Source organism: Diadema setosum, chromosome 5 (genome assembly GCF_964275005.1).
Source record: "Diadema setosum chromosome 5, eeDiaSeto1, whole genome shotgun sequence".
Taxonomy (NCBI): Eukaryota; Metazoa; Echinodermata; class Echinoidea; order Diadematoida; family Diadematidae; genus Diadema; species Diadema setosum.
Window position 1 is genome coordinate 10,991,277 of NC_092689.1, and position 143,102 is coordinate 11,134,378.

General features: G+C 38.0%; 4 protein-coding genes across 4 annotated transcripts in view; 3 read left to right on the forward strand and 1 right to left on the reverse strand.

Annotated features, from left to right (window-relative positions):
- The first annotated feature begins 46,098 nt into the window (after window positions 1-46,098).
- On the forward strand, window positions 46,099-62,229 carry LOC140229081 (ADP-ribosylation factor GTPase-activating protein 2-like). The gene is made up of 13 exons (XM_072309343.1): window positions 46,099-46,233; window positions 50,101-50,219; window positions 50,715-50,787; window positions 52,029-52,160; window positions 52,936-53,095; window positions 54,644-54,768; window positions 55,312-55,472; window positions 56,007-56,135; window positions 57,002-57,142; window positions 57,513-57,650; window positions 59,174-59,300; window positions 60,003-60,203; window positions 61,587-62,229. The coding sequence occupies exons 1-13, from the start codon at window positions 46,162-46,164 to the stop codon at window positions 61,602-61,604; spliced, it is 1,596 nt and encodes a 531-aa protein (XP_072165444.1). The 5' UTR covers window positions 46,099-46,161; the 3' UTR covers window positions 61,605-62,229.
- Window positions 62,230-69,806: 7,577 nt separating this feature from the next.
- Window positions 69,807-93,324, forward strand: LOC140228501 (glutamine-dependent NAD(+) synthetase-like). Its single transcript, XM_072308732.1, has 19 exons — window positions 69,807-69,963; window positions 74,857-74,917; window positions 75,307-75,423; window positions 78,349-78,402; window positions 79,436-79,577; window positions 81,284-81,372; window positions 82,069-82,186; window positions 83,230-83,361; window positions 83,983-84,057; window positions 84,834-85,007; window positions 85,590-85,692; window positions 86,553-86,721; window positions 88,071-88,206; window positions 88,645-88,751; window positions 89,511-89,642; window positions 90,946-91,015; window positions 91,733-91,861; window positions 92,523-92,699; window positions 92,881-93,324. Exons 1-19 carry the CDS (start codon window positions 69,879-69,881, stop codon window positions 93,322-93,324), a joined length of 2,514 nt encoding a protein of 837 aa, XP_072164833.1. The 5' UTR covers window positions 69,807-69,878.
- A 6,569-nt stretch (window positions 93,325-99,893) lies between these two features.
- Window positions 99,894-109,729, reverse strand: LOC140229082 (periodic tryptophan protein 1 homolog). Its single transcript, XM_072309344.1, has 13 exons — window positions 109,659-109,729; window positions 108,232-108,336; window positions 106,999-107,266; window positions 106,381-106,469; window positions 105,758-105,857; window positions 104,948-105,055; window positions 104,321-104,439; window positions 103,700-103,861; window positions 103,225-103,286; window positions 102,676-102,784; window positions 101,711-101,881; window positions 100,896-101,043; window positions 99,894-100,338 (listed from the first exon to the last, which is right to left on the reverse strand). Exons 2-13 carry the CDS (start codon window positions 108,298-108,300, stop codon window positions 100,094-100,096), a joined length of 1,650 nt encoding a protein of 549 aa, XP_072165445.1. The 5' UTR covers window positions 108,301-108,336; window positions 109,659-109,729; the 3' UTR covers window positions 99,894-100,093.
- A 22,655-nt stretch (window positions 109,730-132,384) lies between these two features.
- Window positions 132,385-143,102, forward strand: part of LOC140228502 (uncharacterized) — a 16,375-nt gene continuing 5,657 nt past the window's right edge. Inside the window, exons 1-3 of the mRNA XM_072308733.1 lie at window positions 132,385-132,635; window positions 138,187-138,598; window positions 139,213-140,680. Coding sequence (XP_072164834.1) covers window positions 132,385-132,635; window positions 138,187-138,598; window positions 139,213-140,680 — 2,131 coding nt within the window. The remainder of the gene's footprint in view (window positions 132,636-138,186; window positions 138,599-139,212; window positions 140,681-143,102) is intronic.

Below are 143,102 nucleotides of genomic sequence, written 5' to 3' on the forward strand. Positions count from 1 at the left end.
AAAAAAAACGGATCACCTAATTTGTCAGTCTTGACAAATTCCGGGTCTAGTTAGGTGATCCGAGTATCCTCTCGGATCACCTTCTGTATCTGTACTGATTCTTTATTCTTCTTTCTTTGTTTCTTTCTTTATTTCTCCTCAAAAGTTGTGCAGAGGTTAGCTCAGAAAGTGCATTGCCTCTCAATGTCAAACTTATACCATATATGTGTCATGTCGCAAAGACGACAGCGCAAGTAAAATCATAGTGATCAGTCCACCGTGACGTCACTATGACGTCATTATATGAAAACACATTTTCATGCATATCTCATCAATGGAATGGAATATTTCAATGAAATTTACGTCACATATATTTCAAGTCAAGCGGATTCTACTCATATTCTCAAAATTCATTTTTATTTCAAAACGCGCGCGTACGCGCGCGTTGAAAAATTTGTTTGCTCAAATCGAGCTCAAATTTTTTTTGCACACGTTTCAGACCATTTGGAGCATTTTTTGAAAAATTGAAAAAATCGGACGGACGCGTACGCGCGCGCATATATTCGCACGCACAGCTAATATGAAATAGAAATTGTCCATTTTTTCACACGGATCGGATGTCCGAAATGCCAAGGATTATTTCTACCAAGTTTCAAGTCGATCCGAATCAATATGACGTCATGCGGGCCAGTCAAATTCAAAATTCCGCGCGTGCGTCAATGGCGATACACAGTGCAACTATGCCAAAAAAACCGCCAATTTTAAATCCGATTTTACTTGTCAGGATGGACGGTGACCCCCCATTTTCTTGACACATTCTGAAAGATGATGAGTTGTACATGTCATTTCATGGGTTGGCTATGCTGACAAAATGATTAAAAGATATCAAATTTCTTAATAAAGTAAAAAAAAGTAAATTTTCAAAATTACGTCATCAAATTTCAAGTGCACTCGAGCGTATCTCACTTATCCTTTGACAATTTTCACCCAAATTTCAATATGTTGTAGCTTATGAAATGCTCTTTCATAAATATAATTACACAATTTTGATTACATGACGACATCACCTCGAAAAAATGGATTGAAGGTTACCTTGTCAAATTTGACCAGTTTACGTGTAATCTCTATGGGAGTGCAATTTTTATGTAAATGAAAATTGACATGACTTTCTTTATCGAGCACTAGCTCTCTTATGCTTCGGTGAATTTCTCTAAGATTTTAATATGTTGTAGCTGAGACGTAGGGTTATCGTGAATGTGCCCTTCGTTTTTTCATACGGAGTCGGCATCACGTCCAAAAACTTGGTTGAAATTAAAGCTTATCTGCGATGTATTGAAATATTTCTTTCTTTCTGCTACTTTCTTTGCAATAACTCAAGAAAAACATACCCTATCGCTACCATATTTTGCACATGTTTAGTTCATGTCACGTACATTATTTCATAAAATAACAACTACTTGATCAGACGCCATCTTGGGTATGTAAATTAGGGTCAAAGGTCATAGATGTTTCATCCTGTATCTTGGTGAATACATATCCTGTCTTCCCCATATTTTGCACACGTAAAGACCATGTTACAGGGATCATTTCATAAAATAACCACTTTTTGCTCAGATGCCATCTTGTCTGTGCAAAGTGGGGTCAAAGGTCATATGTACTTCTTTTTCTGTCTTCGCTATGACGTATTATCTCTATGGGAGGGAATTTTTTAGATGTGAAAATTGACATGACTCTCTTTATCGAGCACTATCTTACTTATGCTTCGGTGAATTTCTCTCAGATTTTAATATGTTGTAGCTGAGACTTTGCACTATCAGGAGTCGAATCATTGATTAAAAAAAATCGGATCACCTTAATTTGTCAGTGATGACAAATTACAATCTCTAGTTAGGTGATCCGAGTATCCTCTCGGATCACCTTCTGTATCTGTACGGATTCTTTGTTTTTCTTCTTCTTCTTTATTTCTCCTCAAAAGTTGTGCAGGGGTTAGCTCAGAAAGTGCAATGCCTATCAATGTCATACTTATATCATATATGTGTTGTGTCCCAAAGACGACAAATTTAGTAAAATCATTGTGATCAGTTGACCGTGACGTCACTATGACGTCATTATATGAAAACACATTCGCAATCATATCTCATTAATTAAATGGAATTTTTCAATGAAATTTACGTCACATATATTTCAAGTTATGCGAATGCTACTCACATTCTTAAAGTTCATAGTTACTCTTAAAACGTGCGCGTACGCGCGCGTTGAAATATTTGTATGCTCCAATCGAGCTGAAATTTTTTTTGCACACGTTTCAGACCATTTGGAGCATTTTTTGAAAAATTGAAAAAATCGGACGGACGCGTACGCGCGCGCGCATATACGCACGCACAACTCATATGCAATAGAAATTTTCAGATTTTTCACACGGATCGGATGTCCAAAATGTCAAGGAATATTTGTACCAAGTTTCAAGTCGATCCGACTCAATATGACGTCATACGGGCCCGTCAAAATCAAAATTCCGCGCGTGCGTCAATGGGGATACACAGTGCAACTATGCCAAAAAAAACGCCAATTTTAAATCGGATTTTACTCGTCAGGATGGACGGTGACCCCCCATTTTCTTGAAATATTCTGAAAGCTAATGAGTTGTACATGTCATTTCATGGGTTGGCTGTGCTGAAAAAATGATTAAAAGATATCAAATTTCTTAATAAAGTAAAAAAAGTAAATTTTCAAAATGACGTCATCAAATTTCAAGTTTACTCGAGCGTATCTCACTTATTCTTTGCCAATTTTCACCCAAATTTCAATATGTTGTAGCTTATTAAATGATCTTTCATTAATATAAAACCAACATTTTAATTGGATAACGTCATCACCTCATAATCGGACGGACGCGTACGCGCGCGCACATATACGCACGCACAGCTAATATGAAATAGAAATTTTCAATTTTTTCACACGGATCGGATGTCCGAAATGTCAAGGAATATTTCTACCAAGTTTCAAGTCGATCCGACTCAATATGACGTCATACGGGCCCGTCAAATTCAAAATTCCGCGCGTGCGTCAATGGGGATACACAGTGCAACTATGCCAAAAAACCGCCAATTTTAAATCGGATTTTACTCGTCAGGATGGACGGTAACCCCCCATTTTCTTTACATATTCTGAAAGGTGATGAGTTGTACATGTCATTTCATGGACTGGCTATGCTGATAAAATGAGTAAAAGATAACAAATTTCTTAATAAAGTAAAAAAAGTAAATTTTCAAAATGACGTCATCAAATTTCAAGTTTACTCGAGCGTATCTCACTAATCCTTTGCCAATTTTCACCCAAATTTCAATATGTTGTAGCTTATTTAATGTTCTTTCATAAATGTATTTAAACAATTTTGATTTGATGACGACATTACCTCGAAAAAATGGATTGAAGGTAACCTTGTCAAATTTGACCAGTTTACGTGTAATCTCTATGGGAGTGCAATTTTTATGGAAATGAAAATTGACATGACTATCTTTATCGAGCACTAGCTCACTTATGCTTCGGTGAATTTCTCTAAGATTTTATCATGGTGTAGCTGAGATGTAGGGCTATCGTAAGTGTGCCCTTTGTTTTTTCATACGTTGTCGGGATCACGTGAAAAAACTTGGTTGAAATTGAAGTTTATCTTCGATGTATTGCAATATTTCTTTCTTTTTGCATTTTTTTTGCAATAACTCAAGAAAAACAGCCCCTATCACCTTCATATTTTGCACATGTTTAGTTCATGTCACGAAAATTATTTCATAAAATTACAACTACTTGATCAGACGCCATCTTGGGTATGTAAATTAGGGTCAAAGGTCATAAATGTTTCATCCTGTATCTTGGTGAATACATGTCCTATCTTTCCCATATTTTGCACACGTAAAGACTATGCTACAGGAATCATTTCATAAAATAACCACTTTTTGCTCAGATGCCATCTTGTCTGTGCAAAGTGGGGTCAAAGGTCATATGTACTTCTTTTTCTATCTTTGCTATGACGTGTTATCTCTATGGGAGCGAATTTTTTAGATGTGAAAATTGACATGACTCTCTTTATCGAGCACTATCTTACTTATGCTTCGGTGAATTTCTCTCAGATTTTAATATGTTGTAGCTGAGACTTTGCAGTCTCAGGACTCGAATCATTGATTAAAAAAAAGATCGGATCACCTTAATTTGTCAGTGATGACAAATTACAATCTCTAGTTCTTCTTCTTTTTCTTATTTCTCCCCAAAAGTTGTGCATCGATTAGCTCAGAAAGTCCTTTTCCTATCAATATCAAAATTATACCATGTATGTATCATGTCCTAAAGACGACAGCGCAAGTAAAATCATAGTGATCAGTCGACCGTGACGTCACTATGACGTCATTATATGAAAACACATTTTCATTCATATCTCATTAATGGAATGGAATTTTGCAATGAAATTTACGTCACATATAATTCAAGTTATGCGCATTCTACTCATGTTCTCAAAATTCATATTTTCTCTTAAAACGTGCGCGTACGCGCGCGTTGAAATATTTGTATGCTCAAATCGAGCTCAATTTTTTTTTGCACACGTTTCAGACCATTTGGAGCATTTTTTGAAAAATTGAAAAAATTGGACGGACGCGTACGCGCGCGCACATATTCGCACACACAGCTCATATGCAATGGAAATTTCCCGTTTTTTTACATTTATCGGATGCCTGAATTGTCAAGAAATATTTCTACCAAGTTTCAAGTCAATCTGACTCAATATGACGTCATACGGGCCCGTCAAAGTTGAAATTCCGCGCGCGCGTCAATGGCGATATACAGTGCAACGATGCCAAAAAAACGCCAATTTTAAATCCGATTTTACTCGTCAGGATGGACGGTGACCCCCCATTTTCTTTACATATTCTGAAAGCTGATGAGTTGTACATGTCATTTCATGGGCTGGCTATGCTGGAAAAATGACTAAAAGATATCAAATATCTTAATAAAGTAAAAAAAGTAAATTTTCAAAATGACGTCATCAAATTTCAAGTTCAATCAAGCGTATCTCACTTATCCTTTGCCAATTTACACCCAGATTTCAGTATGTTGTAGCTTATTATATGATCTTTCATTAATATAATTACAACATTTTGATTGGATGACGGCATCACCTCGTAAAAATGGATTGAAAGTAATATTGTCAAATTTGACCAGTTTACGTGTTATCTCTATGGGAGAGCAGTTTTTCTGGCAGTGAAAATTGACATGACTCTCTTTTTCGAGCACTAGCTCACTTATGCTTCGGTGAATTTCTCCCAGACTTTAGTATGTTGTAGCTGAGACTTTGGGCTATCGTAATTGTGCCCTCCATTTTTTCATACGATGTCGGCATCACGTCGAAAAACTTGGTTGAAAATGGCACGAGGCTTCGATGCAGCGTCATTTTGCTTAATACACAGGGCCTATGGAGAATGAAATAGGTCATTGCGTAGCGCATCCGACTCGTAATCCTAAGGTCCCTGGTTCGAGGCTCACCCCTGCCAATATTTTTTTAAATTTTTTTAAACACTTTTTTCTTCTTTTTCTTTAGTTAATCTTAATCTCCCTTCCCTTACTTTATCTTTTTCTGATTTTTTTATGCTTCTCCTTCAAATTTCTATAAAATAACAATTTTTCTTTATTTTTCTTTCTTTCTACTTTCTGTGCAATAGATGAACAACAACAATGGCTATCAATCCCATATTTTGCACATGTTTAATACATGTCACGTACATTATTTCATAAAATAACAACTACTTGATCGGACACCATCTTGGGTATGTAAATTAGGGTCAAAGGTCATAAATGTTTCATCCAGTATCTTGGTGAATACATGTCCTATCTTTCCCATATTTTGCACACGCAAAGACCATGTTACAAGAATCATTTCAAAAAATAATCACTTTTTGCTTAGACGCCATTTTGGGTGTGCAAAGTGAGGTCAAAGGTCAAATATACTTCATTCTGTATTTCCGTTAGTGTATACGGAATTCGGTACCAAAGATGGCAGGTCTCACTCCCTTTTCTAAATGAGAATCCAAATATCACACGGCCAATGTCTCTAAACAAGGATGAAACCTTATGGTCATGCCTATTGTGATCAGGACTCGAATCATTGATTAAAAAAAAAATCGGATCACCTAATTTGTCAGTCTTGACAAATTCCGGGTCTAGTTAGGTGATCCGAGTATCCTCTCGGATCACCTTCTGTTTCTGTACGGATTCTTTCTTCTTCTTCTTCTTCTTTTTCTTATTTCTCCCCAAAAGTTGTGCATCGATTAGCTCAGAAAGTCCTTTTCCTATCAATATCAAAATTATACCATGTATGTATCATGTCCTAAAGACGACAGCGCAAGTAAAATCATAGTGATCAGTCGACCGTGACGTCACTATGACGTCATTATATGAAAACACATTTTCATTCATATCTCATTAATGGAATGGAATTTTGCAATGAAATTTACGTCACATATAATTCAAGTTATGCGCATTCTACTCATGTTCTCAAAATTCATATTTTCTCTTAAAACGTGCGCGTACGCGCGCGTTGAAATATTTGTATGCTCAAATCGAGCTCAAATTTTTTTTGCACACGTTTCAGACCATTTGGAGCATTTTTTGAAAAATTGAAAAAATTGGACGGACGCGTACGCGCGCGCACATATTCGCACACACAGCTCATATGCAATGGAAATTTCCCGTTTTTTTACATTTATCGGATGCCTGAATTGTCAAGAAATATTTCTACCAAGTTTCAAGTCAATCTGACTCAATATGACGTCATACGGGCACGTCAAAGTTGAAATTCCGCGCGCGCGTCAATGGCGATATACAGTGCAACGATGCCAAAAAAACGCCAATTTTAAATCCGATTTTACTCGTCAGGATGGACGGTGACCCCCCATTTTCTTTACATATTCTGAAAGCTGATGAGTTGTACATGTCATTTCATGGGCTGGCTATGCTGGAAAAATGACTAAAAGATATCAAATATCTTAATAAAGTAAAAAAAGTAAATTTTCAAAATGACGTCATCAAATTTCAAGTTCAATCAAGCGTATCTCACTTATCCTTTGCCAATTTACACCCAGATTTCAGTATGTTGTAGCTTATTATATGATCTTTCATTAATATATTTACAACATTTTGATTGGATGACGGCATCACCTCGTAAAAATGGATTGAAAGTAATGTTGTCAAATTTGACCAGTTTACGTGTTATCTCTATGGGAGAGCAGTTTTTCTGGCAGTGAAAATTGACATGACTCTCTTTTTCGAGCACTAGCTCACTTATGCTTCGGTGAATTTCTCCCAGATTTTAGTATGTTGTAGCTGAGACTTTGGGCTATCGTAAGTGTGCCCTCCATTTTTTCATACGATGTCGGCATCACGTCGAAAAACTTGGTTGAAAATGGCACGAGGCTTCGATGCAGCGTCATTTTGCTTAATACACAGGGCCTATGGAGAATGAAATAGGTCATTGCGTAGCGCATCCGACTCGTAATCCTAAGGTCCCTGGTTCGAGGCTCACCCCTGCCAATATTTTTTTTTAATTTTTTTAAACACTTTTTTCTTCTTTTTCTTTAGTTAATCTTAATCTCCCTTCCCTTACTTTATCTTTTTCTGATTTTTTTATGCTTCTCCTTCAAATTTCTATAAAATAACAATTTTTCTTTATTTTTCTTTCTTTCTACTTTCTGTGCAATAGATGAACAACAACAATGGCTATCAATCCCATATTTTGCACATGTTTAATACATGTCACGTACATTATTTCATAAAATAACAACTACTTGATCGGACACCATCTTGGGTATGTAAATTAGGGTCAAAGGTCATAAATGTTTCATCCAGTATCTTGGTGAATACATGTCCTATCTTTCCCATATTTTGCACACGCAAAGACCATGTTACAAGAATCATTTCAAAAAATAATCACTTTTTGCTTAGACGCCATTTTGGGTGTGCAAAGTGAGGTCAAAGGTCAAATATACTTCATTCTGTATTTCCGTTAGTGTATACGGAATTCGGTACCAAAGATGGCAGGTCTCACTCCCTTTTCTAAATGAGAATCCAAATATCACACGGCCAATGTCTCTAAACAAGGATGAAACCTTATGGTCATGCCTATTGTGATCAGGACTCGAATCATTGATTAAAAAAAAAATCGGATCACCTAATTTGTCAGTCTTGACAAATTCCGGGTCTAGTTAGGTGATCCGAGTATCCTCTCGGATCACCTTCTGTTTTTGTACGGATTCTTTCTTCTTCTTTAGGTGATCCGAGTATCCTTCGGATCACCTTCTGTATCTGTACTGATTCTTTATTTCTGGACAAAAGTTGTGCAGAGATTAACTCAGAAAGTCCTCTGCCTATCAATTTCAAAATTATACCATATATGTATCATGTCACAAAGACGACAGATTTTGTGAAATCATTGTGATCAATGGACCTTGACGTCACTATGACGTCATTATATGAAAGCACATTTTCATTAATATCTCATTAATGGAATGGAATTTTTCTATGAAATTTACGTCACACATAGTTCAAATCAAGCGCACTCTACACATTTTCTCAAATTTCAGTTTACACTTAAACCGTGCGCGTACGCGCACGTTAAAATGTTGACATGCTCCAATCGAGCTCAAATTTTTTTTGCACACGTTTCAGATCATTTGGAGCATTTTTTGAAAAATTGAAAAAATTGGACGGACGCGTACGCGCGCGCACATATACGCACGCACAGCTCATATGCAATAGAAATTTCCCGTTTTTTTACACTCATCGGATGACTGAAATGTCAAGGAATATTTCTACCAAGTTTCAAGTCGATCCGACTCAATATGACGTCATACGGGCCCGTCAAAGTTGAAATTCCGCGCGCGCGTCAATGGCGATATACAGTGCAACTATGCCAAAAAACTGCCAATTTTAAATCCGATTTTACTCGTCAGGATGGACGGTGACCCCCCATTTTCTGTACACATTTTGAAAGCTGATGAGTTGTACATGTCATTTCATGGGGTGGCAATGCTGACAAAATGATTAAAAGATATCAAATTTCTTAATAAAGTAAAAAAAGTAAATTTTCAAAATGACGTCATCAAATTTCAAGTTCATTCGAGCGTATCTCACTAATCCTTTGTCAATTTTCACCAAGATTTCAGTATGTTGTAGCTTATTAAATCCTCTTTCATTAACGTAATAACGGTATTTTGATTAGATGACGGCATCACCTCGTAAAAGTGGATTGAATGTAATCTTGTCAAATTTGACCAGTTTACGTGTTAACTCTATGGGAGTGCAGTTTTTATGGAAATGAAAATTGACATGACTATCTTTATCGAGCACTAGCTCACTTATGCTTCGGTGAATTTCTCCCAGATTTTAATATGTTGTAGCTGAGACTTTGCGCTATCGTAAGTGTGCCCTTCGTTTTTTCATACGATGTCTGCATCACGTCAAAACACTTGGTTGAAATTAAAGCTTATCTTCGATGTATTGAAGTATTTCTTTCTTTCTGCAACTTTCTTTGCAATAACTCAAGAAAAACGGCCTCTATCACTTCCATATTTTGCACATGTTTAGTTCATGTGACGTGAATTATTTCATAAAATAACAACTACTTGATTGGACACCATCTTGGGTATGTAAATTAGGGTCAAAGGTCATAAGTGTTTCACCCTGTATCTTAGTGAATACATGTCCTATCTTTCCCATATTTTGCACACGCAAAGACCATGTTACAAGGATCATTTCACAAAATAACTACTTTTTACTCAGATGCCATCTTGTCTGTACAAATTGAGGTCAAAGGTCATATGTACTTCTTTTTGTATCTTCGTTATGACGTGTTATCTCTATGGGAGGGAATTTTTTTAATGTGAAAATTGACATGATTGTCTTTATCGAGCACTAGCTCACTTACCCTTCCGTGAATTTCTCCCAGATTTTAATATGTTGTTGCTGAGACTTTGCGCTATCGTTTTGTTTACTTCGTCTTTTCATACGATGTCGGGATTACGATAAAAACTTGGTTGAAATTAAAGCTTATCTTCTATGTATTGAGATATTTCTTTCTTTCTGCAACTTTCTTTGCAATAACTCAAGAAAAACACGCCCTATCACCCCCATATTTTGCACATGTTTAGTTCATGTCTCGTACATTATTTCATAAAATAACAACTACTAGATCGGACAACATCTTGGGTATGTAAATTAGGGTCAAAGGTCATAAATGTTTCATCGTGTATCTTAGTGAATACCTGTCCTACCTTTCCCATATTTTTCACACGTATAGACGATGTCGCGAGAATCATTTCACAAAATAACCACTATTTCATCAGATGCAATCTTGGGAGTGCAAAGGTGGGTCAAAGGTCATATGTACTTGTTGCTGTTTCTTCGTTATAGTGTATACAGAATTTGGTACCTAACATGGCAGATATGACTCCCTTTGCTAAATGAGAATGCAAACATCACACGGCCAATGTCTCTAAACACAGATGAAATTTGTATGGTCATGCCTATTGCGATCAGGACTCGAATCATTGATAAAAAAAAATCGGATCACCTTAATTTGTCAGTGATGACAAATTACAATCTCTAGTTAGGTGATCCGAGTATCCTCTCGGATCACCTTCTGTATCTGTACTGATTCTTTCTTCTTCTTTATTTCTTTATTTCTCCGCAAAAGTTGTGCAGAGGTTAGCTCAAAAAGTCCGCTGCCTATCAATTTCAAAATTATACCATGTATGCATCATGTCCCAAAGACGACACATCTAATGTATCATTGTGATCAGTGGACCGTGACGTCACTATGACGTCATTATATGAAAACACATTCTCAATCATATCTCATTAATGGAATAGAATTTTTCAATGAAATTAACGTCACATATATTTCAAGTTATGCGCATTCTACTCATGTTCTCAAAATTCATATTTTCTCTTAAAACGTGCGCGTACGCGCGCGTTGAAATATTTGTATGCTCCAATCGAGCTCAAAATTTTTTTGCATACGTTTCAGACCATTTGGAGCATTTTTTGAAAAATTGAAAAAATCGGACGGACGCGTACGCGCGCGCGCATATACGCACGCACAGCTCATATGCAACTGAAATTTCCAGTTTTTTTACTTTGATCGGATGTTTGAAATGTCAAGGAAAATTTCTACCAAGTTTCAAGTCAATCCGACTCAATATGACGTCATACGGGCCCGTCAAAGCTGAAATTCCGCGCGCGCGTCAATGGCGATATACAGTGCAACTATGCCAAAAAACTGCCAATTTTAAATCCGATTTTACTCGTCAGGATGGACGGTGACCCCCCATTTTCTTTACTTATTTTGAAAGCTGATGAGTTGTACATGTCATTTCATGGGGTGGCAATGCTGACAAAATGATCAAAAGATATCAAATTTCTTAATAAAGTAAAAAAAGTGAATTTTCAAAATGACGTCATCAAATTTCAAGTTTATTCGAGCATATCTCACTAGTCCTTTGTCAATTTTCACCCAGATTTCAGTATGTTGTAGCTTATTTAATGTTCTTACAAACATAAAATTACAAAGTTTTGATTGGATAACGGTATCACCTCGTAAAAATGGATTGAAAGTAATCTTGTCGAATTTGAGCAGTTTACGTGTTATCTCTATGGGAGTGCAGTTTTTCTGGAAATGAAAATTGACATGACTAGCTTTATCGAGCACTAGCTCACTTACCCTTCAGTAAATTTCTCCCAGATTTTAATATGTTGTAGCTGAGACTTAACCCTACCGTAAGTGTGCCCTTCATTTTTTCAAACGCTGTCGGGATCACGTCAAAAATTTTGGTTGAAATTCAAGCTTATCTTCGATGTATTGAGATATTTCTTTCTTTCTGCAACTTTCTTTGCAATAACTCAAGAAAAACGGCCTCTATCACTTCCATATTTTGCACATGTTTAGTTCATGTCGCGTAAATTATTTCATGAAATAACAACTACTTGATCAGACACCATCTTGGGTATGTAAATTAGGGTCAAAGGTCATAAGTGTTTCATCCTGTATCTTAGTGAATACATGTTTTATCTTTCCCATATTTTGCACACGCAAAGACCATGTTACAAGGATCATTTCACAAAATAACTACTTTTTACTCAGATGCCATCTTGTCTGTGCAAATTGAGGTCAAAGGTCATATGTACTTCTTTTTGTATCTTCGTTATGACGTGTTATCTCTATGGGAGGGAATTTATTTAAATGTGAAAATTGACATGATTGTCTTTATCGAGCACTAGTTCACTTACCCTTCGGTGAATTTCTCCCAGATATTAATATGTTGTAGCTGAGACCTTACGCTACCGGTAATGTGCCCTTCGTTTTTTCATACGTTGTCGGCATCACGATAAAAAACTTGGTTGAAATTAAAGCTTATCTTCTATGTATTGAGATATTTCTTTCTTTCTGCAACTTTCTTTGCAATAACTCAAGAAAAACACGCCCTATCACCCCCATATTTTGCACATGTTTAGTTCATGTCACGTACATTATTTGATAAAATAACAACTACTAGATCGGACAATATCTTTGGTATGTAAATTAGGGTCAAAGGTCATAAATGTTTCATCTTGTATCTTGGTGAATACCTGTCCTATCTTTCCCATATTTTTCACACGTATAGACGATGTCGCGAGAATCATTTCACAAAATAACCACTATTTCACCAGATGCAATCTTGGGAGTGCAAAGGTGGGTCAAAGGTCATATGTACTTGTTGCTGTTTCTTCGTTATAGTGTATACAGAATTTGGTACCAAACATGACAGATATGACTCCCTCTGCTAAATGAGAATGCAAACATCACACGGCCAATGTCTCTAAACACAGATGAAACTTGTGTGGTCATGCCTATTGCAATCAGGACTCGAATCATTGATTAAAAAAAAATCGGATCACCTTAATTTGTCAGTGATGACAAATTACAATCTCTAGTCTTCTTCTTTTTCTTCTTTCTCCCCAAAAGTTGTGCATCGATTAGCTCAGAAAGTCCTCGTCCTTTCAATTTCAAACTTATACCATATATGTATCGTCTCCCAAAGACGGCAATCGAACTAAAATCAAAGTGATCAGTCGACCGTGACGTCACTATGACGTCATTATATGAAAACACATTCTCAATCATATCTCATTAATGGAATGGAGTTTTTCAATGAAATTTACGTCACATATATTTCAAGTCAAGCGCATTCTATTCATATTCTCAAAATTCATCTATACCTTAAAACGTGCGCGTACGCGCGCGTTGAAATATTTTTTTTGCACACGTTTCAGACCATTTGGAGCATTTTTTGAAAAATTGAAAAAATTTTACGGACGCGTACGCGCGCGCGCATATACGCACGCACAGCTCATATGCAAAAGAAATTTCCCTTTTTTTCACACTTATCGCCTGCCTGAAATGTCAGGGAATATGTCTACCAAGTTTCAAGTCAATCCGACTCAATATGACGTCATAAGGGCCCGTCAAAGTTGAAATTCCGCGCGCGCGTCAATGGCGATATACAGTGCAACAATGCCAAAAAACTGCCAATTTTAAGTCCGATTTTACTCGTCAGGATGGACGGTGACCCCCCGTTTTCTTTACATATTCTGAAAGCTGATGAGTTGTACATGTCATTTCATGGGTTGGCGATGCTGGAAAAATGATTAAAAGATATCAAATTTCTTAATAAAGTAAAAAGAGCAAATTTTCAAAATGACGTCATCAAATTACAAGTTCACTCGAGCGTATCTCACTTATCCTTTGCCAATTTCCACCCAGATTTCAGTATGTTGCAGCTTACTAAATGCTCTTTCATTAATATAATAACAACATTTTGATTAGATGACGGCATCACCTCGTAATATTGGATTGAAAGTAATCTTGTCAAATTTGACCAGTTTACGTGTTATCTTAATGGGAGTGCAGTTTTTCTGGAAATGAAAATTGACATGACTATCTTTTTCGAGCACTAGCTCACCTATGCTTCGGTGAATTTCTCTAAGATTTTAATATGTTGTAGCTGAGACTTTGGGCTATCTTAAGTGTGTCCTTCATTTTTTCATACGGTATCGGGATCACGTCCAAAAACTTGGTTGAAATTAAAGCCTATCTTCGATGTATTTTCATATTTCTTTCTTTTTCCAACTTTCTTTGCAATAACTTAAGAAAAACATACTCTATCACCACCATATTTTACACATGTTTAGTTCATGTCACGTACATTATTTCATAAAATAACAACTACTTGATCAGACGCCATCTTGGGTATGTAAATTAGGGTCAAAGGTCATAAATGTTTCATCCTGTATCTTGGTGAATACATGTTCTATCTTCCCCATATTTTGCACACGTAAAGACCGTGTTACAAGGATCATTTCACAACATAACCACTTTTTGCTCTGATGCCATCTTGTCTGTGCAGATCGGGGTCAAAGGTCATATGTACTTCTTTCTTTATCTTCGTTATGACGTGTTATATCTATGGGATGGAATTTTTCTAGATGTGAAAATTGACATGATTGTCTCTATCGAGCACTAGCTCACTTACCCTTCGGTGAACTTCTCCCAGATTTTAATATGTTGTAGCTGAGACTTTGCGCTATCGTAGGTGTTCCCTTTGTTTTCATATGGTGTCGGGATCACGTCCAAAAACGTTGTTGAAATTAAAGATTATCTTCGATGTATTTTCATATTTCTTTCTTTTTCCAATGTTCTTTGCAATAACTCAAGAAAAATAGCCCCTATCAACCCCATATTTTGCACATGTTTAGTTAATGTTACGTACACTATTTCATAAAATAACAACTACTTGATCAGACACCATCTTGGGTATGTAAATTAGGGTCAAAGGTCATAAATGTTTCATCCTGTATCTTGGTAAATACATGTCTTATCTTTCCCATATTCTGCACACGCAAAGACCATGGTACAAGAATCATTTCACAAAATAACCAGTTTTTGCTCAGATGCCATCTTGGGGGTGCAAGTGGGGTCAAAGGTAAAATATACTTCATTCTGCATCTTTGATAGTGTATACGGAATTCGGTACCCAAGATGGCAGGTCTGACTCCCTTTTCAAAATGAGAATCCAAACATCACACGACCAATGTCCGTAATCTCAGGTGAAAACTCGAATCATTGATTTAAAAAAAAATCGGATCACCTAATTTGTCAGTCTTGACAAATTCCGAGTCTAGTTAGGTGATCCGAGTATCCTCTCGGATCACCTTCTGTATCTGTACGGATTCTTTCTTCTTCTTTCTTTCTTTCTGGACAAATGTTGTGTTTCGATTAGCTCAGAAAGTACTCTTCCTATCAATGCCAAAATTATACCATGTATGTATCGTGTCCCAAAGACGACAAATCAAGTAAAATCATTGTGATCAGTCGACCGTGACGTCACTATGACGTCATTATATGAAAACATATTCTCAATCATATCTCATTAATGGAATGGAATTTTTCAATGAAATTTACGTCACATAAAATTCAAATTATGCGCATTCTACTCATCTTCTCAAAATTCATATTTTCTCTTAAAACGTGCGCGTACGCGCGCGTTGAAATATTTGTATGCTCAAATCGAGCTCAATTTTTTTTTGCACACGTTTCAGACCATTTAGAACATTTTTTGAAAAATTGAAAAAATTGGACGGACGCGTACGTGCGCGCACATATACGCACGCACAGCTCATATGAAATAGAAATTTCCCGTTTTTTCACTCTTATCGAATGCCTGAAATGTCAAGGAATATTTCTACCAAGTTTCAAGTCAATCTGACTCAATATGACCTCATACGGGCCCGTCAAAGTTGAAATTCCGCGCGCGCGTCAATGGCGATATACAGTGCAACAATGCCAAAAAACCGCCAATTTTAACCCCGATTTTACTCGTCAGGATGGACGGTGACCCCCCATTTTCTTTACATATTCTAAAAGCTGATGAGTTGTACATGTTATTTCATGGGTTGGCGAAGCTGGAAAAATGATTAAAAGATATCAAATTTCTTAATAAAGTAAAAAAAGTAAATTTTCAAAATGACGTCATCAAATTTCAAGTTTACTCAAGCGTATCTCACTTATTCTTTTGTTGATTTTCGTCCAAATTTCAATATGTTGTAGCTTATTAAATGTTCTTTCAGTCATATCATAACAACATTTTGATTGGATGACGGCATCACCTCGTAAAAAGGGATTAAAAGTAACATTGTCAAATTTGACCAGTTTACGTGTTATCTCTATGGGAGTGCAGTTTTTCTGGAAATGAAAACTGACATGATTATCTTTATCGAGCACTAGCTCACTTACGCTTCGGTGAATTTCTCCCATATTTTAGTATGTTGTAGCTGAGACTTTGGGCTATCGTGAATGTGCCCTTCGTTTTTTCATACTGAGTCGGCATCACGTCCAAAAACTTGGTTGAAATTAAAGCTTATCTTCGATGTATTGAAATATTTCTTTCTTTCTGCAACTTTCTTTGCAATAACTCAAGAAAAAGATACCCTATCACCACCATATTTTGCACATGTTTAGTTCATGGCACGTACATTATTTCATAAAATAACAACTACTTCATCAGACGCCATCTTGGGTCTGTAAATTAGGGTCAAAGGTCATAAATGTTTCATCCTGTATCTTGGTAAACACATGTCCTATCTTTCCCATATTTTGCACACGTAAAGACTATGTTACAAGGGTCAATTCACAAAATAAACACTTTTTGCTCAGATGTCATCTTCTCTGTGCAAAGTGGGGTCAAAGGTCATATGTACTTCTTTCTTTATCTTCGTTGTGACGTGCTATGTCTATGGGAGGGGATTTCTCTAGATGTGAAAATTGACATGAATGTCTTTATCGAGCACTAACTCACTTACCCTTCGGTGAATTCCTCCCAGATTTTAATATGTTGTAGCTGAAACTTTGCGCTATTGTACGCGAGCCCTTTGTCTCATATGGTGTCGGGATCACGTCCAAAAACGTGGTTGAAATTCAAGCTTATCTTCGATGTATTTTCATATTTCTTTCTTTTTCCAACTTTCTTCGCAATAACTCAAGAAAAACAGCCCCTATGACCCCCATATTTTGCACATATTTAGTTCATGTTACGTACATTATTTCATAAAATAACAACTACTTGATCGGACACCATCTTGTGTATGTAAATTAGGGTCAAAGGTCATAAATGTTTCATCCTGTATCTTGGTGAATACATGTCTTATCTTTCCCATATTTTGCACACGCAAAGACCATGTTACAAGAATCATTTCACAAAATATCTACTTTTTGCTCAGATGCCATCTTGGGGGTGCAAAGTGGGGTCAAAGGTCAAATATACTTCATTCTGTATCTTCGATAGTGTATACGGAATTCGGTACCCAAGATGGCAGGTCTGACTCCCTTTTCTAAATGAGAATCCAAATATCACACGGCCAATGTCTCTAAACACAGATGAAACCTATTGGTCATGCCTATTGCGATCAGGACTCGAATCATTGATTAAAAAAAAAAAAATCGGATCACCTAATTTGTCAGTGTTGACAAATTCCGAGTCTAGTTCTTTTTATTTTCCTTTATTAGGTGATCCGAGTATCCTCTCGGATCACCTTCTGTATCTGTACGGATTCTTTCTTCTTCTTTATTTCTTTATTTCTCCCCAAAAGTTGTGCAGAGGTTAGCTCAGAAAGTCCGCTGCCTATCAATTTCAAAATTATACCATGTATGCATCATGTCCCAAAGACGACAAATCTAATGTATCATCGTGATCAATCGACCGTGACGTCACTATGACGTCATTATATGAAAACACATTCTCAATCATATCTCATTAATGGAATAGAATTTTTCAATGAAATTTACGTCACATATATTTCAAGTTATGCGCATTTTACTCATGTTCTCAAAATTCATGTATTCTCTTAAAACGTGCGCGTACGCGCGCGTTGAAATATTTGTATGCTCCAATCGAGCTCAAAATTTTTTTGCACACGTTTCAGTTCATTTGGAGCATTTTTTGAAAAATTGAAAAAATCGGACGGACGCGTACGCGCGCGCGCATATACGCACGCACAGCTCATTTGCAATTGAAATTTCAAGTTTTTTCACTTTGATCGGATGTCTGAAATGTCAAGAAATATTTATACCAAGTTTCAAGTCAATCCGACTCAATATGACGTCATACGGGCCCGTCAAAGTTGAAATTCCGCGCGCGCGTCAATGGCGATATACAGTGCAACTATGCCAAAAAACCGCCAATTTTAAATCCGATTTTACTCGTCAGGATGGACGGTGACCCCCCATTTTCTTTACATATTTTGAAAGCTGATGAGTTGTACATGTCATTTCATGGGGTGGCAATGCTGGCAAAATGATTAAAAGATATGAAATTTCTTAATAAAGTAAAAAAAGTAAATTTTCAAAATGACGTCATCAAATTTCAAGTTTATTCGGGCATATCTCACTAATCTTTTGTCAATTTCCATCCAGATTTCAGTATGTTGTAGCTTATTAAATGCTCTTTCATTAATGTAATAACAATATTTTGATTAGATGACGGCATCACCTCGTAAAAATGGATTGAATGTAATCTTGTCAAATTTGACCAGTTTCCGTGTTATCTCTATGGGAGTGCAATTTTTCTGGAAATGAAAATTGACATGACTACCTTTATCGAGCACTAGCTCACATATGCTTTGGTGAATTTCTCTAAGATTTTAATATGTTGTAGCTGAGACTTTGTGCTATCGTAAGTGTGCCCTTTGCTTTTTCATACGATGTCTGCATCACGTAAAAAAACTTGGTTGAAATTAAAGCTTATTTTCGATGTATTCAAATATTTCTTTCTTTCTGCAACTTTCCGTGCAATAACTCAAGAAAAACATATCCTATCACCCCCGTATTTTGCCCATGTTTAGTTCATGTCACGTACATTATTTGATAAAATAACAACTACTTGATCAGACGCCATCTTGGGTATGTAAATTAGGGTCAAAGGTCATAAATGTTTTATCCTGTATCTTGGTGAATGCATGTCCTATCTTTCCCATATTTTGCACACGGAAAGATCATGTTACAAGAATCATTTCACAAAATAACCACTCTTTGCTCAGATGCCATCTTGTCTGTGCAAAGTGGGGTCAAAAGGTCATATGTACTTCTTTCTGTTTCTTCGTTATGACGTGTTATCTCTATGGGAGGGAATTTTTCTAGATGTGAAAATTGACATGATTGTCTTTGTCGAGCACTAGCTCACTTACCCTTCGGTGAATTTTTCTAAGATCTTAACATGTTGTAACTGAGACTTTGCGCTATCGTTACGTGCTCTTTGTTTGTTTGTTTTTTTTCATATGATGTCGGGATCATGTTATAATACTTGGTTGAAATTAAAGCTTATCTTCGATGTATTGAGATATTTCTATGTTTCTGCAACTTTCTTTGCAATAACTCAAGAAAAACAGCCCCTATCACCCCATATTTTACACATGTTTAGTTCATGTCACGTACATTATTTCATAAAATAACAACTACTTGATCAGACTCCATCTTGGGTATGTAAATTAGGGTCAAAGGTCACAAATGTTTCATCCTGTCTCTTGGTGAATACATGTCTTATCTTTTCCATATTTTGTACACGGAAAGATCATGTTACAAGAATCATTTCACAAAATAACCACTTTTTGCTCAGATGCCATCTAGGTTGTGCAAAGTGGGGTCAAAGGTCATATGTACTTGTTGCTGTATCTTCGTTATAGTGTATACAGATTTGGTACCAAAGATGGTAGATATGACTCCCTTTTCTAAATGAGAATCCAAACATCACACGGCCAATGTCTCTGAACACAAATGAAACCTGCATGGTCATGCCTATTGCGATCAGGATTTGAATCATTGATTAAAAAAAAAAAATCGGATCACCTTAATTTGTCAGTGATGACAAATTACAATCTCTAGTTTCTAACCAAAATTTGTGCAGCGGTTAGCTCAGAAAGTGCATTTCCTTTCAATGTCAAACTTATACGATATATGTATCATGTCCCAAAGACGGCAGATCAAGTGAAATCATAGTGATCAGTCGACCGTGACGTCACTATGACGTCATTATATGAAAACACATTTTCATTCATATCTCATTAATAGAATGGAATTTTTCAATGAAATTTACGTCACATACATTTCAAGTTATGCGCATTTTACTCATATTCTCAAAATTCATATTTTCTCTTAAAACGTGCGCGTACGCGCGCGTTGAAATATTTGTATGCTCAAATCGAGCTCAAATTTTTTTTTGCACACGTTTCAGACCATTTGGAGCATTTTTTGAAAAATTGAAAAAATTGGACGGACGCGTACGCGCGCGCACATATACGCACGCACAGCTCATATGCAATAGAAATTTCCCGTTATTTTACACTTATCGGATGCCTAAAACGTCAAGGAATATTTCTACCAAGTTTCAAGTCAATCCGACTCAATATGACGTCATACGGGCCCGTTAAAGTTGAAATTCCGCGCGCGCGTCAATGGCGATATACAGTGCAACGATGCCAAAAAAACGCCAATTTTAAATCCGATTTTACTCGTCAGGATGGACGGTAACCCCCCATTTTCTTTACGTATTCTAAAAGCTGATGAGTTGGACATGTTATTTCAGAGGTTGGCGATGCTGGCAAAATGATTAAAAGATATCAAATATCTTAATAAAGTAAAAAAAGTAAATTTTCAAAATGACGTCATCAAATTTCAAGTTCACTCAAGCGTATCTCACTTATCCTTTGCCAATTTACACCCAGATTTCAGTATGTTGTAGCTTATTATATGATCTTTCATTAATATAATTACAACATTTTGATTGGATGACGGCATCACCTCGTAAAAATGGATTGAAAGTAATATTGTCAAATTTGACCAGTTTACGTGTTATCTCTATGGGAGAGCAGTTTTTCTGGCAGTGAAAATTGACATGACTCTCTTTTTCGAGCACTAGCTCACTTATGCTTCGGTGAATTTTTCCCAGATTTTAGTATGTTGTAGCTGAGACGTTGGCCTATCGTAAGTGTGCCCTCCATTTTTTCATACGATGTCGGCATCACGTCGAAAAACTTGGTTGAAAATGGCACGAGGCTTCGATGCAGCGTCATTTTGCTTAATACACAGGGCCTATGGAGAATGAAATAGGTCATTGCGTAGCGCATCCGACTCGTAATCCTAAGGTCCCTGGTTCGAGGCTCACCCCTGCCAATATTTTTTTAAATTTTTTTAAACACTTTTTTCTTCTTTTTCCTTAGTTAATCTTAATCTCCCTTTCCTTACTTTATCTTTTTCTGATTTTTTTTATGCTTCTCCTTCAAATTTCTATAAAATAACATATTTTTTTTCTTTATTTTTCTTTCTTTCTACTTTCTGTGCAATAGATGAACAACAACAATGGCTATCAATCCCATATTTTGCACATGTTTGGTACATGTCACGTACATTATTTCATAAAATAACAACTACTTGATTGGACACCATCTTGGGTATGTAAATTAGGGTCAAAGGTCATAAATGTTTCATCCTGTATCTTGGTGAATACATGTCCTATCTTTCCCATATTTTGCACACGCAAAGACCATATTACAACAATCATTTCAGAAAATAATCACTTTTTGCTTAGACACCATCTTGGGTGTGCAAAGTGAGGTCAAAGGTCAAATATACTTCATTCTGTATTTCCGTTAGTGTATACGGAATTCGGTACCAAAGATGGCAGGTCTCACACCCTTTTCTAAATGAGAATCCAAACATCACACGGCCAATGTCCCGTCAACACAGATGAAACCTGTATGGTCATGAATATTTGGATCAGGACTCAAATCATTGATTTTCGAAGAGATCGGATCACCTAATTTGTCAGTGTTGACAAATTCCGAGTCTAGTTAGGTGATCCGAGTATCCTCTCGGATCACCTATTGTTTCTGTACGGAATCTTTCTTTATTTCTTTCTCCTCAAAAATTGTGCAGAGGTTAGCTCAGAAAGTGCATTGCCTCTCAATGTCAAACTTATAGCATATATGTATCATGTCGCAAAGACGACAGCGCAAGTAAATTCATAGTGATCAGTCGACCGTGACGTCACTATGACGTCATTATATGAAAACACATTTTCATGCATATCTCATTAATGGAATGGAATATTACAATGAAATTTACGTCACATATATTTCAAGTCAAGTGGATTCTACTCGTATTCTCAAAATTCATTTTCATCCCAAAACGCGCGCGTACGCGCGCGTAGAAATATTTATATGCTCAAATCGAGCTCAAATTTTTTTTGCACACGTTTCAGACCATTTGGAGCATTTTTTGAAAAATTGAAAAAATTGGACGGACGCGTACGCGCGCGCACATATTCGCACGCACAGCTAATATGAAATAGAAATTTTCAGTTTTTTCGCATGGGTCGAATGTATGAAATGTCAAGGAATATTTCTACCAAGTTTCAAGTCAATCCGACACAATATGACGTCATACGGGCCCGTCAAAGTTGAAATTCCGCGCGCGCGTCAATGGCGATATACAGTGCAACTATGCCCAAAAACCGCTAATTTTAAATCCGATTTTACTCGTCAGGATGGACGGTGACCCCCCATTTTCTGTACATATTTTGAAAGCTGATGAGTTGTACATGTCACTTCATGTGCTGGCTATGCTGACAAAATGATTAAAAGATATCAAATTTCTTAATAAAGTAAAAAAAGTAAATTTTCAAAATGACGTCATCAAATTCCAAGTTTACTCGAGCGTATCTCACTTATCCTTTGTCAATTGTCACCCAAATTTCAATATGTTGTAGCTTATGAAATGTTCTTTCATATATGTCAAAGCATAGTTTTGATTGCATGACGGCATCACCTCGTAAAAATGGATTGAAAGTAACATTGTCAAATTTGACCAGTTTACGTGTAATCTCTATGGGAGTGCAATTTTTATGGAAATGAAAATTGACATGACTATCTTTATCGAGCACTAGCTCACTTATGCTTCGGTGAATTTCTCTCAGATTTAAATATGTTGTAGCTGAGACGTAGGGCTATCGTAAGTGTGCCCTTTGTTTTTTCATACAATGTCGGGATCACGTGAAAAAACTTGGTTGAAATTAAAGCTTATCTTCGATGTACTGAAATGTTTCTTTCTTTCTGCAACTTTCTGTGCAATAACTCAAGAAAAACATACCCTATCACCACCATATTTTGCATATGCTTAGATCATGTCACGAACATTTTTTCACAAAATAACAACTACTTGATCAGACGCCATCTTGGGTATGTAAATTAGGGTCAAAGGTCATAAATATTTCATCCTGTATCTTGGTAAATGTATGTCCTATCTTTCTCATATTTTGCACACGTAAAGAACATGTTACAAGGATCATTTCACAAAATAATCACTAATTGCTCAGATGCCATCTTGGGTGTGGAAAGTGGGGTCAAAGGTCATATGTACTTCTTTCTCAATCTTCGCTATTACGTGTTATCTCTATGGGAGGGAGTTTTTCTAGATGTGAAAATTGACATGACTATCTTTATCAAGCACTATCTCACTTATGCTTCGGTGAATTTCTCCTAGATTTTAATATGTTGTAGCTGAGCCTTTGTGCTATCACATAGGTGCCCTTTGTTTTTGCACACGATGTCGGTATCACGTCAAAATACTTGGTTGAAATTAAAGCTCATCAACGAAGTATTGAAATATTTCTTTCTTTGCGCAAATTTCTTTGCAAAAACTCAAGAAAAACATGCTCTAACACCGCCATATTTTGCACATGTTTAGTTTATGTCACCTACATTATTTCTTAAGATAATGACTTCTTGATCAGACGCCATCTTGGGTATGTAAATAAGGGTCAAAGGTCATATATGTTTCATCCTGTATCTTGGTGAATACCTGTACTATCTTTCCCATATTTTGCACACGTATAGACGATGTCGCAAGAATCATTTCACAAAATAAACACTTTTTCCTCAGACGCCATCTTGGGAGTGTAAAGGTGGGTCAAAGGTCATATGCATTTGTTGCTGTATCTTTGTTATCTAGTGTATACACAATTTGGTACCACAGATGGCAGATATGACTCCCTTTTCTAAATGAGAATCCAAACATCACACGGCCAATGACTCTATACACAGATGAAACATGTGTGGTCATGCGTATTGCGATCAGGACTCGAATTATTGATTAAAAAAAATCGGATCACCTTAATTTGTCAGTAATGACAAATTACAATCTCTAGTCTTCTTTATTTCTGGACAAAATTTGTGCAGAGGTTAGCTCAGAAAGTGCACTGCCTCTCAATGTCAAACTTATACCATATATGTATCATGTCGCAAAGACGACAGCGCAAGTAAAATCATAGTGATCAGTCGACCGTGACGTCACTATGACGTCATTATATGAAAACACATTTTCATTCATATCTCATTATTGGAATGGAATTTTTCAATGAAATTTACGTCACATATATTTCAAGTCAAGCGCATTCTACTCATATTATCAAAAATCACATTTATTATTAAAAAGTGCGCGTACGCGCGCGTTGAAATATTTGTATGCTCAAATCGAGCTCAAATTTTTTTTGCACACGTTTCAGACCATTTGGAGCATTTTTTGAAAAATTGAAAAAATTGGACGGACGCGTACGCGCGCGCACATATACGCACGCACAGCTCATATGCAATAGAAATTTCCCATTTTTTCACATGGATCGGATGTCTGAAATGTCAAGGAATGTTTCTACCAAGTTTCAAGTCAATCCGACTCAATATGACGTCATACGGGCCCGTCAAAGTTGAAATTCCGCGCGCGCGTCAATGGCGATATACAGTGCAACAATGCCAAAAAACCGCCAATTTTAAATCCGATTTTACTCGTCAGGATGGACGGTGACCCCCCCTTTTCTTTACATATTTTGAAAGCTGATGAGTTGTACATATCATTTCATGGGTTGGCGATACTGAAAAGATGATTAAAAGATATCAAATTTCTTAATAAAGTAAAAAAAGTAAATTTTCAAAATGACGTCATCAAATTTCAAGTTCACTCGAGCGTATCTCACTTATCCTTTGCCAATTTTCACACAAATTTCAGTATGTTGTAGCTTATTAAATGCTTTTTCATTGATATAATAACAGCATTTTGATTGGATGACGGCATCACATCGTAAAAATGGATTCAAAGTAATCTTGTCAAATTTGACCAGTTTACGTGTTATCTCTATGGGAGTGCAGTTTTCCTGGAAATGAAAATTGACATGACTATCTTTATCGAGCACTATCTCACTTATGCTTCGGTGAATTTCTCCCAAATTTTAGTATGTTGTAGCTGAGACTTTGGGCTATCTTAAGTGTGCCCTTTGTTTTTTCATACGACGTCGGCATCACGTCAAAAAATTTGGTTGAAATTAAAGCTTATCTTCGATGTATTGAGATATTTCTTCCTTTCTGCAACTTTCTTTGCAATAACTCAAGAAAGACAGCCCCTATCAACCCCATATTTTGCACATGTTTAGTTCATGTTACGTACATTATTTGATAAAATAACAACTACTTGATCGGACACCATCTTGGGTATGTAAATTAGGGTCAGAGGTCACAAATATTTCATCCTGTATCTTAATAAATACATGTCCTTTCTTTCCCATATTTTGCACACGTAAAGACCATGTTACAAGGATCATTTCACAAAATAACCACTTTTTGCTCAGATGCCATCTTGTCTGTGCAAAGTGGGGTCAAAGGTCATATGTACTTTTTTCTGTATCTTCGTTATGACGTGTTATCTCTATGGGAGGGAATTGTTCTAGATGTGAAAGTTGACATGATCGTCTTTATCGAGCACTAGCTCACTTACCCTTCGGTGAATATCTCCCAGATTTTAATATGTTGTAGCTGAGACTTTGCGCTATCGTTACGTGCCTTTTGTTTTTTCATACAATGTCTGGATCATGCTAAAAAACTTGGTTGAAATTAAAGCTTATCTTCGATGTATTGAGATATTTCTTTCTTTCTGCAACTTTCTTTGCAATAACTCAAGAAAAACAGCCTCTATTACCCCCATATTTTGCACATGTTTAGTTCATGTCACGTACATTATTTCATAAAATAACAACTACTTGATCGGACACCATCTTGGGTATGTAAATTAGGGTCAAAGGTCATAAATGTTTCATCCTGTATCTTGGTGAATACTTGTCCTATCTTTCCCATATTTTGCACACGCAAGGACCATTTTACAAGAATCATTTCACAAAATAACTACTTTTTGCTCAGATGCCATCTTTGGTGTGCAAAATGGGGTCAAAGGTCAAATATACTTCATTCTGTATCTTCGTTAGTGCATACGGAATTCGGTACCAAAGATGGCAGGTCTGACTCCCTTTTCTAAATGAGACTCCAAACATCACATGGCCAATGTCCTCTCAACACAGATGAAACCTGTATGGTCATGCCTATTGGGATCAGGACTCAAATCATTGATTTCCAAATAGATCGGATCACCTAATTTGTCAGTGTTGACAAATTCCGAGTCTAGTTAGGTGATCCGAGTATCCTCTCGGATCACCTTCTGTATCTGTACGGAATCTTTCTTTCTTTGTTTCTGGACAAAATTTGTGCAGAGGTTAGCTCAGAAAGTGCATTGCCTTTCAATGTCAAACTTATACCATATATGTATCGTCTCCCAAAGACGGCAATCGAACTAAAATCATGGTGATCAGTCGACCGTGACGTCACTATGACGTCATTATATGAAAACACATTCTCAATCATATCTCATTAATGGAAAAGAGTTTTTCAATGAAATTTACGTCACATATATTTCAGGTCAAGTGCATTCTACTCATATTCTCAAAATTCATCTATACCTTAAAACGTGCGCGTACGCGCGCGTTGAAATATTTGTATGTTCAAATCGAGCTCAAATTTTTTTTGCACACGTTTCAGACCATTTGGAGCATTTTTTGAAAAATTGAAAAATTTGGACGGACGCGTACGCGCGCGCTCATATACGCACGCACAGCTCATATGCAATAGAAATTTCCCGTTTTTTCACACTTATCGGCTGCTTGAAATGTCAAGGAATATGTCTACCAAGTTTCAAGTCAATCCGACTCAATATGACGTCATACGGGCCCGTCAAAGTTGAAATTCCGCGCGCGCGTCAATGGCGATATACAGTGCAACTATGCCAAAAAAATGACAATTTTAAATTCGATTTTACTCGTCAGGATGGACGGTGACCCCCCATTTTGTGTACATATTTTGAAAGCTGATGAGTTGTACATGTCATTTCATGGGGTGGCAATGCTGACAAAATGATTAAAAGATATCAAATTTCTTAATAAAATAAAAAAAGTAAATTTTCAAAATGACGTCATCAAATTTCAAGTTTATTCGAGCGTATCTCACTAGTCCTTTGTCAATTTTCACCCAGATTTCAGTATGATGTAGCTTATTTAATGTTCTTTGAAACATGAAATTACAATAACTTGATTGGATAACGGTATCACCTCGTAAAAATGGATTGAAAGTAATCTTGTCAAATTTGACCAGTTTACGTGTTATCTCTATGGGAGTGCAGTTTTTCTGGAAATGAAAATTGACATGACTATCTTTATCGAGCACTAGCTCACTTAAGCTTCGGTAAATTTCTCCCAGATTTTAATATGTTGTAGCTGAGACTTTACGCTACCGTAAGTGTGCCCTTTGTTTTTTCATACGATGTCAGAATCACGTCAAAAAATTGGGTTGAAATTCAGGCTTATCTTCGATGTATTGAGATATTTCTTTCTTTCTGCAACTTTCTTTGCAATAACTCAAGAAAAACAGCCTCTATCACTTCTATATTTTGCACATGTTTAGTTCATGTCACGTGAATTATTTCATAAAATAACAACTACTTGATCAGACACCATCTTGGGTATGTAAATTAGGGTCAAAGGTCATAAGTGTTTCATCCTGTATCTTAGTAAATACATGTCCTATCTGTCCCATATTTTGCACATGCAAAGACCATGTTACAAGGATCATTTCACAAAATAACTACTTTTTACTCAGATGCCATCTTGTCTGTGCAAATTGAGGTCAAAGGTTATATGTACTTCTTTTTGTATCTTCGTGATGACGTGTTATCTCTATGGGAGGGAATTTTCTTTAATATGAAAATTGACATGATTGTCTTTATCGAGCACTAGCTCACTTACCCTTCCGTGAATTTCTCCCAGATTTTAATATGTTGTAGCTGAGACTTTGCGCTATCGTTTTGTTGCCTTCGTTTTTTCATACGATGTCGGGATTACGATAAAAAATTGGTTGAATTTAAAGCTTATCTTCTATGCATTGAGATATTTCTTTCTTTCTGCAACTTTCTTTGCAATAACTCAAGAAAAACACGCCCTATCACCCCCATATTTTGCACATGTTTAGTTCATGTCTCGTACATTATTTCATAAAATAACAACTACTAGATCGGACAACATCTTGGGTATGTAAATTAGGGTCAAATGTCATAAATGTTTCATCTTGTATCTGAGTGAATACCTGTCCTATATTTCCCTTATTTTTCACACGTATAGACGATGTCGCGAGAATCATTTCACAAAATAACCACTATTTCATCAGATGCAATCTGGGAGTGCAAAGGTGGGTCAAAGGTCATATGTATTCATTGCTGTATCTTCGTTATTCAGTGTATACAGAATTTGGTACCAAAGATGGCAGATATGACTCCCTTTTCTAAATGACAATGCAAACATCACACGGCCAATGTCTCTAAACACAGATGAAACTTGTATGGTCATGCCTATTGCGATCAGGACTCGAATCATTGATTAAAAAAAATCGGATCACCTTAATTTGTCAGTGATGACAAATTACAATCTCTAGTCTTCTTCTTTATTTCTTTATTTCTCCCCAAAAGTTGTGCAGAGGTTAGCTCAGAAAGTCCTCTGCCTATCAATTTCAAAATTATACCATATATGCATCATGTCCTAAAGACAACAAATCTAATGCATCATTGTGATCAGTTGACCGTGACGTCACTATGACGTCATTATATGAAAACACATTCTCAATCATATCTCATTAATGGAATAGAATTTTTCAATGAAATTTACGTCACATATATTTCAAATTATGCGCATTCTACTCATGTTCTCAAAATTCAATTTTCTCTTAAAACGTGCGCGTACGCGCGCGTTGAAATATTTGTATGCTCCAATCGAGCTCAAATTTTTTTTGCACACGTTTCAGACCATTTGGAACATTTTTTGAAAAATTAAAAAAATTGGACGGACGCGTACGCGCGCGCGCATATACGCACGCACAGCTCATATGCAATTGAAATTTCCAGTTTTTTCACTTTGATCCGATGTCTGAAATGTAAAGGAATATTTATACCAAGTTTCAAGTCAATCCGACTCAATATGACGTCATACGGGCCTGTCAAAGTTGAAATTCCGCGCGCGCGTCAATGGCGATATACAGTGCAACTATGCCAAAAAACTGCCAATTTTAAATCTGATTTTACTCGTCAGGATGGACGGTGACCCCCAATTTTCTGTACATATTTTGAAAGCTGATGAGTTGTACATGTCATTTCATGGGGTGGCAATACTGACAAAATGATTAAAAGATATCAAATTTCTTAATAAAGTAAAAAAAGTAAATTTTCAAAATGACGTCATCAAATTTCAAGTTTATTCGAGCGCATCTCACTAGTCCTTTGTCAATTTTCACCCAGATTTCAGTATGATGTAGCTTATTTAATGTTCTTTTAAACATAAAATTACAACATTTTGATTGGATGACAATATCACCTCGTAAAAATGGATTGAAAGTAATCTTGTCAAATTTGACCAGTTTACGTGTTATCTCTATGGGAGTGCAGTTTTTCTGGAAATGAAAATTGACATGACTATCTTTATCGAGCACTAGCTCACTTACCCCTCGGTAAATTTCTCCCAGATTTTAATATGTGTAGCTGAGACTTTACGCTACCGTAAGTGTGCCCTTTGTTTTTTCATACGATGTCGGGATCACGTCAAAAATTTTGGTTGAAATTCAGGCTTATCTTCGATGTATTGAGATATTTCTTTCTTTCTGCAACTTTCTTTGCAATAACTCAAGAAAAACGGCCTTTATCACTTCCATATTTTGCACATGTTTAGTTCATGTCACGTAAATCATTTCATAAAATAAAAACTACTTGATCGGACACCATCTTGGGTATGTAAATTAGGGTCAAAGGTCATAAGTGTTTCATCCTGTATCTTAGTGAATACATGTCCTATCTTTCCCATATTTTGCACACGCAAAGACCATGTTACAAGGATCATTTCACAAGATAACTACTTTTTACTCAGATGCCACCTTGTCTGTGCAAATTGAGGTCAAAGGTCATATGTACTTCTTTTTGTATCTTCGTTATGACGTGTTATCTCTACGGGAGGGAATTTTTTTAAATGTGAAAATTGACGTGATTGTCTTTATCGAGCACTAGCTCACTTACCCTTCGGTGAATTTCTCCCAGATTTTAATATGTGGTAGCTGAGACTTTGCGCTATCGTTCAGTTGACCTTCGTTTCTTCATACGATGTCGAGATTACGATAAAAAACTTGCTTGAAATTAAAGCTTATCTTCTATGTATTGAGATATTTCTTCTTTCTGCAACTTTCTTTGCAATAACTCAAGAAAAACACGCCCTATCACCCCCATATTTTGCACATGTTTAGTTCATGTCACGTACATTATTTCATAAAATAACAACTACTAGATCGGACAACATCTTGGGTATGTAAATTAGGGTCAAAGGTCATAAATGTTTCATCTTGTATCTTGGTGAATACCTGTCCTATCTTTCCCATATTTTTCACACGTACAGACGATATCGCGAGAATCATTTCACAAAATAACCACTATTTCATCAGATGCAATCTTGGGAGTGCAAAGGTGGGTCAAAGGTCATATGTGCTTGTTGCTGTGTCTTCCTTATAGTGTATACAGAATTTGGTACCTAACATGGCAGATATGACTCCCTTTGCTAAATGAGAATGCAAACATCACACGGCCAATGTCTCTAAACACAGATGAAACTTGTATGGTCATGCCTACTGCGATCAGGACTCGAATCATTGATTAAAAAAAAAATCGGATCACCTTAATTTGTCAGTGATGACAAATTACAATCTCTAGTTAGGTGATCCGAGTATCCTCTCGGATCACCTTATGTATCTGTACTGATTCTTTCTTTATATCTCCTCAAATGTTGTGCAGAGGTTAACTCAAAAAGTCCTTCGCCTATCACATTCAAACTTATACCATGTATGTATCATGTCATAAGCACGACAGATCTAGTGCAGCATTGTGATCAGTCAACTGTGACGTCATTATGACGTCATTATCTGAAATCCCGTTTACATTCATATCTCATTAATGGAATGGAATTTCTCGATGAAATTTACATATCATATACTTCAAGTCAAGTTCTATTGATAAATTTCATTAGATGTGATCACGTTCATAGTAAACGAGCGCGTACGCGCGCGTTGAAATTTTAACATGCTCTAATCAAGCTCAAAATTGTTTTGCACACGTTTCAGGTCATTTAAAGTATTTCAAAAAAAATCGACGAACGCGTACGCGCGCGCACATATACGCACGCACAGCTCATATGCAATAGACATTTCCCGTTTTTTCACACGGATCGGATGTCTAAAATGTCAAGGAATATTTCTACCAGGTTTCAAGTCAATCCGACTCAATATGACGTCGTACGGGCCCGTCAAAGTTGAAATTCCGCGCGCGCGTCAATGGCGATATACAGTGCAACTATGCCAAAAAACCGCCAATTTTAAATCCGATTTTACTCGTCAGGATGGACGGTGACCCCCCATTTTCTTTACATATTTTGAGAGCTGATGAGTTGTACATGTCATTTCATGGGGTGGCAATGCTGGCAAAATGATTAAAAGATATCAAATTTCTTAATAAAGTAAAAAAGGTAAATTTTCAATATGACGTCATCAAATTTCAAGTTCATTCGAGCGTATCTCACTAATCCTTGTTTGATGTTCGTCCAGATTTCAGTATGTTGTAGCTCATTTAATGTTCTTTCAAACATAAGATAGCAACATTTTGATTGGATGACGGTATCACCTCGTAAAAATGGATTGAAAGTAATCTTGTCAAATATGACCAGTTTACGTGTTATCTCTATGGGAATGCAGTTTTTCTGGAAATGAAAATTGACATGACTATCTTTCTCGAGCACTAGCTCACTCATTCTTTGGTGAATTTCTCCCAGATTTTAATATGTTGTAGCTGAGACTTTACGCTACCGTGAATGTGCCCTTCGTTTTTTCATATGATGTCAGGATCACGTCAAAAATTTTGGTTGAAATTCAAACTTATCTTCGATGTATTGACATATTTCTTTCTTTCTGCAACTTTCTTTGCAATAACTCAAGAAAAACAGCCTCTATCACTTCCATATTTTGCACATGTTTAGTTCATGTCACGTACATTATTTCATAAAATAACAACTACTTGATCGGACACCATCTTTGGTATGTAAATTAGGGTCAAAGGTCATAAATGTTTCATCCTCTATCTTGGTGAATATATGTCCTATCTTTCCCATTTTTTGCACACACAAAGACCATGTTACAAGGATCATTTCACAAAATAACCACTTTTAGCTCAGATGCCATCTTGTCTGTGCAAATTTGGGTCAAAGGTCATATGTACTTCTTTCTGTATTTTCGTTATGACGTGTTATCTCTATGGGAGGGATTTTTTTTTTAATGTGAAAATTGACATGATTGTCTTTATCGAACACTAGCTCACTTACCCTTAGGTGGATTTCTCCCAGATTTTGATATGTAGTAGCTGAGACTTTGGGCTATCGAGGTTGTGCCCTTCGTTTTTTCATACGATGTCGGGATCACGTCAAAAAACTTGGTTGAAATTAAAGTTTATCGTCGATGTATTGAAATATTTCTTTCTTTTTGCAACGTTATGTGCAATAACGCAAGAAAAGCATACCCTATCACCACCATATTTTGCACATGTTTAGTTCATGTCACGAACATTATTTCACAAAATAACAACTACTTGATCAGACGCCATCTTGGGTATGCAAATTAGGGTCAAAGGTCATAGATGTTTCATCCTGTTTCTTGGTGAATACATGTCCTATCTTTCCCATATTTTGCACACGTAAAGACCATGTTACAGGGATCATTTCATAAAATAACCACTTTTTGCTCAGATGCCATCTTGTCTGTGCAAAGTGGGGTCAGAGGTCATATGTACTTCTTTTTCTATTTTCGCTATGACGTGTTATCTCTATGGGAGGGATTTTTTTTAGACGTGAAAATTGACATGACTCTCTTTATCGAGCACTATCTTACTTATGCTTCGGTGAATTTCTCTCAGATTTTAGTATGTTGTAGCTGAGACTTTGCACTATCACGATTCGAATCATTGATTAAAAAAGAAATCGGATCACCTTAATTTGTCAGTGATGACAAATTACAATCTCTAGTTCTTCTTTTTAATCTTCTTTATTTCTGGACAAAATTTGTGCAGAGGTTAGCTCAGAAAGTGCATTGCCTCTCAATGTCAAACTTATACCATATATGTATCATGTCGCAAAGACGACAGCGCAAGTAAAATCATAGTGATCAGTCGACCGTGACGTCACTATGACGTCATTATATGAAAACACATTTTCATGCATATCTCATTAATAGAATGGAATTCTTCAATGAAATTTACGTCACACATATTTCAAGTCAAGTGAATTCTACTCATATTCTCAGAATTCATTTTTATCTCAAAACGCGCGCGTACGCGCGCGTTGAAATATTTGTATGCTCAAATCGAGCTCAAATTTTTTTTGCACACGTTTCAGACCATTTGAAGCATTTTTTGAAAAATTGAAAAAATTGGACGGACGCGTACGCGCGCGCACATATTCGCACACACAGCTCATATGCAATAGAAATTTCCCGTTTTTTTTACATTTCTCGGATGCCTGAAATGTCAAGGAATATTTCTACCAAGTTTCAAGTCAATCCGACTTAATATGACGTCATACGGGCCCGTCAAAGTTGAAATTCCGCGCGCGCGTCAATGGCGATATACAGTGCAACGATGCCAAAAAAATGCCAATTTTAAATCCGATTTTACTCGTCAGGATGGACGGTGACCCCCCATTTTCTTTACATATTCTGAAAGCTGATGAGTTGAATATGTTATTTCATGGGTTGGCGATGCTGGAAAAATGATTAAAAGATATCAAATATCTTAATAAAGTAAAAAAAGTAAATTTTCAAAATGACGTCATCAAATTTCAAGTTCACTCAAGCGTATCTCACTTATCCTTCGCCAATTTACACCCAGATTTCAGTATGTTGTAGCTTATTATATGATCTTTCATTAATATAATTACAACATTTTGATTGGATGACGGCATCACCTCGTAAAAATGGATTGAAAGTAATATTGTCAAATTTGACCAGTGTACGTGTTATCTCTATGGGAGAGCAGTTTTTCTGGCAGTGTTTAATTGACATGACTCTCTTTTTCGAGCACTAGCTCACTTATGCTTCGGTGAATTTCTCCCAGATTTTAGTATGTTGTAGCTGAGACTTTGGGCTATCGTCAGTGTGCCCTCCATTTTTTCATACGATGTCGGCATCACGTCGAAAAACTTGGTTGAAAATGGCACGAGGCTTCGATGGAGCGTCATTTTGCTTAATACACAGGGCCTATGGAGAATGAAATAGGTCATTGCGTAGCGCATCCGACTCGTAATCCTAAGGTCCCTGGTTCGAGGCTCACCCCTGCCAATATTTAGGTGATCCGAGTATCCTCTCGGATCACCTTCTGTTTTTGTACGGATTCTTTCTTCTTCTTCTTCTTTTTAGGTGATCCGAGTATCCTCTCGGATCACCTTCTGTATCTGTACGGATTCTTTGGGTGTTCTTCTTCTTTTTCTTCTTCTTTATTTCTCCTCAAAAGTTGTGTATCGATTAGCTCAGAAAGTGCTCTTCCTATCAATTTCAAATTTATACCATATATGTATCATGTCCCAAAAACGACAAATTTTATAAAAGCATAGTGATCAGTCGACCGTGACGTCACTATGACGTCATTATATGAAAACACATTTTCATTCATATCTCATTAATGGAATAGAATTTTGCAATGAAATTTACGTCAAATACATTTCAATTTATGCGCATTTTACTCATATTCTCAGAATTCATATTTATCTTAAAACGCGCGCGTACGCGCGCGTTGAAATATTTGTATGCTCAGATCGAGCTCAAAATTTTTTTGCACACGTTTCAGACCATTTGGAGCATTTTTTGAAAAATTGAAAAAATTGGACGGACGCGTACGCGCACGCACATATACGCACGCACAGCTCATATGTAATAGAAATTCCCCGCTTTTTCACACTTATCGGATGCCTGAAATGTCAAGGAATATTTCTACCAAGTTTCAAGTCAATCCGACTCAATATGACGTCATACGGGCCCGTCAAAGTTGAAATTCCGCGCGCGCGTCAATGGCGATATACAGTGCAACTATGCCAAAAAACCGCCAATTTTCAATCCGATTTTACTCGTCAGGATGAACGGTGACCCCCCATTTTTTTGACATATTTTGAAAGCTGATGAGTTGAACATGTCATTTCATGGGTTGGCAATGCTGAAAAACTGATTACAAGATATCGAATTTCTTAATAAAGTAAAAAAAGTAAATTTTCAAAATGACGTCATCAAATTTCAAGTTCACTCAAGCGTATCTCACTTATTCTTTTGTTGATTTTCATCCAAATTTCAATATGTTGTAGCTTATTAAATTTTCTTTCATTCATAAAATAACAACATTTTGATTGGATGACGGCATCACCTCGTAAAAAGGGATTGAAAGTAACATTGTCAAATTTGACCAGTTTACGTGTTATATCTATGGGAGTGCAGTTTTTCTGGAAATGAAAACTGACATGACTATCTTTATCGAGCACTAGCTCACTTATACTTCGGTGAATTTCTCCCATATTTTAGTATGTTGTAGCTGAGACTTTGGGCTATCGTAAGTGTGCCCTCTGTTTTTTCATACGGAGTCGGCATCACTTCCAAAAACTTGGTTGAAATTAAAGCTTATCTTCGATGTATTGAAATATTTCTTTCTTTCTGCAACTTTCTTTGCAATAACTCAAGAAAAACATACCCTATCACCACCATATTTTGCACATGTTTAGTTCATGTCACGTACATTATTTCATAAAATAACAACTACTTCATCAGACGCCATCTTGGGTATGTAAATTAGGGTCAAAGGTCATAAATGTTTCATCCTGTATCTTGGTAAATACATGTCCTATCTTTCCCATATTTTGCACACGTAAAGACCATGTTACAAGGATCATTTCACAAAATAACCACTTTTTGCTCAGATGCCATCTTCTCTGTGCAAAGTGGGGTCAAAGGTCATGTGTACTTCTTTCTTTATCTTCGTTGTGACGTGCTATGTCTATGGGAGGGGATTTCTCTAGATGTGAAAATTGACATGATTGTCTTTATCGAGCACTAACTCACTTACCCTTCGGTGAATTCCTTCCAGATTTTAATATGTTGTAGCTGAAACTTTGCGCTATCGTACGCGTGCCCTTTGTCTTCAAATGGTGTCGGGATCACGTCCAAAAACGTGGTTGAAATTAAAGCTTATCTTCGATGTATTTTCATATTTCTTTCTTTTTCCAACTTTCTTTGCAATAACTCAAGAAAAACAGCCCCTATGACCCCCATATTTTGCACATATTTAGTTCATGTTACGTACATTATTTCATAAAATAACAACAACTTGATCAGACACCATCTTGTGTATATAAATTAGGGTCAAAGGTCATAAATGTTTCATCCTGTATCTTGGTGAATACTTGTCTTATCTTTCCCATATTTTGCACACGCAAAGACCATGTTACAAGAATCATTTCACAAAATAACTACTTTTTGCTCAGATGCCATCTTGGGGGTGCAAAGTGGGGTCAAAGGTCAAATATACTTCATTCTGTATCTTCGATAGTGTATACGGAATTCGGTACCCAAGATGGCAGGTCTGACTCCCTTTTCTAAATGAGAATCCAAATATCACACGGCCAATGTCTCTAAACACAGATGAAACCTATATGGTCATGCCTATTGCGATCAGGACTCGAATCATTGATTAAAAAAAATCGGATCACCTAATTTGTCAGTCTTGACAAATTCCGAGTCTAGTTCTTCTTCTTTCTCCCCAAAAGTTGTGCATCGATTAGCTCAGAAAGTCCTCTTCCTATCAATTTCAAACTTATACCATATATGTATCGTGTCCCAAAGACGACAGCGCAAGTAAAATCATAGTGATCAGTCGACCGTGACGTCACTATGACGTCATTATATGAAAACACATTTTCATGCATATCTCATTGATAGAATAGAATTCTTCAATGAAATTTACGTGAGATATATTTTAAGTCAAGCGGATTCTACTCGTATTCTCAGAATTCATATTCATTTTAAAACGCGCGCGTACGCGCGCGTTGAAATATTTGTATGCTCAGATCGAGCTCAAATTTTTTTTGCACACGTTTCAGACGATTTGGAGCATTTTTTGAAAAATTGAAAAAATTGGACGGGCGCGTACGCGCGCGCGCATATACGCACGCACAGCTCATATACAATAGAAATTTCCCGTTTTTTCACTTTGATAGGATGCCTGAAAAGTCAAGGAAGATTTCTACCAAGTTTCAAGTCAATCCGACTCAATATGACGTCATACGGGCCCGTCAAAGTTGAAATTCCGCGCGCGCGTCAATGGCGATATACAGTGCTACTATGCCAAAAAACCGCCAATTTTAGATCCGATTTTACTCGTCAGGATGGACGGTGACCCCCAATTTTCTTTAAATATTCTGAAAGCTGATGAGTTGTACATGTCATTTCATGGGTCAGCGATGCTTCAAAAATGATTAAAAGATATCAAATTTCTTAATAAAGTAAACAAAGTAAATTTTCAAAATTACGTCATCAAATTTCAAGTTCACTCGAGCGTATCTCACTAATCCTTTGCCAATTTTCACACAAATTTCAGTATGTTGTAGCTTATTAAATGCTCTTTCATTAGTATAATAACAGCATTTTAAATGGATGACGGCATCACCTCGTAAAAATGGATTCAAAGTAATCTTGTCAAATTTGACCAGTTTACGTGTTATCTCTATGGGAGTGCAGTTTTTCTGGAAATGAAAATTGACATGACTATCTTTCTCGAGCACTATCTCACTTATACTTCGGTGAATTTCTCCCAAATTTTAATATGTTGTAGCTGAGACTTTGGGCTATCGTAAGTGTGCCCTTCATTTTTTCATACGACGTCGGCATCACGTCAACAAATTTGGTTGAAATTAAAGCTTATCTTCGATGTATTGAGATATTTCTTCCTTTCTGCAACTTTCTTTGCAATAACTCAAGAAAGACAGCCCCTATCACCCCCATATTTTGCACATGTTTAGTTCATGTTACGTACATTATTTGATAAAAAAACAACTACCTGATCGGACACCATCTTGGGTATGTAAATTAGGGTCAAAGGTCATAAATATTTCATTCTGTATATTAGTAAATACATGTCCTATCTTTCCCATATTTTGCACACGTAAAGACCATGTTACAAGGATCATTTCACAAAATAACCACTTTTTGCTCAGATGCCATCTTGTCTGTGCAAAGTGGGGTCAAAGGTCATATATACTTTTTTCTGTATCTTCGTTTTGACGTGTTATCTCTATGGGAGGGAATTTTTCTAGATGTGAAAGTTGACATGATTGTCTTTATCGAGTACTAGCTCACTTACCCTTCGGTGAATTTCTCCCAGATTTTAATATGTTGTAGCTGAGACTTTGCGCTATCAGAAAAGTGCCTTTTGTGTTTTCATACGATGTCTGGATCATGCTAAAAAAACTTGGTTGAAATTAAATTAAAGGTCAAATATACTTCATTCTGTATCTTCGTTAGTGCATACGGAATTCGGTACCAAAGATGGCAGGTCTGACTCCCTCTTCTAAATGAGACTCCAAACATCACATGGCCAATGTCCCCTCAACACAGATGAAACCTGTATGGTCATGCCTATTGGGATCAGGACTCAAATCATTGATTTCCCAATAGATCGGATCACCTAATTTGTCAGTGTTGACAAATTCCGAGTCTAGTTTTCTTTTATTTTTTTAAACACTTTTTTTCTTCTTTTTCTTTAGTTAATCGTAATCTCCCTTTCCTTACTTTATCTTTTTCTGATTTTTTTATGCTTCCCCTTCAAATTTCTATAAAATAACATAATTTTTTCTTTATTTTTCCTTCTTTCTACTTTCTGTGCAATAGATGAACAACAACAATGGCTATCAATCCCATATTTTGCACATGTTTAGTACATGTCACGTACATTATTTCATAAAATAACAACTACTTGATCGGACACCATCTTGGGTATGTAAATTAGGGTCAAAGGTCATAAATGTTTCATCCTGTATCTTGGTGAATACATGTCCTATCTTTCCCATATTTTGCACACGCAAAGACCATGTTACAAGAATCATTTCATAAAATAATCACTTTTTGCTTAGACGCCATTTTGGGTGTGCAAAGTGAGGTCAAAGGTCAAATATACTTCATTCTGTATTTCCATTAGTGTATACGGAATTCGGTACCAAAGATGGCAGGTCTCACTCCCTTTTCTAAATGAGAATCCAAATATCACACGGCCAATGTCTCTAAACAAGGATGAAACCTTATGGTCATTGCCTATTGTGATCAGGACTCGAATCATTGATTAAAAAAAAAAAAAATCGGATCACCTAATTTGTCAGTCTTGACAAATTCCGGGTCTAGTTTAATTTATATCTTGCAGTTTCAAAAATCAATGTACACGGAATTGCTATAACCCAATTATAGGCCTAGCATGCATGTAACATTTACTGCTGAGCTTGGGATACCTGTAAGCCCCGTTTTGACGAGGCAGAGAAGTATATGAGACAATGTTCATACACAATTTACTCCACCTAGTGGATCAATTATCTGCAGCAGTCATATCATATTTTATTCATAATCTATATATCAATGTATTTATTGCACTCATGGAGGGAGCAACTGCCAATGCTCTTCGCAAAATCGGTACGTATCCCCAAGGTGTGTCGATTAGTTACAAGGCTTCATGTATCTGAAAAAGTATCAACAACTTGATGAAACAAGAATAGCTGAAAAAAAAAAAAACACACACACCCCAAAATGACTGCTTTTCGCCATGATAAAAGAACTACACCTAACATCTGATGGAGGGGGGGGGGGGGGGGTAGGAGCTATAGAGTGACCACTGATGGACTAGCAACCGATAGTCCCATGCAATTAACAAGATTAAAAGCCAAGTTCACTCAAATACCTTGCGAATTGAGTAATTATGAGTGCAGCAATAAATCTTAGAAGAACACACTCGGTGAAAGTTTGAGGAAAATCGGACAATCTGTTCAAAAGTGTGAGTTATGAATTATTGAAGTTTCTTTGACACCATCCACCCATCTAGTGATGATCGCGATAATAGAAAACAGTGTATATGACGTCACTACATCCAGGAGAAGGATATAAAGTAAATAATACAGAATTCAACATATTTTCATATTTCCAGCAAAATGAAACAGCACTTGGTTACTTAAACCTCTTTGAGTACTATTCAGAAAACAGGAAGAAAACAACCCTTCGCGTGTGTCAGTATACACATGTCGGCCTATACATTGTCACAAAAATAAAATTTTTGGAATATAAATTTCAAATTAATTGTCCGATTTTCCCCAAACTTTCACTCATTGTATTGTCTTCTATTGCTGGATTCACCCAATCCACACGTCGGACAAACTTGTCATTGAATGTTGGAGTGGTATTCCCTTGAATGGGCCATGTTTGATATCAGTGGAGGATCCAGGATGGGGCGCACTGGGCACGCGCTCCCTCCATTTTTCCAAAATGAAAAAACAAACAAACAAACAAACAAACAAACACACACACCAAAATGAAATTACCCTCTTTAATTTTCGATTGATATAGTGGCACCAAAAAAGAAAAAAAAAGAAAAGAAAATGCGCTGAATCCCTTCATTTTTCTCTTTGCCTTGTCAGCCGATGAAAAACGGAAGTGGCACGAGAAACGTAAAAATTGCCCGGGAGCCTTTTTCAGCTGAATAAACCCAGAAGTAGGGCTAGGAATATCCTTTTTTTTTGCGCCCCCTCCCTTTACAGAATTCCTGGATCCGCCCCTGGATGTGCCACCACTCAAAAATATTTGAAGTATAACAGGGTATAAGCAGGGCCGGCGGAACATGGGGGGCTCGGCCCCCCCCCCCTACTTTTTTTTTTTTTTGCATAACACAAAGGAATACAATTAGGTTGTCACCACTTTGGGCCCTCCCCCACATTTTTTTTTTTTTCACCGCGGAAGTGCATGCGTATGAGCGCGGCAAGGCTTTGTTTTTGCGCTGAAGACATTTTTTTCTTTTCTTTTCTTTCTTTCCTTTTTTTTTTTTTTTTTTTTTTTTTTTTTTTGCTAGTCAGCTGAAGAAACCCGGAAGTGGCACTCAGTGGCGTATCTAGGGAAAACGGCGCCCGGGGCAAGCACGAAAATTGCGCCCCTAATTACTGAAAAAGTGTTCAACCCCAACCCCAACCCCATCCCGGTAGGGACTTTAAACAAAGTCCACATGATGCTTTTTCAAGCACTTAAAAGGGACCTTTTGAGGGTGACTTAAATGTAATAAAGTTTGATAGATTTTGGCGAGCGAGCGCAGCGAGCGAGCCGAAAATTTTTGTATTTCAGCTTACAAAACATGGAATTCTTGTCATTTTTTGCTTACCAAATCTTACAATTCTAATCAAGATATAGTGACGGCCTTATAGATAACGATTTATACAAAAAAACTGAGGACTTTAAAAATACTCTAAATTAGTGCGCGCGAGTGAGCTGAAATTTGTAAATGTCCTCGTCATCATCACGTATTGTTCTTATCTTTTTTTTATATATAAATTTTGGCGAGCGAGCGCAGCGAGCGAGCCGAAAATTTCTGTATTTCAGCTTACAAAACATGGAATTCTTGTCATTTTTTTGCTCATTGAATCTCATAATTATAGTGACGACCTTACAGATAACGATTTATACCAACAAACTGAGGACTTGAAAAAATACTCTAAATTAGTACGAGCGAGTGAGCCGAAATTTGTATATTTCCGCGTCATCATTATACGTTTTGTTCTTATCTTGTTTGATTTGTTGTTGTTTTTTTGCGCCCCCCCCCCCGTATGTTCGAAACCGTTGACGCCCTCTTTTGATCCAATTGGCGATCGCTTCAGAACGAATGAAATTGCAGCCGCTGCTCCGTGAAACATTTTGCCTGCTAAATATAAAATGACATGTGTGAACACAATAGACACTGTCATTTTGTCACCATCACGTTTTGTTCTTACCTTCTTTTTTATATAAATTTTGGCGAGCGAGCTCAGCGAGCGAGCCGAAAATTTTTGTATTTCAGCTCACAGAACATGGAATTTTTGTGTGAACACAATAAACATTGTCATTTTGTCATCATCATGTTTTGTTTTTATCTTGTTTGATTTGGTTTTCTGCCCCCCCCCCCCCACCATTCTCCCTCCCCCTTCCGGGCGAGTTTTTTTTTCTCCTTCTTCTTTTTCTTCTTCTTTTCTTTTTTTCTTCTTCTTCTTCGTTTTTTCCCTTTTTTTCCTTCTTCTTCTTCGTTTTTTTGCGCCCCCAATGAGTGGCGCCCGGGGCACGTGCCCCCCTTGCCCCCCCCCCCCTAGATACGCCACTGGTGGCACTAGAAGTCTGAAGAGAGTGGCCCCCACTTTTGAAAACGTGGGCGCCGGCCATGATAAGTGCCTAACAGGAGCTCCACAGATCCTTATATAGGTAAACAATACTGATTGTCTCATTGCATAAGCAAGCCCTATACTCTGTATTGTATATTAATAGGAAGATACATCTTTGGATGATGGCATGCTTTCGCCAAATCTGTCCTTAACATGATAAGAAATATATCATCGACACGGTGATGCGTGATAATTGCGCAAAGATTGACGAAACAAAAGTAAAATTCCGCAACTGGGGATACCATTTCAATTCTATTTGTTGAGATTAAAGTCATAACTTACCATTTGCAGATGAAACAAATATCAAGCTTTAGTGCTTCAAAACAGTTCTAAAATGTGAGTTAGGGATAGAATCAACCAATGCAAAAATTTGAACCAGTATATAATCGATGTTAAGTATTGTTGTACGTATACAAAATGTGAACAATAGTTGTTTCCATAAACCGTCTATTATACAGGGCCGGCGGAGCATTTTCAAAAGTGGGGGGGGGGGGGGGCACTTCCGGGTTTCATGAGCTGACAAACAAAAACATAAAACAAAAACAAACAAACAAAGCAAAAAAAAAAAAGAAAAAGAAAAAGGTCATCAGCCCATCTCTCCCCTTCCACTTCCAGATTTCTTCAGCTGACAAGTAAAAAAAGAAAGGTTCAAAGCTCATCTCTCCCCTTCCACTTCCGGGTTTCTTCAGCTGACAAGCAAAAAAGAAGGTCCTGAGCTCATCTCTCCCCTTCCACTTCCGAGTTTCTTCAGCTGACAAGCAAAAAAAAAAAAAAGGGGGTCTTCAGCGTAAAAAAGATAACCTTATCGCGCTCACACTTCAAGATCTCTATTTCTTTTTAGTGCCATGCACTTACGTTATTTCCAGGTTAAAAAAAAAGGGGGGGGGCACAAAGTGATGACACCTTATGTATTCCTTTAGGTGCACAAAAAGTGGGAGGGGGGCCCGAGCCCCTACGCCCCCCCCCCCCGTTCCACCGGCCATGTTACAGTTACGGTTTGATAAGAAAAATAGTGATATCTCCTTATATTTTAGGCTTTATTGCAAAAATTTACATGGTACGATGTTTTGTGATACAAGAGGCCTACACTATGCATGAAAGGTGATATATTGTAAAATCACTGCTCCCAAAGGTAAACAGGACCTTTAAGCGGAAAAATGACAAAATCGGCTTTTGCAGGCCTGGTACTCAAAACATTTTCACGACATATCTATACATGGCTCTAATTAACACTATTTCATATTATTTCTTGATGGAGTGAATTTTCTTTCACATACTTTATCATTAGGTTAAATTTCATTTCATATAATGAATAATCAAGAATTTTTATACCCGACATCATGTTGACATTATTGAGTTCATGAATCTTCAGATTGTTTTTGTTTTTTTCATCAAACCCCAACTTCACTCACTGAGTAAAGGCACATTAGTACACCTTTGGAGCTCTCCAAAGTATCATTCCACAGAAAAACGTACAGCTGTTTGAATAATCATAACCATTTCGAACTCCAGCTCTTGATTCTTATCCTCCCATCCTCTTGGAAAACCAGGAGAAAATCATCGGCAGGAATTCCTTAAAGGGGGGGGGGGGGGGGCAAAAAAATCTGGTGCTACTTTCTGGTTTCATCGGCTTTTTCCGTTTATCGTGACACTTCCGAGTTTCAAAAACAAAAGCAAAAACAAAACAAAGCAAAACAAAAAGCAAACAAACAAACAAAAGGTTTTAGCGCAATCTTAGGGTGCCACTACAAAGATTATGGCTTCATTAAAAATCAAAGAAGGGCGCAAGCGCCCCTTTCATTTATTTTCTTTTTATTTCTTTTGTTTCAACAAAAAAATAAAGGGGGCTCGCTGCCGGGGCGCCCCCCCCCCCCATCCGCCATCACTGCCCACCATCACATTCACCGTCCCCGTCAATCGTCATAATATTCTTATCGTATTTTGATTAGGCCCTATGCTGTTATATAGAAAATTATGTCGAATCCTGATTGACTCCCATTTTGTTTGCTCATTTTTCCACTAAACTACTTATTCATTTCTGGTCAGTTTCCTTCTGTTCGCGTTTAATCCCCAAGTTGCATTATCCTTCGAGTTAATTATGTCAGATATAAGCAAGGAGCTTCAAGCTCCTTGATATACAATGTAAGTGTGTGTCACACACAAATACAATGCTATAGCTTCTGACCAGTCGAGCATTGAGAAGAGTTTCTATGGGACGAACACTGTACTTATAGGGGCTTTATAGCTCAGTCGGTAGAGCACCGGGCTAGCTCCGGAGGTCTCGGGTTCGAATCCCGATGAAATCCCATTTCTTGCTCATGTTTCCACTAATATGTGAAACTTCACACATTCCTGAGCGTTCGCGTTGCAATGTGCATTATTTCAAAGAAATTTCTATACCATTCTGCAAATTAAGTCTGTTCATTTTGGAGCAAACTCGTTTATGTCATATGCATGGTTTTTAATTGCACTTTCATCTTAAATTCGACGAATTCGACCCAGTGGCATGCGTTTAAATTCATAGGCCTATGAATAGAAATTTCATTACTCTGTATCCGAGACATAACATGCAGAGGAATTCAGCAAGTGAATGTAGTTAAAGGCGATATTCAAGATTTTACTAATACATGTAACGGAGAATGATGGTTTTGATGATTCAAAACTGTTCCAAAACAGGAGTATAGTATATCTAACATAATGTCGAATGTCGCTGGGCGAATAGTCTTGCTGCCGAATCTCAGTCAATGAGGTTGCTAGTAGTCTACGTGTTGCAGCCCGCAGTCCAAGTATCAGTACAACAATGTCTAGTTTATTTCTTTTTATATTTTGTAAATCTGACACATATATTTTTGTGCGGGATCATTTTTTCGATTTTAAGCAGAAATATTAATCATTTATACATATAAATTAGAGGTGAAGTCTCATAATAAATAGTATTATATCAAAATAATCAACGTAAAGAGAAAAAGAATGTAAACATAAGTAATCCGCATCAATCACAAATTGGCAATGCACCTTGTTAAACGTCATCACTATTGTACATCACATACAGAAGGTTAAAGAGTTGGGTCGGCTCTCTCGGTACGAAGTCTGATAAATCAACAAATTCAGGATGGCCAACGGACCTTCGAAATCGGATATTCAAGCAATTTTTAAGCGCCTTCGTTCGAATGCGACAAATAAAGTGAGTATGTGAAATGAGTACTACAAATCTTTCGAAGACAAAAGTTGAAATGTTCGATTGACTTCGGTATGGTTCCCGATGCTGCTGTAGTGGAGTGAATGAATGCGTGCACTCCCACTGCACAGCACTGCACGTCCCAACGTAACGCAACTACTGCACTCAACAGCAGTGTTGCTGTAATGTGATGTGTGCAGTGTTGTCCGTGGTACGGTACGGTATTCTGTTGCATCAGTCGATCGTGATCGTTTCATTTTTCAGAAGACACACGTCCGACTGTAATCTACAGAGACTCCAACCTCAAGCACCTTCTGATCTGGAGATTCTCCCGTCCGAAACCCCTAGCAAACGGGAGACTAAGTTGATGTGTGCGAGGAGCGAAGTTCCTTGGGTTCTAGGTGTTCTCTGGTGCTATCTAATTCTAAGGCTTATTTTTTCAACATACAATAGAAATAAGTGAGAAATCCTTTCCACCGGGAGACACAGAGCCAGGGCGGGAGATATCAAATCTCAAACGGGAGAACGGGAGATTTTGCAAAAATGGGCTTTCGGCGGGAGATATCCCGTCGAAAACGGGAGAGTTGGAGTCTCTGAATCTATGTCTATTGTTCAATTGAATTATTTATTCGAACCAGTCATTCAGTAATTAATACAAAAAGTAATATGACCCGTGTTGAACAACATTCAACAATTTGTCTTTGATTATGAATTAATCTGTTAATGCTGTGAACACGGTGAAAGTGTGATAGGCCTAAGTAAATTTAGATTTCTACATAGGCCTACGTCACACTACACTGACTGGAAGATACATCATTATTTTACATGGTATATGCATCAGCTGATGCATGTTTGTAAGTTTCTTCTGACATGAATGACCCTTGTTTGAATGATGGGCCATGTGTGTTAACAATCTTAATTTAATTTAATCACCAACATTCACATATAAAAAAGGCAGTGTATACAACCACACGCGCGTCTGTCTTTACCATCCAGCCACACGAGTGTGGTTGTAGCCATGGCCCGAGTCGCTGGATACAGCCACACTCATGTGTAATGTACATATCTACACGTTACACACATGGATGATGGAGAAGATGATCGCCGTGCGTGCGTGTCAAGCACATGAACACCACACAACCAGCTTATTGGCAAAGCGATGAAAGTAACCTCATTTTCATACCTTCTGATATTGTTTTCTCACAAATTTTTAATTTTTTTTTTATTTTGCTCCATTCTCATCGTGTTTGCTTGATACGATGGGTTAAGCATTAATAGCAAAGTTAAAACTGCCGCTAAATTGGGGGACTTCGGATTGACATTGCTAGACTGCAGCTGGTGGTAGGTCCTACATCGTGACTTTGGGTGCTAGCGATCGCTCAGCGCAGCTGCAGCCTAGCCAGCGCAGTTGTGCCACCCTCCCCAGCAGGGACCCGCGCGCCGGCTGCCTGTACGCTAGGTGCGCGATTTGCAAGTACATGTTATACCCGAACGAACGAAGGTGAAGTCTCAATAACGACGCGATGCATGATCAATCGTAAATCAAAGTCCAAAAGCAATTGTAACTTTGCTATTGATTTTAAATTTATCTTATCAAATAAAGAAAATGAGAATAAAGTTTAAAATGAAAAAAGTAAATTTGTTTAGATGGTGAGATAATATTAAATGAGGAATCCTACTAGGAGGTAGGTTCATCGCTTTGCGGTGATACATCATATCGCGTGTGTATATGTGGCCACACACTTGCCCACAGCGTGTTCCCCGCTACTCAATACAGTATTAAGCTCCGTGTGTGTGGATATGATGCATCACGCGTTACCCCGGGGTACCGTTGTACCCCGGGGAACAACGTTGTGTAGCGCCACCTCACGTCCACTCGAGGACAGCCGCAGAGAAATGCATGCACTGTGTGTGCGTGTACATAGTCATTCCCATGCCACTGCATGTACTATGCATGCATAGCATGGTACGCTGTGCTAGCAATAGCGTGTGCTTCAGTGCAGTGCAGTGTAGTGCAGTGCTGTAGCTAGCGTGCGCTAGCTCCAGCATCAAAATAATTTCCCACTTTTTGGCACCCAGGGTACAACCTTGAAAAAATAAATAAATAATTCAACAAAATGGCTGATTTTTAGTTGGTACCCCAGGATACCGTTTAAATGTCATCATATGTACATTTGAATTTACCCACGAGTGTGGCTGTATCCAGCGACTCGGGCCATGGCTACAACCACACTCGTGTGGCTCGACGGTAAAGACACACGCTTGTGGTTGTATACACTGCGTATAAAAAAAAGGAAAGACAATACAATTACATCTATAAAAGTTATACACTGAATGAACAATCAGATCATCAAGTTAGTTGAATTTAAGATGAAAGTGTATAGGACTTTTTTGAATTATAATGTAGCTTTCAAAGCCAGTATGGTCAGCAAGCAAAAGTAAATTTACTGTATTCATGCTGATTTTTTTTTTCAATCTTTTGGTTTATTCTAGTAGTACAGGATACTGAATCTGATCCTCTTGAATAGGCCTACAAAAAAACCCCAACAACCCAGCAACAACAACAACCCAGCAACAACAACAATCCAGAACACATTGTAATAGAGTTGTATAAGAAGTTGCTTGATTTACTTCCACAAACACCATTCTATCAATTTGTTTTGTCTTTAGCTCTTTTTCCCCCTTTAAATGTGTTTCATTGCTTTGTTTGCTGTGTTTGTTTGTTTTTCACTAGATAGAATAGACAATGACAATGAAACAGTGACACTGTCCATGCTGTGAATGATTATTCATTGCCCTTTGTATTTATTTCATAATTTGATGATGGTTATTGTTTTGTACTACCCTACTGGCAACTATACATGTGAACAATGTATAGTGATTGGTGTTGTGGGGATACCATAATCCATCACTGCTCACTGTGTCATGATCACAACCCCATTAACATGTTTCATGTGAAATTCTCAAATTTCAGTAGATGTAACACAGGTCCTATCAGGTTCTCTGTACAACTACAAGGGCAAAATTCAACACTGCCACTGAATTGAGTGGGCAAATAGTTCCTGGGCCCTGTAGCATAAAAAGATACAATAAAACATAAGCCAGAAAATCAAATTGTGCAGGTCAGTAATTAGCCATCACAATTTAGTATTCAGCGGCTTATGTTTGATCTCAACTTTTATTCAACAGGGCTCTGGTGAATTCAGTGAACCATGTAAAAACTTACTCTTCCTGTTCAACACTAGTAGTGTTTCTTATTGTGACACTTAGCAAACCATGCTTAATCCATTAGTCACTGAAACACCCAAAACCGCCTGTCTTATTAATCCCTAAAATGCCCGAAACTACCTGTCCATGATGCTCTACCGTTTGTTTGTTTATGTAATTTGAAAAAGGTCAGTGGTCAACGAAATAATGTCAGAATTTTAATACCTCTGTGACGCACCAGTCTTTTGGTAAAGTCCTAGGCTTTCAAATAAACTTAGCTTATAAACAACATATGTATATATATAAAACATATGTAGTTACAGCATGATTAAAGACAATCATTTCCTTGCTTTATTTTGGTTAGTGCATAATGAAATCCATAAGTTCATATACAAGTCTATGGAGCTGTAAAACATGTCCTAGGTCTGAAGTTAGCCTTGTCCAAAGCAGTGATACAGTCAAAAAACATGACCAAAAAATGTATTTAAAAAAGTGCAAAGGATTAATAAAGAGAGCACAAGGTGAGTAATACATTATGATACTAATGATAGAATTTGGATTACACAAATTATTCCTTACATTCCTTTGAGAGCGTTCAAAGCCTTTGTATCAACTGGTCTCAACCAGGAGGCAATTACCCCATATTAATGATTATTTCTTGACCAGACATGCTTTGACTGTGGTAGCAAGAACCCAACGTGGGCCAGTGTCACATACGGTGTGTTTCTCTGCATCGACTGCTCTGCTGTCCATCGTTCACTTGGAGTCCATGTAACATTCATTAGGTAAGTTAGAAGCAGCATTTCTTTTTCTCTGTCATCAATATTCTGTTGCTTCCTCTGCATTTATGAACATCTTGTGCAGTTTATATCTATTAGGCCTAATGTAATCTGATATCTCTTCCACGTGGGGGCGTTTGGGCAAGGGCTCTGCACTTTTCACAGTCAGGTGCCCATTAATTTTACTTGCCCAGCAGTGACGTATACTGGTAGTTGCATACACTTGTAGGACAAGTGGTCTGTACAGGTAGCTCTCTGTCAGATATAAGAAAAATGTGTTGGTGGAGAACCGTATTTGCATTTCTGCTGTAGAGTGAATACCACACTTCTACTTCCTCGATTGCTGTTCTATTCTTGAGCTGCTCGATTATAAGATAATTTTGCTTGATGTATGAAAACGGTGAATGGTTTACCATCCCACAATGAATGAATGGCATTATCTTGACAACACCTTAAAAAAGGAGAGGACATTCAATGTTTGCATCGTGAATTTGTCTCCAGGTCAACTCAGCTCGACACATCGTGGACATGGCCTCAACTGAGGGCAATGCAAGTTGGTGGCAATGCCAATGCAGTGAGTGAATTTTCCTTTGCTGTCTCTAAATTTGCTGTTAATTTGGATTAAATGTAAGCTGTTGATGGCATACAGTGTATGTGGTTGCTGTCGTGTATCGTGCAGAGGCGTGTGTGTTTGTATTGTAACTACTTAAGTACAAGTGTACAAATTGATTCCCATGAAATGCTTTCCAGTGCTTCAAACTATGCAAATATTTAGTTCATTGTGAATAGTTTATGATGGTTGGCCTTGGCCGTGTTGCCACTACTTTGTTAACAGGCTCTCAGACATATCTTACAACAAATATTACATCATGACTAGCTTCATAGTAGAGTAAATACAAATATAATAGCATGCTGCATTCTCTGTGAATTATTGTCATGCAGAATAAACTGTTTAAAGGACAAGTTCACCTTTATAAACATAAGGATTGAGAGAATGTAGCAATATTAGTAGAACACATCTTTGAAAGTTTGAGGAAAATCAGACAATCCGTTCAAAAATTATGAATTTTTGAAGTTTTTGTGCAGTCACCGCTGGATGAGAAGACTGCTGCGCAGCGTATGATGTCACATGAGTACAACAATATAAGGAAAATATAAAGAGAATTTCACAAAATTTCATCTTTTGAAAAAAGTACACATTCCCTTGACTTGTTACTGACATATGATATGGGTAATATTATTCCCCCTGCCTTTTGAAAGAGGCAAGTCAAGTGCTCTTTTATTATACGAAAAAAGTGAAAATATGTTGAATTTTCTTTACATTTTCTTTATACTGTTGTACGCATATGACATCACTAGCTGTAGTAGTCTCTTCGTCCAGCAGTTCCAACACAAAAATTTTAAAAATTCATAACTTTTGCATCGATTGTCTAATTTTCCTCAAACTTTCACTGATGTGTTCTACTAATGTTGCTGCATTCTCTCAATCCTTAAGTTTATGAAGGTGAACTTGTCCTTTAAATTGTGATGTTTTTGTAGACTTGGTTGTAAAACATTTCATTTGCAGATAGAAAAGGTACATGAATTATTATTTTTTTTCTGAGTCTATGTTGTCTTATCAGGAAGTGGAAAAAACATATTGTAGAGATATATCTTACTTCATTGGAAAATAAGAACCAACAGATATTGCTACTATTAATACTGCTTGTTGTTGCAATGAAGTGATTGTCTGCTTTGTTATACATTTGACTCAATCACGGGCCAAATTTATTTTGCTGAACACTTACTGGTTGTGTTTTTCTTCTTTGTGAGCAGATAGCGTACTTCCGGCAGCATGGTGTTGCTACAAAGGATGCCAACGCCAAGTACCACAGTCGAGTCGCCTCGTTATACAAAGACAAGATTAAGTCGCAGGCTGCTGCAGCCATGAGGAAATACGGAACAGAGGTATTGATTGGTCATCTGCTGACATTTTTCTGTTGTACACAAGATGATTGGATGATGTCTAATAATTTTAGATTCTTTTTCCAGGAAAAGGTTTATGTCGCAGAGATGAAGTAATCAAGCCAAAGCCTCTCATTATTTTCATGGATAGGGGAATTCATATTATTTGGCGCTGGTATTGTGATGTGTTACGTGAGTAATCTTGATTGATGAGAGTCAAGGAATGATGTTACATTTTAGTATGATTTAAAGAAGGAAAGCAAAACAGTTGAACCAGCCATGAGCTGAAAATGTCGATGACATATTTTACACCTGATGAGTGAAAATTCAGATGGATATTTGATTATTATAAACCATTTTATATCTGAAAGTTAATTGTATTATCTCCTGTGAGATGATTATGTCTCACTCTTTGTGCATGCCTGCAACACTTCAGATAACTCCTTTGAGAAGTAGTTTTACTCAAGGCATCAATTTGTACCCTTTCAAACTATTGTACTTTCTGCACCAAGTCAGTGCACCATTGTGAGGGCATACAGTTTCTGCTTGCCTAACAGTGGATGCAACGTATTCAGAATAGTTGTTTTGACACAATGTAATGACGCATTTATATAGGCGCTGATACACATCACTGTGTTCATTACATATCAAGTATTACATGTTGTGTACAAATTTAAGAATAGACAAGGTACAATTTTCATTTTCTTTATCTGTGACATTTATACATGTATAGCAATTTTTTTTTTTTTACATCTGATATTCCATGTTACTTTAATAGCTCCATCTAGACGACTTTGTGCAGTCCCCCCAGGCAAAGGATGTGGACTTCTTTCAGGAGCATGAAGATATCCAACCCCCGCCAAATGTATCACAGGCAACTAATGGCAGGTTGGCTAGTGAGCCAGAGACAATCAGCAGCCCAACGTTAGTCAAGCCAGGTAAATGTTACAATAATGCCAATTAGACACGATACCCAGAGTATCCTCTGGTGTGTTAGCACTGCTCTCCCAAAAGGCCCTGCTACTGTTATTGGTCAGCAAGACCCTACACACTTTTGTGCATGTGGGTCTTGTAGGATGTAGACGGGAAAAAAAAAGATATGTCGTCCAAGGGAGTGTGGCATGCACCATGGACTATTTGAACCCACAATGCTGCATTAAGTGTCTAGAGCCTGATCCACTACACCACAATGCTGCCCATATGACACATTCACTCCCACACCATTCTCTGATGTGAAGTAACCTGCAAGAGGGGTAAAATGGTCTGAAAGTACAGACTATCATTTTTTATTAATTAATCCAGAATAGGCAGTGCCATGGCTCATTTTTCGCCAGTATGTCATTTAGAGTTGATGTAACAAAATGGTGAGGAGGTGAATGAAGAGACATGCAGCATTAACCATTATTTTGAGCACATGGTGCAAAACACATACTAAAGAAAATATTTCAGCATACACCATGCCAATTATATCACATTAGAATGTATTTAAATCCTAATCTCCATGCTCAGTTTGTTTTTGTTTTTGTTTGTTTGTTTTGTTTTGTTTTGTTTTGTTGTTGTTGTTTTTTTTTTTTTGGGGGGGGAGAGAGGGGAGGATATACTTTGACCAAGCCAGATGTTTTTACACTGTATTGGTCACTAAAACAAGCTTTGATGTAAATATGCAGCCCTAGCAATATGATGACTCTTTTATCAAAACAATGTTGATTGTGAGAATGTACCTCAATAATAACTTCTTTTCAACCAGACCTACATGTAGTCAGTTAATGCTTGTCTATGATACAGGCAGTGATAGATGCTAATAGACTTTGCTATTGCACTTTGTGTGGAGTTTCTGATTGATCCTTGAACCTGCCCACTCCCAACCTGTAAGTTTCAGGTCTTTTTGACAGCGGTTGGAAAAATTCCAACTTTAACATTAATTATGATGTGGTGGGTAAAGAACAGATTGGTCAACTGTACCTACCCAGATGCTTAGTAGGGTATGATAAGCAAATATCTGACAGTGGACTTATTCAAGCTTATTGTTCTGTTTGTATGTATGTATGTATGTATGTATGTGTGTGTGTGTGTGTTTATGTGTGTTTTCAATTTCAATTTCACTTTATTTTCGTATTTCTCAAGAAAATACAGTTGTCCAGCACTGACATCACAAAAAGGTCTAGTCTTCTCGTCCAGTAATAGCAGCAACCTTTAAAAAATTTTGAAAGAATTGTCCAATTTTCCTCAAACTTTACGGGTGTGTTCTTTAAATATTGCTGCATGCATTCAATCCACATATCATATTTTGGTAGCATTTCCCTTTAAGTACAATTAAATGTTTGCTGTGATGGTTACAGATAAGTTACGCAATAACTGATATCTTTTAGATATGTCACTGTGCGTGTCATCTTGACATGATCCATATATGGATATAGACATTCTGTTTTATGTATCCTCATGATTGTATTGTCTAAATCTAAATCTTGCACTTGCTCTGAATCAAGTTCCAAGTGAGCCAGTGGGTGCCCCCAGTGTAGAGGAAGCCCTGAGTGTCTCGCCAACCCAGGCTAAGATTGAACCCAGGAAGCCTACTATAGGTCAACGAAAACCCACCAGTGCCAAAAAAGGAGTAAGTTTCTGAGGAATCGGTGAATGTAGTTGTACATCAGAATCATTGTGGAGCATACATGTGTGATCATATATCATATTTTAGGTTTACTGATATCCGTCTTTACTGATTATATCTGAAAATATTGGAATTAATTGATCTATTGATTTCATCTACCTCCGAAGCATAATTCCTTTTCTTAACTCCTCTTCCACTTAGGCCTATCAAATGTTTACACCTCTGAATGGTATGTGTTATATAAGGATGAAAGATTAATTTTGTTGTGCATCCATTTAAACTGGGACAATACTTGTGAAAACAGCATCCTTGCCTTCATAATTATGTGCATGTGATTTTATTTTCAAGAGAATGTGTGCATATAGATTCCATGGGAGTTAAAGCAGCATGGAATGTTCAGCATTTACCAATTGTAATCTTGTATTATGTCATACAATCTACACAATCCACATCTCTCTTCATGTGCACAAGTGCTTGCCTGTCTGTGCCCATTCAAAACAATGGTATTTACAGAAAGCATTATTCCCCCACCCCCCTTCTGAATAGCTTGGAGCGAAAAAGAGCAAGGGACTTGGAGCCCAGAAAGTCAAGACTAACTTTGATGCGATAGAATCTCAGGCCCAGCAGCAGGACAAGATGAGGGAAGAGAATGCCAAGGCAGTCGAGCTCCAGAAAGCCAAGACTAAAGAGGAGGAGGAGGCTCGAATGTGAGTGGTGTCCAGGATTGCCTAGATCTTATGAGAAAGGATTCCTCCTAAACATTAAGAAGATTGTGTTCTATCTTTTTTGAAACGATCGCTCCGTGTGAGCTCCTGAGAAGAGAGGAGAAGAGCAAACTAGAGATTTTCTTTTATTTCAAAATTACATTTTGTTTTGATTCATTGGATTACATATGAGGAATGACGGTAAAATGACACAGTAATGGGGAGTAACTTTCATTAAATTCATTTTGAAAATGATTGCATGCAAATTACATGAAATATGCTGCACAATGTAGTGAAGTTATTTTGATGTGTTCTGAAAAACGTGGCAACTTAAGTTGCAAGTATTTGCTTGTGATTATGAATTCAATCAGATCAACTTTGTTTGGCACAGTGCTTCACATTCTTGAGAAATTACATTGAAGTTCATATGAATATTCATATTTATGTGGATATTCTGATTCGATGTCCTGTGACTCCATATTTTCACATTGCTTGTTTGTCATATGGACACTTAAATATTTCTTTTTCTTTCCTCAGGGCTTCGATGAGGCTGGCCTACAAAGATATGTCGGTGGAAATGAAGAAGCAGGAAGAGAAGTTAAAAAAAGAGGATCCAAACAAGGCCAAGCAGATGGAGCGTCTTGGCATGGGATACAGCGGAAGATCGTAAGTAAATCAGTGTCTTTGCACTCGTGTGAAATCAGGAGTGACCAGGAATAACTCCAGTGGCATGCTTGATCCTTTCCTTTTATCCTCCATACATTCTTTCTTTAGCTTCACAAAGACCACATGGATATGTCAACATGTAGGATTTTACTATTGTTGCAGCTGGCATTTGTTTTCCCTGCTGCTTGTAATAAGAGGGGACTTCAAAGCATCCTATGGTGCCAGATGTTCTCTTCCGGGTGTTGAGGAACAGTGCTAAAAAAAAAATGCCTCTTTGAGGTAACGATTCATCTGTGTCGCATACTCATTAATGGAGTGCCTCTACCAGTTGGAGTTCTAAATGACTACTCATATTTCAAAAATATGAGCATATGTCTGTGCTAACCATTCAATATTTCTGAAGCAGAACTTTTGACATGAAAACAGTGCATTACTGTTTGAGATTGTAAGCTGAGCCTTCCTATGTCCTTGGAGGGCATGTTACAAGTTTTGGTCTTGTGTCATTGCTGGAAGCATAATGCCAAAGAAATCTTACTTTGTTCTTTTGTAATCTGTTTGGCCAGATCACAAAGTCTTGAACATAGGATTAAGAAATTAAAACTATTAATGTGAAGGTAGGATTGAGGCCTCTTCATCCTCCAAGTAGCAGAAGTGTTGCAATGATTCTCATTTTATTTCAGTTTGCATTTTTTCTTTTCATTTTTTTTTTCTCTTGTGGCCCATGAACATTGCTACTAAATTTCACCAGACAATCCTAGCAAAGAATTCCCCCTCCCCCCCAAGGAAAAAATGTGTCTCTGTATAGATTTGATTGTCATCATTGCAGACTTTCTGTACAATTTTCCTTTTCATGTCTATTTTCAAAGGGGGGTATCCCATTCTGCACTGAGTGACATGCACACCATCGAGCAGGTCAACCCCGTCAAGACGGGCTCAGGGAGCCGGTCAATGTCCAACAGAGATTTCTTTGACGACTACGACACCGGATTTTCACGGAGCTCTTCAAGGTGAGACAACGATCTTGGGTAGACTTTTGTTTTGTTTTGTTTTGAAGGGTCAAAGGTCATGGTAACAACCTACAATTTATTATTTGTGCAAAATCATGTGTGAAAAATGCTACTAAAGCTTATCAAGTTTGGTACTTTGTTGAGGCCTCATGGAGGTTACAATGTTCTAATTACTGTAGGGCAATGCCTGATTGAAGTTCAGATGTGAGGGTAATGTGAAATTGTTTTATAGCTATGAATAAAAGTGGAATGACTGCAAAGATTCTCTGTGCATTGTCACAATTCTGTGATAAAGCTCAAGTACAAAAAATTTTAATAACCAAGATGCGTCACAACCGATATCTTGCTTGCTGTGATAATGTGTTTGCAGAGGTTACAAGGACAGTTCGTCATCATTTTGGAATGAGGACAGGGATGAGCAGAAGGACGACACGTCAAGTTGGGACATCATAGACAAGAGCGAGACGAGACAAAGCAGCTATGACAGTATCTCTCCCCTCGAATCCAGGTAAGTATGATGTACAATAAGGGTGAGTTTGTGAGGTTTGGCGCAAGCACATGATGGTGACCAGGGCCAAACGAAAAGAAGATCCTAGAGCGAAAGAGGCAGTATGCTGCTTTTTACTACCGGTACTTCTCTAGTTATGGGAAACAGTGCTGTGTCATGAAACTTATAAAAGCCTGCTTATTTTAACTATTAATTACTTTGATTGATTGATTTTGTGCTAATTATGGTAGAAAAGTGATCAGTGACAATTTCCAACTAAAAAAAAAAATGGAAAAAACAAAGAACTATATAAAAAATTAAAAAAACAGTGGAATACATAAGAATTGAAACGACTGTTGGAAGTTTTTTTTTTATGTGTAATTCTTGAGTATGTTAAACCATGTACAAGCAAAAAAGTAGACTCAATGCTTTTCATTAGGCTAAAATAAGACTTAGTCTTAATTTGTGTAATTGATTAGTTAAGATTAGAAGTTTATAATTTAAAAAAGAAGACACAATCTTGTAGGATACGATGTGGGTGTCACCCGTACCAAATTTCTTTTTATCAATTTATCGTGTATCAATTTATCAATTTATCGTGTATCCGATCACTGATCGCCTGTGATCGTGATCTAGGGGGAACTTGATCGCTGGCTGAACTGTATGCAGGGAAAAAATACAAATGATTAAAATAGATAACTTTTAAGCAATGATTTAAACTTATCTACACTTTCAATACTTTTAATGTGAAAAGGGAGTTTGTTCCAAAGAGATGGAGCAATGACAGAAAATCCCCTATCACCATTATGAGTACTTGTGCGAGGACCATATGTGACCCTGCACCACAAAACACACAAAAAGTCGCCAGACATGGATTTTTTAGTTAAGGAGAGATTCTGAAAGAGCAGACTCTAATCTTTAAAATGATGTATAACTCAATTCAAATCTCAACTTTCAAAGCAGTATCATCATCTTTTCAAAAGTTATTAGAGTTGAAAGTGAAGAGTGTGCAAAGGATTTTCAAGAAATTAAAAGGGGCCTCTAAGAAAAACCTGATCACCTACTTTACCAAAAAAGGGTTGTAGGAAAACTGCTGATAACCCACTTTCACATTCAATTTATGATCCCAAACTTAGGGATAATGTAGAAGTAGAATAGCTCTTTCAGAAAATATGGAAAACTAAAAACTGACTCGGTTGACCTGTTTAACCTTTCTTGAGTCCGCACATAAAATCAAGGGGTGCGACTTTTTGTTTGTTTTGTGATGAGCGGTCACATATGATAATTGCAGAGTAGAGGACAGCAAATGACTGCAAAATGGCGTCATGCCTTGTAGATAGTGACATTTTGATGCTTGGGTACATTTTAGCTGATGAAAATGGGATTGCAACAGATCAGCTTAATTGCGATGAAGCTAGCAACGTAATAGAAGTTGATGGCTGAACTAGCAGGGGAAAGTGAATGAATAGGTCCTCGTTAAATGTGCTTGAATTCGCGGCAAGAAATATGTTGTCCACTTCTTTGATTCTTTGTTCGTCTTATAGATCTACCAAGTCATCTTCCAAGCACACAGAGTACGACAGCGGAGCATCATCAGAAGCCCTGAAACGATTTGGCAACGCCAAGAGCATCTCATCAGACATGCTCTTTGGGAGGGACCATGACACAGAGGTATGTTTTCACTTTTGCTTGACTCGCCTGTAGCTGAGAATAGTGGGGTGCCGGCAAGACAAGTGAAAAAAAAAAAGAAAAAAAAAATTGCAGCCTTCTGTAAACATGAAATGCTTCAGTGTGTGGATTTTTTTTTTTCAGGAATTTTGCACTCATCTAAAAACTGTCTAAAAAAATTGGAAGGTGTTGGAGACATCAGATTATATTCCAAAGTTACTATCCTAAGTAAAAATGATAAACTACCTAGGCATGCACAAAAATTCATCATGCAAAATTTTCCACTCTCACAGTAACTGCTACCACCAAACATGCAGGCAAACTTGTATCATAGTCACTTGATTGATTAATTATTATTATTTATTTATTTTTTAGCTTTAGCAGTGCCAGCTATTACTACAAGACCATTGCTTTTGCCAAGCTGATGTTACAGTGAAGGAAAGTGGAATGTACTGATAATACTTGATTTTAAATTTGCTGACTGCGCCCAGATGACGTGAGGTTAGGTTTAGGTGTCAAAGAAATTAATGACTCGGCATGAGAAATCATGAAGAGATATCATGAGCTCGCACACAGAGAGGAAATGTGCAGATGGACGAGAGGGTCAGGGGGCGTGATCAAAAGCGAGTTGAAGGTTCAGCCAGCAATTTGCCCAGTGCTCCTTATCTTGTGTTCATTTTTTTTTCTTTTCTGTTTGATTTCCAGTATGAGAGCAAGGCCAGAATGGCACAGTTTTCAGGCAGTTCCTCTATTTCTAGTGATGAATACTTTGGGAGGACACCTTCGCGCTCCCACGGAAGCACAGGGTCAGATTTAGGAGCCATAAAGGAAGGCATGAAGGATGGTGTCAGTCAGGTTGCCGGCAAACTCTCACGCATGGCAAACGGACTGGTTAATTCCATTCAGGTCAGCCTCGAGTGCTTTCTCTCTTCCGGAGTTTCACTCTCCAATCTGAACTTCCTAAATTCACCACTCATATGAGTCGCTAGATGCTGCACAATATTTTTTGTAAAACTGAATTTCTACACTGCTTGCATGCACAACTCTGCTCTTTCTCTTCACTAACGTTCACTTGCCACGGTACTGTTAGTGCGCAGGGCCAAATATGTTGCATGGTAGTCATCAAGCTCCGTGAAACACATGAGATGTGTATAGCGCTGAGGATGTGGGTGTGACTTAATTTTAAAGCACAAGTGGACTCACTGCAATCTACAGCTCCATGTCCTCATGAATTATACTGATCTGAAACTTCACTGCACTTAATGAATTGATGTTATAATCTGATTGCAAAAGTGCAGTTTAGGAGCCGTCTTTTATCAAAAGAAATAGTGTCATAGTAATGAGCGTTTGTTTGTGTACCGGAATTTCGAGACTTGGGGTACATGCCCTCACAATGCTCATACATCAAACACTATGGAGAAAAGCATAACAAAAATGATTATTCCAGATCAAAGAAGGAGTAGTTTGAAATCTTGTGAATGGTAAATAGTTCTTTGGGTTAATCTGATAAACTTATGGAATGGCTGGACAAATGCACATTATTTGAACAACATCTGTTGCTTAAACTCAAATTAGGGCCAAGATTTTTCGAGCATACTGGAATACCTGGATTACTCAAAAGCTTGAGTGGTGCAAAGGGCAAGGGCAAAATTTGCTGTGGACATGGCATCCTAAGTTCCACTGTCATCTGTTTCTGCATGGACATTCATTACAATCATGGTTATGGTTCTAGAGTAGAAATATTTTCCTCACCACCATTTCAAATCTTGTTCTCAGGGGAATTCTGCATAATTCCTCTCTTATCAGTCAGCATTCTGATCAGGTGCTCTCATAATTTGTGCTTTTGATATCATATTACTGCCTGCCTGACAGAAGGGCCCTAGCATGAAATTTCAGCCCCAAATTGTTCATCAAAAGTTTTGATTTGGGGATTTGATAGTTTTGAAAACTCTTCCATATGATGTAACCATCTTAGGGCCGTTCTGCAGGCTTCGAAATTATGTTGAACTTCATATCTTTTCAGATTTGAAAGTTGTCAAAAAGTGATTAACCAGAAAACATTTCCTTTATTTTGACATTATTTTGTGTTTTCAACTTGTTTGTCTTCTTGGTTTTGATTCAATTCGCCACAACACCTTTCCTGGTAGTTAAACCTCAAGCTTCTCATTACATTTCACTTCATGATGAATCTCGGGATGTTGGAAAAAGAAGAACCAACTGCGATGGCGATGGCCCATTTGTCTCCCCCTACATTCAAGGCCTCTCTTTCTTATTTATTTCCTTCTGCAGGATCACTATGGATATTGATGATGGACATTCTACCTGTTGCCCAGCTGCGGCACTCACCGTTTGATGACTTATATTGATGCGGATTGGCAGTAAAATCAGCGTCTATTCTAGAGCATTCCCTTCGAATGCCTTGTAAAACATGGTTTCATTGTAAAGCTTTATATGTCTCGAGGTTTATATTTATTCATCATTATTAGTATTTTTTTTTTTTTTTTGTTAAACAGAAGGAAATTGCCCACGTATATGTAGTTTGTGATTGTCAAAGTTATTCTTCTCCCTAATCTTCCTTTTGAAGACTTTGTCGGATATTAAATTCTGATTTTTTTTTTTCTATCATTCCTTGACACCTGTATGCACTCTTTATGGTCACAATGAGAACGACTCAAGCAATGTCTGTTTTAGTGTTGTGCATCTATCATTTTGATGTCTAGTTGGTGATTTTGGCACGCAACGATTATGTCTAATGACGCCCTTCTGAAGATATTGAGTAATAGACTTTGAAATGGCATCACACTTGTAAAAGACCAGTTTTAATGACAGAAGACTCTCACAAGTACACAATGCAATAAATGATAAAAGTTCAATTTCAGTGCATTGTCGTGATGATCTGTTTTCATATTCATTCAAAAGCTCCTCGTCAGGCTGTGTTCTCCTTTGAAACAACAAGCAGTCTAGTCAAAAATGTTGAGACATGATGCGTATGTCTCGGATTCAAGCGTGATTTGTGTGTCTCACATTTAGGCATGATTTAATGAATTAAAAAAAGAGCCAGTATCTAAAAAGAAAACCATGATAAAAGGATGAACCGAAGGTGAGGCAGATACACCGTAAAGTTAGTAGCTCTCCATACCTGCCCATTTCATTATCCATGAAATCTAAAATTGCTGGTGCTATTTTCAAGTATATAAACATAAATTTGAAATATTGCTTGAACTTCCACATGGATAACTTTTCCAACTCCATTTATCCACAATTTGTTAACCATGGACTTTTATCAACATTTTTGAATTTTACAGTATTATTCATAAAATTTAAAGCCATTCTGGGCTCTATTAACCTAAGAGTTTCATTTCTGATGATAAATGGTATTCCCTTTTATCAACATCAAATAGCTAGATAAAGTCTAGACAAATTTGTCAGGAGGTTACGTAACCCTAAAAAGACTGGGCTATTTTGGTAGCTCGAAAGACTGGGGGGGGGGGGGGGGCCTAAAGGGCCCCCCCTTACGATCTCGGCCGTGGATCGCGCGATCGCCGCGGAAATTTGCACAATGGTAGTGTGCGATGTAATCTACAAGATCGTATACAGTTGTATTTAAATTTTACAAAATAGTCTTCGTTTATTTTATTTTGATTAATTATGCTAATTTATGCGAGAAATCAGACTCTTTGATCTAAATCAGTAAATAAAGCTCCAAAAGTACTCATTTTTGGTCTAATTATTCTTTGTGGCATTCTTAGCAAATGTACTTGAAAAAAAAATTGGTATCAAAATCAATTTCTTATTTATTTTATTGTTTTTTGAATTTCTTATGTATTTCCTTGTTTTTTGTGGCAGACACTTTTTGAAGCATAATACTCCTAAAACAAATTAATTTTAGCCATTGAGAGTAAAAATAAGCATATCTATATGAACCATGTGAAAAAACTCAATTTGCATTGACTTTGTACACAAAATCACATTTTTGAGCCATTTTCGGCCTCACGTGCATGTACAAAAAGTTATGTAACTTCAGAACCGTACCCCCGGGCGTCACAAATTTGGTGTCAAAATGTGCGGGAAACTTGAAAGAAAAAAGTCATAGAGCATCGCGGCGAGAGCATTGCGTGTTGCAGAGTAATCGCGCAAAATGTCGAGGGGGGGCCTTTTAGGCCCCCCCCCCCAGTCTTTTTAGGGTTAAATGCTGTATGAAACAGAACAACACACAAGAAAACAGTAGCATAAATTCACAGCTATATTGCAGTCTAATTGGGATTTGTTTGTTTGTTTGTTTTTTAGATCAGCTGAACCATGGTAATATGAATAAATGTGAAAATGATAGCGGGGAAAATCAGATACTGCAGTAAACAATATGAGAATACAAGAAGGAGGAAAATTCTGTTGTATTTTCTGATATAATTGTATTTTTAAAAAGAAAACTTTATTTCTATATGTCTACATGTAATTTTACTTTTCCACCTGTCAAATTCATACTATTTATTTTATTTTTTAAAAGTCATTTTTCTGAAAAGGACTACAATATAGTTCAGCTAGTTTCAACATGTGGGATACTGTAAATACAGAAATTTTTGTGGTACATTAAAGTTCACTTATTTCAAGCTACTTCAGGCTAGCGCAAATTCTAAATTCTGTGAAAATATCTGCACAATTCTCTCTGCACATTTTGAATGGGTTGACAATTACGCAGCGCGAATTCAAGAACCTGCGAATTTGTTTTTTGAGCCACTCTGCGCGAAAAATTAATCGCACGAAAATAACGAGGTTTACAGTAATTTAAATCAAATCTCTTTGCAGAATACACAAGTGCTTGCTCAAAAGTAGTATGTTGCCATGGCTACCGAACCACAAAGCGAGATACTTGTCCTCTTTCCATCTCTGATAGAATGAATGCATGTGTTCCTGAATGCTGTGACGAACAGCATTGTGAAATAATACAAGAAGTTGATTGGGTGAAAGTGCCAATGCACACTAATGAAGGCAGATGTAGTATCCATGGTCAACATAAGAGAGATAAGATCATTGCATGAGGCCATCTTTTAAATAATGTAATATAATTTTTGCTCCTTATGGAATGTAAACCTACGTGTAGTTACGTGCTTTGTACTTGATCAAGTGAACTTAACAAGCAAAGAGCAGGAACTTCAAACTGCTTCACTGCAGTGCTGTACTCATGTACTTAGTATATTACCCAGCAATTTAGTTTGATCACACATGTGTGTAGAAGTGAGGTTTAAATGTTGCAATAGGTGACCAACTGCTCTTCATAATGCCGAACTAGTAGAATGTTGCCAATGAATTGGGTTGATTCCTCTATTCTGCCAATGAATCTGGTTATGTGTCATCAAAAGATGAAGCAGTAGAACAACATCGCACAATCAATGGACACTCTTGCATAATTTATAGGAGTGCCAAAGTTCTGCTTTTCAAATGCCACATTTTTCCTTCATTTTTTTTTTTTTTTTTTTAATGCAAGATACAAGGTAACAGAAGGTATGCAACAGTCAAGTTGTTGATGAAAAGCACCTCTCTTAGTCCAGGGGGTAGTATTATGTTCAATTTGATGTACATACCAACAGCTTTCTACATGTATATCATTATGCAAAGAGTGAGGAGGCTAGTCTTTTCCACCAGCCTTCTGGACAGTGTTTTTTTGCGCACGACTGTGTGTGTGTAATGAATTCACAGTTCTTTCTGTTACCTGGTACGCCTGCATTGAGACTGATATCTCCAGATTTGCATCATTTGGTGATGGTATAGAAGAAAGCTGTTTCAAGCTGTTTCAAATCTTGTCATTTATGAAAATGAGCCAAAAATATTCCTTGCTTGTATGTGGATCATATTCCAACTTGAGTGAATCCAAGAAAGTATTTTTACTCATAGTAGTACAGATGTTCTTTATTCTTTGTTCAGTTGTAAAATGGATCATGTGATGATGTGCCTAGTAAGATATCTACAGTATTGCTGCCAGCCCGATTGGGATGATAGTACTAGTACCAGATTTCTGCCCAACACCACAAATATTTTGAATGAAGCAATAGAAAAATCTTACTTAAAGTATGTGGATATTTCAAAATATAGAAACATTATTTTCCCCTTTGTACAGTTCCTGTAGGAAGATTTAAGCTTAGTTTTGGTTGTGGTTTATCATTTGCTCTGTCAAATCCTGATCGTTATATTATTTTTCTGAGATTTCCATCAGGATCCATGAAGATTGATGGAACAAGACATGTTGCATTGTCATGCCCAAGTTTCATGCTTGTCTTCGTCTTGTATACTGTTATATATCAAAGTTCTTGCATCATAAATTGTCCATGAAATAAGTTACTACTGGTTTATGCCAAAAGGAAACATGTAATGAAGCATGTAATATTGATCACTGCAAATCAGCTATATTTTCCTTGGGGAGAAAATGGCTTGTGGTGGCACAATGAGAAGTCTGCATAACTTAACTGTGTTTATGTTGTGGGTCATTATGGTACAACCCACCAACACTACAACAGACTCTCCAAGACTGAACTGCTTTAGCTGGTAACTTGCGCAGGTGTTGGTCACAGCTGTCTTATGCACAGAAATGAGATATTCCAGACAATGTGCAGAGGAATGATGAAGGCATAGAAAATAGTGTTCAAAATTTTGGAACTACATGTGATTATGACATGTTCAACCTTCTGAAAGTTTTAGCCAAAATTTTAGCACACACTCTGATGCAAGATACTCAGAGCCTTGACAAGATACTGTATAAGTGGTTATTTTCGTGAGGGTTTAATTTTTGTGAATTTCGTGAATCACAGTTGGATCGCGAATTTAACAACACGCTAAAATGTCGTCATACACTAGAGTAACAATGCATGCAAGATAGCGTTGGTTCACGAAAACAACATCTTGCGAAAATGTCTGTGACCTTCTAATTCACGAAAATATCTGTACACGAAAATAAGAGCATATACAGTAACAGTTGATGGAAAGTTCTTTTATATTCAGTTGGCCAGTAGCCTTTTTGTCATTGATAAATGACAAATACATGTACCTTGGTATGCAGAAACAGATTCCTCAAGTTTGGAGGCCAGCAAAATCTTTATTTCCAGAACATTGGGTTGGTCATACAAATGTATATGAAAAAAAAAAAAACAAGAAGAAGAAGAAGAAAAAACCCTAACCTGCTGCACAAAATCCCTTTTTATTAATGACTAAAGACAAGTTGGTAATGTTCAGGATTGTTCAACCTTGTTTGGGATTGTTATAAGTCCTCAATTTGAATATGAGTATGCTATAGCATTTTATTCTCACTTGTGTACACAAATCACAATTTCATGGATATATATGTACAGTTTGCACATAATTTCAAATTTCGTGTCAGCAACGGATGTCTCCTAGCAGTTACAAGTTCACAAATTGCAATTTACAGTTATATGCTATTATGGTGTGGAACATGCAGAATTAATGAAAATTAGAAGCACATGCATAATTCAAGGAAGTCCAGTTTGACACAGATTTGTGTAAGATTTTGAATTATTTTCCTTTTTATAAGAGCAGAAACAACATTACCACCACCATCAGTAACAACAACTGTAAAAAGAGGATAAAAAGTAATTCTTGACCGCTTTGTTAGCTTGAGTGGAAGTGGTATACATGTAGACACTTCAAACCTGTGATAGGACACAGACATTTGCTCATATGGAGGTCAGCCAGCACGGCATATGTACATTTGGCACGGGTCATGATAAGAGATTCAGTAATGTGCAGTTGAATCAGGCATGCATACCTGATTGGATTTTAATGTTCATTTGTTTGTTTTTGCTTGTAATTTTTGTTGTACAAAGTCAAGCTTTCTCTGATTGCAACATTCTGTGTAAAGTGTCGTCATAGGTGGTGTACTCATTCCTCGTTCTTGTCTCTGAGTTTCTCATCGTCGCAAGATATGGTCAGCTAAGTGTGACTCGGAAATCATGTTATTTGTGGCTAATGTCATTCTGTTTTCATGAGCAGTGGGATCGTATGTTTATAAAACCTTTTATCAGTCAGTCTTGTAAACATACATTTATGAATTGTGTATATAGATAAAGTATAAACTCCATCAAATAATATATGTGGGTTTGAAATTATGTGGGATCTTCTTTTTTTTTTCCCTTGCCGCAAGAAAATTTTTTGACCAGTATATCAAGTACACCATTTTAGGTATAGTAGACAGTTTAAGAAAAGAGATAAGATGAGAGTAAACCCATCTGCTCACTGTAACAACTGCAATGAATTGAAGCAAATAAATGTGTTCAAGATTCTATATAATTGATGCACATCTTTATTGTGTATTCAGTATTTCTTGTGTGATATCACGTACAGTGTACCTTTTGGAATAGATCAAGACAGAAGGAGCTGAGGGATTACTGTGAAACCAGAAACATTTGGGAACTGGAGTGAATGACCTTTTTTTTTTTTCACGGCATGAAACTTTTACAAATTCCCGACTATATTGGTGTACAGCATTTTACTGGCATTCTATGCTTTGTGTAGACAAAAACTTCCAGGTACATTTCACATTTACAACTCTTGGCTCGCAAAATTCACTCAAGTTTCATGAAGACAAATATTTCTGGTTGTACAGTATTTATTTGGATTTGTTATGAGACTCGAGTTCTGTGCCAGCTTCCATTGAATGGTGTGATAAAATACAGTCACCACCTCTTGGGTCAGCCTGGTAGTACACTTTGTTTGATCTTTACCTTGATTAAAGCAACAGTCCTGATTCAAAGGAATAGTGTAGTTTTGCTTGAGATGGGGGATTCAGATTTTAATTTTTGTGAAATTATAAGAAACCACAATTCTGAAGAGGAAATCAAAGGTATATTTGATGAAAATTGGTTATGAAATGGCCAAGATATCCAAAAACAAAGTAAAATAAAGTGGTCCTAATAAAAGGGGGTCCCATCTTTTACTAGGACCTACATGTATATGTATACCTGCTGACCTGGACCCGTGGTCTGCAGCAGCCCGCCCCCACCACTGTTAAAAACATTCTGTGGCCCTGCTTACCCCATATATGGATATCATGTTGCAATTAAAATGTCCAATGTCTCTGTAAGCTTTCCCATCTATAATCAGCAATAAAGAGGGGAAAGATAGTAAAGACAAGAAAAGAAGTTATCAGTAGGAGAATTATAGTACTAGCCTCGATCCTCCTTGAACATGACCTCCCCCCTCCCCAAATAAGAAATAAAAAATGAAGAACTAGAAAAGCGCTCAGAGAGTGCAGACCTCTGCCAAGCAGCTCATTTGAACCTGTTTTTGTGACTTCTGCTCCATAATAGTCCTACATTCCCGTTATGTGATAAAAATCAATTAACGGTTATCATTATAGTAATAATGTACAAAAGAGTGATGGCAATGCTAAACAATCTGGCTACTCATAGTGGAGTTACATACACAAATGCTGAAAATGGCCCTATTTCCCAGTGATAATTAACCTGCTGTCAAATGTACCGAGTATACTCAGGCAGGTGTCTATGGGAAATGCGTGTTGTATCAAAATCAGCCCGTCCTCAACGGGTTAAGAATTCTATAATTTGTGGATCCAGACAGTGCGTGATCCGCATCATTACCGAAATTTAATCATCTATTCCTTGTGTCATTACAAACTTTTCCTGAAAATTTCATCCAAATCCATTCATGTAACATTTCTAGCTATTTTGCTAACACACAAAATAGAAAGACAGACAAACCAATGTCAAAAAAAAAAAAAAAAAATCTCCTTGGCAGAGGTATACTGAAGAACAAGATAGAGCCCCAGGGACTTGGGGTTTAAAGAGACAACGATATACAACGAATGAGGTGAAGCTTCAGCTTTTAATGTTTTGCAAGATACACAGTGTATTTAGAACCCATTCTGTGAAATGTTAAAGAACATACAATTCTTTAGGGAAATAGAAAGTTTATTTGATGAAAATCGACTTTGAAATGAGTGAGCTATCCAAAAACAATGGAAAACGAAGAGATCCTATAAGAAGTCACGGCCTGTCGCATTTTATTAGGATCGCTTTTTGGGATATCTCAGCCATTTCGAGACCAATTTTCATCAAATAAACTGTGAATTCCTCGAAGAATAACATGTACATTCATATTTCATAAGAGGTTTCTCATTGTCTAACATTACACACACAAAAGTTGGAAACCTGCAGCCCCCACCCATGAATCAGTACATTCCTTTAAAACTTCGGGGCTGACAACAAAACCACGCCCACTCTTCTCTCACCGCTTACGTATACACATGTACAATTTGCCCCTCGATTGTGGGGCGCCCGCGTTTTGATTACATAATTACAACATCCGCATGGTGGAAACATGTACGTGCGGTGCGGCTGCATGCGGCGACCTGTTGGTATCCGGTAGCGCTAGGTAATACACGTAGTACCCATCCAAAGATCGTACGTACGTTTTTACCGTACTGTACATTGGTAGTACGCTTTCCCACATAGTCTCCAACCTGGCTGGGAGGTTACTAAATACTAGCTTCGTGAAGTCCTGAAACCACACTTTTCGCCTTAACTTTCTACTGATACATCGCTGCCAATCAGATCTGCAATGGGGAGAAAAGTTACCTTAGCGACCTGTACCCTGAATCAATGGGCTATGGATTTCGAAGGGAATGCAAAAAGAATATTGAAGAGTAAGTATTGTTGCGAACAATCCCCTGCTGCAGTAGGCTGCAGTAGTATCGGGTTGCCAGCCCGTTCGTAGCCGGCACTCCTCCGTATGTGTCCCCGCTGGCTGGCGTCGCGGTGCTTTCTCCACAAGCTTTCTCCACAAGCTAGCTGTCCATGCAAATTCGTCCTGCGAAGAAGGTCCAAGCACGTGCACACAGAACATCTTGAGTGCTTTTGCATAATTAGTTTTCAGAAATGAAAAACTTACGAGAGTTTGATAACACTCGGGATTAAACGGGGTATTGGGGGTATAGTCTACATGCATGCCAACAAGATTAGAAGGGAATGAACTGTTTAATTTTACTAGACTCTAGAATATAAAAAAAAGTGGTCACGGTTTCTGCTAAAAAATCACTTTTCCAGCAAATTTTAAAGATGATCCCAATCAGCAATCTCGACAAGTAAGGTATTACCTGAAAGAGCAGAGTTTGCTCCATATTACCCTCAGACAGCATTTCATAATTCGAAGTATTTCTGGAGAAAATCGGCTAAAGAAACATAAACTTCGCTGTTATTCTGAGACGGGTTCGTTATTTGCAATGCTGACGGAGTGTTAAGAGGTTTCGACTATCCGGAATCAATTGGTACGGTTAGTTTTTTGCTGGCTCCATGGGACCATTGTACAAGTGTGCTGAAAGTACCCATATCAGTAGGGACTACTGCTGACCGTTTTGAACAAAGTTGAGACTATAGGCGCAGTCAGACTGGCAAAATATTGAGAAGTTTAAGATTGCGAAGTTTTCGCGATCTTTTGTCGTGCAGTCACACTGGCAGCCAAACTTCTCGATTTTTGGATTGAGAAGTTTGGGTCATCGGTGCGCGCGCACAAGAAAGAAAAGAGAGCGCGCCTTCTGATGGCTAGTGATTGTGACGTAACAATCCGCGCCTGTACATGACAATACACTCGCGCTTCGGAGACACTGTCCGCAAGCATGTGGTGGACTGGTCACGTGACAAAGATCGCGAAGTTTCAGTTTGTCGCGGTCACACTGGCAAAAGATCGAGAAGTTTGGAGGGGGTGGGGGAAAAATCCCTAGTTGATGTGGGAAGTTTTGCGAGAAGTTTTGCGGGAAGTTTCGCTGGAAGTTTGCGGTCACACTGGCAAAACTTCGAGATCTTAAAGATCGTGATCTTAAACTTCTTAATCTTTTGCCAGTCTGACCGCGCCTTATGAGAGTCTTGTCTGCTGTGTACAGTGCAGTACCAGCAAAGACGATGGAGTGCCACGCATGCTGCCCGGCGCTCACCGCTGCGAGGCACTCTGTCATCTTTGGTACCAGAGTGCCCCCGCTTTCTTTGTGATATGAATTTGAAAGAATATTGTGTTGTCTCTCTTGTGTTACATGTGTGTGTGTGTTTGCTTGTAGTAAAGCACATTTTCCTCATTTGATCATTTGTGCATTAAATACACTATTTCATCCAAATCAATCTTGCCGAGTGTATCGTGGACATACAGCTGTATGTGTACTCGAGACTCGACCTCAGCGCAGGTTAACAGGTGCCTGAACATGGATTAGAAATGATGATATTAATTGGATTAATACTAGTAGTTTGGTAGATACTGTATATGCGGTGCATTGCAAGTGGACTGTGATACTTGTGAACTTAACAAGGCACAAAAATTTTGCCTCCCACAACTTTTAATATGCAACTGGACATACATTAATACTGTCTCTATGGGAAATTGCTAAAATTCTTTGTTCAAGAAATGTGAATATTTTTTCTCATTCTATATATATGGTCCTTGGTCAAGAACTCGGCCAGAAGAATTCACAAATAGTCTCTAAAGGGCTTTTTACGCTTGCAAATTTTTGCTTAGTCCCGTACCAACGGTCGGGCTAAGGGGGGGCCTTAGCCCCACCGTTGGTACGGGACTTTCCTTAGTCCGGCACTTTCTGTTTATACTTGTTTTTGCCAAAGTGGGCTAGCCCCACCGATAATCCCGTACTATCTGGCCCTGCAAAATAGCAGGGTTAGCACCGAAATTGCGGTGCCAAGCAAGCGAGTGAAAACAGAAAAAAAAAAAAATCCGGGGCTAAGCGACGGAGACGAAGTCCGACCCCCCACTGACCAATCAGAAACGAGGTAATCAAGTGCTGCTGGTGCATGCATGTACTTACGCAGTGCATAGCGTAATCATGAATATTCATGTGGTTTGGAAAATACGAGGCTAAGAAATACGAGTGTAAAAAGGTCAGTTTTCTCCTTAGCCCAGGACAAGAGCTTAGTACGGGATTTATTGGCGAGTGTAAAAAGCTGAAAAAATTGGTACGGGACTAACGATAGTCCTGGGTCAGAGAAAGTACGGGGTTAAGAAACACAAGTGTAAAAAGGGCTTAACAGGCCCCAATTTGTGAAATATGCTATATACTCGTAAGCTATTTGGCTCATACCATAATATACAATGCATGACAGGAGTAAAGGAGATTCACAAATACTGCCCTTAGATTAGGTACACTGTACTTGTGTTGCCCTGTATTTATTACTTCCCTTGTTTCTCATTGCTTCGTACATTGAAAAGGGCAGATTTCTGGGGGGGGGGGGGGTTCCTGATTTTGCAGCTAACACTTTCTGCAAATCTAATGTCCTATTACAACTCTTTAATGTATAATTTGATGCAAAGGGAAAGGTTACTATGGTAAAACAGATATTTTCCCCTTTGATCATTAACTAGTGCAGGAGGTCTTAATAGTTCCTGAATATCACGCATCATGTAATGATACAGTAGACCTGTTTGCATGCAGTGAATGTTGAGCAAGGACCTGGCAAGCAAATGTTTTGTGAATGTATGCATAGAATATAAAGTTGATGAAATAGCCTACATGTATATGTCAACATAACAGTCGTGGCACAATTACAATGTGCATTGTATATTTAGATGCATGGTGACATGCATGGTGTTGTGTACAATTGTAGATTTTGAGTGAAAAGGCACTGTAAAGCAAGAAATATGATATGCAGCATTCGTATGAGGTTTTGCGAATTGCAACTGGCATCTAAGAAATATAAAAAATGACTGTGGAGGAATGTGTCCATGTCAGATACTGTACTTACAATTTTGTAGATTTTGGTACACCCTGTATGCTTACATGTAGTAATATGTTCTATTGTGGTTCCAGGCAATCATTCAAGAGGTGTGCATTGTCTTTGTAGAGTGAGTTAGCAAGTATAATAATATGGCAGTGAACAGCTGAAAACCTCTAAGTTTTTACTCATAATGGAAAGCTTTCCTAATAAATAATGTTATTTAAGTGAGTCTGTATCAATTTTAAACACAAAACTTTTTAAGTGAAATGTATTCAGATGGTATTAGACAATTAAACCACTACAGACTACACAAGATTTCGGAAATGGTGCTTGGCTTGACGACCTTGTGCACATCACCCAGGGGCCTGGGTAGGACAGCCATACAAGCAAGCCATACAAATCACTTATCATTTAACACACAACTCCTTGTGTGCTGATTGGCCAATGGCCAAATGGCCAGGTTTTCACCTTATATCTCTTCTTTGTTGGACATTGTATGCATGCCATTTAATAGTTTTTCACATTCATGTACTATGTAGATTACTGCCAACTAGCAATTTTTTCTTTTGTCTATTTTTTTTTTCAAAGAGTGCAGTATGTGTGCAGTTACATGTTTGAGTGTGTGCAATGCATTGATACAAAAAAGTGAATGCAGGTGGAGTAAGAAAAAAAAAGACAAAAGAAAGGGTAAAGGGCTAATTTTCACTTCCTTATGACACAATGCATTCTCCCATTGCACCGACATTCGATAATTAGTCTTTTGAGCCTTCAAGGAAGTACACTGTAGTGACCCACAAGGAAAACAAAGAACACCAAAATCACTCATTCTCAGCAGCTTTGCTATTTATTAACAATTTTCACAGTTGTACACCATGTCTTACCCCACATGAGTACAATTGTAGGTGCTCATGGAAATAGTACATGTGTGCCTTACCTGTACGGCTATGTATTGAGCAAAGTTCTACTGGACATGTAGTGTGCGTTGTTTCTTTTTCATCCCTGATGAGGGCATAATGTCAAAATTTATATTGTCATCGAGCAGAAAGCTCAATCCTGCTGAAAACAGCAAAGATTAAATATCATATTGCAATTACATACCACAATGTATTTTCTGATAGTGTGGTGTTCCAATTCCATGAAATTTTCTACATTTTAAAGCATAATAAGTGATGCTCCATTCTGTTGCAGGATTATAAGCATTGAAAATGTTGGCGAATCATGAAATATGTCAAATGAGCATTAAAAATACAAACAGTAGGTTTGTTGATCATGTGACTCTGGTCTAATCTTAAGCAATCCTTTTAGCCCTTAATAATAAGATTCATCTCATTGACCCTTTTTTTTTCTTTTGTAGAAGTAACTCAATTACTTATGGACAACTTTCTCTTGTAGAGACCTCAGCTCAAATAGAATTACCAGTGCAACATGTCAGTGGAAAAAGTGATTGTTGGAGTATAATCTGAACCCATTCATATTGTAGCTTCTAACATCCCTATTCATACATTTTGTATAGGGCTGACCGGCATTCCTTTCAAGGCACTTACGCGTAGTATAGAAACAGTGACAGCTATTTATTTGTTAACCTTGATGTCTGCAGCAAACCCAACAAATGGCATATTAACCTGTTGAGGACAGGCTGATTTTGCTACAACACGCATTTCCCATAGGCGCTTGGCTGGGTATACTCGGGACTCGTCCTCAACGAGTTTTAAACAATAGGTTATAGGTACAGAGTGTACTGCACTGGATCATTGTCTGCACGAGTGTTTCTCACTGCTAGAGAGATACGTGAAAGCTCTAACGCTTAACTTGTTTTGAAACTCTTTCAGGCATTGAGGTCGCCAAGCAGAAAGGTGCAAGATACAGGCTGGGGCCGGAACTGGAAATTCCGTAAGTCAATCTCCTTTCGTGAGAAAACAAAATTAGGGTAAAACTGTTCAATCTTATTGATGAAGAAGTGTGTAGAAACAGTGTCTCTTGATGCAACATGTTTCTATGATTTTTCAGCACTTTGAGGCTGCCAGAGTTTTGCAAAGAAAGTTCTGGAAGCATTTTCTCTTGACTTTAAGTGATTTTGGGAAGGCATTTACCAATCTTAGAGTAACCGGTTCCCATATAATGATATCACATCATTCATGTGAAGTACTATGTACAAAATGAGTTTGTTGAACATAATGAAATGCATGTGATTTTGTATCATTGTATGATGATAATGATGATGATGATCTGAATTGTTTTTGATGTGACTCATCAAACTGTCATGATTCTGTTTCACACAGGGGCTATGGCTGCAATGACCATTTCTTTGAGTCGGATACTTGTCTCCATTCCTGGCAAGTGTTGGCCCAGCTGCTGGAGGCCCCTGAGACCAAAGATATCATGTGTGATGTTGGAATGTAAGTTTGCAGACAACCATTCTTAGGAGTAGGCATACATTGGGACATTTTTTTAATGTTTTATTTTATTTATTTATTTTATTTAATTTAATTTTATTTATTTATTTATTTATTTATTTATTTATTTTTTTTTTTTTTTTTTGGGGGGGGGGTTGTTGCATAAGTTTCCTTTTAACAATCCTGTTAGTTAAAAACTTTGTATTCTGTTCTGTTGAGAAATTCTGTGCCGGATAGCTTGACTGTTAATCTATCTACAATAGCTTGTCTTGCTTTTTATATTTGCATTTTGGCCCCCCCTTGACGTTTCGCGTGATTATTCCGCAACGCGTGATGCTCTCGCCGCGACATTTTATGACTTTTTTCTTTCAAGTATCGTGCAACTTTTGAGACCAAATTTGTCACTCCGGGCATACCGTTTTGAAGCCACACCCCTTTGAAAAAAATTTGTTGACCCAAAAATTGCTCAAAAACATGATTTTGTGTACAAATCCAATGTAAATTGTGTTTTTGCAATTAATTCATATAAAAATAAATATTTTTACTTTCAGTGGCTGATAATGATTTATTTTAGCCTGATTATGCTTTAAAATGTTTCTGCAACAAATTTTGACGAAAAAAAACAAAAACAAAAATTAAAAAACAAAGAAGTACATAAGAAATTCAATAAACAATAAAATACATAAGAAATAATTATGAAGCCGAATTTTTGCTTCAATATTATTGTTGAGGATATTTAAAAGAATATGTTCACCAAAAATTAGAAGTCTTGGAGCTTTATTTTTTTTATTTATAGGCCAAAAATATGTTTGCATAAATTAGCATAAATTAATTAATATAAAATACATAAATTAAAATTTGAAAAATCTAACTATACAGTCTTGTAGATTACATTAGCCTCTACCTTGGTGCAAATTTTCGCGAGGATCGCGCGATCCACAACCGAGATCTGGGGGGGGGGGGGGGGCCAAAAAAAGGCCCCCCTCTCCGGTGGTTTCAAGTCCCTCAAAAAACCCGATGGGATTAGGGTTTAAGGGGATGGTTAGTAACTGATCAGTGGGAATCAGTGGGAATGCTGGGGGATGATTGTTCCAATCCTTGTGGGATTCACTTAAGAGTACATCATATATCTACTGTTGTGTGAAAATTATTTGCTTCAGAATGGTCTCATATTCAAGTAATGTGCAGTTTATACGTGTACGATCGCCCCATCACAGTACAGGCATGCTAACCTGGAAACATAAACTGCACATCACTTGAATATGAGACCATTCTGAAGCAAATAATTTTCACACAACAATAGATATATAATGTAAGACTCATGAATGAATCCCACAAGGATTGGAACAATCATCCCCCAGCATTCCCACTGATCAGTTACTAGCCATCCCCTTTAAGCAAACAGGTGAGATATCTTCTGTAATGCCTGTAAAGGAGTTAGTTTTCAGTACCGCTAACATTTGTGTCTTTATTGAAATTCATGAAATTCTTCCGTTGAGATGTTTTCATTGCAACTGATTGACAAATTGCCCTACATTGACGTAAACAAGCACTGAATTGATCAGTGTTTTATTAGTACCCATGATAAAAAATCATGGACGTACATAATCGAGCAGGATTCGATTCTACGACCTCCTGATCACCGGACAGGCGTCAGATGACCGGTGATCAGGAGGTCGTAGGTTCGAATCCTGCTCGAGTATGTACGCCCATGATTTTTTATCATGGCTACTAATAAAACACTGATCAATTCAGTGCTTATTTTTGTCGTTGTTCAGAAAATACTGTGTGGCAGTCTGTGCCTGGTCTGCTAAGTCTGTGTGATTGTCTTACTCATTCTCAAAAGAACAGAAAAGAAAAGAAAAGAAAAGAAAGATAAAAAAGACCAGGAAGCTAGGATTAGTTGTCATGTGTTTGTCACAGTGTGTGTGTGTGTGTATGTACAATACAATGGAGGAACACGTAATCTTTGTTTGATGTTGTTGTTCCAAAAGTTGTGCTTAATCAGGAAGGCATTAATAAAGGGTCTGCTCCAAAATGCAACAAAACGTACAAAGTTCTGTTGAATTCACAATGTCGACATGAAGAGAAAATTGACTTGCTGTGATGTATGTTCTGTAGAGAGAGAGGAGGTTGTATTTATCAATACAATTTGGGAGCCAGATTGTCAGAAAGGGGGGGGGGGGGTGGGGTGGGGAGGGGCGGTGTAGAGATTTGTTAGGGATGGGCAGATGGTTTGGGAAAGTGTGCATGTCTCCCTGCTCGCTAGAGCGATTTCCTGGCACAGCATTTGATGCAGTGTCTCTTTGTGTACATGGATATACCAGTAGTCAAAACATTATGTTGCACTTGTTATCACATTATAAATGTTGGTCTTGTTTGTGAAACCTTAGCTTTCAAGTGCCTTTAAAGTACACAGAGATACGGTAAGGGGTACATCCCAAGTAGAAACTGAGTCTGAAAACACATGTAAACCTGTATCTCTCTTGTGCCTTATTTCATTAAATTCTTCCATGATATAAAAAAATATATATATTTAGAAAAATGAGGCATAACCTTGTTGTACTTCTCCACCACCATTGCCAACACTTGGTCTCTTGTAATTATAGCATTTGCCTTGAGAGGGACTTGTTAATGCAAGAAAATTATGGTCAGTCTTTCGTATGTGAAACAAATGCAGCATGTTTTTATTACAATGAGCATATGACACATTGACATAAGAGCAGATACCAACCATTCTCAGATACTGGTACTGATGGATTCTGTCATCAATACAGATTCTGTGCATGAATTTTTTGTGTTGATATGTGATAAGTTCTTGTTTGCTTTGAATTTTATAAAGTGATGTACATGTAAGTGCATGGTGGCTTAACATTTTACTGTTCTTGTTTCCTTTCATTCCTCTTGTTTGTTTGTTTTTCCCCTCAGGCCTGTAATGCACAAGAATGTGCGGTATAACTGCAGAGTTATATTTCTGAACAAGTAAGTGCTCCAAGATTATATTGATTACTGAATGATTTAAAAATGTGTCCATGGAGTACTCTGTCGAAATCCTTTTAAACTTGTTTAGTCCTTGAGGAAATTTGCTGCAAAAAATTACCATCTTGTCATCAGCATATTGGCACCTCTTAATATCACTGCATATCTTTCATTTGAAAAAGATTAGATGACACTGGTTAAGTTCATCAGATTTGTACAAAAAGAGAAAGAGATAATAAATTTCATATTGTTAGAGACACAGGCCTGAACTCTAATCAGCTAAAATTTGTTGCCAATTTAAGGTCCAGGTATAAATTGACCAATTGTTTAAATTTTGAACTGAAACACATGATTATAATAATTATATGTAAATGGCAAGGAGCTCAAATGAAAAAGAATCGTTAACCTGTTAAGGATGAGCTGATTTTGCTGTTACAAGCATTTTCCACTGACACCACCTTCCGAGTATACCTAGGACTTGGCTTCAATGGGTTAATTTTCTGTCACAATATGCTAACAGTAAATAGTTGAAATTGTAATGAAAAGATATTCTAGAGAAACATTGTTGCTCATGTTTGTTTGATTAAAATAATATGTAAAATTGATTTTTAACTCTATTCAAGGTTCTCACATAAAGCTGATTTGAGATAACAATAACCAATTGTGAATATTCATACAGTATATATGTATGCAACCTGCATGACAGAGTATTTATACTCTATTATTAGTATCTTTTGAAAGTTTAACACAGCATTATAGAATATTGTGAAGGTTAAAGGTTTCAGTGGTTTATTTTTTTTTACAAGCTGTGTGGTGATAGCCTGTTTCAGAGCACACATCAACTTCGGAAGCTTTATTCAAAGGACATTTTGCTGTCCATCCAAATCATAATATAAGTGATCAGCTGCTTTCATATCTACCGCATGAAACATGTACTGCTAATTTCAGAACTTCCAGTAGTTTCCAAATTCATTTGACCTAACTACTGTAAATGAGAACTAACGAGTTTTCTGTTTGCCAATTGTGCACCGTGCAGAAAGATCATCCTCATCAAACCCAAGACGGACATGGCTAACAGCGGCAACTACAGGGAGCTGCGATGGTTCCAAGGCTGGGCCAAGCTCAGGACGCTGGAGCAACACTTCCTTCCTCGAATGATTGCTGATATTACAGGACAGGTGGATATCCGGCGGTTTTGATTGATTTAGATTGATTTTGATTTATTCATCAGGGCTATGTCGGGTGGAAAAAATTTGTGGGTGGGTGGAAAAGATTTGGAAAAAATGTTGTGCCTAAAAATTGAGGAAGTGGCAAGTATCGTGGTATGCAACATCTTGTGTACAGAATTTAGTTTGAAGAGAGTCTTTTGAAGGCTTTTTTTCCCCTGAATTTTCCCCCGTTTTTAACTCACCTGAGCCAAAGGCTCAAGTGAGCTATTGCGATCGCTCTTCGTCTGGCGTCCGTCGTGCGTCGTCCGTCGTGCGTCGTTCGTAAACTTTTTACATTTTCATCTTCTTCTTGAGTACTCCTTGACCGATTTTCACCAAACTTGGCAGGTAGCATGCCTAGGGGGATAGGATCTCAATTTGTTCAAGTGGGCACCTTACCCCTCCTGGGGGCCCCCAGAGGGGCCCAAACCCCTCAAAATTAAGGAATCTTAAAAAATCTTCTTCTCTACAACCAGAAGTGATAGAGCTAAGTCAGTACTATGAATTAGTACATTGATGACTGTAGTTTTAAGTTTGTTCATGGCTGAATCAGGGGTGCCCCCCTTGGGACCCAGGGAAGGGGGGTGGGGAGGGGTCCTAATGGGGCCGAAATTGTACATTTTCATCTTTTTCTTGAAAATGGCATCATGAATTTTCACCAAAGTTGGCAGGTAGCATCTCTAGGAGGAAAGAATCTCATTCCCATCAAATGGGTACCATGCCCCACCTGGGGGGCCCCCAGGGGGCCTAAATTTGGACCAAAATTGTAAATTTTCATCTTTTTCTTGAAAACCCTATCACAAATTTTCATCAAACTTGGCAGGTAGCATCCCTAGGGGGATAGAATCTCAATTCTATCAAATGGGCACCATGCTCCACCTGGGGGCCCCAGGGGGTCCCCCCCCCCCAAGGAATCTTGACAGATTTTCTCTGGAACCAGAAGTGATTGAGCTAAGTTGATACAATGAGTCAGTATATCGATGACTGTTGTTTCAAGTTTGTTCATGGGAAAATCAGAGGTGCCCTTCCCCCCCCCCCCACCCCCTTGGGACCCAAGGAAGCGATGGGATTGGGGGGGTCCAAGTGCGGGCCTAAATTTTGATCTTCTTGCTGAAAACAACATAATGGATTTTCACCAAACTTCGCAAGTAGCATTTCCATGAGGATAAGATTTCAAAGTGTTTGAATGGGCACCATGCTTTCCTTGGGGGCCCCAGGGCATCTAAACCTCCTAAATTAATGAATATTCAGTAATATTTTCTCTAGTCTGTTTTTTCCCCATGCTGCATAATCCAACATTCTATAAAGTACAGTGTACTTGGTAGGTATTTTTACCAGTGTGATGGAATATGAAAATGGACACCATGCCCCCTTTCTAAAAGTTACCCCCACCGTAAGTTTCCAATGTTCTTAGGTAAGAGTCTGCAAGAATGCATGGAAGGTGAACTTGCGATACTCAGGTGAGCGCGTGACCCCTGGGTCTCTTGTTTTTCTTCTGGATCCATTTGCAGTGAATACAAGTTTACTGCAATGTGAACCAAAATTCCAGACAGGATTGATATCTGCTGGGAACAAAATCTATTGTGCAGTAACTCTTTGGTGATACTTTGTCTACTGAAATCTTCAACGAGTGAAGGTCACTCTTGTGCCTTTTCTTATCTTTGTTGTTGTTGCAGACAACTGTGCCAATCGGCGATGCTGTCATAGCAACCAGGGACACATGCATTGGAGCTGAAGTGTGTGAAGGACTATGGACTGCCAACAGGTAATAATTAATGTCTTTCTTTGAAAAGGTAGAACTTGTTTGGACTTATCTAAGTTACTCATGGTTAAGTTATTATTTCCACATGATTGTATTGATTAGGATCAGATTTCATTTCGCCACTAAGTCTTGCATGTTATCAATTCCGACATCACATCAACTGCTGTAGCTATTAACATGTATCAATGCAGTGTCTAAGAATAGTTAGGATAATCTGATATGAACATTTAGAATGAAGTTACAAATATACCTGATACACATTACAATATCATACATGGCAGAGTAGACAACTGTGGTTTGAAAAAAAACCTTGGCAATGTTGGAGTAAAACCTTGCATTGACATCTAAAATGAAAATTTCCTGGTATTGTAGAAATGTCAGAATTAAATCTTACAGGAATGCTAGATTGAAGTCTTGGGATGAAGTCATGAAGAGGTTGACTCCTGTATTTCCATGTTTAATAAGGATTCCTGGAGCCTGTTGCATACAACATTTTACCTGAGAAAAAACTCTAGTAAGAACTGAAGACTATGATTCTATCATTTACTTTGATACAGAAAAAAAACCACCCAAATAGAATTTTAAAATGCTGGTAAAAAGTTACCTGAGTTTTCTCAGGTAAAAAGTTTGATGCAGTTGACCCCTTGTGTGCAAGGCAAGCACTGTTTTTGTACTGAAATAATGTTTTTCCCCTCTCAGCCCTCATATTGCCATGAGTTTAGACGGGGTGGAGATTGTCACCAATGGGAGTGGTAGTCATCACCAGCTGAGGAAAGGTCACCACCTCGCGGATCTCATCAGAAATGCAACCCTAAAGGTGAGCTGCAAAAGTGAATCACTGGACATTTTGTTTTATCATTCACCTTAACCCATCGAGGACGAGTCCCGAGTATACTCGGGCAGGTGCATATGGGAAATGCGTGTTGTAGCAAAATCACTCCATCTTCAATGGGTTAAGGTTACAATGTTAGGGATTAAAGTGATTATTTCTACATGTGGCTTTGCGTGGTGGGCAGTAGTTATCACCAGGTGGCAAATGGTCAGCATGTACTGTATAAGCTGTTATTTTCGCGTACATCACAGATATTTTCACGAATGAGGAGGTCACAGACATTTTCGCGAGATGTTGTTTTTGCGAACTGACACTGCGCCTATTGTATGAAAAGTACACTATTACCCTAGTGCATGGTGACATTTTTGCGTGTTGTTAAATTCGTGGTTCAACAGGTATTCACAAAATTTGCAAAAATAACAGCTTATACAACAGCAGATTTCATCAGAAATGCAATCTTAAAGGTTAGCTGCAAAAGTGAAATGATGCATGTTTTGTTCAGTTGTTCATCATTGAGCTACAATGTCTGGGAGCTTGGTGGTGATTTTTGTACATGGCTATCCTGGTTGAATAATTTTACACTGCCGAGAGGGACATTGTGAGAGCAAAACACCATGTCAAGGGATGACCACACTGGGCAGGACTTGAACCCAAAACGTGGTGATTACAAATCCAGGGCCTTTGTCTCCTATTTGAGTGTTGATAAGACCATGAGTAACCAAACAATAATCAAACATTTTGTTCAAAAGTCACTCTTTGCTAGGCTTTCTCAGTGCTTCAGAGAGTTGCCTGTAATGTAGTAGACCACCATTGTGGTCTAGCGTCCAGCGCCCCATGTTGCTGAAATGTAAGCGAACAAAATAACCATGGCAGAATAATGGACTAGAGATAAAACGCCAAGTTCGCTGGATTGTTTCACTTTATTGAGTCATCCAAACAGGTAGTCTTTAGGTCTGTTAACTGTCAACACAGATTACACGAACTCTTGCAATGCTTTTTGTTTTTTTTTTATTTTTTTGCATCGACAGTGTGGAGGGATCTACATGTATTCCAACCTGCGAGGCTGTGACGGGGAGAGAGTCTACTACTATGGCAGCTCCATGATTGCCGTCAATGGGGACGTCATGGTGCGAGGGGAAGAGTTTGCTCTGTCAGAAGTGGTGAGTATTAACAGTAATCCTCTTCCTGATTCTTTCTCACACTGTGTACAAGTTTTGCATTTGAATGAAAGAAAAAAGCATGGAAAGAGGGATGCCTTTTTTTGGTCAATGATTAAGGAACAACATCCTAGATCTGTGAATCAGTTTGTAAATGTTGCGCAGGGAAGAAACTTGATGCATATTGAAAGAAATACCTGCTTTTTTGAGAGTTGATTTGAAATGCTCATAAGGCTGCGTCGTCTCTTTTAATTACCAGTTGTACATTATGATGTCAAATTTAACTTTCTTTCAATGGTGTTATTGTGCATGGCTATGAATAATCAATTTCGAGATTAATCAGTGTTTCCCTTACCCGTAAGCTGTGGTTATGATATTGATCTCTCAGACAGCTTACATGTAGGCTCTTACAGACACTCATCTGTCATATACAATAGCAGAAAAGACAGGCGTGACACATGATACATTACCTCTGATAAACTCTTTCCCTAGGCATGCCTGTCAGTTGTCACATAATTTTCTCCATTATGGACCTACTTACACGAGAACATAGGCGTTGATCTTCATATCAAGGTGTACATATTTTAACACACGTTGACAACACAGTTTGTCTGTACTTGACAGGAAGTGACTACAGCGACACTTGACCTGGAAGATGTGAGGTCGTACAGGGCACAGGCTTCCAGTTCATCAATGGCTGTGAGTATGATTGTAACCTTCTTCACGACGTTGCTGTCTTGCTTTAGAAGTTTCTCTTGTCCTGACCCACTGTATTAGCGTATATCCAATTTTGCCATTTGTTTTTCTTTAGGGCATCATACGGTTATGATTTATGATTTTGGAGGAAATACTGTATCCATATTTCTTGAAAGTTGAGACTCGCATTCGTGCTTTGCATGTTTTTGTTCTTTGGGATGGTTTGAAATATAAGATTTTTCCCATTGTTCTTTCTATTGAATAGCTTGGTCTTCTTGGTTCATATGATATTCAGCTTGGTTATTTTTTTTGTTTTTTTTCAGTCATTGCTATACCTTTCAACCAGCAGTATATTACAGCTGTTAATTGTAAAAAGTGTAGCATTTTTTATATGGCAATGTGACACAGGTGGAATTTAATTGATACTTTACTGGAAACAAAAAATGGAAGTATGCATGCACATGCATACAAATGCGAACAACATAATACATGAAATAGCATCCATACTAAAAAAAAAAAAAAAAAATGAAAGAAGTGACTTGCATGAACCTTCTCAGATTTATTTTCTGTATTATTCAGAGTAGAACACGAGAATTTGTTATGCTTTGTCATTGCACGGAGGCATTTTGTAGTAAAACCCAAGATATGGTCATGCAGTGGTATTTCCATGCATGACTCCATGCAGCAATACGTTCCACTACAATTGAATACCCATTCTTCATTAAGTTAAAATGCAACTATCCTTGATGGAGATTAGCTGTGCTATTGTGCCAATACAGGCTACCCGCTCAGAGGCATTCCCGCGAGTTCCAGTCGAGTTCTCCATCTCCAACGACCATGACGCCGTTGTCAACGAGTCCGCACAGCAGCAGTACAGGACGTACACTCCCGAAGAAGAGATAGCCTTTGCTCCAGCCTGCTGGCTCTGGGACTACCTTCGCAAGAGTGCTCAGGTGAGTTCAAGTAGTAACTACTGGTGCGTACAATGATATGAATATCTGTTGAGGGTTTATGTACTACAGCATAAAAAGAAAGTCAATTCTTTTCTATAAAGAAAACAACACATGAATTATGTCCTTTGTTAAATGTCTTTTTTGATATGATATCACAGACAAGGCGGCCTTGACATAGGCCATGAAGAATATGAACCATTCAGCCAGCCTGTAGGGAAAGATGAATGATAAATGACAATGATAGCAAGGGCATGAAGAACACTGTGCAGTAGCTGTCATTGCTTTTAAATATCAAGAGTGTTATATGGTACTTAATGAGCCCAAAAAGTGAAGTGTGAGATGTTCTGCCACCATTCACATGGTGGCAATATTCTTTTTTCTGGGGGGGGGGGGGGGGGGGGGTAAGGGATTTCCTCCCATGAGCTCATGGATGCTTAAAGGAATGTTGGTGATGTTGCAATGATAACTTCGAGCCTGTTAACCCTTTATGTGCCAGGGACTTTGGACAGTGTGTACAATGGTAGTGGGTTTTCTGTTCCAGTCAGCACTCAAAGCACTCAAAGGGTTAATATCTCTTTACAGGGAGGATTCTTTCTACCACTGAGTGGAGGTATAGACAGCTCATCCACAGCCTGTATTGTCCACTCCATGTGTAGACTCGTCTGCCAGGCAGTTACCGAAGGAGGTAAATTTTTCTACATTATAGTTTTATTGTTTTACTAGATAATGTCCCCTTACACCAGCAATAGCGAAACTTTCCTCTTACCAGGAAAGCATTGTGCATATAAGCTTTATTCTGACCTATACAGATATTGTGAAATGCAAAAATCATCTTTGATACCTGAGAATAAAATAGGTGATAATCAGCTTAAGATGCTCGTATCGAATTTGAATATTGTGGGTATTTCCTCTTTCTTCAGTGTTTTTCCTCACTGCCCCTTCCCCCCAAAAAAAGTAAACCACAGATAGGATGTTTGTTTGTTTGTTTGTTTGTTGTTTTTTTTTTTTTTTTGGGGGGGGGGGGGCAGAACGAACAAGAACATTACAAATGTAATATTGTAGAAGAAATCCTTGTTTTCTATTCTATTTTCTTCTACGTTTATGTGTACACCGAGTGTCAACGTATCGAGTCTGCGATGTATTTTCCCTGATTTTTTCCAGCATAGAAATCAGGAAATTTTCTTTCCCCAAGCGTTGTAAGTAATTCATCCAATATTTGTCCGCAATAGTGGCACCCGTAGGTATTGCCATTGGAATGAATGTTTCTACAATCTACAGCTGAATGATAGGAGGATTTATAGGTTTTTTACAGGGGTCAAATTTATGCATTGTCAATTACAGTACTAGTATATTTTTCAGAATCAAAATAATCATAGAAATATTCCAATTAGTCTCAAAAGTGAAGAAATGTGTAGTCCCATATTGAAGAAGTATTGGTTCAAAGTTGTCTTGGATACACTGCAGTGGGTCAGTCAAGGGCCTGTCCGATACCTGTAGGTCCTGATCACTATCATGCTTTTCTCTCTGTGGAATGTGATATAATAGAGGAGACAGTGTTAGCTGATGTGAGGAAACTTGTGCGTGATTCCGAGTACATTCCAACCGAACCTCGTGAGCTGTGTAGCCGCCTGTTGGTGACATGCTACATGGGTACAGTCAACTCATCGGAGGACACACTGAAAAGGGCTGAGGAACTCGCCGATCAGATTGGAAGGTGAGATGAGCAACTTGTTTAGGCTTTTCTATTAAGGTTTTGTAGGCATGCATAGGCTTATGTAGACTTGTGTGGGCTGCTGTAGTCTTGTGTAGTCTTGTGTAGACTTAGTGTAGGTTTGTCTATGGTTGTGTAGGGTTTTGTTGGCCTATGTACAAAAATATGTAGGCTTCTGTAGGCATCTATTGGCTTTTGTAGGCTCTTAAAGGTAGGGAATCCCATTCGCATGCCTTAAATGAAGAGTTGTATAAATACAGTGGTATGTTGAAGAGAGTATCATTTTAGAAACTTCCATAAAGTATTGAAAGTGGAAGGTAACATTTAGTACATTTTTATTGACCGTTAGATTTTGAATTGAATTTTTTTTGGGGCTCACCGTAAATTCCAGTACATTACTAGGCTACCTTTGCAGACCCATGCACTGCATGTGTGTCCATCATGTATATTTTGTGAAGAAAGTTCATCAAAACTTACAAACATTTCTACATACATTCTTGCCACACACTCTATATGTTATTACATCAGCTCTTATACTTTTAGATTTGTGTTTATAGATTAAAAAAAAAAAAATACAGAAGACTGCAACAAAAAGGCTTAAGTGTGGCTGACACACAGAACTACTGAGTAGTTGAGTTTTGTGCATTATTCAAATTGTAGATGACTGTTGACTTCCAAATTTCTTAGCAGTGGCCTAAATAAGTCCCCTGAGGTTCATATTTAATGTTTTGCTGAATTTTGGGAGGTCTGTAAAAGGTATCCCCTACCTTTAAGTTTTATGTAGGCATGTGCAGGTTTGTCTTTGGGTCTGTAGGCTTGTGAAGACTTGTTTAGATTTGGTGTAGGTATGTTTAAGTTTTTTTAATGTCACGTAGGTTTTTGCATGCTTGTGCAGGCTTGTTGTAGGATTGTGTAGGATTGTGAAAACTTGAGAGGTTTTGCATAAGATTATGCAGGCATATATGTGAGTCACATGTGTACACACGTTTATAGATCTAACATGAGATTTAAGGTTGATGTTCTGTAAACAATTGCTAATCAACTGCGACCAGTTGCCTTTCAAGCTTGACCAATCTAAGTGAATGTTTAGCACATTGAATCCACGTGATCAGCAGTCTTTTGCTGACCAGATTTTGGGTTGTGTGGCCCAGATAAGATGGTGAAATGAGTCCAGTTGAGGGAACTCAGATACACTTTACCCTTGTTTTCCTCTCAGATGCCTGATCAGTCGTTGCATATGGTCATTTTTTGAAGGAATGCTTTCAAAAAGCACCATTGATAAGATGACAAAATTCAATAGACCTTTATCTTTGATTGTATTAATCTTTGTCCGTGTTTTCACTCTTGTCCAGTCACCACGTGTCGGTCAAAGTGGATGAAGCTGTGAAGGCAGCGGTCAACATCTTCGAAGAGGCGACGGGCAAGCATCCCCAGTTCAAGGTGAACGGCGGCTCACAGAGAGAGAATCTTGCCCTCCAGAATATCCAGGTGAGTCTAGTGGCATCCTGTCCAGTGGAATATTTAGAAACTAGACAAGTGAGATCATGGTGGAACAAGTGGACCACATTTGAAATGAGTACTCTCATTTGTCATCAGATAAATACTACATGTCTGTTGTCCGCATAAGTGCATGCTCACGTTTGATATTTTGTCATAAAGCCATTGGTCGTATGGAACCTTGTCAGGGTGTTTAGGTGCTTCCTTTGCAGCCAAATGAAAATACAAATTGTAAGTCCACACAAATTTTCACATACATTCATTTCAATTTAATTCAATTCAATTCAATTCAGTTCAGTTCAGTTCAGTTCAGTTCAGTTCAGTTCAGTTCAGTTCAGTTCAGTTCAGTTCAGTTCAGTTCGTTTCGTTTTGTTTTGTTTCATTTATGATATTGATATACATGTCACATTCATTTCTCTCTACATTAAGGCAAGAACCAGGATGGTGCTGTCTTACCTCTTTGCACAACTTGGTTTGTGGAGTCAGGACAGACCAGGAGGGCTGCTTGTTCTCGGAACAGCCAACGTGGATGAGAGGTAAATAAAGCTGCTATGAAGTCTTCCTGATTCTGCCAGAGGCTCCTTGAAAACTTGAGATATCTCTCTTTATGTTCTGACAAAAGAATGTAATAGCCTCCATAACTTGGAGATTGTTTTAGTCTATTGTGATGCATGAAACATACAAATGTCTCTGTGATTGCTCTTTGGAATCTCTGTGATTTTGATGTGGGAATGTTTGCATCACTTGGTAAATAGTATAGGCACTCCGGTTTATCCTATTGCAGTTGGAATGCAACATAGCAATGTAGTGTCATGGGTTGTATTGCTTCAGACAAAGAAATTTTGCTCTTTATTTATTAGGTAAAGGCAATGAAAGAAAAGGAAAGAAAACAGTTTAAATTTTAGCAAAAGTGGGTGAATGTCTGCAAAGTTATTCAGTGTTTGTGAATCATCAAACATAGTATGCTTTTAGACATGTTACATTTCTTCACGAGGTCACGTGATTGTCTGAACATTGCATATGCCAAATTTCTTGTATAGGAAGCACACAATTTCATCCAGAACTTTGAAATTTCATAATTTTTGGTCTTTTGAAGAGATCGTCTAATTTTCTGTAAATGTCATCACTGTGTGCTTCCAAAAGTACTGCAGTCACTGAGGCCACATATAAATGTGGGGTAAATTCCCCTTTAACATGACAGAGTGCAGTCATATGCAAGGTCACTTTCTTGGAGACACCCCTGCTCCTATCTGCTGGCTATCTATCTATCTTGGACTTTTCTATGTCCACACTAGCCTCCGAGGATACTTCACCAAATACGACTGCTCCAGCGCCGACATCAACCCCATTGGAGGCATCTCAAAGACCGATCTGAGGCGCTTCATAAACTACGCCATGGTGGAATTCAATCTGCCCGCCTTGCGAGGGTGAGAATGGTTATGTTCTTATTTTTCTTTTCAACCATTTCATGCTTCTTTTATTTATTACCTCCTCAAAGGAAGGAGGTATGTTTTCGTCACCGTTGGTTTGTTTGTTTGTTTATTTGTTTGTGTGTCTGTTTGCAAAATAATTCAAAAAGTAGTGAACGGATTTGAATGAAACTTGAAGGAAAAGTCAGTTATGACAAAAGAAACAGATGGTTAAATTTAGGTAGTGATTCTGGAATTTTTATGGATTTTTGAAGGATTTTATATCTTTTGGCATATAGGGTCGATGAACTTGGGAGTTCAAGTTGCCCGTACTGGAGGTTTACATACATGCACTAAAGCGCGTCCTCTACTTGGGCAAGGTGCTGCACAGCTGGAAGCTGATGACATAAACAAAAGGCTACTATTTTGGGAAATTGTGTGCTTGTATGGGTGGAAATAAGCTGCTGGCTTTGCAGAGGTCTACACTTTTTAAGTACTTTTTCAAAATTTCTTTGGAAGTCAGAGAAGGCCAGGGTAATAATTGGAGATGGAAAACTCAACACAAGAGACAGAGGAAGAAAATTTGCCAGAATTTACATTCTTTTAAGCAGCATTGTATATCATATCATGCTTAATGTCATTCCCTATGCAACCAAGCCATTTATAAGCTAATCAAGAGGGGCAGTGGTATGGCCCAGTCAGTAGCATGTTTGCCTTCTGATCCAAGGGTATTGGGTTCGATTCCTGAGTCTCACCGAGCAATGTTGTGTGTAAGCATTCCGTCCCCTCTACTGAGAGGCAAAAAACTCTGTCCCTCGGATTAGACATTAAATGGAGGTCTCATGTGTGAGTTAGGCACGACTCATGCACATAAAAGGTCCCACTTCATTCATTCATTGTAAATAAGAGAAGGGTGCCAACTCAGTGAATTGGTCCCCCTACTCACCTACACAAGAAAACGGGTAGTGAATTTGTTGTGATTGAAGTGTAGAGCAGAGTGACACTGAGATAAAATGAAATGGGCAAAGAAATACACATTTTCACACAGTGCACCACACCCATGTACACAGACACACACACTCGCACACACAATACAACAGAAACACATACAAATAACTCAAAACATGAAACTCGCCTGCGAGCAGCTGTTGGTAGTCCAGGGCCCTGTTTTATCGAAAGATATAATCGATTATAAATTCCCTTACTACACTGGCTGCCATAGACTTATGATGATAAAAATCAACTACATAATCAATTATAACTCTTCATAAAACAGGGCCCAGGAATATAACAGTAAATATCATATCATTGTTCTATCTAGAATAATGGATGCTCCTCCCACTGCTGAGTTGGAACCGCTAGAGTCCGGCAAGATTGCTCAAACTGACGAGGTGAGTTTGGTCAAATCCTTGATGTACAGTGTATCTTGTTGAGCCTTCAATGCCCCTACAGGCTGTAGGTGATAACATGGATTTTTGCCTGTCTTGATATACATGAACTTTGCTTTCTTCTGTGAAAAGGCTTGCAAATGTATTTGCATCTGAACAGAGTTTGGACTTTCTGTTGTGGTGTGAGCTATTTTTAGTTTCCAAACCCAATATTTGACTACTGTTAACGTAGGAGTATTCAGATAACTATTTTTGTGAGATAGTTTTCATTCTTCTTCTTCAGATACATCACATTACTGATGAAGTTCATTTAAGTAGATTTTGAAAGTTTTCCTGATTGATTTTGAATGAAGAACGATTCATACAAACTTTGTTTACTTTAAAGATGCAGTTTGCATATTTGTTTTTCTTCTTTTTTTTATTGTGCAATTAGGCTGTTCAGCTTTGTCTATGTTTGTAGTGTATCATTAGTATCATGCTGTAATCTTTTCTTTTTTTTTCTGTGCAAAAGTGGACATTTCACTGAATTACACACTCAGATTCATCCATAATTGCATGTTTCATCACCATGATGCCGTCTATTTCTTTTGTTTTCGTACTGTCATCTTTTCACACTGTATTGAGCTCGCTGTGCATGTAAACTATCCAGAGGCAATGTCTGTATGCCTAGACTCTTGCATTTGTATAATTAATTATGATTTGTTTCTCGGTTGAATGCAGGTTGACATGGGTATGAGTTATTCAGAGTTATCAACGTTCGGACGGCTGCGTAAGGTCAGCCTGTGCGGGCCATACAGCATGTACATGAAGCTTGTGAATGAATGGAAGGACAAGTGTTCTCCATTAGAGGTAAATTCCCCCCCCCCCCCAAAAAAAAAAAAAAAAAAAAATAGATAGATAGATAGATAGATAGATAGATAGATGAATAAATGAATGACTTGATTAATAAACTAATAAATGAATGAATAAATGAGGTGAAAGCATTTTTTTAAATACAGTCAAGGAAACAAATTTTGAACAGTTTCTATTTCGTACATTACATTGCCAAAACTGATTTCTCCGGCATTGGTACAGCTGGTTTTCAGAACTAGAAAAAAAGCATAAAGGACTATGTTATATATGTTTCTTATATAAAAATGTAGCATTGCATGATAGAAATACTCAAATTATTTTAATCATTACACTCCCTGATGTGTTCAGTGGTTAGACAACTTCCTGTATGCTTTGTATAAAACTGTTTTTGAAATGGAATTCTATTCTCATGTAAGCTAAATATTCGCAAGTTTTTTTAACTGTAATTTCTGAATAAGTTGTGAGTTTGCGCATACAAAACTCTTCACCATGTAATTGTGAAAATCTTTATCTCAACCTTGTGGAGGTTGGCAGTTTAAATTTTAAAAGAAAAAAAAATGAACTGTAGATTAAACCAAAAAAATCCTCTTTCTGTAGGCAACTATCTTCTGATGTTCTGTGTCTGTTAGTGAAGACTTTTCTTTATGAAATCTTGCAGGTTGCCGCCAAAGTGAAGCACTTCTTCCGATCGTACTCCATCAACCGACACAAGATGACAACTCTGACCCCGTCTTACCACGCGGAATCCTATAGTCCCGACGACAACCGATTCGACCTGAGACAATTCCTCTACAACCCCTCGTGGCCGTGGCAGTTTCGCTGTATTGACCAAGAGGTGAGAAAGTGGACAATGAGATAAACTGCCTGCCCCATTTTTTGCATAATTTCAGTATATCAAGACTTAATAAACAAAACTCAAACGAGCATTTCATTATACAACTACATGTGACAATAGTTACTACACTGTAATGTTCTTTGCTGTATTGAAACTGTTTTTCCCTTATCCACTCACACAGGCTGAGCGACTCCAGCAAAAGGTTGATGCACAAAACAAGACCAAGGACGATGCGGTCAGCTCGTCCAGCCATGACCGACGCCCTGCTCACCATGTGACCACCATCACAAGCATCGGCAGCCAGCGCACAGTGCAGGACACTACCAAAATCGATGTCGATGACCAGCACCTCGACGCCACTAAGCTGAAGTCAGCAGGCGATGGCGCACCAGTCAACCCGATCGATGACGACGTGAGTGGGTCAGAGGCTGGCGAAGGGTCGGCGGTGGAACGTGGCACTCGGAAGAGGTCAGGCGGAGTCGCACCGGATCCAGACGATACAGGACTGGACATGAGCAGCAGCAAAAGGGCAAAGTCTCTCAACTCAAGTTCCAACAACAGCAACGACTTGGAGACAAGTGTCTTACAGAGCATAGGGTGCCTGGTTCAGGAGAGTGTGAAGTAATAGGTTGTGGAAGAAGCCTAACTTATGTATCATTTCTGTCCTATTAATGTTGTATGCATGTCTGCCAATTGCATGTCGCATTCAGTGTTTGTGAAGTCTTCTATTTGTATGCATGCTGTGGAGTTTTTGATAGATGATGAATGAAACTTTTTTTCCTACTTTATTTGTGATGATCTAGATCATAATTTTGCCCAATCATTGCCATGAGTTGAGTGAGAAGATATTCCCATTCTTAAAATACTTAAAGAATCCTAAAGTCTACTCTAGAGTCATTCTTGACAGGACCGAGAGAGATGCTTGGACTTTATATGCGTATTTGCCTTCTGTCTGTACAGAAGAATAACACACGTAAGACTACGATTGTAAATTTGGACTTACTTTCATTGGCTTAGCTGATTATTTAATTTACGTGCTGTAGACTGAAACTGAGTCGACTGTATGAAGTACTAATGTACTGTGATGCAAGCATTTAAAATCTCTGATCCGAACGTATGAAGCATCACCGTAACTGCAGTCTCTGTTGACTGTGCAGGTGTGCAATGTTTCTTCATAAATTAGTGGGATGGTGGGACTGGCACATGTGGAGAGAATATTAAGAGCTTCTCAGACTGTATTGAGAGTAGTATAAATGTGTTACAGTTGTACCATGGTCATTACAAGTTACCTCTATTTCTAATATGAAAAATGTGATACGTACACACATTATGTAGGAAACATCGCATTCAACTTCGTACGTTGATATTGAATATCATATTAAAAGATACAGAACTTACATGAATTTGTCGAAATTAAAAACTTCAGCTCATTCTAATGTAAAACAATGGGTTGTTTTGTCAAAACAAAATAGCAAGTGATTCTTGGCAATTAAAGGGGAGACAAGCCCCTTAGCCCCTTAGCAACGGGCCAGTACAAGCACACCAAGGAAAGCAAAGCAAAATTAGGGTGAGAATTTTGTGTTGTGTGGGTTATGCTTTCTGCAAGCTCTTGAATAATGTTCACATTTACATGTGCAATATGAGACTACTAGGTCACCTAACTTTTACTAAGTTTCATAGATGTTGAATGATGTCTTGAATTAATTCATCTAACTCTCTTTCTAAATGAAACATTCAGTATTCACTTCTGTATGGCAGTTGAAGATATCATTTTCTTTTGAACTTAAACAAAGTAGATTTCTATCAGTTGGAAATGTTTATGTAAATATTTGCAATCATTTGGTATTTTAGATATGATGCATTTAAAAGAAGAATACAGTTTGCTCTGTGATTGTTGAATTTTCATACTTGCTGTACATACTGTACTAACATTTGTAGCCGTGTACTTATACTGCGTAGTGGAGTATTTGAAACCCATGCTTTGAGTGTTTCAAGTGGGAAGGATTTAAATTGAAGGATATTTGTGGTTACCATGGAGACACAATTTACACTGCCTTGCCCAGGGAGAGGAGTTGAGTAAATACTCATAAGAGGGGCGACATCGCAAAGGGGGTGATTGGAGGCCAATCGTCACAACAATGAACTACAGTGTATAGCTCTGCCATTGATTTATTCAGACTGCCATGTTTAACACTCTACCCTTACACCTTACACTTCGGTGTAGTGTGTAATATGCTAGACTCGGGAACATGCCAAGTTTTGAATTCTTCCCGTTGTGAAACATCCTGGCTTTTGCAAGGTGGTTTAATGCCTAACAAAGTCTCTCTTTGCCCATGTGTACAAGTGGATACTTCGCAATGCTGGGTTAATGATAATGGCGATGCCCCCTGAAAGAAAAGTGCAGAAACTTAAAAAGGCTACTACAGTAAGATCATCATACTACAGTGCGACCTCGATTATCCGGCCTCCTTTTATCCGGAAATGTCTATTATCCGGATGCGTTCACGCAGTGAAGGACATTTTTTTTCATCCAAAAATTGAGAAAAAACAGTGACTTTAACATCTTTTCGTGGATCTATTTCACTAATTTCATAAGATGTGCATGATACATATCTCAATATCTAATGAGGTAAAACATGTATGATTTTTACATAAAGATATACTTTATTTTTGTGAAGAAGTTACTACAATTTTGCGCAGGCTAGCATAGATTACACCACTGTTGCGGGGTACGCTACCTGCCTAGCTGCCAGTGCACTGGGACGGCAGCTTGGGCGGCAGCTATATACATTAACCCGTTGAGGACGAGTCCCGAGTATACTCGGGCAGGTGTCTATGGGAAATGCGTGTTGTAGCAAAATCAAACCGTCCTCAACGGGTTAATATTGAGTCTCCCATGTCCGGCCAATTTGCTTATCCCGATGAGCGCCGGTCCCGACATGGCCAGATAATCGAGGTCGAACTGTATGTCATTCTCTGTTGTTCCAATGTCAGACTTCATGAAGAAATACCCAAATGCGCACGCGTGACTACTTTGAAGAAGTACCAAATTCGCATGCTGTGACTCCTATATCTATACTGAAATGTTCATGTTGTATGAGGTTATAGTGTAGCATAAAGAGTAAATGTGTGTGATAACCTGCTTGTAGGTTAACCAAAGACTTTGTGTTTGCAAAATGTGGTGCTGTAGAAACTGTACAAGGTCATTGTGTAATGTAGCAGCAGTAGTTCAGGTAGAAAGTTGTCCAGAATTGAATGAAAGTTTTTACGGTATAAGCAGACAAATTAAACAAAGCAGAAAATGGACTTGATAGAGACAATCAAATTCAAGGCCAGTACATTCCACACTTTTCAAATGTGAACTATAATACCATTATGTTTGTCTACGTTTATGCAGAACAGTCCATGTCACAACTGGCACGATGCAAGATGGTGTATTCTTTTTAACAGTGGAACCTCATCAAAGAGAGGTTGGATACCCTTTTATCACATGGTGATTTTGTAGGTTTAAAGTTTTATATTTCTTTGTTTTTGTACCCTGATGTAGTGAGAAACAAGGTACAGTCAACCTTGCCCAAGTCGAATCTATTTGGACTAAAGAAATACATGTAGTTTCGACTTAGAGAAAATTTGACTTATGAGGGATTAAAATCAATAGAATGTAAAGGGGACTTGGACCTAGGCAATTATTTGACTAAGGCGATTATTTGTCTTATGGTGAGGTCGACTTGAGCAAGGTTGACTGTAATTGTCAACCTTGTAAAAGGTAATTGTAAAAGGTACTCATTATGATGAGATTCCCCTGTAGCTGCCATTTTGTTTTCAGCAACCCTTGTTCAATAACAACAAAAAACAAAATAACTATGAAGTATTCCCATTTAAGAATCATTTTGCAAATTGTGCGTGCCACTCGAAAAAATTGTGATATGTTTTAGTATGACTTCATTTTACATGTTATAGAAATGTGATCAGAAATGTGGTGTTGATAGAAATAGGTTCACAAAGCCCTGGCCAAGTTTAAGTATAGACTTGTGAAGAATTTCCAGCAAATATGATATTTGTTTATTTATTTTCTTGTTTCCTCTTTTAATGCATGTGGAAATTTCAGGATTTAAGCATTGTTAGAATTAAGATAAGATAAAGATCATAGCTTAATTCTAAAAGCCTCTGCTGACAACTCTGAACACAAGTTGTTTGTTTGTTTGTTTGTTTGTTTGTTTAAATAATGGCCTTTTCTTTAAGAGGCTTGGCACAGCTTGGCTGGGAATAATATTTTGTTTGTGCATTACCAGTATGTATCAAACTTGGATCAAGCAGAGCTGCTGTGTTGCTCTCTGTCTGTATCAAATGGGCTTTATATGTAGAAATCATGTCTCGTCAGAATGTTGTCACACTGGGTTTGAAGCAAACAATTGATAAGCAATACTTACCTTTTTAACCTGTTAGCTGTTATATGCAGTGTGTGCCTTTAAAATGGAATTTGTTTATGTATATATTGCAGTATGCAGCTTTAGAACATCTAACTATAATAAATCTGTGAAAATATTTCTGTTGTTATTTTCTTGTGCATGAATGATAGATGCAAATAAATGTTGACTGCCTAACAGACAAATCTTGTGTGTCATCCTTTATTAGTTGCTTTCACTTTTGTATTACTGTGGTGAAGTTTGTACAGTGCACTCCCATTATAATGAACATGGTTATAACGAAATTCCCATTACAATGAAATACAAATTCAGGCCGCAGCATTATCAGCTCTCTGTTTTTTATTGTTTATTTGTTTGGTTATAACAAAATTTCAATTTAACAAAAGCAAACTGCCAGTCCTGAGGACTTGATTATAATGGCAGTCCACTGTGTTAAATATCTTGTACCATGGTAGTTTGTTGGCACCATTTTCATTAGCAAAATACCATGGTAACAGACACTGCAGTAATTCACTTGGTACAGCTGTCATTCATGAAATACCATGGTATTTCTGGTAAGCACTGCTCATGCACATACATTGTATCTTCATCAAGGAAAAGACGGGAATTGTGTTGGGTCACATGATAAATACACTGCTGTACAATAAATTGGTGGTACATGTATTTTGTGACACGATTCACACACTCGAGTCTGGCATGTGTATTTCGTGCGACGTTTGATTTACCTACCTAAATACCAAGGTATTTCACTATGTATTTCATGGTGAATTACACAGTGTTATTTTTCATTCATATAACAAATTACTGTGCTCTGTCCTGACTTAATGTCTTTGAGTGCATTGTAATTTCTTTTGCACACTTTGAACTATTAACAGGGCACATCACACGACGTGAATGGAATCAATCGTTCTCTCTTCCCCCATGGCCTCATCACCCCTTCCCCAAAATAGAGACAGAAGTTGACAGAGTGAATTTTCTTTGAAATTTGCTAATATTTTGAGCCCCTCATCTTTCAGAGAGAGATGGAGAGGAAAAAGGAATATTTACCTTGGCACATGCACAGTGCACTATGTCAGATCAACTATACTTGTCTAAAGACATACAGGTAATACAACTCGATTACATGTACATGTGCACATCTTTTTGCAACTTCACATTCAGAGTGAGAAAGCAATCATCATGGCTAATCTTTATCAGTATAACTGTTTCAATAGAATGAGTATGAGTGAATTACACCTAATTTAACAGCTTGTGGTAATGATATATTGCAGTCAGTCCAGAGGTTGAGTCTGTAAAATTCAACACACCACAAGAGTTCAACCCCCCCCCCCCAACAAATGTCAAATCGACTCACAAAGAAGTAAACTTTGCACAAGTTCTCATACTTTCTGACAGCAATAGTACAGAGGTTTTATCACAATGTTGATCAGACATTTTCAGAGGCAGTTTGAAAAGGTCATAATACACGGAGAAGACAAAAATCATGTGTATGCAATCTGCACAGCACACATTGAATAATGATGATGATGATGATGTCTTATTTACTCAGGGTAGCCTCTTCAGTGTTGTCACTGCTCTACCAGAGGGCTCTGCCATTATTATTACCCTAGCGTTGCCAGAAACCCATTTATACACCTGGGTCAAGAGGGACATGGTGGATAATAACGTCTTGTCCAAGGACATAAGCGCTTGACGGGATTCAACCTCTGGTCCTCTGATCGGGAATCGGGAGTCTTATCCACTATGCCACAGCACCTTCACAAATTGAAATGAATTTATCAAACTGATGACTATGTTTCCGTAAGATAACAAATCATTACATAAGATATTGTAATAGCTGTATACTGTAAAAAAAATATTGCTCCTTAGTAAACCAGGGACTTTCCACAGGCAAAAGATATAACTTGGCAACAGTCCGATTATGAGCATTTTTGTTTGCTTGATCAGTTTACACCAACCACCTTTATATTTACTTCCCTATGAAACGTTGAAATATATATGATCCAGTCAATAAAATATAGATATCTTTATGACTGAATCAATCAATGAATCAATAAGTTCACATATTTTTCTCAAACGTACAATTGCGCTCAAACCCATCAATAAATTGCATATGCCATGGTACACATAACCATAACTTTCGTTTAAAACTATTTATTGCAGCAAAGATGGCAAATTTTCTCTCCAACTTTCTAGCATAAAAACTTCTATAAAAAAGTTACCGGTACATGGCCCTGAAAAACAATGTTTTCCAAATGCACTCATATGTTGGGTCTCAGAATAATGTGGTACACAGGGGGTTTACACGACGGCACAAAAAGAGCTGAAATACGTATGCTGCATTTTTGTTGTGTATACAAGATTTCTGAGACCCTGGTGGAGAAAATCTTGCTGAGTTTGCCTTTGACACACTATCATTTGATGCAAACAACAGTACGGATTGCCCTGGACTAGTTTGCAATTATATATGACTAGGCACATGAGTCACTGGTAACCTCATACTACATGGAATAGTTGGGCCAGACGGTTATCCCCCTACAACAAAGAAACTGTGACTATTATAAAGCTATTTCCTCTGGATATGAAATGTTTGAAGAAGAAGAACCTGTTTCAGGAGGTACTCAAAGATGTTAATTTGAGAAGCTGATACATGTGTTTATCTGTTTCCATTGACCAAGATGGGCAACTACCGGTATACAAAATATGTGCTGGCCTGCAACGTGTGTGACACGGTCCAAACAGCCAAAACCTTGTTGACATTTGTGCCACTAAATGTGATAAACATGACTTGGCCAGTTTGATGAAATACTGCTGGCATCAGGACAGAATGTTACCAGCCTAGACCGGTAGACCATTGGGATGACATCATTGTATTCTGGCATCCTTCGTCCATCCATAAAAAATGACCTGATGTCCGTAGGACCAACACACAACTCCTCTCAAAAGGTCTGTCCAGTCAGCATCCATTCACTCCAAACTGGACCGCTGCTGAGACGATTTCTTCTTCTTCTTCCTCTTCTTGTGTTTGGACTTCCTCGCTGCCGATGACGAAGATGTCGACGACGTCCCTGATGCCACTGATGGCGTGACACTCTCCTCCGTATCATCCTCCTCATCTCCTCCCTGCAAGCATGCTGCTGGCTGTGTGTACGTGACTTCCGACGGGTGAGGAATTACGGGTTCTCTCAGGCGGTCCTCAAAACGTTTGGTCACTGCATCAAGACAAAACAAGTGCATACTGCTTGATGCACCCTTGATAGATAGACATACTAGTGGAAATGTGTACACATTTTAAAGGTATCATTTTCCATTTGCAGATGAAACAAAAACCCAGCTTTAGTGCTTCAAAATAGTTCTAAAATGTGAGTTAGGGATAGAAACAACCAATGTAAAAATGTTAATCAGTATAATCAATGTTGAGTATTGTTGAATATACAAAATGTGAACAATATACAACCGACCTACACATATGCATCAAATGTGATAACTCGAACATTTTTTAAATCATTGCTCCCGATGGTAAACAATACCTTTACGAACAAAATAGTTTGACACCATGGAAATCGGTTATACAATGGCCATTGGTAGTGAGAAGGTGGGTCATTATATTGCGGTTTTCTCCTATCAGTCTCCCAAAATAGGAAAATCTGTTCAATTACACCATTTGGATAAAAAAAAAGTGTCATATGGCATTAGGTGTTCTGTTGCATTAGATCTTATTCAATAAGCTTTGGCTGTATGTGATTTAAGTTCAAATTGGCCCACTTACCTGGTGCATGCTGGGCGAGATCCATAATCCTCAGGCTGTCCCTCTCACCCCCCATGGCAACGAGGAATGGAGAGTCTGGACAGAAGACAGCATTGTTAATCACTCCCATCTTGGGATCCTTTGACACAATTAGTGCTGGCTTGTTGTCCTAGAGGGGAAGAACAGGAGATATCGTAAACTTAAAAAAACAAAACAACGACTGGATAGTGATGTAAGCTTAATACTGTGAAACCAGAAATTTTTGCATGCATAAAACCTTCGTGAATTTTGCGAGTAAAGATTAGTGAAAACAAAATGTAGGTGAAAGTGTAAATCTTTTTGATTTTATTTTTGCCTGACATCACAACCCACCTACACGAGCTTCATTGGTTGAGAAGCACTGGTCTACATAAAGCACTGAATGCCATTGCAAGGCACCTACAAGTAGTGTACTAGTACAGCATACAAGCAGTGCACATTCATGTTTGTTTGTTTTTTTAACTATGCATGTTTAGTAGTGCCCATTCAATTTAGTTGTGTGTTTCACATCAACCAGCAGCATGTGTTTTACACATCCCTGAATTACTAGTGCATGTAGTGTAAGCATAATTTTTTCATGGTTGACAATTCATAAAAGTTTCATGCTGCAAAAAAAGGCAATGGGCGCCAGTTTGCACAAGTTTGAGAAAGTTTCATGTCATGGATGGTTCTGATTTTACAGCATTCAGTGTTTCTTTGTTGCTATAATTTTTCCTACCTCCCTATCCATCGAGCTATCTATGAATGTTTACATAAAATACACATAGAACACACCAGTTTGTGAGTCACATACATACCTGGATGTCCCAGACTTTGTAGGAGGCATCAGCTGAGCAGGTCACCAAGAGGTCGGGGATGGTGGGTGAGAGGGAGACACCAGTGACTGCCTTCTCGTGGGCGTGGAGGCGGAACAGAGGCTTGTCTGCTCTGATGTCAAAGTTGTACACAAAGCCTTTCTCAGTGCTAGCCTGTAACAGAAAGGCAGAAGGGAAAAGATAATCAGCCAAGTTTTTATATACAGTGAAAACTTGGTTTAAAGATAACCAAAACCAAGAAAGAAATGTGGATTGACTGAAAGCAGCAACATTAGTAGAATACTTCAATGAAAGTTTGAGGAAAATCAAACAATCAATGCAAAATTTATGAAGTTTTAAAATTTGGTGTTGGAACCGCTGGATTAGGAGAAAAGTAGAGGTTATGGCGTCATGTGTGCACAACAATATAAATAAAACATAAAGGGAATTCCACAAAAACTCACTTTTCTAGCATAATGAAAAATCACTTGACTAACTGCTTTCAGAAAGCAGGGGAAATAATTGCTACCTTAAACATATGTCAAAATCAAGTTGATGGAATGTGTAATTCTCATTGAAAATGAATTTTTGTGGAATTCCTTTTTTATTTTCTTTATATTGTTGTCCACACATAACATCATAACCTCTAGTAGTCTCCTCATCCAGCAGTTCAAACACCAACACTTTTAAAATTCATTATTTTTGCATCGATTATCTGATTTTCCTAAAACTTTCACTGAAGTGTTCTACTAATGTTGCTGCTTTCACTCAATCCACATTTCTCTTGGCGTTTTGGTTTCCTTAAAAGAAATCTGGTACAATGTCATTATTGATTTAACATCAACACATCAAACATTCTACGTGTGATCGTGGAGTATCATATGCTGTTCTTCTGCAAAATGAAAATGGCTATAAATTCACATACTCTAAGTGACTCTGGGTGACAACGCTGCATCTGCAAAACTCACCAGGAAATTGAAGGGTTGATAGTGTTGCCACATGACCCTCTCAACCTCTCCATCCACAGACCAGGTCCGGAAGCTGTCATCGGTCCGACAGTCACACACAGTCACTCTCCTGGGAGGGAGACACCAATTTCACAGTCACGCTTCCAGAAAATGTGCAGATGGGTTTACACTAGTATCTAGTGTAATGAGGAATGGAAATACTGTGTTGCTTCTTTTCTATTAAGTGTGAATTTGCACTCTGTTTTCATCTTCTACATGGACCAACATATCCTTCAAAACAAAAATGTGGCAGGTAGTGTTTACCAAATGATAACAAGGCATTTTCAATACAGTGTCCATTTTATTTGATAAGCAGGCTATAGAAGACAAACTGAACATGTATTAACTTTTGTCAATAAAGAAATAAATAAGTATGGGCCCTTTTCTTTTCTTGTCTTGTCTTTTTTCTTATACCTGTTCAACAATGCCAACCAGCTCTGTCCTAACTGTCTAAATCCAGGGTTGACAATTTACTGAAAAGCCTTAATTCAGCCATTACACCATACTTACTCATCAAAGCCACCACTCAGTAAAGACTGAAGTTCAAATGGATGCCATTCTATCGTTTGAACCTGTGTGACAAGAACAAAAACACACTTAATATTACTATAGAATTGAACTTGCAAATGAACTCACCTGTTTTTCACTTCATACGTGTACTAACATTACAATTTGTCCCCTTAGAGTGTACATCCCTAAACTAGACATACATTGTACATCTTGAAATCAACTCATTTGCTCGTATGTATCTAGATCCTGTCAGAGCCTTTGTTATTGACATTGTACAAAACTTGATTTTTAAGGTAGTGAACTCAAACTTTATAAATGATACCTGAACCTAGTTACATGTACCTGAGTATCCTGTCAAAACTTGCATTTTAGTGTGTTTTATCCATTCCATACATTCTATAAAACCAATATACTGTCAAAGACAGGGGGAAGAGAAAGAATGAGAGAGGAAACTTGATTAAAAAAAAAAAATCACCTTGTCCGAGTGTCTGCGTAGGGCTGAAACTGCCTTGCCTTGTCCAAGGTCCCAGAGCAAGACTGTATGGTCAGCCGATGCACTTGCGAGGCCATGGCCAAGTTGGTAGTTCCAGGACAAATCCAGTACAGCGTCACTGTGGCCAAGCAAAGCCGCGGGGACCTGATTATGTTTGAAAGCAAGGCAGGATATTTCAGGAATCTTCCAACTTTAAACTTTGGTACTCAAATAATCTCTGATGCTGCAACCTCAAAGAGACACTATGATACATCAACCGACATGGAATTAACTGGACGCTTGTGGAAGTAATTGTCTACCCTTAATACGCATTTAGTAATTTTTAACACTTACGGTTACCCCCTGCAAGGAAAGAAGAGGAAAAATTACAATTTCAGGATACAGTGTTGACACTTCAGGCATCCATAGATATGAATGTAAATACAATGTATATCAAAGTCAAGAGAGTGCCATCTTGATAGTACAATGTATCAAAGCCTTTGACAGAAAATATAATCATATCAAAGCTTGGAATACCAGTATCCCATTTCTTGTTCACAAGACGTCTTTTCAAAGTACACATATTCTTGCAAATTGTTCTCTTCTGAGAAAAGAAGAACATACCTTTTTAGATTTCTTCTTGACTTTCTTGCCCAGGGTATATGCCGGTTCTACTGAATTGATAATGTCTAGATCCCAAACTTCAATTACTGGAGTCATGTTGCCGATAGCGACCAGGTTTCCTGAAAATCAGTGAGAGAGGATAGCATATCAAGTACAAAATATCAGGTCCTGAAATCTGTCAGACTGTTCAGCAGATGGGAACTTTAAGTTGCAAATCACGAATAGGTTAGGGTGGAGGAAAGGGAGAGGTACAGCAATCCGTAAAAAGACACCAAGTCACTGAAATTGAAGCGATGAACAGTATGTTGACCACAGGGTTCTTACCTGCTCATGTCAAGGCCATCAAATAATGTCTTAAACAACAATAAAAATGGAAAAAAAAAATCAAGGAAAATTTCCTTTCTCACTGCACACATCCTCTGGCAGTCTGCACTAAATAGTACTTTATGCTACAAAATGCCATCTTCCAAAATATATGGGGCATTGTTGGAAGGCTAACTGATGCTGTTATCAATCTTTTGAAATTCTTGTGGAAATACTGCATGCTTTGTACAGACATTCATAGCCAATAATCAATGCTGCTACGCTAACATCTTGACTGTTACCAAAAACCAAGAGGATCAGTACCTGGCTGTGCTTCCATGGGGTCAAAGTTCAGCCATTCCAGAGCAAGGGGGAAGGATGACAGAAGAATGTCATGGTGAACGTACAGCACTCCTTCCATCTCGTTGAACACTATGTGAATAAAGTAACAATATAAATCATTCACTACAAATAACACTACTGACTTGTAATTCATGTTTACTTGAACAAAAGACACAATGCACAAGGACAATCATGAGCAAAAAATCCTGGTTTTGATCTGGACACAATGAACAGCGGTTTCTGTCATGATACTTACACACAATATTCAAATCACTAAATTCAACATCTAGGCATAAACAGACTGAAAACAGATTCTCCTAACATGTCACCCAGGAGGAGAAGGAGAGAGGAACAGTTGGAGGGACAGACAAGCAACGGTTCTGCAACTGTCTTTTTTTCTGATATGATGGCTGATTGATGCATGTCAGCACATACGCAAATCGTAACAAATTTGTGCACCATTTCACATGTAAACAAACAACAAAATGACACATACAATAGTTGCAGTTGTAGATGTTTACAGGCCAGCAATAGCCAACCAGCTCTAAGCATTTCACAGATTACTATGGTGAATGCAATTATTTAATCTTACAACAACTGCGGGCCACTTCATAAAAGGCAACCCTGACACTGCGAGCTGTCTGCCTCATGTAGTGTGATGTTCAAATTTCCCATCTTTGAGAAAACTTGGACTGTTAATTTACACGGTTACGCACAGTGCCCAATTATCTATAATCCGAATAGCAACAATAAACTTTAAGTACACATAACTTCTAGAGACTGCTTGCTCACCATATACTTCTAAATTGGAGAAGTCCTCTTCAGCTTTCCCGATCACAATCATGTTGTCAGATGACTTGATATTGATATCTTCTCTGTCGACATCATCTTCCTGCACAACAAAAGCATGAAATACTCCAGATCTGAACGCGCCTTACATCAAATGCTTTCTACTACAGTGGACTCCCGTTATAACGAAGTCCTCAAGACCAGCGATTTTCTTTCATTATATCAAAATTTCGTTATAACCGAACAAATAAACAATAAAGAACACGGAGCGTATAATTTTGCGGCCTGAATTTTTACTTCTTTGTAACCGGAATTTCGTTATGACTGTGTTCGTTACAAAGGGAGTGCACTGTAGTATGCATGTCAAATACCTACACACAATGCAAATTGACTGCTCAAATACTGTTTCCAATGTCACAATCTATCATGTTTCTGATAAAATTTATGGCTTATGGCTACCAGATAAAACTTAATGGTATAGTGATCAATGGTTTAATGAAGAAGAAAACAGAACAGAAGAATTTCTGCCAGGGATCCATCAAGCAAATTGTCAGTCAGTCCAGGAAAATGTCGTTTAAACATGACATCAACAGAAAGAATTGATTTGATTCTTACCAAGAACTTACCTCATCATCTTTTATACTTAGGTAGGGATCATCATCATTGTCTGTGAAAGTGGCAAAGTTCCGAAACCCTGATCCAAGCACATCAGAGACTGGGGGAAAAACACCCAAACAAACATATAGGAGGGTTTCATGTCTAAAGTTTGATATATTATGCATTCAGTTTATGTAATGTCAAAGCAGCAATGCAACTTTAGCCAAACAAGATGTCCATCCAAAAATATTCAATCTATGCGAAGGAAAATGTATGTCACAGAGAGTTACTTTAGGCTACTGGCTAAGAACACAGTCAGGGCAAAGCTATAAACTTAAAATACAAGCAAAAAGAAGCAAACTATCATTACTCACTTATATGATGCCAGAGAGTTAGATAGGCAACTACATCACATGGGGCCAAAAGACGACTAAAGAACGAACAGTCATGGGAATCTGCTCTTATTTAACACTACTCCTGATATCAGCTCTGTGCATGAAATGTCACAGATATAACATTTCTCTAGACCATTCTCTCTTACCTGGAGTGCTAAAGAATTGAATCTGTCTTTCCACAGCTAATCCACATACAGTTTTTTTTTTTTCAAAGTGTTTCAGGTCATGAAAGAGCTTTCACCACATTCTTACCTTCTGGCTCCTGGTCGTACTTGTCCAGGCCATATTCTGCTAGGTCCGCATCACCATTGGCTCCTGCCTCTTCCATATCCTCCTGGCTTTCTCCATCTGCTGTGCCAGTCGTCCTGGTGGCAGCATCCATTTCTCCATCGTTCCCCTGATCCCCCACCTCCTCCTCATCATCGTTATCATCATCATCATCATCTCCCAGCATCAGGTTACTGAGGGACCTTTGGCTGTCCTCTACCAGAGCTTTCAGTTCATCCTTGGACAATTCCAGCTGCGGAAGATTGGACACTTACCACCTTACTTCCAACAATATGAACTAGCTAGTAAATCTTCATATTGTGTTGGATGGATGCAGGGATTCTGTCACCGGGCAAAATATGGACTTAAGCAATAGAACTTAATTAATGCAAATTACACAGGATTTACACATGAACATTATGCAAGATTTTAACTAAGAAGAGGATATTGAATCTGTAATAAAATAATACTATTAAATATCAATACATGGGGGAATTTACAGCAACATGATCTTTTTTCTTTTTTTTAATTGAATTTTCTGTTAATAAATATTGCATTATTATCTTGTGACTTTAAAGGTACTGTTTATCAGTGAGAGCAGTCACAATTTTTTTCTTTTTTTTTTAGTTATCACATTTGATGCATATGTGTAAGTCAGGTGTCTCACAAAACATCCTACCATATAAATATTTGCAATAAAGCCTAAAATATAAGGAGATATCTCTATTTCTCCCAATAAACCAAACTGTAGATGGTTTAGTCTATAAAAAATTCTATTACAACTACTGTTCCCATTTGTATATTTTGCAATACTTAACATTGATTATACTGATTCATTTTTTTATTTTTTTATTATTATTATTTTTTTTATATATTGGTTGTTTCTATCCCTAACTCACATTTTAGAACTATTCTGAAGCACTAAGCTGGGTTTTTGTTTCATCTGCAAATGGTAAATAATGCTTTTAAAGCTTGGCACTTTTTGAAAGCAAGGGATCCTCAAAGAATATCAAAACCTATACACCTGATGGCCATTGATGGAGAAACTCTAGAAATCTATTACTGTTTGTCTATTTCCTTATATAGCCTCATATTACTTCTTATCTCAAAATCACATTGCAATCACGCATAGTTGCCTTGCCTTTGGATGTGATAGGGTTAATAGAATCAATGTTCAGTGGTATTACCACCTTGCTGCACCATACAATTAAACTTTACCTTGTCTGGAATATGCTTTGCAACGTTTCTCCTAACCCATGTCAGACTTGTTACAATAGCACTGGCCATGGCTTCTCAGTGTCTCAGCAGATTCATGAAATGAGCCTGTGACAAAAACATACGAGAAACAGAATTGATGCAAGTATGCAAGCAAGTGAAGGGGAAATGATATAGAGTACGAAACAGTGCATGAGGCTACTTAAAAGTACTTTAAGCACCAAATTGTCAAAATCAGACTTATCTTCAGCTAACAAATCCTCTCAACTTTCCTATGACCTTGTGCACTATTAGTAATGCCAAAGGCCCCTACAGTCTCTAGGGTTTGCAACTGCAGTTAAATGCTGCTGTATTTCATGAGTTACAGTCTAGATTCTACTTGTAAATCCAGTAACTTACCTATGTGTATTTTGATCAAAAAACAAACAAACAACAGGTTAAAAGACTGTGCCCACAGACATCATGTTTGATTTCTTCAGAACACATCAATGCAAACTGCAAAGGGTCCTAACAAAGTAACAATAAACAACAAACTTAGTCGAAGATAGTCCTGAGTAAAACTTAAAATTTTACAGATGATTGCATTGCTAGCACTTATGTCTATTAGACTATATGTATGTATTGATAGGCCTACATGAAAATATGAATTTTTCATTTTATGGAGTCATGCTTTTCTAAAAAAATACAATCAGATTTTGCAGGCCAGTTACAAGCATCTAAAAAAATTAATGCTGTATCAATACTTCAATTACTTGTCAATAAGGATATTTTTACAAGAAGCTACAGTTGTAGCAACTGACCATGCTGACAGTGATACTACATAGCATAGGCTCGTCTACCAAATAAAAATAGGCAATGTCATAACTATTAGTACGAGTGACACTGATGTGACACTGCATCAGCTACTGGTTTAGTTTCAATTTCATGCTTTTGTTGGTAAATAAATTTACTGGAATGGTACTGATTGGTAGCTAGATCTACCCAGGTTCTTCTTCATTTTCTTTTTCTTTTTTTGCTATGGAGCTAGATCTTCAGTTCATCTTTTGTTACACTGAAGAAAATTTTAGTAGGACATAGAGGGCAAGGGGAAAACAGGGCGAGCTAAAAAGAAGGAGGAGGGAGCAACCTAAAGCATGACTAAAAAACAGGTACTCGGGTAGAACCAGGGACAGGGTGAGCAATGGTGAGGCCCTGAGCGAGGGTCTACGCAAATGACATGTGACTCGTTCTCTTAGACTGTGCTAACACCCATATACATGCATGGGACTGAACAAACCACACAAGCATATCGAGGTTCTTCGTGATTACCAAATCTTATCTGTGCAAGCACCTAGAGAATGATGTACATAAAATAACAATCAGCAAATACGACTGCTTTTCAAATGAAAGAAAACGCTCCTCCAACTATACTTCGTTTCTTATAATATTACCTTTGAAGCGGTATCACTCCTTGTTTGTGTACATGTGTTCCCACTGACAGTCTCGGTGATTGCAACACATTTGACCACGCGCACACGATACACAGTAATAGGCTAGGCACGTACACGTGTGCGAACTTCGTATATTATTGCAAGGTTGAAGCTCCTTGAATAGGTCCTACAGAACTGTCTCGATGGGATTGTTCGTGTGTGTGTGCGTGTGTGTGCTGTGTGTGTGTGTGTGTGTGTGCGTGCGTGCGTGTGTGTGTGTGCGTGTGTGTGCGTGTGTGTGTGTGTAAATTGTTTGTGAAAACTCAGAGGGTGATGTGGGTAAAACGACTTTTGTATGGAGAACGAAATATGAGTTGGAAAGTATATTTTGATCACAGTTTTAAAGCAGTAGGAGGTAGAATTTTATTTCTTTGCAATTATGAGACAAAAAAAAAAAAAAAAAAACCTTTCACTTAAGGCACCATCGTTTTATTTAGAAATGTTAACGGCCTGGGAAGATCTATATAACTGCAGAAGTTTTGAAGAAGGGAAAATTAATCCAATTATATTTAATAATAAAGATTTTTTATTGAGAGGGAAAATGACGTTTAATGCAGATTTATAATAAGTGGGGAATGTTTATCATTTAGAACAATTATTTGATAAACAATCCATAAGACCAATTAGTGATTTTCAAAGTTTAGGTTTACAAAGTGAAAATATTGCTTATATATGGAGTCTTTGTGAGTCCATTTTGAAAAGTGAAAAATATGATGGAATTTTATGCAATTGGTATGAAGTAGATGTGAATGATTTTGATATACCTTTAAAGTTTTTTGGACAAATTACAGATTTAAAAAAAGATACAATCCAGGAAGATTTATTCACATTTCGTGTCTCTTTTAAAGCAGTCTTACTGTTTAGAAATCAGAGATGGACACCAAAAATTTGTTTTCGCTGATAAAAGTATGAGAGATATTTTTATAAGGCCCAGAATTTCAACTTTAATTGGAGATCTAAGAGAATTTCAATATAAACGAGACATGAAAACTCGTCACATTGAGGACGAGTTAGGTGATACGCTTGTGGTCATCAGATGACAGTCATCTGTGATCGACAAAGAAAAGAATGTGATATAGGCACCTTAAAGTTATATTGAGCGTGCTTGCGAAACCGTTTTTGTAACCACTCGGCCACGGGTCATCCACGGAAATGGTAAGACAAAAAAAAAAAACCAATGTATAGATATAACAGGGGGAAAGTCAATGCCCACTCAACTAACGTGGCCGTGTGAACATCTATTGCATTGCTAGACGGAAAAGCGGCCTTGTAACGACTGAGGTCGCTATGCCATTTCTGGCAACTTGGAAAAAATACGTCCCGCAGACATAAAACCTATAATCGGCTGGTTTTGATACCTTGCCTTTAATCATAATTTTCAGTGTAATGACGTCATCAAATTAATAAACAATGACATCGTCTTGAAAGACAATTGTTCAAAGTACAACACCTCAGTCGTCGTCATTACATACTATGATCGGTTTGACAAAGTCAACCTGCAAAAGTTTGCTGCAGTCGAAGCAATGTGGTCTCCAACACACAAAGAAGAGGGATATGGCGTGTGTGTGTGTCTGTGTGTGTGTATAGGTGCGTTTATATACGAACGTGATTTCTACATGGACGAATATGTAATACAAAGTTGAGGAAAAAAACAGTAAATAGCTAAGTATTTTGTTTCGTGATCTTGTGGGGTTCGAACCCGCAACCTCACGTCTCCGAGACGTCGCCTTTAACCACTCGGCCATACGTCTCGACAAGAAAATATGGGGAACATTATGGACTTGAAAGACAGTTGTTCAATATATAACACATTCAACGTACGTTATCAGTTTGCTATTGACATGACGATCTATCACACGAATATGAGGCAGATATTATAACCTGTATGAAATTATTATAGGCATGGTTATCAAATTCCCCTAAAATTTCCTTATAATTGCCTTATTTTTATACACAGTTATGCTATCCCTTTAAACTCGTCACAGTTTAATTAGAATCATTAACATCATACATTAGTACCATATTCAGTGCCATAGCTGATCACGTTTGCTAATTAATTAGGATTAATTGTCTAGAATGTGTCATATGGCCAACCTGTATACACACGTATACACACACACACACAATGCTAAATGTATGTATCAAACATCTGTAACACAACTTTGAACTTACTGTAGGAATTATCGCTGCACTTATCATTCATAGTTTTTATCACCATCTGAAACTCCACAAAAACCACTAATTGACAAATAATCATCAATACAGAAGACTGACTTAAAGGAACAATGCAAATACCTTTTTTACAATGTATAGCTTGTTACATGTGTAAATCAGCACAAAGTAACCACGACTACATTGTGTTACTGAATTGATATGAACAAATTTCATTTTGTTACAATATACTATATCAGTTTAAAAAGCCCAGCCTGCAAAATTTTGCAGCAGTCGAAGTAATGCAGTCTCCAACGCAAAACAAAGGTATACTGTGTGAGTGTGTGCGTATAGGTGTGTTTACATGCAAACGTGTTTTCTACATGGACGAAGGTGTAGTACTCCATTGAAGAAAAAAAAAAAGTTAAAAAAAATAATTATTTTCTTTCGTGCTCTTGTGAGGATCGAACCCGTACGTGTGCAACCTCATGGTTTCTGAGACGACGCCTCTAACCGCTCGGCCATTCGTCTCGACGAGAAAATTAGAGGAACGTAAACTTATGTACGTGAAAGATGAATCAGGAATCGTTTCGTCCGCATTCCATTCTCATTTTCAGTTTTAAATTGCAAAATTGTCAACCTCATGAGGATATTTCAAAGAATAAAATGCATGATTACTGCAGATTATTGTCACAGCTACAACATACTTAAGTTTCAGAGGAAATGAAGCAAAATCAGCTGAGATAAAGGTGCTTAAACGTTGTCAAGTCAATGCATGGTTTCTAAAAAAATCACCTCCCATAGACATAACACGTAAACTTGTCCGATTTTGCGTCTTTACCTTTAAACACAATTTAAAGCATGATGACGTCATCAAATTTCAAAACTATGACATGGACTTGAAAGGCAAATGTTCAAAGTACAACATATCTGAATTTGGGATAATATTGAGCTTAAACAACAGAGATACGAGCAAATGAATGTCAGAAACAGTACCTTAAAAAATTTAATTCCACTTTTTTTATTTCAGATGATGATATGATGACGTCATAATGTATTCATGGAGATATTGATGCTTGAAACGTTATTTCCAATTCATATGTTTTTGTAATATGCAATAAAAACATAGGGTAACCAGACGTTTTAAAGAGCTATGGCGAAATAAACAAAGACATGTTTTTCGCTATATTTGCACATAGACGCGCACACGAAATTTCAACTTTGCCGCCAACGCATTCCTTTGTTATAGGTCAAAATTGATCGGAAATCAATGGATATTGTTGCTTAATGTATCAGGAATCCAAATCTGTCAAAAAATGTGCATTTTCATGTTGCTTACGCGCACTACGCGCGAAAATGTGCGGACGGACGCGAACGCGCGAAACGCTTAAAATTGTCTGAAACTTCGAGATTTCCCATTGGTAAGTTGTTTTGAGCCTTTTAAAAGTTTGACGCGCGCGTACGCGCGCGTAATAATGTCCTAGGTAATTAGCATTAAAATGTAAGATAGAGCGTGACCTGAACTTAATGTCCACCGAAAATGATACAGAAATTACCTTTATTTATGAAGTTATGATCGATCATGTAACATGGTCCGAAAATCACAAAATGGCGCCTAGATGACGTCATAGACATGTTACTGTCATGAAAACCTTATTGTGGCTAGATATTGTCATGAGACATGTTCCCTGAAAATGTCATGTCATTCTGTAATGTCACTCTTGAGATATTGATGACACAAAATTGTCCAGAAAGAAAGAAGAATAAAAAGAAACGAGATATGAAACTCGTCACACTGAAGACGAGTTAGGTGATACGCTGGGGGTCATCAGATGTCGGTCATCCGTGATCGACAAAGAAAAGAATGTAATATAGCACCTTGAAGTTATAATGAGATACTTAGTTGAACTTTTTTGGGCCTACATTATTCAGATCACTTTTGCCGCGGCCAAGGCCAACCTCAATTGCGTGGCCGAGCCCCGCAAGTTAGTCCGTTTACACTGCCGGGCTCGGCCGCGCTTTCGATTCAAACCTTTCAATATTTTGTCGTAGTGGCGCTCTACTTGTAAACAAACGCAATTTGGTATTGTCTGGTTTTCAGATCCTTTGCCAACTGAATTCCGTGACGACAAAATCGCCGTTCGGGCAAAGGCCTTTCCCGAAGGAGAAAATCCTTTGCAGGACAAAACCACCTTAAACTATACTAGTTTTCGACGTTGAAGTGGTTAATATCCTGAATAGCGAAATAGTACAGGCTAGGGTTTGGAAACCAGACTAAAATTGGCCGCGCATTTAGCCCAATTTGCGTTTACACTGAGAAAAAGGCCGGGCGCGACCGCGGCTCGGCCGCGGCCGAGACCACCTCCAGAGCGTGGCCTAATGCGAGGACAATTTTGGCCCCTCATTGGGCCTTTTGCGCGTTTACACCGAAATGAAGGTGGGCTCGGCGCGGCCGAGCTTCGCACTGTAAACGGGGTCCAAGTGATCCTCGGCACGTACAAATAAAACATGACAATCAAATGTTTATAACCATCTTGGCTTTAACAGTGGCCTTTTAAAACATGACCTTTGACCATTATTTACATAACCAATATGACTCCCTCTAATCTTGCTATCATAATGATCAGTTCAGAGAGCTCTTACAGCTATATACAAGCCTGTGAGATTTACCAGCAGTAAAACCAATGAAGCCTCCGATACAAAACAAGGGATATCGAGCAAGTGAGTCTGTTTACATGAGAATGTGATTTATCCTGGACGAAAGTGATGCCTCAATTAAAGAGAAAAGGGCAAAAGAAAAACGGGCCAAACGTACGGCTCCAGCGAAAGAGACATCGCCTTTAACCATACAACTATAGGTCTCCTCCAACTAAGAGTACACTTTGAACGTAAGCTTATACGTGAATGATAATTTATGACGATCTCACGTGATCGACACACATTCAAAGGGGACAGTTAGAAGTGGAAGGAGTGCTTAATCGTGTCATTAATTCCTAATCAATGACACCCCTACTATAGGCATATCATAATTTCTCATCTAAAATCAATGGTCTATAGGACTCATGCACCATTACTTGTATCGTGCATAAACTTTGTTTTTTAAGCTTTGAGTGAAACGTGTCATAACATAATTCTGTAATTCCATCAGCAGTGATTGACATAATAAAGAAGAGAGATGCCACCGTATTGAACGCTTAGAACCTAACGGGGGGGGGGGGTATTACAGCATGATACTCGGTTCTTTTCTGCCCAGATGCCAACAACACCCATCACCCACGGCCACGCATAGAGAAACAGCCATGGCGAAAATAAAACTTTGCTTTCTCATGGGCAGAATGACACAGAACCCCGTCAAACACACTTCACTTTTATTGGCAGGGATGGACATGAAAAAATTCATTACTAATACTAAACAGCGTATGCATTCCATTCATGTGGCGCGAGATACCTCGTTAGCAACATAAAGCCTGTCTTCAACTCCGTTGTTCGAACAATGACAACCTGAAGAGATGAGCGAGACGCTATATGCACCTGGCCTAGAGTTAATTTATTCAGTTCTCATTCCTACTTCAAGTTGGGTTATGTTATTGTAATCATTCCCATCTGCAGTATAGCAAAACCAAAGTGAGGGAAAAGGGGAGAGAAAAACGAAAGGTGGTGGAAGTAAAACTGCATGCACAACTGCAATCCACATCATTGCGTGTGACAAGTGAAGCAAATGTATTAGTTGTTATAGCAGTGTTTTATGAGCATAAACAGGCAAATAGACAGACAATGTCAAATATAAAAACCATCAATTTAATGTCAGAGAAGATGGTAAACAAGATGCATTGAAACTGTAACTAAATCGCTGCTCTTCTACTCGGTCACGGAACGTCCAACTTTATATTCAACCAAAAAAAAAAAAATGTTAGGGGAAAGAAACAAATTTAGATATAACATTCTTAAATTAAAAACAAGAAAAAGAAAATGTCCACGTCAGGATTCAAAAAAAAAAAAAAACAACGCCGCACGAACATGCATTATATTCTAGATGGGAATACGGTCTTGATGCAAAGGTCCAATGATTGTCTCATTACTTTAAAAGCAATCTATGGTTCCCTTACCATCACCAGTACCACACCACAATGACGTCTCTAAAATCAATGGTAGCACATTTATCATTGTATCGTGCATTAACTCCCTTTTCCTAAACTACCAATGGAACGTGTCATATTATATTGTGTATTTCGATCAGTAGTGATTGACTTTAAAGAAGAAAGATAATGCAAAAAAATTGAACGCTTACCACATTGCTTATAGGGCTATTCCAGTTTGGTACTGATCTGTTCTATTCTCCCAGATGCCAACAACATATTATCACCTATGGCTAAACTACTGTAGTGAAACAGCCATGACGAAAATAAACGACAGAGAACCCCGTCATAATCACTACACTTGGAAAGGTGTTGCCCGAAATTTCTCATTATGAAGCAATATCAAGTCACTTCCTTCCCTGCCTGTCTTTAACTCCGTTATTTGGTCAAACAATAACAACCTGGAATTCCAAAGAGATAAGCGAGACGCCATGCACCTGGACTAGAGTTAATTAATTCAGTTCCCATTCCTGTTAGTTATGTAAACGTACACGTTCCTAAATATCCTGCTACAGTATAACAAGAACAAATGAAGAGAAAAGGAAAGAGAAAACGAATGGTGGCAAGCGGGGTACTGTTTCAAGGGGCAATTTGCAACATAACGTGTGACAAAATTAAAGAAGCAATCCCAACCTCCAAACTCCAATACAAAACAAGGGAAATAGTGTAGCTGTGTTCATGACATCAGAGTGAAGCTGAACTGCAGAAAAAGAAAAGAAAAAAGAAATAAAAGGAAAAAGTCCTGCGGGACTCGATTAACTTCTCTCCTTCCGGTCGGGCATTATAAACACGCAGCGTGCTTAGCGATTCTGCCTCACGGAAGATCCGAAGATCTTCTGCGAAACTTAAATCTATCTATGTATGCTATACACAACACAAACTTACATTGATATTCAGTTTTTTGGCGATATACGTCAAGTGACTGATAGCGCTATTCAACTTCCCACGAGTGGCCGCGTGGATTAGATCAATGTACAGTTGCAAAGATAAATCGGGAATCGTTTCGACCAGATTCCGTTCTCATTTTCAGTGATCGACAACGAAAATAATGTTAAGTAGCGACTTGAAGTAATATTGAGAAATATTCGTGAAGTCCAATTCTTTATACAGTCCTACATAATTCAGATGAAATTGTTTCTGTCATGCAACCAATTGAAAATTTCGTGTGGTGTCGGCGTGTCCAAGTAAGTTGATTGGAAAGGATATGTGAATGAGTATTTACCAATAGGACTTTATATTGTAAAAGAAAATCAAACATGGCCATGCGGTCTTTTAAGAGTCATCTTCACTTTAACATTTGTAATTTCAAGTCCAAGTTGACAGTCAAAGCAATGTGGTCTCCTACACAAAACAAAGGGATATTGTATGTGTGTGTGTGTGTCTGTACCTGTGTGTGTGTGTACGTTTACATGAAAACGTGATTTCTACATGGACGAAGGTGAATACTCCATAAAAGAAAAAAAGCAAAAGATGGAAGTATTTTGTTTCGTGCTCTTATGGGGTTCGAACCCGTACGTATGCAACCTCACGTCTCTTGTGACGTCGCCTTTATCCTCTCGGCCATGTACGTCTTGACGAGAAAATATGAGGAACGTAAGCTTATATGTGAAAGATGATTCAGGAATCGTTTGGTCCACATTCCATTCTCATTTTCAGTTTTTAGCTGCAAAATTATCAACCTGATGAGGAGATTTGAAAAAAAATAAAATGCATGACTACTGCAGCTTATTGTCTGACTTACCACATACTTAAGTTTCAGAGGAAATGGAGCAAAATCAGCTGAAATAAAGGTGCTTAAACGTTGTCAAGTCAATTCATGGTTTTAAAAAAAAAAATCACCTCCCATAGACATAACACGTCAACTTGTCTGATTTTGAGTCCTTACCTTTAATCACAATAAAAAGTATGATGGTAAGTCTTCTCGAACTAAGAGTGTGGAAGCTTCTACGTGAAAGATGAATCCTGACGATCACCCGTGACCGACACATCTTCAAAGGGATCAGTTATTAGAGGTGGAAGCCCTCGTGCCAAGATATTTTCTCAGCAATTCCAAAGCAATGATACCCTTACATTTAGGTATACCATAATTTCCCTCTGAAATCATTGGTATTATTCCTGTACAATTGCTTGCCTTGTCCATAAACTTTGCTTTACAAACTCTCAGTGAAAGGTGTCATAACATAATTCTGTAACTCCATTAGCAGTGATTGACTACATAAATAAAGATATATCAAATTGAACGCTTAGCGCGTATAACTAAGGGGGATTTTAGCCTGATGCTGTGTTTTTCACTGCTCAGATACCAACAACACTCATCACCTACGGTTACGTATAGAGAAATAGCCATGACGAAAATAAGGTTTTCCTTTTCTTTGGCAGATAGACACACAACCCCTTTGAACACACTATAATTGACATGGAGGGACATGAAAAAGTCCATTACTACTACTAAACAGTGATGCCTTCTACTCATGTGGCACAAGATACCTCTATAGCAACATAAAACCTGTCTACAATTCCTTTATTGGGTCAAACAATAACAACCTGGAATTTCAAAGAGACGAGCGAGACGCCATACACCTGGCCTAGAGTTAATTTATTCAGCTGCTCCAGTTGAGTTATGTAAATTATTTTCCGACCTGTCTTGTGCAGTGTATAACAGGAACAAACGTAGAGAAAAGGAAAGAGAAAACGAAAGGTGGCAAGCGGGGCACTGTATACCAAGGGCAATTTACAACATTACGTATGATAAATGAAGCAAATCCAACCTCCAGCCTCCGACAAAAAAAAAAAGGAACTTGAGTGACTGTGTGTCGTGGGGTAATGACATCGGAATGAAGCTGAACTGCCAAAAGAAAAACAAAGAAAGAGAGAGAGAAAAAAAAAATAATAGCGTCCTGCGGGTCCCGAACATCTCGTCCTAAGGTAGTGCATAATGACCATGCAGCGCGCTAAGCGACTATAAAGCCACACGGCTGTCCCGAAGATTGGATGTGAAATTCATATCTTTATATCATTTACAACATGAAAAAGTTCATTACTACTACTAAACAGTGATGCCTTCCATTCATGTGGCACAAGATACCTCTATAGCAACATAAAACCTGTCTACAACTCCGTTATTGGGTCAAACAATAACAACCTGGAATTTCAAAGAGATGAGCGAGACGCCATACACCTGGACTAGAGCTAATCATATCAGCTCCCATTCCTGCCAGTTATCTAAACGTACATGTTCCTACCTATCCTGTTACAATATAACAAGAACCAATGAAGAGAAAAGGAACGAGGAAACGAAAGGTGGCAAGCGGGACACTGTAACAAGGGGCAATTTACAACATTAAGTGTGACAAAATTAATGAAGTAAACCCAATCTCCAAATCTCCAATACAAAACAAGGGAAATAGAGCAGCCGTGTTCACGGGTTACGTATACTTGATAAAATAATACGATAAATGACATCGGAGTAAAGCTGAACTGCCGAAAAAAAAGAAAAAGAAAGAAAGAGAAAACTCCTGCGGGAGTCGAACTTCTCGCCGTTCGGGTATGGCGTTATTAACACCCAGCGCGCTAAGCGATTTCGCCACACGGCTATCCTGAAGATCCCATGCGAAACTTAGATATATGATAATACTATCGTGACACTGCTGATTGAGATGGCGCTATTCAACTTCCCACAAGTGGCCGCGTGGATTCGACCAATATACAGTTGCAAAGAACAATCGGGAATCGTTCCGTACAGATTGCGTTCTCATTTTCAGTCTTTAACTATAAAATTGTCGACCTGATGAGGAGATTTGAAAACATAAAATGCATGATGACTGCAGCTTATTGTCTGAGCTACAACATACTTAACTTTCAGAGGAAATGGAGCTAAATCAGCTGAGATAAAGGTGCTTAAACGTTGTCAAGTGAATGCATGGTTCTAAAAAAAATCACCTCCCATAGACATAACACGTAAACTTGTCCAATTTTGAGTCTTTACCTTTAATCACAATTTCTAGTATGATGACGTTATCATATTTCAAAACCATCACATGGACTTGAGAGGCAAATGTTCAAAGTACAACATATCTGAATTTGGGATAATATTGAGCTTAAACAACAGAGATACGAGCAAATGAATGTCAGAAACAGTAGCTCAAAAAAATCAATTCCACCTTTTTGATTTAAAATGACAATATCATGACGTCATCGCGTTTTCATGGCAATATTGATAGTTGGAATGTTATTTACAATTCATATACTTTTGTAATATGCAATAGAAATATAGGGTCGACGGACGATTTAAAGAGCTATGGCGAAATAAACAAAGACATGTTTTTTCACTATATTTGCAGAAAGACGCGCACGCGGAATTTCAACTTTGACGCCAGTGCATTCCTTTGTTATAGGTCGAAATCGATCGGAAATCAATGGATATTGTTACTCAAAGTATCAGGAATCCAAATCAGTCAAAAAAATTGCATTTTCATGTTGCTTACGGGCTCTGCGCGCGAAATTGCGCGGACGGACGCGCACGCGAGAAAATGTTTGAAACGCTTAAAATTGTCTGAAACTTCGAGATTTCCCATTGGGAAGTCGTTTTGAGCCTTTTAAAATTTTGACGCGCGCTTACGCGCGCGTAATGATGACCTGTGTAACTAGCGTTAAAAAGTAAGATAGAGTGTGACCTGAACTTGGTGTCCACCGAAAATGATACAGAAATGACATCTAGTTATGAAGTTATGATCGATCATGTGACAAGGTCCGAAAATCACAAAATGGCGCCTAGATGACGTCATAGATATGTTGCTGTCATGAAAACCTTATTGTGGCTAGATTTTGTCATGAGACATGTTGACTGAAAATGTCATGTTATTTCGTAATGTCATTCTTGAGATATTGACGACACAAAATTGTCCAGAAAGAAAGAAGAATAAAAAACGAGATATGAAACTCGTCAGACTGACGAGTTAGGTGATACGCTTGGGGTTATCAGATGTCGGTCATCTGTGATCGACAAAGAAAAGAATGTGATATAGACACCTTGAAGTTATAATTGAGTTTGCATGCAAAACCGTTTCCCTAACCTCTCGGCCACGGGACATCCACGGAAATGGTAAGGCAAAAAAGAAATGTATAGATATTACAGGGAGAAAAGTCAATGCCCACTCAACCAACGTGGCCGCGTGAACATGTATTGCATTGCTAGACGGAAATGCGGCCTTGTAACTACTGATGTCGCTATGCCATTTCTGGCAACTTGGGAAAAATACGTGCCGTAAACATAAAACCTATAATCGGCTGGTTTTGATACCTTGCCTTTAATCACAATTTTCAGTGTGATGACGTCATCAAAGTACAAAACAATGATGTGGTCTTGAAAGACAATTGTTCAAAGTACAACACCTTCGTCGTCGTCATTACATATTATGATCAGTTTGACAAAGTCAGCCTGCAAAATTTTGCAGCAGTCGAAGCAATATGGTCTCCAACACAAAAAAGAGGGATATGTTGTGTGTGTGTGTCTGTGTGTGTGTATAGGTGCGTTTATATACGAATGTGATTTCTACATGGACGATATATGTAATACAAAATTGAAGAAAAAAAAGTAAAATAGCTAAGTAATTTGTTTCGTGATCTTGTGGGGTTCGAACCCGCACGTGTGCAACCTCACGTCTCTGAGACGTCGCCTTTAACCACTCGGCCATACGTCTCGACGAGAAAAAAAAGAGGAACGTAAACTTATGTATGTGAAAGATGAATCAGGAATCGTTTTGTCCACATTCCATTCTCATTTTCAGTTTTAAACTGCAAAATTGTCAAACTAATGAGGAGATTTCAAAGAATAACATGCATGATTACTGCAGCTTATTGTCTCAGTTACCACACACTTAAGTTACAGAGGAAATGGAGCAAAATCATCTGAGATAAAGGTGCTTAAACGTTGTCAAGTTAATGCACATAAAAAAAAAAAATCACCTCCCATAGAGATAACACGTAAACTTGTCTGATTTTGAGTCTTTACCTTTAATAACAATTTGAAGTATGATGGTAAGTCTTCTTGAACCAAGAGTGTGGAACGCAAGCTTCTACGTGAAAGATGAATCATGACGATCACCCGTGACCGACACATCTTCAAAGGGATCAGTTATTAGAAGTGGAAGCCCTCGTGCCAAGCATATTGTCTCAGCAATTCCAAAGCAATGATACCCTTACATTTATGCATACCATAATTTCCCTCTGAAATCAATGGTAGGTATATTCATGTACAATTGCTTGCCTTGTCCATAAACTTTGCTTTACAAACTTTCAGTGAAACGTGTCATAACATAATTCTGTAACTCCATTAGCAGGGATTGACTTCATAAAGAAAGATAACTAAGGGGGATTTTAGCCTGATGCTCTGTTCTTCACTGCTCAGATACCAACAACACTCATTACCTACGGCTACGTATAGAGAAACAGCCATGACGAAAATAAGTTATTCCTTTTCTTTGGCAGATAGACACACAACCCCTTTAAACCACACTATAATTGACATGGAGGGACATGAAAAAGTTCATTACTACTACTGAACAGTGATGCCTTCTACTCATGTGGCACAAGATACCTCTATAGCAACATAAAACCTGTCTACAACTCCGTTATTGCGTCAAACAATAACATCCTGGAATTTCAAAGAGATGAGCGAGACGCCATACACCTGGCCTAGAGTTAATTCATTCAGTTGCCATTCCTACTCCAGTTGAGTTATGCAAATTATTTTCCGACCTGTCTTGTGACAATATAACAGGAACAAACGTAGAGAAAAGGAAAGGGAAAAGGAAAGGTGGCAAGCGGGGCACTGTACCAAGGGCAATTTAAACAATACGTATGATAAATGAAGCAAATCCAACCTAGAGCCTCCGACAAAAAAAAAAAGAGGAACTTGAGCGACTGTGTGTCGTGGGGTAGTATAATTGATAAGATAATACGATAAATGACATCGATCGGAATAAAGCTGAACTGCCAAAAGAAACACAAAGAAAGAGAGAGAAAAAAATGATAGCGTCCTGCGGGTCTCGACCATCTCGTCCTAAGGTAGTGCATAATGACCATGCAGCGCGCTAAGTGACTATAAAGCCACACGGCTGTACCGAAGATTGGATGTGAAATTTATCTTTAATCTTTTTTTATTTATATATATATATATATATATATATATATATATATATATTTATCTTAAATATTTATACCATATACAACATGAAAAAGTTCATTACTACTACTAAACAGTGATGCTTTCCATTCATGTGGCACAAGATACCTCTATAACAACATATAACCTGTCTACAACTTCGTTATTGGGTCAAACAATAACAACCTGGAATTTCAAAGAGATGAGCGAGACGCCATACACCTGGACTAGAGTTAATCAATTCAGCTCCCATTCCTGCAAGTTATTTAAACATACATGTTCCTACCTATCCTGTTACAGTATAACAATAACCAATGAAGAGAAAAGGAAAGAGCAAACGAAAGGTGGCAAGCGGGACACTGTAACAAGGGGCAATTTACAACATTAAGTGTGACAAAATTAATGAAGCAAACCCAATCTCCAAACTCCAATACAAAACAAGGGGAATAGAGCAGCCGTGTTCACGGGTTACGTACACTTGATAAAGTAATACGATAAATGACATCGGAGTAAAGCTGAACTGCCGAAAAAAAAAAAAAGAGAAAAAAAAAGAAAGAACGGATAAAAGTCCTGCGGGAGTCGAACCTCTCGCCTTCCGGTATGGCGTTATGAACAACCAGCGCGCTAACCGATTATGCCACATGGCTGTCCTGAAGATCGAGTGCGAAACTTAAATCTAAATACTATCGTGACAGTGTTGACTTGTGATGGCGCTATTCAACTTCCCACAAGTGGCAGCGTGGATTCGATCAATATACAGTTGCAAAGAAAAATTGGGAATCGTTCCGTACAGATTGCATTCTCATTTTCAGTTTTAAATTTCAAAATTGTCAACCTGATGAGGAGATTTGAAAACATAAAATGCATGATTACTAAAGCTTGTTGTCTCAGCTACAACATATTTATGTTTCAGAGGAAATGGAGTAAAATCAGATGAGGTAAAGGTGCTTAAACGTTGTCAAGTCAATGCATGGTTTAAAAAAGAATCACCTCCCATAGACATAACACGTAAACTTGTCTGATTTTGAGTCTTTACCTATAATCACAATTTCTAGTATGATGACGTCATCATATTTCAAAACCATCACATGGCCTTGAAAGGCAAATGTTCAAAGTGCAACATATCTGAATTTGGGGTAATATTGAGCTTAAACAACAGAGATACGAGCAAATGAATGTCAGAAACAGTACCTCAAAAAAATCAATTCCACTTTTTTGATTTAAAATGACGATATGATGACGTCATCGCGTATTCCTGGCAATACTGATACTTGGAATGTTACTTACAATTCATATGCTTTTGTAATATGCAATAGAAATATAGGGTCAACGGACGATTTAAAGAGCTATGGCGAAATAAACAAAGACATGTTTTTTCACTATATTTGCAGAAAGACGCGCACGCGGAATTTCAACTTTGACGCCAGTGCATTCCTTTGTTATAGGTCGTAATCGATCGGAAATCAATGGATATTATTACTCAAAGTATCAGGAATCCAAATCAGTCAAAAAAATTGCATTTTCATGTTGCTTACGGGCTCTGCGCGCGAAATTGCGCGGACGGACGCGCACGCGAGAAAATGTTTGAAACGCTTAAAATTGTCTGAAACTTCGAGATTTCCCATTGGGAAGTCGTTTTGAGCCTTTTAAAATTTTGACGCGCGCTTACGCGCGCGTAATGATGACCTGTGTAACTAGCGTTAAAAAGTAAGATAGAGCGTGACCTGAACTTCATGTCCACCGAAAATGATACAGAAATGACATCTAGTTATGAAGTTATGATCGATCATGTGACAAGGTCCGAAAATCACAAAATGGCGCCTAGATGACGTCATAGATATGTAACTGTCATGAAAACCTTATTGTGGCTAGATTTTGTCATGAGACATGTTGACTGAAAATGTCATGTTATTTCGTAATGTCATTCTTGAGATATTGACGACACAAAATTGTCCAGAAAGAAAGAAGAATAAAAAAAAATAAAGAGAGATTTTGACAATCACAATAGGTGATACGCTGATAGCGTATCACCTAATAAAGAGAGATTTTGACAATCACAATAGGTGATACGCTGATAGCGTATCACCTAATTACTACACGGGGCAATTTATACCAAGGAACAGCTTCTAAAATTTGGTTTTGTGGCTGATGATTTATGTTCCTTTTCTGGAAAAAGCTCTGAAACTTACTCGCATTTATTTTGGAACTGTGAAAAAGTTAAATCTTTATGGCATGATTTCATTGAGTACTTTCAGTTAGAAGAGTTACGTAATTTAGTTTGGCGGGATATACATATTGGTTTAGAAGGAATTTCTCACAGAATCAAATTGTACAACACTCTTATTCTTATAGTTAAATATATGTTATATAAAGCGAGGTCACAGTTAATAACACCGACATTGGCAGAATTAAAAAAGACATTAATGATATGTCGAAAGGAAGAGAATGATATTGCCATTAGAAGAAATAAATCGGGTTTGCATTTGCTGAAATGGGAATGCTTAAATAATTTGTAAAGGATTAGTTTATTCATGCACTCGTACTTCTCCCCTTTTGTGTGTGTTTGATCACTGACTTTTAATTTCTCTAAAACTTTTTGAGTTCGGAGATAAGTATTGTGTATGTACTATTTGCAGGTATGTGGACATGTATGTGTATATGTGTATGTGCATGCATGTATTGTGTGTATGTAGCATAATCATAAGCATAATTAATATAATTATTTATGTTCTGAATGCGAGCAGAAATGATTGTGTGTTGTGTTAAGTGAATGTGTGTGCAGGGTGGGTGTGTGAATGGGTGGGTGGATGAGAGGGAGTGTGTCTGTCTCGGGTAAGGAGGTGGATGTGGTGTAGAGGGCGGGGAGGTGGTTTGGAGATGAGAGGGACGGTTTCTTTTTGTGGAGGGGGGGGGGTAAAGTTATGAGTGGTTGAGGGTTGGGTATGGTGGAAAGGTGGGAATGAGGGTGGTTTTTGTTGTTGTTTGTTATTGTTCTTTTAATATAATAAGAAATTTCATTTTCTGTTTTTTTTTTTTAGTGTTTGGCTAAATTACCTACAATTGCATATGATTTTTTTTTTGTAGTTAAAAAGGAATGATCGGATAATTCATTCTATTTTCTTTCTTTTGTTTGATTTCTGCCTTAAAATGAATTGAATGATTATTCTTGTCTTATGGATTATGTATTATTAAGTCTCATACATGTAGGAACATTTATGACAGATGTTATGTAGAATGTATGTATTTTTTTTTGAATTGTTATATTTTCAAAGGAAATGGAATTAATAAAAAGATCACTGAAAACAAAAAAAAAGTAAGTAAAATCTGAAAAGAGAAGGTGGTGACGAACATTGAGGGCAGCAAATACTATGTTTCGCCTATGACTAGATGAAGACTAGAAGTTAGTGTCCTTTTCTTTTCTACTTTTTTGTCTCCTTCATTACTTCTTGCCGTCCTTCATCATCATCATCATCATCATCATCATCATCATCATCATCATCATCATCATCTTCATCATCATCTTCTTCTTCTTCTTCTTCTTCTTCTTCGACTTCTTCTATTTTTCATCCTTTCTTCTTAGTTTCACTTTTTTTTTTTTTACTATTTACCAAGCCTTGCTTTGAATGACTCAAGAGACTGTCTCCCCGACTCATGAAAACAGTAATTCTGATAATTATTTTAGGGGTGCTATTTCTGGTGTGTAAATATCCAACAAAGAAGTTATCCAGTGGTAACATGTCTTCACCATTTTTATCTAGCACCAGACTATTTTGCTAGCTAGAGTTGTTTTATGATAAAGATCCCTTTTCACAGTTACTTATAATTTATAATGTATGTATGCTTGTAATATGTGTGCAATGGATTATATCTACCAGAAACTAGGTCCATATTCATTATTCATTGTTGTTAGGAAAAAAACATGTACTAATTTAGGCTCTTTGTTGGCAAAGATATCATAAATTTATTTCAGATGAAGAGTTCAATAAACGCCATTGTCTACTTTATGAAAGGCATTTATTACGAAAGGAAGCATGACACAAAACATCCCTTGCTTTCTTTGTCGCATATTTTCATGTATATTTTTCTAAAAGAGTCAATTGTATGCGATTCCCACCCCCAGCGGCTCGCATGCACTTGCGGGCCAAAATTGCTACCGTACTACTGAAGGCGATTCAATGAAGACCTTCGTACATCGAACAGTTTGTGTTTGTTGCAAATGACCTTTGTTCTTGAGTGTTTGCTATTTCCTACCTGAGCTTAGTTTTTATCCCCTTTTTCTTTCTTTCTTTTCTTCTTTCTCTCTCTTCTTTCTTCCACACACGCACTCTTTACTTGCCCGTTACAGTCGACGATGTCCCACGGAGGGTAAACACGGCTTGGTTGTTATGTGAACTACTCTTGGGGGCAACATGTGTTTAGGGTGGTGAATTAGCAAATGGTGACACCCGAGTGCATCGATTCAATAGCCAGATTGGGACCAGTCACAATCTGGGCTTTGCCGGTATTCACGTTTTCTCTGGCTCGCTGCTGGTGAGATACGGATTGAATGGACGGTAAATAGGAGATCAGTTGCCCCCCTGCAAGCTTTAAAAGTGATGGCACAATGTGCGCTAGTATTGTCACGTTGCTTTTGTATAATGCATGCATGCCGAGATTGGGTATCAACAGGAAAACAAGTGCTTGAAGAAACGCAATTTGATATTAGAGAGATAAAGCATTGCGCGTGACGTCAGAGATATCATTACTGCTTCAGCATGAATCAGCATTGATTTAATAAAACAAACATGCGAGGACATCAATCTAATTCGTGGAATATCTACTACTTACTGCCGTCCACTGTGATCGAGTACCTTCGACTCAAAGCTGTGCCAAGAATGAACTTGCCAACGTATCACTCCAAACGGACATGTTGGGTGAGTACACCTGTAATTCGCTTTCAGAGCTTCCCTATACTTTAACTCCTTGCTTTTTCGATGCCCATGTGTGGTCAAAGAGTGAGGAACTATTCCACGTTTAAGTTGAACTCAGTAGATAAAGTAAAATCAAACATACATTGTAAAGCGATACAGTTTCACTGGAAACCAATATAAGGGTAAGAACTGTATGAAAGGTATAATAGAGTTCTCGTGTTTATACCTACATATGGATATCTATGGAAGATTCTGAACGCAGGCTGAGCCTCTGTATTCAGATCCAGGTTCAGTCCTTAAGAAATATGATCATTTCGTCGCAATCCCACGATTAAATAAGATGAGGTGAAGTCGTCATCGCCTGAACAGACGATTTGACCCGCACTGTCTTCTCTATATTCATTTTTTAATGGAATATGATGTAGCAATATACATAAAATACTAATATAAAAATATGAATGAATAAAAATTTCAGAATAATGTACATGTACATGTACTTTGTACACGCGTACAATTCAGTGGAATCAGTAGGCCCTACGGTTGAAATATAGAGGCCTAATGCCTGCTATTTGTGCTTGATAGCCAGAAATCGACGGGGATATACATATAATAATAGTGTTCAAATGTGCTTTATCAGTTTAGGAGCTTAAGAATTGACACGTTTGCTGGATTAGATAAACAGCCAGGTTTACACAGGAATCAGCATTCATTGGTCGGTCAACTCGACGTAATTAAGACCTTAATCCACAAAGTGTCAATATGTAAAAATGAAATTATCAAAATGAAGTTGTGAATATTGACTTATCATCAACAACAGGAAGCAAACATTTGGACGAGAAATAACGAATAATATTTTTTTTTCTAATCAACCACTTCATGTGAATCGACCATGCTTATATTATACACCGTACATCAACACATAAAATGTATAATTCATTAAAAGACACAATTGCAATGAATATTTTATGATAGAAACTCAAACAATTAACTCATCATCACACCTTCCCCAATTAATTCTCTTCATCGTCATATAACGACCTCGTGAAAAAAACCCGTTTTTTGTTGTTGTTCTTTTCTTTTTTTACCCGTGCATTAAGTTTTGTAGTATGTTAAATAGTTGAGAAGAATATATCGTCTTCAAATAAGTCTCTCATCATACGCAGGGCCACCATCTTTAAATGTTATTGACAATGTCAATATACGTGTTGTCGATGGGACCTATAAGGATTTAAAGAGACTATGCGATGCAACTGCAGATTGACTTGTATTGATTTTTGATACCTATAGATAATCGATTATGTGGCAAAATATTGAAATGTCCCATATGCATTTTATATTTTTTCTGGTATTTTTCTTTAGATCAACGGGATACACGCACAAAACATCATTCAAACCAAGATTCTGTCAATCACTGCATCATAATGTGATTAATAAAAACATTATTATTGCACCTTCCTCTGACCTGACTATACTTGCATGTTTCCATATCACAATATCTTTTAATAGTACGGTAACATATTCATTTTATGGGAATGTGAAATCCATATATGAATATAATGCAGCAGTAATGGACAAATGTCATCGACAAAATCTTGGCTTGGAAGATTTTTTTATCTATTTATATTTTGTAGGGGGGTATCTAGGTGATATAAAGAAAAATAGCACATAAAATATTATAAGATATATATGGGGCATACATATCTGTATACCTTCAATTTGCCATAGATGATCATCGTATCATAGATCAACGCAAGTCAGCATACATTTGCATTGTATGGAAAGGTCCTTTATCACAAAACATAACGATGAGGCTAATACCTGGATGACCGTGTTCAGTCAAAGAAAAACACGATTGCTGTTTTAGCTGATGACAGTGGGGCTCTGCGAGATTTTCTTTTTTCTTTCTGACATTATGGGCAACTTGACTCTTCTCATTATTGGTCTGTGTCTCGAGCTGTTATTGCCATTATTTTGATGTTGTCTTCTCATGATAACTTATCCCTATCCCTGCCCTTGGATTTAACTTTTACTTGACGTTTTCATTTTGACACTACAGGAAAAATGATGATTTTAAAAAAAAAACTTTTCCATTTCTACGTTTTTGTTTTGGTTTGTTTTGGTTTGTTTTGGTCCTTTTTTTGCATAAGATCGTGCGGCAAGATGGAGATATACATGTATCTCCTGGAATAGCCAAAAATCTAAACGTAACGAGCAAACAAACCAAAAACTTTGGCAATAAGGGAATGCAACCACGTACGTGTTGTACGGCGATGTATTGTAATGTAACATATTATGTACGACAATCACTATTTTCGGTACATTAATCTTATGATGGTTATCAAATTTCACGCGCTGTCCGGCATTGTGTCAGAAATACAACGTAAGTACAATGAGCAAAAATGACGATTAGTACGTAACCTTATTTTGTCTGTTTTCTTTAATGACACATTAGATGTGACGTCGCCGTCCTCAATAAACAACATTATTATAGGTTATGATTGCCGCGTTTGGTGTTGAAAGGGCATTGTTATGGGCATATGGCATGCTCTCCTTGAAGCACGCTATGTTAATATGGGTTGCAAACTCACGTCATTCCTGGACAATGTTGTAGTACTACAATCGACAAGGGTCATTAATCCGGAGAGTCTTTGTGAACCAAACGGGAGATAATTACTATCGATTCATGCAATGGTGCCTCTTGCATTGACTGAGCTGTGAAATAACCTGTGAACGAGCTAGCAATATCCGTTCGCAGTTTAATCATAATGATATAGCTTGCAGTTAATGAGAAAATTAATGGACTGGTCTAAAGCACACAATATACCAATTCAATGCTACTATAGGCAAGTGTTTTAGTTCTGTAAAAAAGCACAATATACTTTCTTTTTCGTTACAACAATGCATGCATTCTTTCTCTGAATTGAATCACTTGAATGACATATACTATTATCTCAAACGCTTTATAATGTTAAAATGCCGACATTTTTTTCCCTGGCCAGTCAACGCTGAAGACTAAACATTTAAGTCTGCCATTCAAGCAAATGCACGAGACATGTAATGCTCTTAGATGGTCGGTGTCTTTACGAACTGATGGCGTCTATACACTCTTCTTATAAGAAGAGTGGTTACAACAGTTACTGACAAAGGGAATGTGCATCTCTCCCGCAGATTTGTACGAGCCGTCATCTTAGCTTGCAATGAAAGTAAGGCAGAGCTTTTTGCTACCGGAAACAAAACTAAGAGAACAACATCTTGTCTATCGGTTTCTTACTGCCTTACTTGGAGATATTTTCTATCCAATCAAAACAACACAACTGACTAACATAGAAATACACTACTAAAGACACGAATGTGTAAGGGCTAACATGATACAGTGTATTATGCAAAATATTCAGAGATTCGGCAACCATGAAATTGATTTGAGTAGGTCGAGATATGCGAGCTTACCTTAAAGTACAGCGCTTTCTGATTTTCTAGCTCAGAAGCATACGTCGCTCACAAAATAACAATCTGTGAAGAAACTGCATGGTAACGGCGATGTTAACAAAATGTAGATTATGAGAAACGAAGGTAATTTGCTTTACGGAGAGAGTGCAAGCTATATACAGTAGTTCTATCTTCTTCGCTTGGTGCTCATGGTAACACAAATCGAGAGTACGATATTATTCACGGGGAGTAACAAGACAAAGAAAAGAAAAAGAAAAAGAAAACCTCTGTACACTTGTAAGATTTAAATTCGTAGAAAATATGTTTGCGTGAAGATTTTTTTACAATCTTTCTATCCATGTACAAAAAAGTTTTAATCATGTAACCTATCTGAGGCCACTCTTTTATCAATTATTGGGAGACTAATTACATTGACTTAGAAATGAGAACAACAAAGAAATGAACAAATTCAGTGAAACTGAAACGAAAGAAAGAAATGGTATTGCTCGTACAAGCTTAGTGCTGTCATAACATGGAGTGGAAATGTTTCGATAAAGTGATTGCATATCGACTCCCTCCTCCCTCTCTCGCTCTCTCTCTCTCTTTTTTTTTTTGGGGGGGGGGGTATCAAAAGATGTATTTTGATGGACAGAATTGTAATGAAGAAGATTGTTAGAACAATGAAGTGACATCAGTGAATATTTTGCCAAGGTTTACTTTTGCTAGAGTGTGTATATTCACTGACAGAGAAAGAGACACAAACTTTTAGTATTACACACACGCATAATACACATTATGCATGTCTGTTCCTGTGTGTGGTGCATGATTCATACAATGTACTTCTTTCATTTCTCTTCTTTCAGGTACATTGAATAGTTTATAGTTTTGTGAACTGAGAGAAAATGTACGTGGCATCTCCGGGAAGAGGAGTAGTGAGCGTGAGTCCCTGTGGTCAGAAGCAAACGAGTGCCAAACGGTCGAGCCCCAGGTCTTCGGGGCCGCGACCTCTGGGCACCCCAGCCAACGACATCTCCGTGCACCTGGACAGGCGGATGGTGTTTCTCGGGAGGCGGGGCGGTGGAGGGAGCACCCGTCATGGCAAGTCAAAGTCGGCAGACATGGAGCGAAGACAACGCCTCACACACCACACAAGGTACCCAAAGTCACCCTGTATCATTTTCAAAGACTTTAACAAATATGGGCCACGTCGTTCATTATACGCGTGTTAAGATGTTGATGACGGAAGAATATTGTACCTTCGCATTCCACGGCGTATACTTTTGGGACCATCCAAGAAAATAATGTATGTTCACGATTAACGTTATGTGACTCAAAAAAAGGCAAATGAGTATTTGTGCCTATTCTTGAGAGCGTTTTTCTTAGAAGATTAAAGCAGGGAGGTGGAGAGAGACTTCCCTGATTAAAGTGAGAAGATTGAACGGGGGCACTGTGGTATAGTGGTTTATAGACCTGACTTTAGAGGTCCCCAGTTCGAATCCGGCCAAGTGCTTGCGTCCTTAGACATGGTATTTTTACCCACGAGTTCCCTCGCAACCAAGACGTAAAAAGGGGACTTTGCACGTAGTGCTGGAGTAAAAAAAAAAAAAAAAGAAGATAATGGTAGGGCCCTGTGTAGAGGCGCAGTTCTAACACTGGAGAGACCATACCCTATGACGAGCTGTAAGACCGTTAAGGATAACATAATTACGTGCATCTCTATCATTACAGGCTACAAGCAAACACATGTGAAGTGACATAGTAAGAAGCATAAAACTTTGTTTCCCAGTTATCAATACAGACCTTGCAATCTACTGTATATACTTCGTGACACAGTTAAGTCTGCCAACGAGCATGATGCTACACGTACGCCAGTATTACTGATCTCTTCCTATAGTTGCCTTAACTGTGTTCCTTGTGAGCACATTAATACTAGGCAGACACCAAATAAGGCATGAGCCTGTAACTATCGAGAACTACACTATGTACCACTTTCTGCGTCATCCCGCTACTTTGTCACAGACAACTTGAGGGCGTTCTACCTGATTCTCTGAAAAATCGACCTTGCAAGAAGACCGTCACGAAGGAAAGAATTTAAAAAAGAAAAAGAAAAATAAAGAAGCTTGGCTTAAGTCGATGAACATGAAACCAACAACAGCTTCAGATGCTTTTACTGAATGACATACCGGTTGTATGGTTGCATAGCATGGAGAAGTGCTAGTTCACTTGAGTGGTTTCCATTGAGCCTAAATCCCTTGTGGTGAAAAAGAAGGTCATTGGCTTAGTAGCTACACGAGAAATACTAGGTTCCTTAACATCGGACAATGCCCTGGCATGTTTGGGTATGGTTAGCTCTTTACCGCTGCGGTATAAGGAAGGTCACTAGCTTCATGGTACTTCTGTAATCTATTGCATACTTGTAGGTTCTTTAACTTCAGACAAACATGACAAGGTGGAAGGAATATTTGAAACTTGTATTGTTTAAGGGATTTCGCTGGTTTGATAAAGGATGTCTTGACCGCAGCCGTCCGGTGGATTTAGGTCAAAACATGACAACTTGCAAGTATAGCAAATATCATATTGTGAAAATAAATACAGATGTTATGAACATAATTATCTTTCAGGAACATCGGGCCTTACCTCATTTAATAAAAAATACATCATTTGCTTCATACTTTTTGAAATATGTGTATTCTTTGTAGGGAAAGAGAAGTAGATAGAAAACTTGTTTTTTCCAAAAGACTATTTCTAAAAGTATTGTGAGATCATTTCGTTCCTTTTTTTCCCCTAAAACTCCTTGGCTAACATTAAAAGATGACAGTTTAATGTAGTGAACAGAGAATTAGAAAATTGCCCGTACAACCTTAACTGTCATGCAGCAATGAGATTCAGCAATAAATGTTATAAGAACAATTAATTATAATTATACTGAACAACATTTTAAGCATGCCACCAGTTAACACACTAAAGCTTTTAACAATTACCCAAAAGTTTGAAGAATGAGTAAATGAAATAAGATGAGGAAATAGTTAACAGATCCGGAGATAATCATGAATTTATATGAGTATCACAAACGATCATTTTGGTCGGAAATCTTTGAATATCAATAGCAGGGCCATAGTATATAAATCCTTTTCCTTCACACATAAAGTCTTTTTCTGTTGTCATGTACTCACATTTAACAATTATAATATACAGTACAAAGAAGACTCATTGGAACGAAATGATCTCAAATATCACGCTCACACATAATTCTGCGCACAATGCTGTTTACCGACAGAGTATATAATTAGAGCAATTCCACAGTGATATGGATGTTATTTATGACCTTGACACCAGCATGACCTGGTCAACTAGTTTGAGGCTCTTGCAAAAGAGATTGTGTTGTGTTGTCAAACGTTTGCAACTCCTAATTGAATACAGACCCCGGGTGTTATACCGATCGGACTCATTGCACTTGCAAAATAATAGACCAACCATAGCCATCAGAGCGTATAAGGGGGCAGATTTATTTTCATATTGCACGGATTAAGTGACAATAAAATATTTGGCTACAATTTGAGATCCTCTCTCAAAATCTCGCTGGTGGAATCGGAGGGGTTAAAAACAAAGGGTAAAGGTCCAATCTACGAGTGTGCTTCTTTACCCCTTCCGTTCTCTCCAAGGATCCCTATCATATACCCCAATGTCAGAGATCAATTGCTCTATGGATATCCGAACACGTTAATCGATCCCGGACCAAGGGTCGGTCCTTTCAGCTGTATCATCCAACATCTTGGTCTTTGTGTTCGCTGATGCGTCCTGCTTTTATCCCAGGTGACAACTCGTATAAATCAATACTAACATTTCTTCTCTCGATCTCGCACTCTTTTTTCACTGAACACAAAGGATGATGTTCGAATCTGTTTAAAGGCAGTATCTCTCACTCTTGCCTGGCAATGTGACGATTGATTAAAAATAAGAGAAATGTGAACTAAAATCATGTCAATAGTAATTCCTTCATTTTGTATTTGACAAGTTCGATGCCAAGTGCTTATATCCTTAAAGATAAATGCGCTCTGTTCCATGAATTTTGTTTTTATAAATATTAAAACCAATCGAAGATAAAGTCTTGCATTGAATTAGTTTTTATTCCTGTTCATACCCATATTTGTCCATGTCTCATCAAAACGAATTCCAAGCCTTGATAGCTCCTTCTCCTCGGAGATAACGATATATTTTTTTTGATGAAATTACCATGAAAATACAGCGTCTCTTGTCTCGCGGACAATGCCGTGGTCCTTACTCCTATACAATTACATTTATCCACTTACAGCTACGTTGTACAACCCACATGAACCTCTAGGGAAGAGGAAAATCTTAACAAAAAGAAAAGAGTACAAGAAAAGCTGAATCAGGACAAGTCAGCTTGCCGAATCGCCCGTGGCTAGTCTTTTGTTTGTCCGTCGAAATGAGAGACTCACAAAGAAACTTCACAAGACGGCGGCCAGTCGATAAACATCGATTGTGACGACTTGCTTGCAGACATCAGTCAACGATTTTAAGATTGTTTACGCGTACATCCATGTCGGTACCTGTCGTGGTGGGAGAACATGTCCCTGGTTCTCTACCGGTGTCATTACACCTGTTCATCGCTACCAATACAAAACACAGGACTTGGATGATATTTGGAGAAAACATTACGTGAACGAGAAACGAGTGACGGTTGCCCTTCTGACGTTATGTGATCAGGAAATTGAGGAGTTGGTATAAACTTGTTGTCATGGCATGTGGAAGCGGGTACATTGACACGGTCCCGTGAGGACTCACCTGTGGTGAATGGTGAGCGGTTGGCAACCACTTTCTCCAAGGCTCGCCGTGTCATGAGAAAGAGGAATTGCGACAAAGGAGAGAAAATAAAGACACTCTTCTAAAGAACCGAAGCTTATAATCATATTCAGAATTAGAGCAGTATCAATATCTTTAGATTTGATGTTGTCGATGTGGACCTATATTGCCGGACCATTCATAGAGTCTTCCCAAGTGAATATTGTGGGAGCTTGGTCAAAATTTCGCGACGGTCACGTCATCTTTCTTCTGCTTTTGGTACTGTCTGAAGTGTCGCGCCTGCGACATCAGTGTGTCGTTCGACCGAAGTGACATAACTCGATACATTGGCATGATTAGACCAGCAGTCTTGGTAGTATACTTGCACTTATAGCATGGCGACGGTACCCTGGTCAGTTCCCAATGCGTCTTTTCTTTTTCGAAAAGTTGTGGACGTCACTGGACATTATAGCCACATATGATGTTGGAAGATCCTTCCAATCGGCTGCGCATGGCCGTATAAACTTCCATGGAAAAGAATTCAAAATCCTAAAATGGATAGCGTCTCCATCGTTGGCTGAGGCAAAAGACGCCATATTATTTCACTATGACTACGCAGTAAGTTCTGAGTTTCTCAAGAGTACGATGCGGTACTGTCTGACAATGTTTTTCTGGCTCTGCCAGTCTCCTTACCCCCAAGTTTACTGGGTAGGCATTAGTACATCAGCTGAGTTAAGTGACATTGTGTGTAAAGGGTTCTTGTTAAAGGATGAAGGCGCCGCACATTAATCGCACATCGGACTTTAATTTTGAAAGTCCAAATCCTTATCCACATGGCTATGGACATTTCATACATAACAAGCATCATCTATATCAAGACGGCAAATGTTCACATTGTTTGTAGTAATTCATGGAGAGCTCTAGACATGGTGATACCAATCTATTCATTTATTTTTTAATTCATTCATTCGTTTATTTTATTTCCACACGGTCACTTGTTTCAGCCACAGGCTGTTCTTCAACAAGTCCGTACTATTCAGTAATGCCAGTGACTTTGAAAAAAACGACTTTAAGCACTGTTAAGAGTTGGTTTTATGGGGAAATATACAATGAAACATATTTACAAATAGATGCATGGAGTTCTTTTGACCTACAATGTATATCTAAATACATCACTTGCAACCCGTTCTGTCATTAAAAAAAAAGAAGAAGAAGAAAGGCTGGTTAAATGTCATTTTGGAAGACGAAAGTTCCCGTGCCACACGAAGGTAGAGAAGTAAACGGGGAATAAAAGTTCAGATTCCTCTATCATTTCCAAAATAGTTTTGTATATTATTTATATGTTATGTAACTTTATCTTAATGTTGCATCAAGTCTAACCAAGATTACAATCAATAAAATATAAGTCAGATAGAAAGTTGGAAATGTTTTCTGCTTACCAAAAATAAAACAAAATCCTTACCAAGCACAAAGCTATATTGTTTAACGTTTTAAATAATCGGTAAACAGTGACATGTTCGCAAAAGGATTATCAGGATTATGCGGAACATGATCAAGTATGAACATGATACACCATCTGTGCACGAATTTAGGCATCACTTGGACATTGACAAATCGTAAGATTGAAAGTGTATGATCCTGTTCTAAAGATTGCATCCATGGAACTATCGACGGTATTTTACACCACCTTTTACCCCAGTCAATTTGATATAAAATGAGTATAAAAGAGTTTGTGACGTACTTTCACTAAAGGTATATATCGACATTCAACAACTTTTCAAGCTATTCTTTTCAATCGTACCCTCAAGACCCTGCGAAAAATTGCAAATATAACCAGAAAACTGCATGTTAACACCCAATTTTTCAACGAACACGATATTTTCCATTTTTGTTTCCGCCAGAAACTGGTCGCAGATTGGTGCTAACGAAGAGGACCAGTCCTTTGTTGCTCTGGTCTCTCCCCAGCTATACCGCCGCCAGGACCGCTGCAGCTTGCCTTCCGCCGTCAACGATCGGACGAAGAACGGACGGACATCCCGCGGGCTGGGCCTGCTGAGGTCGCACACTGTAGCCGAATTCCGAACGCCAAAGATCAATCTCACCGGTGTCGTAGGCGAGCGGCCGCGTCCGAACTTGCAGCGATCGTCAACGTGGTGTGCGTCCTCCAAACTGTCTTCGATCTCGACGTCGAGTCTGCCGGTGATCTCGACTACCGCCAACAGTCGGGCCGACGCTCTTCTCAGCGCGTCGTGTGACGGCCTCGTTGATCGAGTTTCGGCTCTTCGTAGTCTGGCCAACAACCCCAAGTTTGAGGTAATCTTAACTCTCTCAGAATCAATGTCTGATATTTCCAGTACTTTTGTACATGACCGTCTTGCTTTTGGCGAATGCAGGGTTGACTCCATTTGCAAACGTTCTGTTTCTCTTGAGTTCTCTCACAAATGAATGATTTGTGTTATTATTTTGTGATATTTTGTAGTTGTTTTAAAATTGTGTAATTACTAAATGCGAAATGCCGATTTCTTTAATTATCAAATCATAAGGGTCCTTATGTTGTTATTATAAACCTTTTTGTTTTGCTTTGTTTCGTTTGTTTTTAGATGAGAGAAAGAACATGAGATTAAGAAATAGAGAAAAAGGAAGAAAATCTAGATGATTTTCTATTTCTCATATACTTAAAATCAAATACGTTTTCAGTTCAAACTCATCACATCATATCGTCATTTTTATCTACAATGGTTTCGTAAACTCTTCTATCAAAATAAGCTAAAAGGGCGTCCTGCAAAAGAAGAAGGATAAGGCACCTATGATGGATGCTCTTTTTCATATCCCACATTTTATCTGAAAAGAATTACAGTGTAGTGACTTTATTTTGTTGGTTTCATTATCAACTCCATTAAACTCTCTGGCATTGTCATGACCTCCAGGTAAGCATCGTGAACGGTTCACCGCAGGTAACTCGTCGACGCAACTCGCGGCAGACTGATGCCACAGTTAAGGCAGATCAGAAGAAGGGAGACGTCATCATAAAGTGCTCGAAATATGGTTACCACGCTCGAAGCAATTCGCCTACCTACCGGCGGCTGATTCACGCCAAGGAGCAAATGGACGTGGCGCTGTGCAAGCGGCTCCTTGCTGCCAGACGTGACCTAGATGGGCAGAAAGCGCGCGAAAATTCTGCCATCGACGACGGCCTCAGGATGAACATGGATGACAACGAATCCGAAGAGTGGTATATGAAGATGATGAAGAAGGAGATGGAACAGGAGGACCAGGACTCGGGTATTATTGACAACATGACCGCTTTGAACGAGGAGCCGGTTTGGGGCTTCGAGGCCCTCGATATATCTACCCCGCGGCCACACGTCGACTTAAAATTCGATCCGCAGTTTTTGCAGTCGCACATAAATGATTGGAACATACTGAACCTGAACGTTGAGGAGGAGGAGGAGAAAATCAGAGCCCGGCGAGAGAGGGCTAGCCAGAAGGATTCGAGACGCAAACGCTCGCAGTCCCCGACGTATTTCCAGCGGCCGTGTGAGGCGTGCTTTGTAGAGAAGCCGCAAATCGAGAAACCTCGCGTGGAGTTCCTGCGGACGAACAAATCACGCCGAGTGAAGTTCTACCGGCGGGAAAAGAAAGAAGAGGACGATGACGACAATGGAAGTGAAGCGGAATGCTTATCAAATTCGGACCAATCTAGCCAGAAGGTATCTGAATCTTCACAACAACTGCCGAACGTGGTCAAACCTGCTCGTAAGAGGCGACATTCACACGCGAAAAATAAATCGGTTAAGCCTTCGAAGCCAGTACCATCACACCACCTTACACATGGTGACTCGGACAGGACAAAACTCATTGACACGAAAATAGAGGAAAATGGTCTCACAATATCAGAAAATTCCGAAGAAGGTCATGAAGAGGTTGTAGCAGAAGATGAAGAAGAAGAAGAACAAGAGGTAGAGAACAAACATTTCTCGCTGCCTACTTTGGAGACGCATGAAAATGCCCGTAGTCCCCTACCGGACATAAAATCCCCGCCACCGGTGAGGGAGCAACAGCGTGAGGAAAAGAAGGACTCTAGTCCAGATGCCCCCAAACTGACCGACAAGGAGAAATTTTTGCTGATGAGGAAACGCATGGAGGAGCGACAGAAAGAGCGATTGCAAAAGCGGGAATCGTTTATCGATTACTCCATGATCGCCTTTGCTGGCTCGCGCAAAGAGCGAGCAGGGAGAGGGGAGAAAGGCCTGGGCAATACGCTGTCCAGTCGGCTGGACAGTATGGCGTCATTCCAGTCCAGTCAGGATGCCGGCGAGAGAAAGGGACTTCTCGCCTTGGTGAGCTCTGATGATGATGACGACGATGATGACGATGACGACGAATCAGATGATAGCGATTACTAAGTCGTTTCTTCTCATTACACGAGTTTCTCCGACTCTTACTTGCGCTGTTCATCATGACATTGTGGTTGGAATTAAAACTACAAGCTGACTGGCGACAATTTCTGTTATGTCCTAAGTATAGATTGATTTGTTATTTTATTTGTTTTGTTTTCTCGTTCGATGATGTACAATCTTCTTACGGCTTTCGTGCCATCGATATAGTGCAATCGATTGTAAATAATATTGTTTTTATCTGTTCTGGTGTAAACATCATTCCGAGTTAGCTTATTATGATTTAATTTCACACAAACACAAAAATATGATCTGCATAAGTCAGTGTAAGTAAAGTTGAGGAAAACGTAATTCAGGAGCGCATTTTTCTGTTCTTTTGACAAAACGCAATTGAACTGTACGCACAATAGGCCTAATGAAGCTTTCATTTTTTTTTCATTATTCATCCGCAAAAACAAATTCTCGTTTCCATGGCACATGTTCTCTCTCTAGCTGGACAATATCTCTAAGGCGCATTTTAGTTGATGTCATTCAGGAAAATTATGTCATGTGTATTAATTCTAAGCTAATTAAGGCCATGGCACTGCGGAGTTACTCCTTTTTTTTTTCTCAAAAAATTCGTGCATTTTAGTGTGCGCTCTCTGCTTAACCACGCTATGTTACAGAGGAGCTCTTGATCCTCATGATCAGCTGTCAGAAATGATGCCCCGACTTGTTAAGAAACGAATGAGATTCACATAAATGTATCAAAACAACAACCCAAAACCCCAGAATGAAAACTATACTTTATTGGCAAAAACATCTGAATAACAGTGTATTTCAGAGGACAGAAAATATTACCATATTATTCAGGGAGCATCTCATGAAGCGTTTTCTCAGATACATTTTTTTTTTTTTTGGACAGACTGAAATTCTTGCATCTGACTGACCAAGAGCAAATATTCGTTAGAAAAAAAAAAATATATATATATATATCTGACAAATCGCTCGATGAAATGCCCCCGGTAGATATATCGTCAGCTTTGTGGAAATGGCTGAAAACGCACAATTTGCATAGGAACACCAAGGGCGCACCAGGGGTCCGTTTCATGAAGCTATCACATAAAAGCTATCACATAAATCTTAAAATGGCCAAGCCGCTCCTAAGCTAGGAGAGACTTTCACAGAGAAGTAAAAACCATTTCACGAAGTCTCTCCTAAGCTATGAGAGACTTTAATTTTTTCAATCGTCATGTTCGAGGGTAATACTAATTAACATATCATTAGCATATTATCATTAACTTTTTCTCCCTATTGTGTTACATGCGTTGAGCACTCGCTACATAGACATAGCACGTATACACACAGTGTATACAGCGCAGAGGCAACAGATCTACGACGGAGGCAGGATCCTAGAGGCTAAGTTGCATTCTACACCGCTACCAGTACATATTTCTATTAGTGAGTATATTTAAAGCTGTGTACAATTGAAAAGTAATGCATGTGGATTCATAATGTGATATTATTTGGATATATTTTTGTTCGAATCTTCTACAATTCTCCAAAGGGCTAGCTAGATGTAGATCTAATCTTACCGGTAGTAGCGTTATCACAATAGTCCCACGTAGGCACATCGCCGTTTGTTTGAATGACCAAATGGCCAGCTGAGTTAGGTAGTTTGTTACTTAGCATGCTACTACAACTTCTACAAGTAATAGAAATGTTTGTGGGTTGATTTTTATGATATATTTAGCGTGCAGATATTTCATGAGAGCAATTGCCCGATTTGTTCATGTATGGGTGAATTGCAGGTAATAGTCAATAGTGAAGGGATCGAAGAAGAAACCTGAAATTTCATAAGAATTGGTCTGCATTTTAATTATTATCAATATTATTAAAGTTAGGCCTATATTTTTGAAGACGTGTCTAACATTGAATAATTACACTGTCACTAGCTGTGTGGATAGTATTCTGAAGTGATACAAATTTTCCGTTTTGTGTCAAATCGACAGGAAAAATCTGTTGTTGTTTTTTTTTTTCAGTCTAGAAAATCTAGGTTATTTTGTCCAACAGAATTATGGGCCTACCCTAAGCCTAATGTTTTTTAGGCCCTAACATGAACTTATAGCGTTAGCATTTACACTACAGAGAACCAGCTGTACGTTACCTGTGTCATTGTTACGTTTACAAGTCCTAATGTTACTATCTAACGTTACTATAGGTCTACAACAAAAACTTGTAAAATACTAGGGGTTAGGGGTTATAATAACAGCGACCAGCCCGAATGCGAAGCACTTTGTACAACTAACAGAGAGTGCCCTGGGGTTAGGGCCGGTAGTACTATCTGGAGAGTCGACAGTGGTTAAACTAACTAGATCTAGTAGTAGTAGTAGGGCCTAGTAGTAGTACGTAGATCCAGGTCTACACAGAATATGAATTGG

Bases quoted from the DNA above. Each gene is read 5' to 3' on its own strand.
- LOC140229081 (XM_072309343.1), top strand. From the start codon at position 46,162: ATGGCCAACGGACCTTCGAAATCGGATATTCAAGCAATTTTTAAGCGC. The intron at 50,788-52,028 runs GTGAGTGAATTT...CTTTGTGAGCAG, and splicing joins TTGGTGGCAATGCCAATGCA to ATAGCGTACTTCCGGCAGCA. The intron at 53,096-54,643 runs GTAAATGTTACA...CTCTGAATCAAG, and splicing joins CCCAACGTTAGTCAAGCCAG to TTCCAAGTGAGCCAGTGGGT.
- LOC140228501 (XM_072308732.1), top strand. From the start codon at position 69,879: ATGGGGAGAAAAGTTACCTTAGCGACCTGTACCCTGAATCAATGGGCT. The intron at 74,918-75,306 runs GTAAGTCAATCT...TGTTTCACACAG, and splicing joins GGGCCGGAACTGGAAATTCC to GGGCTATGGCTGCAATGACC. The intron at 92,700-92,880 runs GTGAGAAAGTGG...CCACTCACACAG, and splicing joins TTCGCTGTATTGACCAAGAG to GCTGAGCGACTCCAGCAAAA.
- LOC140229082 (XM_072309344.1), bottom strand. From the start codon at position 108,300: ATGGCCAGTGCTATTGTAACAAGTCTGACATGGGTTAGGAGAAACGTT. The intron at 105,056-105,757 runs GTGAGCAAGCAG...TTATTCACATAG, and splicing joins CTCCAATTTAGAAGTATATG to TGTTCAACGAGATGGAAGGA. The intron at 103,287-103,699 runs GTGATTTTTTTT...CTTGTCACACAG, and splicing joins TACGCAGACACTCGGACAAG to GTTCAAACGATAGAATGGCA.